The sequence below is a fragment of the Columba livia genome, chromosome 2 (assembly GCF_036013475.1).
Source record: "Columba livia isolate bColLiv1 breed racing homer chromosome 2, bColLiv1.pat.W.v2, whole genome shotgun sequence".
In the NCBI taxonomy this organism is placed as follows: Eukaryota; Metazoa; Chordata; class Aves; order Columbiformes; family Columbidae; genus Columba; species Columba livia.
Genome location: NC_088603.1, coordinates 13,258,305 through 13,402,483, shown reverse-complemented (window position 1 = coordinate 13,402,483; position 144,179 = coordinate 13,258,305). Strand labels below are relative to the sequence as shown.

Genomic DNA, 144,179 nt, shown 5'->3' with positions numbered 1-144,179 from the left:
GGGGATTTGATTCTACCCTAGCTGCACCTCTGACTTTCTGGATAACACTGGATAAACCAGTTTCCACATTCTCTGCCCCAACAGTGAAAAAAAAAAAAGCACATTCATGCTTCTGGTTTTATTTGCCATAGGTACTGTGAGCTTGAGCTAATACGTGCTATATAAAGGCTAGGGATTGGTATTCTTTTTTGTTAGCAGCAGTGAGAATTATTTTCCATATAAAGAAACAACCCAGGAGGACATGTTTGAGCTAGCCAAGAAGGCAGCGTTTTGTTCTGCTGAGCAAGAGAGGCAGTCCAGGTGCCAAGTTTTTTCTTTAAGCCAACAAAAAAGCTAATATGGGTGTGGTAAAACAAAACCCCAAGTCTCAGTAAACTTCAGGTCCATACCTTCCAGTCAAAGCAAAAGATGCTGTGATGAGATCAAAATACAATGTGAGAAAGAGGAAAAGCAGAATAGGGAATTCCATGGAAAATTTGAATTCTCTTAAATACATCAAGAAGAACATTTAAGTGCAGCTACCCCTCAGGCAGGGTGATGACAGGGATTTTAGTGCATGACTTCAGTGTTTCAGAACTCAAACACAAAACCACTAACTGTGGGGTAAACTGAGCTTTGCCGTTCTAACTTGCAGACTGAGCAATTGTAGCCTTGAGGCCAGGAGAGGAGGAGCCCTGGCAAACGGCTCAGATTTAAAGCCTGGAAGTTCCACTCAGTTTTTGCAGGTTGTCATTTCAGGACTCTAGAAAAAGCTCAGCCAGATAAAAGCAAAGTTTTGTTTTCCACAGATGCATCTGCTTTCAGAGGCAAAGAAATAGGCCTGTCTGGGTACAATCTGGGAAGCAGATTACAATAGCTTTGCTGTCAACTCTTTCTCACGCAAAGTCAAACTGGCTGCAGCACAACAACAAATCTTTGCAAATGTGATTGTAGAAGACATAATATTTTTCTGATTTCCTGCACAGCATAAAAATGCAGCCTTTCCAGGTTGAGATCAAACAGAATTACAGCGTAACACAACCTTTGCATGTCAAAGTGACAAAGTGGACAAAGTGAACATGATATGGTGATGTCCTAACAATAGTCACAGAAAACAATGGTAATAATATCTCATGCAGAAAGAGCAGTTGTCAGGGAGCTTTAAAATGCCATGCTTCCACTAATCCCTCACCTTTGATTTTGACCACAATGAAATAATATGCAAATTATGACAAGGATAATCTTGACTTTCACCTAACAACCAGTTACCAGCTCTATACTGAAAAGCAGATCTGACATTTGACTTCAACCATAGGCATGTTAAGAGAACCACCTTTTGAGATAAATGAAAAAATTAATGACTGAAGTTGTTAAGCAAATAGAATTATTAACTGGATAAACATCTGAAGCAAGTATTTCCTCACTGACTCCTGTATGTGGCCCAAATTTAATCCCCACAGCTCCCTTCTGGGCTCCTAAAATAAATTAAATAGAAAAAAGAAATCAGCAGGGTGGCTCAGAGTTGTCATACTGGTACAGCCCGGCAGATTGACCTTTAAGATTGAATGTTATGGCTTACAAGGCAGGTTCTAGAGTTCCTGGATTTGTGGTTAAATGGACACTGTAAACCATACATACTGCTCAGGCAGGGAGTGATAGAAATTCATAACCAGGGCACTAATCACATCTGTGATTAATTTATGTTATTTGAGTAAATTACTTGACATTATCATATGTATGTATGTATTTATTTCTACTGCATCCCTGCTCAAAAGCCAAGGAAATCAATACAAACTGTACATGTAAAAGATACGGTTCCAAAGAGGGCGGAAAAAGTTGTACTTGTAAAAGTTAGTTGGATCAGTCTATTTATTATTCTCAGAGCTCAGCTCTTCTGCCTTGATAGTGCCATTTGCTCATGAGAGCCGATGAATCATTGAAAAGAACCCCACATGTCTGTGATAACAAAATACAAGGAAAAAGGCTGAAAAGTTTAATCAAATTATCTCAATATTTGGTCAAAAGATTGTATGTTGATTTGAAAGATCTCAGTAAGAATCTAAGGCCACTAACAAAACAGGAAATATTGAAGGAAAAATCCATTTAAATATTAGCATCAGCAGAAAATCACTAGAACCTGCTTGTTAAACTTAATGTCATTTTAAACTTCAGATTCTTTCACTTGATACCCAGCAGGAGTAAAATTTTCATGTACTTGTGAAGATACTGGTGTTTAAACAGATGTCAGAAGCTTTTTATGTATAAATGGAAATTGAGTTACAGATTATGGTGGCTTAGGGATTTCAGTGGTGTATAATATCAAAAACTGTATCTTAGAACTAATGTAGTATTGAAAACAATGATCTTCAAATTCCTGTACATGGAAACTTTTAAGTTGGCTAAAACTAGATGATTTTATTTTTGTTATTAATGATGTAGAAAGTTATAGAAATGAACCAAAAAATATCAACATTTTATTTGACATTTTCTGTTTCAGCTGCCTGTGTATTTTTCCCCCATGGTCTTCCAGTATTTTGTATTATTTTGCGTTCCTCTTAATTTATAGCCTCCAGAGTGTCTAATGCAATTCCTATATAAACTCAGCCTGATAAAACCTGATCCACAAACATACCAGATAGATTGTTAGCACCACCAGCTACAAAATTAAAGTCCTATACCCCTCAAGTTACTTGCTGATCTCCACTCACTCTCCAAAAAACGTGAAAATAAATTACTCTGATGAGTTGTCTTGGAGGTTAATACTTTTAGGATGTTTCCTGTCAGGGGCCTAGGAATTAATTTTTATATCACAATTCCTTCCTGATAATGGAAGTCAGGAAAGATTGCGCATTAGGGCAGAAAAGAGAGCACAGGGATTATTCAGTGGACTTTCCACAAGGACAAGGAATTCATCTGCAAAAACTCCTATAAAGAATGCTGTGCCATGGTTTGTAACATGCTTTGAAACATTAACAGGGAACTATCTGTTTCTCAGAAAGAAACACCTCAAGCAAGTAAAAACTACTACTATAGCCACATTCCTTCCACTATGCTTCTCTATCCATAAAGTTCACTTCAGATAATTCTTAGTATTGTAATATTTTATGTATCATACATATGTATTATGTGTATCATATGTTGGTGGTTATAGGCAGTTCATCACATGTTGGCTCTGCCACTCTTTCATCTTCAGAGGAAGGACCCCTCATATTCTTCCGCTGCTCCAGCATGAGGTCCCTCCTACAGGAGACAGTCCTCCACAAACTTCTTCATCATGAGTCCTTCCCACAGTCTGCAATTGTTCATGAACTGCTCCAGTGTGGGTCCCTTCCATGGGGTGCAGTTCTTCAGGAACAGACTGCTCCAGTCTAGGTCCTCCAGGAGGTGACAAGTCCTGACAGCAAACGTGCTCCAGTGTGGGCTGCTCTCTTTCCATGAGTCCACAGGTCCTGCCAGGAGCCTGCTCCAGCACAAGCTTCCCATAGGCTGCAGGTGCATATCTGCTCCACTGTGGACCTCCATGGGATGCTGTGGGACAGCTGGTCCCACCACAGTCTGCACCTCGGGCTGCAAGGGAATCTTTGTCCCAGTGCCTGAGGCACCTCCACCCCCTCCTTCTTCACTGGCCTTGGTGTCTGCAGAGCTGTTGCTCTCACATATTCTCACTCCTCCCTTCTGACTTGTACTGGAGTTGCACAGCAAATTTTTCTCTTCTTAAATACATTATCCCAGAGGCGCTACCACCGTCACTGATGAGCTTGGCCTTGGTCAGAGGTGGGTTTTTCTTGAAGCCAGCTGGTAGTGGCTCTGTCAGACATGGGAGACTCCTAGCAGCTTTTCACAAAAGCCACCCCTGTAAACCCCTGCTATCAAAACTTTGACAGGAAAACCCCATAGAGTGATGAAGAACAAGAAAAAGTTTGGGGTACTCCAGGCCTAATGACTCTGCAGCCACTATAGCTTCATTCTGTGTCAATGGAAGGAGCTGTTCCTTTCCCGGTGCAAGACTGTACATTGGTTCTGGCTGAATTTCACTTAGTTACTGTCAGCCCACTTCTCTAGCCTGTCCAGATCCCTCTGGATGGCAGCTTTCTTCTCGAACATGTTGACTCCGTCTCTCTCCCCGACTCCCACTTTGATGTCATCTGCAAACTTGATCAGCGTTGCTACCTTCAGATCATTGATAGAGATGTTACACAAGAAAAGTCTTAGAATAAACCTCTGTACCCAGCTGGTTACGGGCCTCCAGGCACAGTGCCCATCCAGCCAGATTTTACCCATCTGGTTGTCCACTGATCAAGACCAAAACATCCCTACCGGAAGACAAGGATACTAGAGTGGCAGCAATGTTCTTAAAATCAAGTATATCCAGTCATTTTATCTTTGAAGGACATCAGGTTGGTCTGGCATAATTTATCCTTGGAAAAGCCATGCTGACTGTTCCCTTTCACCTTCTTCTTCATGTTCCCAGAAGTGTGCTCCAAGAGGACTTGCTTCATGATATTCAGTCTGACCGGTCTGTAGTTCCCTGTTTTGTCCTCTTGACCTTTTTTCAAGATAGATGCAATATTTTCCTCTCTTCAATCCTTGTGGAGCCCTGCCCACTCTCCATGACCTTTCCTAGATAGAAGAGAGCAGCCTTGCATAGACATTAGCCAGTTCTCTCTACACCCTTTAATGGAGGTCACTTCAGCCATCTCCACCGTTTATCTTGGCTTGAAGTGCAACGTGATGGCAGGGGGCAGCCAGAACTGCCCTTCTGTTGGACATATCTCATGCAAAAAGGCTCCCAAGTGTCTCCCTGTTTGCTTTTAAACATTTCTCTTACAAGACTAGTCAGGTCTGAGTTTGACCCTTCATTAAAAACAACTACTCTATCTGAATAGCCATGTCTTAAGAAGACTGATTCTTAGCTGCTAATGTTGTGTTAGGGACACAATCTCCATATGTCAGATATAGGCAGGTTCGACTCCTTTGAAACTCATGGATCTTTCTAACAGTGCAGAGAATCAGGTCTGCTGTCAGCTTCTCAGTGTACTGAGGCACACTTCTTTTCTTGAGTATTTTTGTCAGGTGCACTGTAAACCTCTTGTTTCCATTTATTTTAATGCAGTAGTTTATGTTTTCATGCTCCTGTGTGTTTAGTACTACAGAAAAGACCTAAGCATCATGGTTTGGATTTTGGTTTGGGTTTTTGGATTTGTTTTGTGGTGTGGTTTGTTTTGTTTTGTTTGGTTTTGTTGTTGTTTTTTGGTGGGTTTTTTTGTTTTTATTTTTAATAAAAGCAATGCCTGTAATAACGTTTTCAGAACAGCTACCATCCCCATGGCCTTGAATATAGTTCCGTGTCTTTATGCTTTGCATTCAAGTCCCACACCTACAGCTGTCTCACTTTTTCTGATCCTCTCCCAGGTGTCACTCAGACAGCATGCTCAGAGCACAGAGCTCAAGTCCCAGCAAGAGACAATTGCCTGTAGACACATGCAAGATTACTACTGTTCTTACTGAAAATAAAGCAAGCAGTGAATGTTTGTGACCTGCACTGATTATGCACTCAAATCAAGTAATTATATCATGGAATAGCTATATCTTTTACATGTAAAACAGAAAAAAGGAGAGTTGCAATGAGCAGTTGAAGGGAAAGATGTTATACTAGAGGTGGGATAATTAGAATGGAATCCTACCATCCTGTTCCCTATAGCATCTGCCCTTAGCAATTATAGGACATATTCAATAGATTTTCATCAGGAGGGAATGTGGCTGTCTACTATAAACACAGTAGCCATAGCAATGTGAGGTTCTACTTTCAGTTATTCAACAAATAAAAAAAATATTTGAAAAAGGATTGTGGCCCCAAATCTGCTCTTCGTAACACATATTCAACCCTTTTGACATTATCTGAGAAAATAACTTAGTCCAATTAATGCATTTTTTTTTCTTTCAAATGTTCTCAGTGTCTACAACAGCACTAGTGCTCTCGAAGTTGGTCATTTTCTGTAAATTAATGACAAGCCAAGCAAAGGGCTCTCAACTACTTCTCAGGCACTCAACAGGTCATTAAATGCCAGGAAATGCCTGTTCTATCAGTCATTAATACTGAAATAGCAGTTTGTGTTAATAATAGATGAATATCCTCCAACCAGAAGAGGATTGGTCTTTTTGCCACTAATGTACTAGACTGAATTGGACTTTTCCTTAATCTCATGCAATAAAGTCATAGACAGTAGAATATTTTATGTTGATAGAGACCTCTGAAGGTCACCTGGTCCAAACCTGTACTCAAAGCAGAGGTAACTTAAAAGCTAGTCTGGGCTTCTCAAGGCCATGTCCAGTTGAGTTCTTAATATCTCTGAAGATGAAGATCCTACAACCTGTTTGACCAATATGCTCCAGTGCTTAACCTCTCTCACTGTTATTTTCTTTCTCTATATCTAGTCAGAATTTCTCTTTGTGTGACCACTGCTCCTCGTCCTTCTGCTATACACCTCTGAGAAGAGTGAGGCTTTGTCTTGCACCCACCAGGATAGCTGAAGGCAGCTATTAGAGCTTTACCTTCTCCAGCCTGAACAAACTGCACTCCTTTGGGCCCTCTGCACAGCAAGTGCTCCAGCCTCAGGTCCATTGTGGTGGCCCTCTGTGCTGAACTCACTTCAACATGTCACCCTGCTCCTGAGGTGGCTTTCCAAGTGTTGTGTACCAGGAAAAAAAACCTTCTCCTTCAACCTGCTGAGTACTTTTTTGCTAATACAGCCCAGCATGCTGTTAGCCTTCCTGGCTGCAAGGACACACTGCTAATTCACTTCCAGGTGGTTATTTATGAGGATTCCCAGGCTCTTTTTGCAGAGCTGCCACCTGAACAACCAGTTCCAAGCCTGGACTGCTGCACAGAGTTGTTCCATCCCAGGTCCCAGGCTTTGCACTGTTCTTTGTTGGGCTTCATGAATTTTCTGTTTATGTACTTCTCCTGTTGGCTGAGATCCCTTTTGTGTATGACCAGCTCATGATCCTGCTTTGGTGCCAATTGAAAACTTGCTGGGCCTTATTTTGTCCCATTTTTTGAGGTCACTGATGCTGATGTTAAACAGTATTACGTGCTACATGGAAGATACCACAATTTTCTTGTCTGGATTCTGTCTCAACTCCTCTTCCAGCTGCCAGAGGAGAAAGAAAAAAAAAAAGCAGCAGAGACTACAAAAACTATCCATTTCACACATGAGCAGCACGAGGTGGAATCTGCTATGACAACAACGTACACAAGTGAGGAAGCTTGACTTATTTAGCTGAGTCAAACAATAATAAGCTCAAGTCAACACTAAATAGAAAGAAAAATAGTTTTACACTACTTGATTTTCAATTTCTAGCTGTGTTTTTGTACAGTGTTCCTAACAATAAAACATGTAGATGAAACTGCAAAGCCAGTAATAATAAGAGAAGGAGAGCAGCTCAGCCAAAAAGCAAGATATCCTTAAAAGGAGGTTAGAGCCATAAATACAGACCATGTGCTAAGTGGTGAAATAAATTTAATGGTTACTGAATAGTGTCACTGATATAAAAATAGACCATGTTGCCTCATGATTAATGGACCATATCAGATTCAGAAGACAGTTACTAGACGTTTTTGTTAGTACAAAATAGCCGTATGACATAGAACATATCACATCACCCTGTGTTGGTAAACAATCAGCAAAATTAGGCAGTTTTTAATTAATAACAGCAAAGTAAAATAAATATATTTTTAATATCAGGATGGCAATGGGCTCAGTACATTAGATCTTCTCTGGGAACATGTACAACGCACTACATGACAGAAATAAGTGGTACTTTCTTAGAAAAAGCAATCCCACCCCAGCCCTGTGTTCCTGATCATAGCACTGGACCACAGAAAAAACAAAACAAAACAAAACAGGCTGAGAATAATCCTCCACTGTTTTTTGGAAACTTTTCTGCAAGTTGTGAGAGCACTGTCAGCATCTTACCTCCCACCGACTTAATTTTAGAAGTATGTATAGGATAAGGCTAAGAAAAACTTAAAACTGCCACTCATCTTTTCACACCACATTGGAGAAATTCTTCACAGAGTGAGTCCAAACACACAGTACCTAATCTACTTGACTCTCCTCTTCCTTCTCCAAGAAGGTATTTAGGGAAAATCCCAAGTCTACCAGAAAATGTTGCCTTTACAAACCTTGGTATAGGGCTATGTAGAAAAGATTATTTAGATGACAGCATAATAACCCACTGACAGCCTTCAGAGGTTGCTATAATTTACACAAACAGTGAGGTTGCCTAAGGTGTGGCCAGGACTATTTCTACTCAGAATCTCTATAGTAAATACTGGGTGACTGATCATTCTCTGACTTCTAATGAAAAGCAAGGTCCAACATAAAACGTGAATTGCGTCAATTGTGAGAGGTATTGGAACCCCAGGCCCTGGTTCAGACATCTCTGATACTAGTATCACACTGTGATTACCAGCATCAGTGCCAACAGAAGAAAAACAAAAAAAAAAAGCTTGCCCTTTGTCCCTTCGTCCCTTTGTCCTAATTTGTCCTAGGCTTTGAAAAGAATGGTTGAGGAACGTCTACTTGAGCAGTCACAACAACTTGCAGTGTCTTTCCTGCAGGGAAGCAGAATTTGGTAAACTCAAGAGTGTCCCAGATTTGCTGTTTAAATTCTGCCCATCATCAGTGAAATCTCCTTCACTTTGCCTTTTGCAATGGATTGTAAATCTTAAATATGTCTTCCCAAGGCTCAAAGCAGCTCTGAATCTTCAGCTGAGCTAATTTCTTCTAGAAATACTAACATAAGTTGTAACCATTCATCCTGGTTCTGCGCCAGCTTACTTGGCAAATGCATGGATTTAGGCGGTTCCTTTCATCTAATTTGATGCTTTGCCAAGGTGGGTTATTTTTATTATTAGCCTTCTGTCATGCCTGCTGTACAACAGTTCAGAAACCTCTTGAGTGTTTGGCAGAGTAGCAAGGGAGACTCTCTGGCAAAGGAATAATAAGGACTCAAAACCAATGGTATTTAAATGATTATGAAGAATAATAAAACACTAAGTCATCAGAACAGCTTAAAAAATATCTTGAGGACCCTGCTGCATCCAGCAGTGAGAGTTAATGCTTGCTGACAATGAAAGTATTTTGTTACTGTCAGGGTGGCCATCCAGAGATGAATTTGGTGTTCTGGCATCAGTTTGTACAAGACAGGTGTCCGTGTGAAGTCTTTTTCGATGTTTTAGTAGATGTCAACAACTGACTGAGCATAAAATGACTGTGCTTTCACTTAGATGAGAAAGGTCCTAGTTCCCCAAGTCAGAAGTTTTCTGGACTTCAAGTATTCATAATTTTCCTTTTAAATACTTGTGCTCTGTTTTCACAATAGAATGGCTGATATTGTTTTCTACTCAATTCCTTTTTTATTTTTAGTCTATGTCTAGCTGCTTCTCATATAAATCTCAGCTGAAAGACACATATATAGCTCCCACCTTCAGCCTCAAATGCTGGTATTAATTTGTGACCCTTGGCTTTGTTTGGAATTACATAAGGAGGTGGTTTGGTTTTTTTTTTTCGACAAGAAGTTGACAAAATACTTTGGATAACATACAATTCCTTTGAGGAAATCAAAGGCAATCAACCTCTTATAGCAAGGCTTTATGAGGATGCATGTTAAGAACTTCCTAGCCAAGGACAGCTCTGCAGAAGTAGAGACCTACCAGTTCATAAGATGTATTAGTCAACCAATGCCAGGTGAGGTATCTTATTAAATTTCAAAGTCTCACTCCTGGTAACTTTTCATCAAACAAAGTACCTGCTCTGCTGGATTAGGCCTTTTCTGTATTAGGTTACATTTAAAACAGGATAATAAAATTTATGGGAAAGAGCTTATTAACAACCATATTAACTGAAAGAGATTCTCAAAGTCCACAGATTTGAAGAGTTAAGGAGAATTTATATAGGCTCCCAATGTTCTCTGTGGGATTTTCCTAATATCTCCAAAAAACAGTCTTTATGGGGGGTGGTTGCCTCACACATTTCTCACTCTTATATTCACTGCAAGATTCAGTCAACCCTTGTCACACCGCTTGGTGAATGCATTAACTGACACGACAGCAGATTAAGACCATTAATAAAATCCCCTGCACAACCAGCCTTCCAATGAGAATGTGCCCTGTGGCAATGGGGAAACTGTCAGTAGCAGCCAAAAAGGAACGGCAAATCTACAGAAGGAAACTAATAACCATCTAACCTACGTAGCCTGCAGTAATGACCTAACTAAAATGATTTAACTAAATAATACAATGTTTAACTTTCCTCAGTGAGAAGAAGAAAGCACAAAGACAGACATGCTAAGGATTTAATTTTAGAAAGTCTGCTCAAGGGAACGTGATTGTTTCTTATTGCTATTTATTCTTTATTCTTAGTATTACCTATGAGATTGGTAATTTGCCCTTTAACACTTTTACCAAATTGCACATCAAGCTATTTTATTTTGAGGAGGAAACAAATAAAGGTGGGACAGGAATACAGACCTCCTTATTTTTCTATTTGTTTACTAAGAGCATGGTCCTTTCATTATATGTATGCAGCCAGAAAAGATATTTCACTTTCTATCAGACAAATGGCAACGGAAAGACCGAATCAATGTGACAACATTCGATTCTGTCAGGGCATTTAATGGACATCAGGCTAAGAAAAGTTTTGAGGAGAAATTTGAAAGAAGAAAGAAGGTTGAACTAGAGGGGACAAAACACAAAGGTTCATTGCCCATATAGCCCTTATTACATTAGCACTGAAAAGTCTGGACTGTAAAAGCTTGAGCAACCCAAATAAAATCAGTAGGACCATTTGTATAAATTAAAGTTACATTATGTGGCACAGATACTTTATGCAGCTGTGCATTCTTCGTGGAGTTGTGTAAGTAATCTCCTTCTTTGGTATAAACCAACATTTGAGAGATCAGGGATACTCGTTTGACAGTAAAATGGAAATAGTCTTGGTGGCTATTGTTATGGAATACCAGAGGATTTGGTAGTAGGAAAGAAGGAAGGAGGACGGAAGAAAAGGAGTTGGGAAAAAACATCATTTTAGATCCTGATTTTCAGCCCTATGTCAACAGTGAATTGACATTGACTTAGCAAGCATCAGATCAGCCTGAAGGATGATTGAAGGATGATTGAAGGATGAAGAGGGATGGGGGAAGGGTAAGTAGGTTTCTTTCTCAGAATAATGTTGATTTCTGTGCGTGGGGTTTTTTGACCATCATTACAGTACCTGGGCCAGGCCCAGTGAAAAAACATAGGTAAGACAAGCATTTATTCACAGTGATACTCTATCAAATCTTCTGTTCTCACTGATCTCCAGCTTCCTGCAATGAAGGACAGCTCTGTGATATGCAGAAAGCTCCGTGTGCTGAAGGTGTTAACCTTCTGCAGTGGCCCAAAATGGGGAAATGACTAAGCAAGGCAATGAGTCTTCTTAGAAATTATAAATGTCACTCTTTAATGTGTATAAAGAATCCCTTTCTTTACCTTATTTTGCCTTTCATGATCCATTTTAGTAGTGGATGATACTGAATTTTTTTGAAAGCAAAGGACTCCAGGGAAAGAGATGTAACAGTAAGAAAAACTGCAGATAAGCCTGTGAGTCACATTTTCTGTTGATCCAAATCACTGTCGTTCCAGCTGCCTGCATCAGAGATACCATGATTTACACAGGCTGAGAATCTTGCCCTGTATTTCCAGGAATTAATAAACAGTGGATGATTCAAAAATTTGTGTTATCATTCTTATTTTGTAGCTCTATTCTATTTTGTTATGAGGAGGAGTATGGCTTTATATACAGACTGCATATTGATATATGGTTATCATTAATCGTCTTTTGGTACACGCTGCATCTCTTATTAATAGATGAACTTCCCAGCTGTAAATGTCAAGATAAATTGATTGGCCAGCTGGTACTTTGGAGATACAGTTTTTCTCTAAACTATCCAAAGCTTGAAGTGGGGGAGGGGAATAATTTTATTTTAACCAGGATTCATCACTACTTAGTAAAAAAAGAATTGATAACAGAAAAAATCTGATTAACACATCTAGGTTATGAAAAAAAAAAGAAAGTATTTTCTTTTAATTGTAGATTCTGACTTGCAAAACATTTCCTCTCCTCCTCCCCCAGCACACACAGTAGATGTACCTTTGGTTTACTTTCCCATATTTTATAAAAAACACATTAGCTGAACCAGTACCAGGCAGGCTGCCGTCTGCTGGCTGCTGCTCCGCAAAATAATCTCGTTAGCGAAGGCAATCTCATTAACCTGAGAGAATTGGGCTGTACGGTGACATTGATTCAGACATTTCAGAGGTTACTATTGCAAATCAAAGTACATTTGGAAAAGCAGAACAATAAATCAAAATTATCAAAATCTAATTTGGATACAGTCTTTAGGATACACCCGTATTCACACTGCAATTCCTTGTCAGACTTAGAGTAGTCTCAGTGATCCTGATCAAAGAACTTTGGTTTATGTGCAGGAAAACAGAGGACTGAATAAGACAGGTTCCTGCCATTAGCAGAAATCCTTCTAAAAACTGCTGCTTCTTTTCATTTTGAAGCTGGAAGTAAAAGTGAGGGGGGAAGGAGAGAGGCTGGATTTCTGAAATTCTTTCTTTGTGAATCAGCAAGATAGTGCTTCTGGAGATGGGAATGTTTCCTCTTGGACTGACTCCATCTCCTTTTTTGGTCTGCAAACCCTTGAGGTTAATGGTTGTGGTTGAAGAAGTTGGAGCACATGGCAGCGCTTTGAATATGAAAAGAGGAATTTGCACAATATGGGTGCATTAGTCATTTGCAGTTGACTAATTATCTGTTTTATGTTAATGCTAATGCTTCATGTAAGTAAAGTAAATTAACACGATAACATAAGAGAAGCAATTAATGGAATATATAACATTTGTAGCTATAATAAAACTGATTTCATTCCACACACAGAAAAAGCGTCTATTTAGGTCTCTGAAATAAATGAGGAGCTTGCTGAGACCTTGCTGCTCTAAGTAACACCAAGGACAGACTCACATGACATAATATTGTTGCCATAGTAACAGGGATGTGCACCAGCGGAATCATGCCCATATATCATTAATTTAGTGCTCTGCTAAACACAAAATAATACCTCTCCTAATTACATTGTGCCTTTGGTTCTTAAGAATGTAACATCACTATTACCTAGAGTCAACAGTATGAAATTTGAGGCATGATGGCGATCAGAACATATAACTTTACCAGAACACATAGCTGGTTGCACACTTTCTTGGATGCCAAAAAAAAAAAAAAAAAAAAAAAAGAAAGAAAAAGAAAAAAAGACTCCACATCCACACATCTCCCATATCCACAAGTCTCCCCTAATTGTCCTAAATATGCCACCAAGGAAGCTAATTGGATGTGTGCCATTTGGCAACATCCTTCTTTACAGTCTTCCTGAGGCTCTGTGATATCAGCCACTTCCCAAAGCTTGGTGGCTCAGCTTGATTTAGAACTGCATCTGGTGCTTTTGGGAAGCACACTTGATATCAGCAATCACACTGCACACACACAACTTCCCGCATATCGCATCCATACCCAGAATGCTCACATCAGCAGCCAAAAAACGGGAAGGAAAAAAAAAAGGCATAAAAAGCTATGACTTAATTTACTGATGAGAAAACACTGAGGTGAATGAAGCCACAGGATCATTTGAAATGTTAGTAATGCTATTAAGTCACCTTAAAAGAAATCAGCCTGTAGACTAATGTAAAGAAAAGGCTATTTTTTTGACACTGAGTGTTTCATTCAGGTGATGAATTGTTTCCAGAGCATCCGCAAGCTCCAGGAGGTTTCAGGATCTCAGGCTGCTCTCTATCCTGTTACCTTACTTTTGTCACTCACTCTGATTCAGTCAGATATTTCAGTGCAGGCAGTGGAAAGACACCATGTGGTCTTGCTGAAAGGAAAAGCACAACTCATCTCCATCAGCACTTCAGTGTGAAAATGCCTTCAGGATTTGGAGTCACATTGTTTTATTTTCATATACCTTGGTCCTCAAGCACATCACCCTGCTTCCTTCTAAGTGGGTTTGCATGATCAGTTTGCTTATTTTGAATCTTGGCTTCTTCCTTGATTTGCAGAAGAAGGCTGAAGAATTGTGCAGAATGACAGGCTAATTTCACAACTCGTTTCTCTGGGTAGAAGGGAAATCTCTGAGAACCTGCAGCTCCCCAAAACCCCCTCTTACTCTCCAGTCTGGCTGACCCATTTTGCAGAACAGCAGTCAAGTGCAACTCTCCCTTTAACCCACCTTCTGATATTCCCCAAGACAAATATATTTACATTTTGATTGTTTTTCTGTTTCTTTCACCAGGAGGGGTTTGATTTTCTGCTTCTTCCCCTCTCCCCTCCCCCATCTTATCCTTCAAAAAATTCTAGAAAAATACTGTTTTCTTTTAACATTCTTTTATAATCTAAATTCAGTTCCTAGCCCCAGTTAACTGCATGGATCTCCTGAGGTGAGGACATAATAACCAGTTCCTTATATGTATGCAAGTTCTATTTTTAGCACATTTTAAACTCATAGGGGATTTTTTTTTTCCTGAAAAGACAATGTAATTTGTATGCAGTTTTCCTAGTTATTATTCTGGGGGACATTTTTCTTCAAATGATGATTACAGTCCTAACAAGGTTCGATGCCTCCCATGGTTTCACAGGCGGCAGCACTATTCCGAGGACCACACTGTCACCTAGCGGGGACGCGTCTGCAGCGAGCCCGACACCAGCAAAACGTGTCCCCGGTGCAGTCCCTGTCACCGGTGCTGCCCGGGTGCCTGAGTCCCTGCTGCTATGCTGTGCAGGCTTTTGTGTATGCAGGAAAAAAAATAAAAATAAATAAATTATATATATATATATATATACATATATATATCACGGAAAGGCAGTAGGCAAAATCTGGGAATATCTTCTGCTGTTTTTATCTCTAGGCAACTGAAAGCATCACTTCTATAGTCTGTTTGGAAAATATATTCGCTTATACAGCACCTTGTGTCATTCACAGCACTGTAAATAAGAGCTATATGCATGAATGGATTTGAGACTAGATCTCTAAATGAAAATGCACTGCAGGCAAATGTTAAATAATATTATAATGTAGTGTACTCCCACTTTGAATGCCTGCTTCCTTCATATATAGGATAGAAACTGCATGTGACAGAGTGAAGTAACATGTTTGCTTTCATCCTATTCTAAATTTGATTACTCCAACTTTCATATTATTGAGGCATAGCAGGCACCTGATTTATAAGATGATATTAAACGGGAAATTACTCCTACCAGTAGTCTTAAGTAGCACTTAACTTCTAGCCTCTGCTTCTTCCAGACAGGAGCCTTCTGACAGATCTGGGATTACAAAATGGATTTGCCTGAAATAACCTCTGATTTAATAAATCAGCAACAAGAATAATCAGCAGCAATATTAGGACACATACTGTACTTTGGACCAGACTTTCCAATACTTGTCTAGTTCAAGTGCTGTCAATAAATATAGTTGGTTCCTCCTTGGTCTGCAGGTCTGGTGCATATTTCTTGAGTTGGATCTCTGCTACTTTTGGCAAGGAGAGAGGGCAGCGACTGGCTGCAGCTTTATTTTTGCTGCACAAATACAGGGACTGTATGAAAGTCTGATTAAGCTCTTGGTAGAAGGCAGATTTGCTTTCTTTGATCTCCAAAACTCACAAAAGATTTCTGATGTTCAATGTTCAGCAATGTTCTCCAAACACCCTAAAATCTCCTTAAAGTGTTCAGCCAGGCTGTAAGAGTGTTTGTACCCAGTCGCTCATGAAGTATCCCCTGGGGGCCACTTTTGCCTTATACTTCTTATACTTCAAGGATAGTGTAGAGAAGCATCATCATGAATGATTACCTGTCCTTTGTCAGTCTCTGCTAAGGTCCTTTGGACATAACCTAAAGAGCAGAGCACTGGGTCACTCTGCACCCTCTGGAGTCTGATAGGTGTGATTCCTCTACAGCAAGGAAGAAATTCAACCACTGAAGAAGGGCAATATATTGCAAATAGAACAGAGCAGAATTTTATAGACTGCTTTTCATATTTTAGAAATCATTTATAAAGTAGTGATGAATAATGTCGTTTATTGTGATTGTTTAGGCAAATGTGACAGCACTAGGCTCTTAGCAACAGCTCAGCCATAGCATGGAGAAGCTGAACATATTTTTTTCCTGCAAGAAGGAGGCTACACATAATTGAAGGATACAAAGGGACAAGTGCTACTAATTATCAAATTGTCAAATTATGCCTTCTTGCATAAGCCTTGGCATGTGTCACAGACAAATTTTTCCTCTCATTCTTTCAGTATGCCGCAAGACCCTATCAAGGGATCACTAGGTGAAGGTAACTGTTATCCTGGAGTCCAAAGTAGCTTCTGCATCTTACGTACCAAAACACCAAATTTGATAGACATGAAGAGTAAGCAGTGGCTTTCCACTATCTGCCTGTAACATCATGATTATTTGGGGGTGGGAGTTGTAGGTAAGTGGGGAGAGTATGTGTCCCTGATCATTTTGTTGCTGGACAACACCAGTGTTATCATCTGCACAGCTGCTAACTGGGTGATATCTATCACATTCTGTGATTCTGTGAAATTTCCACTCAGAGAACTCCCAGATGGAGCCTGGAAGTGCCTGGAAGTGCCTGGAAGTGGGATTCACCAAGCGAACTTCAGAGCAGACACTGGAGGACATCGTCATCCACTTGCAAATATTTCTGTCAACAGAAAGAAAAGCTCTATTTTTCAAATTGCATACCCTCTACAAATTACTCCCTCAACTGTAATTAGGAGCATGCCCCCCAGTGTAAATAAAACACACTGTAAAAAGCAGAGTTTTGCTCTGATATTTGACAGGGGCACTTTGTGGAGCCTGATTAGGTTTCTTTGTACTTAAACTAAAAATTGAATCAGATCCAGGCTGTCTAATACTGAGTCACTGGAACAAATTAGCCATTGGGACCTGAAGGTTTCCTATCATAACCAGCTGAATTATGCCATCATATGCTGCATCATTCCACATGAAAATTAAGTGTGTGCTTCTTTTCATAATATAGTGCAGTGTAACTTGATTTCACTCTACTTGTAGCACCTCTACAGAGAAAACCTTTTAATTGCTATTAAAAACTGAGTGTGACCAATCCAGTAGAGATTATCCATCTCTGTTCTGTTGTGAAACATGATGGTGCTACATGAATGCCTCTGAATGGCTGCGGTTCCCAAATATTCTTTTTTGGCCTGTTCCAGCATCCTGTAGCCAGTGGAAGTCCTCCCTTTGATTTTGGTGGGAGCTGGATGAGATTCCTAATTTCAAAATTACAAAAGCAGCTGGAATTTGAGACAAACCCTCAAACTGAAATCTACAGATGTCTGGGATAACTTACAACTACAGTATCTGAGGAAGGGTAACAAGGAATTTTATTGCATAATATTTCCCCTAGGAACTTACAGTGAATTATTGAACTAAGACATGTGGTTTTGAACAGCTTTACATTCAGCATTTCATATTCTGAACATTTCTGGGTCTCAAATAAAGCAATGTGATATTAAACAGACATGATGTCTTCCACCGAAGGGTCTTACAATGCTTTAGAAGCAGCAATTAAGCCTACAAGGTATTTGAGTGGTGCTACAGATGGTCACTAAGGCACAAAGGCATTTCCAAGGTCACTCAATCAATCAGTGACAGCAACAGAGTTAAATCCCGGGAGTCCCTTTTGCCCCACTGCTCAAAATGCTGCGGCTGAATGCAGGGCCAGCCTCTGTCTCTGCCCAGTGGTCTCTCTATCCCATGCATATTTTTTTTTCTTGGAGGTTTTTCTGAATGTTGGATGTTTGGTTGTAAGAAGCAGGCAAGCTAATCTGCTGATGCAAATTGGCTGGGTTTGATTGACTCTCGTGCACTGTATCATGTGCAAGAGCAGCATTTGCATTTAGCTTTGATACAGAGTGATGTGAAGTATGACAGTTTGATGCAGTTGGCTGCAGTCGTCCTCAGGCCCTGCAGGTCTAATTTAAAAGACATTGTCACTGACTTCATTGGAGCTATGACAGTTGAAACCAGCTGAGGATCTGACCCAGAAATCTCATAAAACCTTTGAAAAATACAGAAGAAGCTAGAATTTGATATTACAGGAACGACTGAGATATCACACATCATGTCGGGGCACTTTATACATTCAACAGGCTGTTTAACTGTTTAGCTTCAATTAAGTGTTTGGTATGCAAACAATAACAACAACAAAAAAAAAAGATATTTCTTTCATCATTCTGATGTAAATACACAAAGAAACAGAGACTCATTGACTTCAAAGAAGCCAGGAGAAAATGACTATCTATCTGGTAGTACATATTTCTTTCTACATAGTGAAAGAACATAAACCATTCTCATAATACTCTGCTATGAGACCATTTTCATTATCCATAATACATGCCTAGTTTAGGCCATTAGAAAATATTTGGAAGTGGGGAAAGTGAGGCTGAAAGATGATGACCTTGCCTCTGGCCACAGAACAGGTCAGTGGTGGAACAGGGTTTAGACTATAATGTTCCTCAAATCCTCATCCCGTATTCACTCCTCCAGAGCTCAGACTCCTAATTTAGGAGGTATGTATTTAGTGACACACTGTCAAAACAAGTCATCATTTTCAGGGAGAGATAATGTGACTGGAATTTACGAGTACCAGAACCTTTGCCATGTTTGATCATCAGCATAAAGCTCTGTCTGCCTCCTAATGCCAGATTTCCTCAAAGCTGGAACTTTTCCACTAAGTATAATTGCACAGACCAGCAAGTCTCCATTTCCCAGGTCAGCTCATCTGAGGCGCTGACTAAACCCTCATCCTCATTACTCAAACATACATGTTTGGCTTAAAAATCAACCCAAAACCATTTAAAGGTTGCTATTAAAAAGAGAGAGACGATGGAAAGATGACGCCCTTTCACATGCATTTAAAAGCTATAAAAATACCTTTTGTTTCTGACTCATGACCAGTATACAATATTTGGCTATATTCTGAAGGGCAAGAGAGATTGTCTGGATGGTAATCAAATGTAGTCTCATTCTCTGACTATTTTAAAATATTCATTAGTGTGAACCTATGCTTGTAAAATGGAATAATTATTTTAGCACTTTTAAAATAATTTATAACATGGCTATTGCATGCTGTTGACCAAGAAATAGCCTCATTGACATAAAATATCTGAGGAAAACTACAGTAACTTGGAACTGACTCATTTCAATGAAAACTTACAAGACAGAATGGAATAAAGTAGAAGGCATGTGACAGTTATATAAAAAACATTCCCTTGTTGAAGATTTATATTCTATTAAAGACATAGTTATGTTGTTAGCTCCTCATTCAGAGAAGAAAAAGGGTGAGTTCTCCCACTCCAATGCCCCTTGACCTTGTTGTGATAGGAAATTGTTTCATGTTAGAATAACTACAAACATCTTCTAATTTGCTGCTAATTAAATCTGAACTTCTAGCATCTATGGCTCTAAGGTAATAGGCTGCAGTTAAATCCAGGAGTATACATAGAGTTAAAAATTAAAAGGTTATTCACTAGAAGAGGATTATCCTTATGCTTATTACCATTTTACCTCATATGTATAGCCACACTTGTACATGCTGTTTTCCCAGGACAGACATGATTTCTGAAACCAAACACCCCTTTTAATTCTCCCTTTTCATTCATGTTGATTCTAGATGCTGTGGGAAAGGAATTCTTGCAGTGATTTAAGGAAGCACCCAGCACCCATGTAAACATTTATCCTTCTACAAAGGCTGATGCTATTTTTTTTACAGACATTTCCATCTCTTTTATGCTCCTTGATGCTGGGTTATTCAGTACCGTTTGATTTTTCCACTTTCTCTCAGGCTGCAGTCACTTTTTTTTGTAGTCAGCAGTTTCATTTGATTCGTAGGACAAATGTTCTTAGTATTCGGGGTATCGTTCTTGGATTTAGACGTCACAAAATAAATGCTGAACTGAGCTTATTTTATTGTCTGTGGGACAGAAATTTACTGTCTTAAAGGGCAGTCTCCTGAAGCACCAGAGCTCCACACATGAACTCCATCTGGAGACTTGATCTCCAAGAAATTTGGTTTAAAAAGGAGTTAATTTATTTGTACAGTTAAGGGAAGCTGTTTAAATCTCAGGAACTGAACTGAGAGGCTCAGCAAGGATTCTCCATAGGTTTAGGAATACATTAGTGTGGAAGGAATGAAAGGTTTGAAGACCAATTTTGTTATTTGTAAGAAATATGTCCTTCTGTAGGATCACCATCCCTTTAAAAGTCTAAAAGGGTTTTGCTAAGTTCTCAAGCTAAATTGTTGAATTAGGTCTATTTGGTAGATTTCAATGGCTTTTCAAAATCAAGAAAAGCTGAGGAAAATCAACACAGAGAACTGATGAAAGGTTTTAAAAAATAATTAGTCTGTATATAATGTCAGACCTGCACTTATTTGCTTGCAGGTTAGTCAAACAAGGGAGTAATAAATGACAGCTAATCCATACCTATAATGTGAATTATGACCAACTGTGTGTTTGAAGAACCTGACTATGTACAACTTGATAATGGGGATTTTTCACTATGTCATGATAAATGTGATGCGTGTTTACCATCCCTGCTGCCTTTCACTCTGTATTGACTTCACTCCACTGGAAGTAAATTTGCATCTGGCACATGGATAATAATGAATGGTCATTAAACCTTAATTATCATCTGAATCTTAATTATCATCTGTTTAGAATAAACACTTTGGGACAAAGCAGTGCCTACAGACCAAGACATGCCAATATTTCAAGGCTGCAGAACTGGCTTAGAGTAACACGCGGTGATATCTACAGCTTAGCAAGTCACTGTGAGGAACCAAGTGGTAATCCATTGTAAAGCACAACTGGGCAGCAAGAGGAAGAGAAAAAGGAGAAGAGGAGGAGGAGAGGAGGAGGAGAGGAGGAGGAGTGGAGGAGGAGAGGAGGAGGAGAGGAGGAGGAGAGGAGGAGGGAGAAGAGAAGAAGAGGGAGAGGGAGAAGAGGAGGGAGAGGGAGAGGGAGAGGAGAAGAGAGGAAGAGGGAGAGGAGAGGAGAGGAGAGGAGAGGAGAGGAGAGGAGAGGAGAGGAGAGGAGAGGAGAGGAGAGGAGAGGAGAGGAGAGGAGAGGAGAGGAGAGGAGAGGAGAGGAGAGGAGAGGAGAGGAGAGGAGAGGAGAGGAGAGGAGAGGAGAGGAGAGGAGAGGAGATTGTGGAAGGAAAGTTGGTAGTTCAGTATTTAGTAAAGAGGGAGGGACAAAGAGGAAGAGACCACAGTGTGGAGAAGAGGCATATTTAGAAGTGACTCATGAGCTCCTGAAGGCCTCTCCATCTATTGTTCAAAAGTCTAAAGAAAATTCTGGGCAATAAGGCAAGAAAATGCATAGAAGTGTTTTATTACAGTAGGCATAAGTTATGAATGACTGGTTTGGGAATGGTGCTTGTTTCTAGTGAAGAAAACACAGACAATGAGCACTTCCCGAAGATGTGTGTCCAAAAGGTCAATGAGTGCAATAGTAGACTCAGACTGAGAAGCCAGACTTTATGTCCTTTGCTTGTCAATAACCGTACGCTTTATGTCCAAGGTAGATGCTTACATCTAGTCAGATGAATCCCAGCCAAGGTGTTTAATTCATGTGAACCAAGTGCATGAAGCACAAGCACAGCAGTCAGTCAGCTGCCTGGAGGCAAGGGGAATGTTGCCAGGGCTCGAATAGTATAGACTGTCCATTTAAAATGTCATGTAAGTCTTAGTACTGATAAGAGAGGGAAATAATTCATCTGTTAATTAAAATGAATAAGATCTGACTAACCTCTCTGCGCTTTTTTGCAAATCCAAATCTCCATTTCCTCCCACAGTCAAATGTTTGTAATTTTATAAATCTATGAGCCATCTTCCTTGATTTCTTTTTTAATCCACAGAGGTTAGATTTTTTTAATTTGGTCATATCCTTGAAAATGTGTGATTCATGATCTGTGTATTTCAGATTATTTCTGTTAGGTATTCCAGGTTATGCTCTATATGTCCCTTTTCCACCTTCTCAGGTGCCTAAGTAAATCCATCCTGTTACACCACAAGTCTCCATGATCTCAGCTGCACCACAAGACTAATGATCATGAGTCAGGTTTTATCGGCTATAATCACCCCCCTGGGAACAGGGACAAGTGAAGGTTCATCCCTTTCTAGTTCACTGCCCACCCAGGTCCTTGGCAGTGAGGAACGATAGTTAGGTGGAGAGGTGAGGGCTTCTCTTGTACACTGTACCCGCTGTAGTTCTATGAAACTTCACATTTCTATACTAAGCTCCTCAAGGAATACAGGGAAACACTTTGGATATCAATATTGTAAGGAAAGAGCATTTATTCTCATAGGAACATCAGCTTAATTTGTAGCCCTTTCCTATGGAGTCACCAAAAGCAGGTGAACATATGAGAAACATCATAACCCCTGGCAGACAGCGTCCAGGGTCATGACAGATCAAGATTGTTATAAACCCTTAGCATTAAGTTTATCAAATCTTTCAAAATTTATATTATCATTCACTATTGTAAATAAAGATATTATTGGGAACCATATAAAGATACAGTTACCTTTTAATCTGATTATTTCTTCAGCCTTAACAGTATTCTTTGCAAGAAGTTTTAATATTTACCTGCTCTGTACAACTATATATTTTTTTTTATCTATTTCGAATTTACCACCTTTTAATTTCATGAAAGTCCCCATATTCTTGTCTTATGAGACAGGGAGAACAGATGCTCCTGATCTACCTCTTCTATACTGTTTATTATTTTGCATATTTTTATCACATTTCCTTATTCATCTTTTTTATCCCAGGGTTTTCAATTTTTGTTATGAGTTTCTCCACTGCTCTATTCATTGTATATCTGACGATGAAAAATGAAATAAATGAAATATTTTAATCAGATAAAATGGCTGAAGCTTACAGAAACATAAAATTACATACTTTTGTGGGGATTTTTTTATTGTTGTTGTTTTCGGCGCGTTTTGTTTTGTTTTTAAATAAAACAACTCTTCAGTGCCACCAAGGGCAGAAAATATTAGTAACAAAATATATTATTTGAGATAAAGGCCCCAGTAAAGAAAATGAATAGGTTAAAAAATAAATATTATTGCTATTATATATATACATACAGATAAATATACAAAACCACTTACACAGATCTAAACACATAAATGTACACATGTACATACAATATGTTTGACTTAGCTGGAGGCATTATGAGTCCTATGGCCTTAGGTCAATGAAACAGTTGAGTTGGAACTGTGGCCACAAAGATTTGCCAGTTCATGCTGCACCTCAGCATGCTCCAGACACTGAAATTGATTTGCCAGATTGTTTCAATATAATAGACAATAATATGACAGAATTATAGTTAAAATAAAATGTTCACAGTATTATAGAGCAAGCAACACAGTGCCTGTAACTCTGTTCTGTTACCAGGGAAATTAAGGATGGGTCTGACACCAGCTGCTGAACCTAGCCTTGCAAATATCACAAATAAGTAAGCTTACTCAAATGCATTTATCTTGGCTATGTTAGCTTTCTCATCTTTAATCTAGGTCCCTGCTTCCTTTGATTTATTGCCATCATTTCCCTCTTAAATCACAGCCCGAGACACCTTTTTGAGCTGAAACAAATAAATATTCTAGTTTCCTACAAGTAATGCCATATATTTATTTATTTTCTCAGTCTGCAGTTGTCCTTTTACATTATAAATGACAGTGAATGCACTATATTTGAACAGAGAAACTGTAATTCAGTCTAGAATCTCAGCTTCCATATGAAACATGGATTATAATATGGTTTACAGTGATAGCACAGTCCTCGGTTGTATTAATGTCTTAAATCACCAGTAGTTTCCATCTGTCTATATTTGATCAACACACACAAAAAACGGGAGCCAAGATATAACGATCATTTGCTGAAACTTTCCATGAACATGTCCAGCTTATTTTACACTTCAAATAGATAGAAGTAAAACGAGAAGTGAGAAAGACAATCTCACACAAGTTAATCTTAGTTTCGATTACCATTCAGCGACACACTTCATGTCAGACCATCCTCCATGTTGCACCAAGTTCTTATTTGCTGAAGCAGAAATGAGTTCAGGAATGGCCGTGAGTACACAGCCTGGCATTGATTGCAGTGTTTCCACACAGCCCTAGGAGAGTTCAGGAAGAACAGAGTTCCCTTAAAGAAGATAAGTTAAGACTGTATCTGCATTTATTCACCATCTTGTCTAAACCAAAGGACAGATCAATAGCTTCTGCGTGATCCTGCTCATTTCTGAGTCATTTGGCCATACTCCCCTGGACCAGGGCATGAATAGTCTTGTAATCTGCGGAAGTCAGGGTGTCATTTCCCAGAGAAGGAAAAGGCTTTGCTGTCCTGCTCTGTTCACCTGCACTGGAGCCAGCACAGTTGGATCAGTTGCAGTATCTACCCTGTGTCTGTCCAGGCAGTAATGCCCTACAATGGTTTTGACTGGGAAAAGACAAACATGATCTTTTCATGCCCAATAACACTGGAGGTATGGCCAATTTCTTAAAACTGGCAGCAAAAAACAGAGGAAAACTGGTACCTTTCTGCATTGCAATGGCATTTCCTTGACATGTATAGGTCAGTTTCCAAAGTCTGATGCAATGCATGCTAAGTTCTGCTTCATGATTATAAAAGCTTTGAGAAATGGGACTGTGAAAGAAAAAAAAAACAGTACTATATGAATTCTGAAGATTTCCCATTGAGACCTGAAGATTTTTTTTTTCCATTACAGAAGAGAAAGTCAAAATTTTGGCAATTATTAGGACAAAAAACAGCTGTACAAATTTCATTTTCCATTTAAACAACAGAACACAGTTTGTTTCATTTTATTTTAAAAAGGTTACAGCAAGACACTTTTATTTTTGAAAGTTCTTCAAAATAGGAAGTACCCTAAAACTGATTTCTTCTGCAGCTTCAGTTTTAATTTTTTAAAAAATGCTGAAAAATTCAAGTCCAGTTCTGGAGATGAGACTGATTTATCTCCTGACAGGAAGGGTCACATTCCTGAAATCAAGTGCAATGTTTCAAATGTATCTTTGTATGACATCAACTCAGATGGATGTGATTTCTAGGCCTAGCCTGTATTTATATTTACCATATCCATTGTTCCTATAAGGCCAAATACTACTTCTTGTGCAGGGTGGGTGTTCGAGTGCAAAGAAACAGCGTATGCACATTCCGTAACGGTTCTCTCAAAGCCAGGTTCTGTCAATATACTTCAGTATGGGAGAAGTTGAAGATGGCCTGATGTATCCTTGCCTGCAGATTTGGGGACTGCAAATTCAAGCTATGTTTGGATCCACTGGTGAGGGGCTTGTGAGCAGCAGCAGTGTAGCAGAAAGCTTGTTTTTTGCATATATGATGTAACAAAGACAGCTCAATTCTAAAAAGCCTATACTAGTGTAGCCATTTCTGATGATTTTTTCTCATATGGACAATCTGCAGCAAAATTCTAATTCAACTCACCCACTCCCCTCCACAGATGCTCAGCAGAAGGGCTATCTGAAGGTCTTCTGGAAGCTCAGGGTCTGATCCAAAGCCCGTTGAAGCCAGGGCTCCTTCAGGCCCCAAACCACAATGAATCATCCATCCTTCAGCATTTTCACACTTATTAAGTTTGCTCATTTGGTGTCAACTGACCAAGACAAGTAGCGAAATATATATCACACTCCATCCAGCCTGATCGCCTGGTTCCATAATATGTCTGTGCTGCATAAAGAAAATGCCAAAGCCTGAGAAGTTATTCAAATTCAGTCTTCTGCTAACTCTGAGCTAAAACTGTTGGCAATTGTTATAATAAAAACTGACCAGATGTCACTCTGTCTACAAGGAGGGAGAAAATCCGTGATTCTATGCAAGGACCTGTCCAAAAGAAAGAAAACAAATGCTGAAACCACACATTTAAGAGGCTGCAACAAAGACTGACTTGGTAATTAAAATAGATTTCTCAGTTCAGCAAATGATATCACCTTGAGCTGTGTTGTCAGCTGTTAAAATTCCTCAGAGGGACATTTTTAACTGTGAATTTTAGTGTTTTCTGTACGTGGCAGGTCTGGGTACACAGGACCAAAGTCCAAGGCCAGCAGAAGCAGTATCAGAGCTGGCTCTCTCCAATGTTCTGCTCCCTTTTGGCCAGGGCAGACAGATGACCACGAGAGATGGGGGCCTCCACGTCCATCCCGCTCTTGGTCTCTCTGTCTGCTGACATTGCCAGAGGGTCGTTTTCAGACAGAGACAAGAGTGCACCACAAATGCATAAACATGTCAAAACGAGACCATTTAAAACTCTGTTTTATTACACTGGAGCTTGCAGCAGTGATCTGGAATGAGTGATGAGTCTGGGTTTCGGGTTTGAGAATGGCCAAGTTTTCATTAATTTACATCATTTTTGGCCTTGACCATTCACTGCTATGTTTTTTAACTTTTTTGCTGGCACGGTCCTGATTGATCCCCATCCAACTACCCATCTCAGAATAGGTTTACCTCATGCTTTTCAAGAGAGGTTTTATTAGCATTGTCTAGTGGTGAGAAGAAAGCTCAAAGAGCCCAGTTTAGCATTTAGTCAGAGAATGCCATGCCGGTGATGTATTAAAACCACTGCAGAAAGTCAATGGAATATAAAGGGAAGAAAATAAGAAATAGTAGTGATAAAAATAAGAAATGAAAGATGAGATTATTCCATAATTAATAGGTTATGGACTTCTTCACTATTAATGTAGGTTCAGTTCAGATACCTTTGTGTTCTGGACCATTTTTTTCTGCATATGTAACTGTTTTCCATTATTACCTGTTCCATTATGTCTTTTATACGCATTTTCTGTCACAAATCCGTCTTACTCCATGCCATATGTGAAACACTTGCTCATTCTAGGTGCTGAATGGGTAACGAAGTCACCCATTAAAGCCTTCCGGTCCACTCTGTCATAGACTTACTCAGTTTATTTAGCAGGAAAGTGGCTCACAAACATATATGTGACATTCTTGTAGCACTTTCAGTAGGAGATAGTGCTGGCTGACCACATTTCTGACAATTAACTGCAGAATCCACGTTCCCATCGGTGGCTCCACACGCTGCCTGCAGGTCGCCCTCCCTGCCTGCCAGCTCAGGCAAAGAATTACAGACACCCCGAAACCAGTTCCCAGCACAGAGACCTGCTGAGCTCTGTGGGCTGGGGTCAGTGCTCCCCAGGTAGTCTGGATTTAGGAGTCCTATTCTGCCAATCTTTTTAGCAGGTATTTTTCCAGAGTGCTATGTCCCTAAAGCTTTCCCCGACTCCTTTTTCTGGACCCTATTTAAGCTATTAGCTGGATTTTTTTTTTTTTTTTTTTTTTTTTTCTGCAGAGAAGAGCCTGTTACTCTCCAAAGTCCTTAAAATTCACATATTCTGTGTTACAAAATCCAGACAGGAAGCCCAGCTACAGAGGAAAATGGGAAAAATTATTCCAGAAGCCCGATAAAATACTCTCCCTTCATTGGCAGATGCAGTTTAATGCGTAAAGTCAAAACAAAAGTAAAGGGACTTATTTTCACTTCAGAATGATACGGATTTCTATTTAGAAACTTTTTATTCTGTGGAAAAATTTAACTGTAATAATGGCCAAAAATCCAGATTTTTTTTTTTTTTTTTTTTTAAAAAAGGCTGAAATACAGGATCTTCCCAGAAGAAGGAATATCTAATTTACATTTTGTTCTAATTTCAGAGTTCACAATTAAAACTCAAGAGATTTCTATCTGGCATAAAAGTCTCCAAAGTCTTACTACAGAATCATATATCATTGCTTTTTAACTAGTTACAAGAATTAAAAATAGCTGACAAATTCAAGAGCTTCATAACAGAAACACTTTCTATCACTGTAGGTGGACAACATGATTGAAGAAAGCAAGTAAATGCATCTAGAATTCCAATTCATGTTCAGAAAACATGCTTAGCTTTCAGCGGGGCCAAGCACGTGTTTTAAGTTAGATTTGGATAATATGCTCTTGTGAACAGAGATAATTTTCTGCATAGGTTGTTAATGAACAATTGCTAAGTGAGATATTTTTTTTCCCTACACATACAAATGTATCATGATAATTTCAGACCAGCAAGTAATAAACTGTACTGTGTGGAATACCTTACTCAGAAAATCTACTATGAAATGTTATATAAAAATAACAGATTGTTCTGCATTTGATTTCTCCAAATGATCTCATTTAAATGCAAATTTTAACTAAGTTATGCTTCCCTTGGTGGTATTACTGTTTAAACTAATTGCTGGCTGTTAGAACTCAAAATCGTGTGTGTATGCAGCTGTGAATAATGAATTTCTTTCATCTCACTAAAGAACACAGGTTTTTCTCTCTTGATATCTCTTTGTCTTCACGGTATCTATCAGAACTAGTTTTTACACCAAATGAAGTTAAAGAGAAGTAACCTAAGAAATCTTAAAAATAGATTTCGTAAAACCTTGAGTGGATCTCTTCTAAGGGAAACGTAGATAAACATTCACAATTTGACCTAAAAGTCACTTCTCTCAGCAGAAAATGACCTCTTACAAATCTTTGCTGTCTTGCTTTTAGTTTCTGTATACTTTTTTTTCCCTCTCATCAGAGAAATTTATTTTTGGTAAAATTTACAATATGAGGAGTAGAATAAACTCCACAGATTATAAATAAATGGTATTACTATGGTATATCTCATGACTGTGATGTGTTTTTCCCACAGATTCCCTCCAATTTGTATTTGGGAATTCTGCATGCTCATGGTCATGTTCAGATCCTCAGGTTTGTGCTTTACAGGCGTGATCACATACAAAGACCAAGATTTGCCCTAGAAAAATACACATGTAATTACACTCCCTTTTGAGGCTCTTCAGAAAGAACTGTGCGTGTTCCACCTGTTCCCGGGACTTAGCTTTCTCTCCCAAAGAGCTACACAATGGTTCAGTAAGGTGGCTACAGTCCACGCCTCTTCTCTTCCCTCCCTCCCCATGGTCAGATGAGCACAGCCTCAACCCAACGTCAGACCCAGATGCTTCTGTTCATATCAGTGTATGAGATAACTGGGGACCTTGTGTGGTACAAAAGGGGAAAGCACGAATACATGTGATGCAAAATGTTTCCCCAAGGCAGTTTGAATGGATTAGGCAGAGATGGAGCTACCTGTTTCCAAAAGAAAACATCATCTACTACCAGTATGTAGATTTGAATGGACAGGGTGTATGTTCATAATAGCAGTTTGGATGCACTCTCGGGATCCAAAGTGAAGGCCTTCAGCCCACACTTCTCTTTCTGTATCCTAACAGCACATTGCCATCTAGGCAATATGGGCATGAGACTGATTGATTCCTCATTGTCTGCTTTCCAGTCCTTTGCTTTTTACCGAGCACCTGAAACCCACCTTGATCTTCCACTCCTCTGCACTTAGAATGCTTGCCAGCAGTCTTCTTGGTTCTGGTATTTGGCTCTTCTGTCCTACTCTTCTCTCTTCTACTTATAAGTAAATAGAGCAGGAAAGAGAAGCTGTTTGTCCATCACTAATTTCTAAAAGGTTTATAATGTTGCACAGGAGAAAGAAAAAAAAAGAAGAATCACAATCAATGAGTGATTTTATGTAGGAACGAGATAGGGAGGAAGTGACAGTTGATATTATCTATTTGAAATTTATAGTTTCACAACATGGGTGATCTTAGACAATTTTTATTCCATGTTGCAGCAATATATTTGCAACATTATAAAAAAAAAAAATCCTGATAGGAGTGTTCTCCTAAAATGTAAAATTACATCTTTTGAGTTGCTTGAATATTATAGTCACAAAAAAACCCATAAATGCTGGTATAGAAATGTAGGCAGATAAAGCTTCAATGAGAGTACAGAAGACAAAATGTGAACTACAGCTACTTCTGAGAAGCAGGAGAATTTGCAAAAACCCTTGTCGCTTGAAAAAACAGATGAACTGACTGGGACTCAACATACGGTTTACATGCATTATTTAAAATTCAGACTACTTAAAAACACAGTCTTCCTTTATGAATCTCTTGCCAGCAAAGCTGAAATGTTTTTCTTTGTCCAGTTTCCTTTTTTTCTGCCAAGACTACAAAATAAATTAACTCGTTCATCCTGCTGCCACTTTGCTTTAAATTAAGTTTCCAAATACTCGTTGAACTCAAAATACAAGCTGCTGACAATAAGCTTAGCTCAGAGCTGGGTGCTTTAACGATTCAGGAAACTAGCAACTGGGCAGAATCTTTCAACTTGGATTACTGGTTAAAGCCTAATCAAAGTGTAACCTTTCAGGGGCTGGTTATGAAATTCATTGACACCTCATTTCTTGAACAGGCACCCACTTTGTAACTGGCGCTTACTGGCAGACTTGTAGGCAATCCAAGCAGAACAAATTAAGATTTAAGAGATTTGGTAACCGAATCTTTTCCAAGTGTCAAAGAGAGCAGCAGGTCCTTCTGCTGCTGTAGATGATGGGCTCGGATCCCAAGCTGGAATCACTGGGAGTCCTTCCACATCCCACGTGGGCTTCAGTTCACAAGTTAAAGCTTAACTTTTCTCGGCAGCTGCTCTGGAACTGTTAGCAACAATTGTGTCATTACTTTATGGCTGTAGTTCATTAGTTGGTGGTAGGTGTGTTTTAAGGCTCCTGCACACAGTTCTAGGAAAACACTTAACTTGTAGTAAAGAAATGGGTCCTCTTTCAAATGGTGTAAACTTTATGGTTGCCAAACGTAACACACCTATGTTTAACACACCTCTAGATAGTCAAATTACACTGCAATAGTAAGTAGTTACCAGGTCACCATATCACATCAACAAAACTAAAGTACTGCACCCTTTTTTTTTTCTGCAGTAACACTTAGAAAATGCTGATTTCTCATAGTTACCGCAGGAATATAAACTGTGATCATTGCAATCAATAAAGTTGCATTTGATTTAAAGAATTATTTTATGCTCAAAAGAAATGAGAACACTTGAATAACCATATATTTTGTCCTGTTTTCTAGTCTCCTAAAACAAATGGAAATGACATGAAAGTATATCATGAAGATATAATAAGAGTTTGGAAATGAACCAGGAAACATAAAACTGTGGTTCTGACCACAGCCATTATATTTTCCACGTTGTGTAATGTAGTTGCAGCATAATTTATTTTACTTGCTTTAAATCAGGGTTAGGGCAGCTCACATTGAAATTCCATTAATGTTAGCTTAGAAGATACCTATTGAATCTTGAGTAGCTTGGGACAAACTTAAAATACATTTTACTTTCATTTGTTCTTGTTCTTTGGAAGTTAAATTACATAATTCTGACAAAAAAATATGGGCTTTCTCTTTGTCAAAGGAGAAAGATAGCATTTGTCACTTTGCAATATTGTCTTCATCAAATCACATTTATCAGGAGAGTCAGTAATTGTTATATCATAAAATTATAAAACAAATGTGGAAAATCTCTTGAACAGCTTAAAGCAGGATCTGTAGTGGGGAAACTGTAATCCTCAGCCCTCCTTTTGCTTGAACTCTTTCCATAAATTCTAGCTGAATATCTTTTTATTTGTTTTCATGGATTGCCTATGCAGCTATGGAACATTAGTTAAATTGTGCCAATATAGATATATCATTTTGTATTATTGAAGGCAATTTTCCTTAATTAGCATAATAAGAGAGAAATTACGTATCTTAGTAAGGGCCACTTGTGTAATTTCCCTGTGTACACAGGTCTTTCCAGCTGATTGTTTTCAATCAACCTAGAAAGCTCTACGAACAAAGCTGCTGGAGTGTAGCAGTCTCACTTCCAAGACTATTCATTTCATACATGACATATTTTCAAACATGGCTTCTGAGATCCAGACCACATGAAAGGATTTCTTTTGACTGTTTCAAAAAGTTTGCGGTCTATCTGTTCACTTAAAGTCATCATGGAAAGACTTATTCAATGACTGCACGTTTTCAGTGGTTTAGATTTTTTTTTTCCCTTTACCGTCTTGTGAGTGAAGATGAAAGAAGAACTTAATTACTCTAGGATTAAACTTCTTTATATGAAGGACATTTCGCTGTGACTTTGAACATTAATATGACTAGAAAACACAGAGACAATAATTCTCAGTTACCATGCAGGTTCAGATGATGCAATCCACTGAATGAAAGGATGTAAAACTGTAATTATATACACACAACTTGTCAGAAAGTAAAAGGAATGTTATAATAGTTGTTAATTAACTTTTACAGTGTCAATAAAGTTGCTTAGGTATTTTGAATTATGAGAAGTTGAAAAACCATACTTCTTCTGAACTTTGAAGAATAGTCAGATGAGCACTTTTCCTCCAGAAATATCACTCAAAAAACCGATAAACTTGTATTTGAACTTGTCATGCCAGTAATCACTAGTGATCATGTTCTTTGATGCACTGTAAAAGATTTGTTTGCCAAATAATACAGGGCAAGTAGCAGCTACAGAGGCATAGTTCTGAACTTTTAAAAATGTGTTGTCATATATGCACATTAAAAGCAAATCTAAGAAACTGTCACCCAAAATGTCTTTTGGCAGTATTGTTTTTCACTTATCATGGACGTTTTTTCACTTTCAGGAGACAAGATGTGAGAAAGGGAGCAATTTAAAGAAAATAATGTTTGTTTGCAAAAGATTACAAAAATTGTAAAAGTGTAAGTTTTTATAGATATTTTAAGTTTATCATAAGATTACATAAAAAACAAAGTGACTTTTCATTTTGTAGTTCCTTTCTTTTTGTGCAGATGAAAATAAGTTACATTTCTCAAACAATTACAGCAGAAAATAAAGGAACTTCTGACTTACACATTTTTATATACAACCACTGTTGAGCAGCCGTGATACACAAGCTTACCATAGTAGAAAACCAGGACATGCACACTAGGACAAGTAGCTAAACTCTAACTTTGGCTGAATGTTCTCATGTAGATAAGTCTTAATTACTCACCTAGAGCCAGCCTGATAACTTTATCTGTAGTGAGCAACACCCAGTTTCACCAGAAATCCAATGAAGACACTGGAGGAATGCTGACTGAAATTAAAAACATGAAAATCTGCCTTGCAATATGAATTCAGTCTATATCTGTATGTACCACAGTCTGCATTCACACACAGAATCACAGAATGTCAGGGATTGGAAGGGACCTCAAAAGCTCATCCAGTCCAATCCCCCTGCTGGAGCAGGAACACCCAGATGAGGTTACACAGGAAGGTGTCCAGGCGGGTTTGAATGTCTCCAGAGAAGGAGACTCCACAACCCCCCTGGGCAGCCTGTTCCAGTGTCTGTTACCCTCACTGAGAAGAAGTTTCTTCTCAAATTTAAGTGGAACCTTTTGTGTTCCAGTTTGTACCCATTAGCCCTTGTCCTATCATTGGTTGTCACCAAGAAGAGCCTGGCTCCATCTTCGTGACACTCACCCTTTATATATCTGTAAACATTAATGAGGTCAATTTGAGGAATCTAAGCTAGAAGAAAGCTGAAAGTCCTATCCATGCCACAAAGTATTGCCCAATGCTTCTGGGCAAAATACCGATTTTTATTTTAAAACGACCTTCCTATAAAAAAGCCAGACTGTCATTTAAAAAAAAATAATCATTCAATGACAATTCCATTTGCAGAGTAGCTGCAGATTTCTTCTACTCAAGTCAAATTTTCAAATCTCAAAAATCCTTTTTTGATTTTTTGATCCTTCCTGCCTTCACATGAGGGACATCACTCATTGCCAGCTGGATCATCTAATTTTCCACACTTCAAGCAAATCAGTTTTCTTCTTGGCATAAAAACATGCAGGATTATCACAGCTTTGGCCTGTACCAAAGCAGTCATGACATAAAGCCTGGCATACTATGTGTCAACCATATTGCTCATGTGCCTGCAGTTCTGAGGTATGATGTTTACATTGCAATTTACAGGCCTTTGAGCCAAACCTTTCTGTTATTCATTACCTGGCTTTTCATTCTTTCCAGTACATGTGCAAAATTGTAGCATTTGAAGAGACGTGTTATTTGCTTTTTATAATAACCAGTATCAACATTCCCTCCAGGTTGCAGCCTCTCAAGTAGGAGACTTACAAGGAACAAATAAACATCACTTTATGCTCCATTAATTAGCATTTATTTTGCAATGACCAAAGGCAAGGTCACAGGGAGTTGGGAAGAAGCCATTTTTGTAAACTTGTACAAATTCATCTCCTGTACTTCTCTGAGCAAATAAAACCCAAACTGCTTTTTGCCTAGAATTTTTAAATGCGAATTACCCACAAGAAGCTTCTCCGGCTTTGATTCTCCATTTAGATTACCTGCAATTTCTTGCAAGTACTTAGATGCAAATAAGCACCATTTCCTTTCAAGATCAAAGATTTATTGGATGTCAGGTTTTATCTTTGACGATCACGACACTATATGCATAAGCCTAATGCTGTATGTTCATACATTCAACTCCTGCGTTCACGGTGTTAAACAGAAAGTAGGTCATTGCCACATAGCAAGTGAATGAGCACAACAGTATAAGAAATCTATAATTCTCTCTTGAGGGTTCAACAGGGGAAGTAGGGAAAGAGATTGGATTAATTCTGCTGAAACAGTGTGGTTGGTCATTATTCTTTATGTGGATCAATACGAACTGAGTCTGGGCTATTCTAAAACGTACTGTTACTTTTCCAGAAGGCAGGGAGCTATTTTGGTGGTGTGCTCAAACCATAATAGTTACATTTGTCAGATTATCCATTACACTTCACATCTCCATATAAATTCTGAGTGCTCAGATGTGCTGTTGGAATCATCTTGGGTACTTTTACTTGGAGGTGAGATAATATAGCTGGACATATTTTGGGCATTTTTTAATGATTGACCATTCTTTAAAAAAACAAACATCCTGAGGACAATTTAGTTGTAATTATCCCTAGCTATCTTGGCTATTTTAAAAAGTCATTTACTGTCTAATCTGAGAACATCAGAATATGACAGGATTAGACCTTAAAATATTATTGCCAGCTTATTATTACTAGCAAAGTAGCTACTGCTCAGGTTTTTTTCCATCTTTGAATTACACAGCTTGCTTTCTTAACAGCAGAATTCTTATAGATACCCAAGGTGTATGAAATCCCAGCTGTCCCTTGGGAATATGTTTTATGGTGCTGTTGCAGTCTACTGATCTGATCCTGTAAAGGGCTGAACAACTTCTGGAATTGTTAAATCCTTTCTTCTAAGGACTAGGATTTTTGCTGGTGTAAACTGTTACCGAAATAAGGAGAAATACTTAAATGGATTTACCGTAATTTAAATCAGCTAATATTTTGCCCTCGCTTTTGTGATTTCAGGAGTTGTAGTCTTTCAACACCACATTGCAGGATGGAGCCCTGAGGAATAAAAGTTAAAAAACCCCTTACAACCTCTATCATAAGGACTATGTGCTCAGAATGTATATTCGAGGAAGTGTTTGGAGCTGCATAATGCATGCTGTGAAAATGTCCTTCCTCCTTTTGACATTGACACAGAATGTCTCAACACATCGCAGAATTCTTCCTGCTTACAGCCAACTTCTTTTTCATTTATCTTCACTGTATCTAATGATAGCGGGTGCAATGTGCAGTCATTTGGACCAAAGCAGTGTACTTATATGCATTCCCAGTAAATGGGAATGAAACAAAGATGTCCAGAAGCAAAGAAGGACTTCAAGAAAGATATGGAGGGCACTGAAAAGTCAGCTTTTTAAAGAGAATGTGTGAGGAGATTGTTGTAATAATCCTTACATGAAGATAAACATTTGACCTTTATTTTCACTGCAGCATTTAAAGGACGGATGAAGTGTTTTGTTTTTTAATTCAAAAGGCAAGAAATAAAATGCGTAAAAAGGCACCTGTTTTCAGTGTTAGCTACATCAAGAAAGTAAAACCTATTTTCTCATATAAGGTTTAGTAGACACTGCTGCTTAGTAGATGTCAGTCAAAATAAGTGAAAAGAGATGTGACCAGTGGCTAAAAATCCTTTCTTCTCTCATTTTTTCAGATTACAGCCACTTTTCTCTTGAGATGTCATAATTTCATCGTACCTCGAGTCACTGTAGGGTCTTTCAGGATGGACAAGAGCTGAATGCACATAAAAGAACAAAGGACTAAGTGAACTAAAGAAAACACCATTTTTTTCTTTTTCAAGACTACTATTAAATGAGATTTTTGTTCCTGAGAAAATAAATACAGTGTATTAAATAAAAGCAATGCTGACATCATTGTGACAAGAAAATGCAAGGTCATTTTTCATTTTTACAGGCCACTGAGTCACACGATTTTGAGAACATGCACTATCTCAGAGTGTGTTACCCAAGGTCCTTGATCCTGCTAATATGCACTTTAAACATGGAAGTAATTTCATGTGACTGTAATGGAAAAACTGGCATGCTTAAAGTGAAGAAGCTGCACAAACATTTGTGGGATGGAAACCCAGACGCATAAGTCAGCTGATATTAATACAGAAATTAACCTGAATTTCTTCATACTAGCTATGGAGGAATAAATATTAAGTTCACTTCTGCTGGAAATGATAGCTCAATTTTATCTTGTGTATATCATTACACAACAAGAATACAGGGAGTTTAAAGCAATATGTTAAATTTGCAAACCAAAACCCTTTAAAGTACAGAAATTCCAGTAACAATGTTGCCTAAAGCTAACGTTACACAATTTCTCAAGGTATTTGCATTAAATCAGCAGGGAGTTCAAACATGCAAAACCCCCATGAGCTAGGTCAGTTAGGGAAGCGACTGACTGTGGATTTGCAATTAGGATTTTCAAACAAATTACATCATTCCTCCACAATACTGCCTTCAAATCCAAGTGACTAAATGATTTAAATGTCTGAATCCTACTGTCCTTTTCTTTAAGCTACTGAAAATCCTATCCTAGCATTGAAATCCTGGTCCCACTAAAGTCAATAACAAACCACTCATTTGATTTCAACAATATCGGGATTCCTCCAGGGGCATCTAACTTTGCCCACTCCAGAGAAAGCATTCCCTAGGAGCTTGTATCTTCACCCACTAATGATTTCATTTAGAGCTGGACCAAGCCATAGGACCAAGCCTTGGCCTTGACTGCAATCCAATTTAAGGTGAACGACCTTTAAGGAGAACGATCACATGGTGACAATAAGACATGAACAAAATAGCGCAAATAAAAACCACAGATTTCCGCAAGGAGGACACGTAGGGTTTATTATCCTGGCAGAAGCCAGTATTGCTGATCTGTGCTGCCACCCTGTGTCATCCAGCACTCTGCCTTGCAATTTCAGTTGTTAACACATGGGAGTATTTTTTGTGCAGCTCAAAATCCGTTTCAGTATTGGCCACATATTCCTTTGTATTGAACTTTGCCCACAGAGAACACCCCACACTAGATTTCCATTTAGTGGGTGGGATATATACTCCAGTAAGAAGTATTTGGTGACAGCCCAGTTCCAAACATGCATGTGCCTCAACAGTTAAAATATAAAAAGCTTTCATCATATCAAAGTCAAACTGGTATTTATTTACCACTAGGGACAGACATCATCACATGCTAATTGTCAAATAGGTTATGCCCTGATTTAATAGCAAAACCACTATTGAAAATGATGGATAATATTTTCATGATGTTTGTTTTAAGGTATTGCTTAATAATACTTATAGTTCATGATGGGGAAATATTTTAAATGGATTTCACTCGGCCAGTCAGAGGACAAAGACTGTCCTTTCATTTCTATGTGAAGTGCTTCAGCCAAGAAGATTACGACCTTTAATCATGGTCTTTAAACACAACTACAATTAATAAATTCACAGTTTACATACATATATATATTTAGCTGTAAATTACAAGTTTTAATTCTGTGCAGATGTGCAAGAGCTTGAACAGACGTGGGAAAACACAGCTGGCTGTTGCCTCAAAGGACAATTGGTGTTTCCGTCTGTTGAACAGTGTAAAGGGTAGAAACATTCATTCCTTTCAACCACAATGATCCGATTCCTCAAGAAAATATTGCATATAGAGAATTCAACAATCTATTTTTTAAAGTTAGCTGCCAGCTCAACCACATAGTGCCCTCTACATTGGCAGACACAAATGGTTTTAATTAAAGAATGATTGTCTGCACTGGGCAGTATTCATCGACCAGTGAGAGCCCAAACTTTGTTTTCTTCTGTCTGAAGTTGAGACCCCTCCACTCTCTTGTCATTCACTTCAGATCTGTGACACCCAGGCAGCTTCACAGAGCATCCACAGTCTTGGCTTTGACTCTTCAGGTTGTTTCTTGGTAATTCAGTCCTTTTCCTTCTGAACTACCTCTTTCCCAGACTGTTGAGTTTTCCATTTCTCATAGGTCTTTTCTCTTTTAGGGGAATACTTGCTAGAGATCTATCTTTGCATCATATTTTACAAAAATTAGTTAAGAGATTTTTAACTGGTATACAAAACCAAGCACACAGCAAATATGAGACTGAAGATCATTAGCTAATTCTTAATGAATGGATACTGTCTTTGATCACATATTGTTTTTCCACAGTTTTTTTTAGTGCTGAGAATGGATAGTACCCAGTATATTGATATTCCTAGTAATCCTCAGACTATTCAGCATTGTGACTTTATTTACTATGTGCCATTTAAAGCTGTGGGGGTACATAGGATGCTTCATTTCTTCATGGGCTTTTGCATGCTGTCCTTCACAACCATAGCTCAGTTCTCCACAAATATCCATTAATTCTAGATATGGCTGCACCAAGTAGTGGAGTGTTGGACAAGCTAGTCACAAAACCAGAAGTGTTATAAACGCACCAGCGTCACATTGCATCTTGTCCTAGGAGTGGTTTTTGCCATGGTATTTCAATCACGCTGTTTCAACTCAGACAAGTACCTCCATATGGGAATGCACTTTTCTATTTAGCCTTCCCAAACTACTTGAAGCTAGCAAAGGAATCTGGAACACAGTGTTTTCTTGTAGCATCAGCACGACCTTATCTTCACTATGCTGAGAAAAAGTAAATACTGTTCTTCCTGATTCGGGTAAAAGACAATCCATTTTTGCTCCTATCTTGAAATACCTGCAGTCTGATTTTTGAGAGCAGTTAATGTTTTTATGGCACTGTAATACATAGTTCCTTTTGGCTCCATTTGCAAACCCACCAGATTTTGCTTTCAGTTTCAAGTTAAAATAATCTCATAATTTCATTTCAAAGATCTGTCATGGCATGGCCAGTTTTGTGGAAAGATAAATAATAAAAACCCATCATAGACTACACATAACAAATTTTACATTATTCCAGTGGAAATCCACATCTCAAGCCAGATCTTTTAAAAAGCAAATTATAAATTGTGCATGCAATAGCTCCCCTCAATTTTCAGAGAAGACGGTGAATAACATTGGAGGAGGTTTATAATTTTCCAGTAGCATCAGATTGTAGCTTTAGAATATAATGCCACCTATCTAATGAGCTCTAAGCGTACAGCTTGTCTCACTGCCAACTGCGTCAACAGAAAGCTCCTTTTGGCCAGCAGCACAATCAATAAGGCGATCTGAGTGGTAAAAGGAAGGAAGCTAAAACCAGCAGCGTGACCAGCAAGAAAGTAAGGGTTAAGCTGAGGCCTTACCATAAGAAAGGATGATAACATCAGTTTTAAATGAGACAAGGGTAGAAGCAATGCTGTAACAGGACAAGATCCACCTTCAAGGAGGTTTTAAGATACAACAGGGAGCCCTCGCCCTCCAGAGGATTCATGACCAACAGCCAACTCTTGCTCTTTCAAATTCACAGATACTTTATTGCAGCTCATGAATGATGTGAAATGGTTTGAGTTACCGAAAATGCCTTTGCAGCCTTTTGTCCTCCCTGGCATCAGCCCTGCTAGTCTCTCTGGGCTGCGGAGAAGCTGGAGAGGAGGAGGCAAAACATGATGGAAAAACTACTATTGGTCTAAACACTAAAGCTACCTGGAAGATGATTCAGAAGTTTCTGGGACTATAAACTTGTGACTTTCCTGGAACAAAGCAGAGCAGGTGTCACTTTCCAATACTGTTTATTGAGCAACAACTCTGTCATGCTCCACAATTGTGCTTAAACATGATGTTCTCACCCATTCCCACATCATAGAATCAGCTTACCTCTTCTTCTTCTGTCCCTTTCCCAACCAGCTTTAACTTCTCCTTGGCTTAAGCCTCCACCAGCTTTCTGTTGCACTCTAGTTTTTCTTCTACCTTCTCCACAATCTCAAAAGGCATGGGAGATGAGTGAGTTTTTAAATTTTTCAGTAATCTAACACCTACCACCAGGCAGACCTAAAACTTTCCACTGTCAATATCAGTCCCTTAAAAAAGGAGCCATTTTTACATGTGAAGGAAGTAAAATTTGCTATCCAAGGAATGTATTTGCTATAGTAAAATCTAGCTTGAGTCATGGAGGGCAAAGCATTTCTGATAGTTCCAAGGTCAGTAATCTAAAACAGTATTCCCAAGATCCTTTAAGCAAGGCTCGATAGATCATTTAAGAGAAAACTCTTAAATATGCATGGCATGTAATGGTGCTTCGGAAGCAGTTTGTACTTTTATTTTTGAAATATGTGTAAATTTGACCAGGGTTCCCTAAGGTGTAAATTTTAAGGCTCAGTTGAATTTTAATTGCCTACTAACAACATTATGTGATTCTCCAATTAATCTTCTCTCAAAACAAGCTTACCCATGAGATATTATTCCAAAGCCTATTTGTGCAAAATTGTTATTTTTGAAAATGAAAATGTATTTGATTTCCTAGCTGAAGTTAATATCTTCTATGGTGAACAATGTGTCAAGCCGGGTCAGAAAGTGTAACTGTCCACATTTTTAAATAAGTGCAGCCCTCCTTGTGTTTTAATTACAGCAAGCCTCCCACTGAAAACTGTCAATGTACCAGAAGAAGGTTTGGGGCCAACATTAGGACAGCAGAATCTATAATCTCAAACTGGAGGTATTCTTTGCATGTTTGGTATTTTATTTAAATTGTTGAGCATGTATGATATATACTCGTGTGCTTGATACATTACATAGCACACGGCTAAATATTTTACGTTAGTCAAACACTCAACTGAAGTCAAAATGTGTGTTTAGTGAGCTCTATTATCAATAGATGAACGATTGAAAGAAACGTATCTGTAAGCAGCCCTGGGGCATATACATTCAATGATTTTTGCATGTACAGTGATTTTTCTAATGTCTGATGTATCTGACATTCAGGGTATACATTATTCCAGTTATTGAAAGCTTTGTTGGTTCTGTTCTGAATGGCAAACTGCATATGCTTGAGTTACCACAATAGAAAAGCTTATCATAATAATGGCACACAAACTGCAAGAGGGCAAAAGCTATGGCCCACAGCAGCACTTCTGTATGCCAAGGTCATACATTGTCTCATACGAATGCAGCTGCACCTTAAGTTATGTTTAAGAGTTGAATAAGTCAAAGTTATTATAAAATTCACTTTTATGCTTAGCTGTTTCTCAAGGGATCTAGTCTTCTACCACTCACATGCTGCCTGGCCTTAGTTTTTTTTACTAGGTATTCATTTTATAAGGCAAATTGGAAAATGGTGTTTCATGCTCCAGAAACAGAGTGCCTCTTTCAGATTCGTTACTTACAGAAATGTGAAGTATATAGTATGGGTAAAATGAAAAATATTATACATATTTTATTGACACTAAGTGTTGGAGGCTTCAAGGATTCAGTATTCATAGCTACACATTTTTAATTAGACTCTTCCAATTTCTTTTTAATTGCGTTTTGAAATAGCCCCACAACTACATGCTAGAATTTTTCTATTAGTGATTATAGACCCTCTAGACATGGTGATGTCCAGTTCTGGGTATCATTTGCCCTGAAAAAATGAAAGGACAAACCCGCATAGGAAACCTTGCTGTGCTGATCCTATTTGCAGAGTGGTCCTTGATTTGATCAGCAGTTTTCACAGCCTCATCATTCCTGATTTGTTTGTGAAAGACGTGAAATGACTTTCCAACAGATAAAAAGCTGAGTGACATATACATTCCACAGTACGTATGGATGCAAGCCATACTGAAATAGTGCTTGTTTGTTTGCTTTTTAACAGTGCAGGAGACTGAAATGACAATGACAATTTCATAAGTTTTTTTACACTGATTTTGCTATGATTTTGGTCAGAATGAGCAAAAGCGAGCCTTAGAGAATTTGCTGGTCTTGTGGAAGATTCACCTTTGAATTAGCTTTCATGCTGCCAAGAAAACTACATTAAAAAAAAGGTAATTGTCAAAATGCATAAAAACACCACATAGGTGACTGAGAAGCCTTTGTTCAAACCAGATCCACTTGTACAGAAAATCCATTTATGCAAAATAAATATTTCTGAAAACTACCTTGTTTTGAAATTCATAATGAAGGATCAAGGTAAACACATATTTGAATTTCAAATATACACAAATAAATGTGCATGCCTGTAAAAAGTGTGTCAATCTTACTGGAACTTCAAAAGTTTCACCCATATATGTCAACACATGGGTGCTATATGATTCTGACAAATGAATATTGTTCCACAGTTCTATTGATTAATTAATGTAATGCTATTTACTCATCTGTAAAATAGATAATAATAGCAATTTTAACTCATGATTTCTTTGAGAAACTGAAACTCTGAGACTTGATGACTGAAGTAGAGATCATAGTGATGCAGAAGTCACCATTAACCTTAGCAAGGTCAGGGTTTCTTTCTGTAAGTCAGTGGCAGAGTTAAAAGATTCCTGGAGTCATGACATACAGTCTTCAGTTTTAATAACTACTAAAGCCATCAAAAATAATAACTTGATTCTTTTTCATATTATTGGTGCAGGCAGCCATCCAACACTAAGCTTCTGTAGTAGGTTGCCTTCAATTATTAAACAGCAAAAGGTGGCAGGTCTTTATCAGGAACAGAGATAAAAGAGAATACTTTGCTTTAATACAAGAAGGGAGAGACATGTTGCTGAACATAATGAACTGTATACTATGTGGAATACATCATAATGGGTTCTTTATTTGGGTTACATGTGGAAGATGAAACAAATATGTTCATACATTCCAGAGACATCTTTTCAAAACTTCAAACCATCTCATTTCATTCACTTTGGATAATACTTTACATCTGACAAAGCATGAGATCATTCGGCAGATTAGGTCACATTGCCTTTTTGAAGACGTTATGGATTATTCAAAGGAGAGAGACTTACATGTCCTGAAAACTGTAAGTAAAAGTAAAACGTGCATGATAAAAACCCTGGCTCAGTTCTGCAACATTACTGAGTTAAATCTCCCGGTGACACAGAGCAGAAAGCCACTGCTACAGGACTGAGAGCTGCAGTGCCCTGGCCGAAATGCAAGAGCTGCACAAGCACAGCTATCTGTCAGCAGGCACGCTCTTCTGTATTTCTGTGAGGGCAGAGGGGTGGTAATGGTCCTTATGCACCCGATAGCTGGAATGGCTGCCCAGGGAGGTGGTGGACTCACCATCCCTGGAGGTTTTTAAACTGAGATTGGACATGACACTTAGTGCCATAACCTAGTAAATGGACTGGAGTTAGACCAAGGGTTGGACTTCATGATCTCTGAGGTCTTTTCCAACCCAGTCGATTCTGTGATTCTGTGATTACAGTCACAGATAAGTACAAAGCACCCTAAAAAACAAAACCCATGGGACAACACTTCGCTGGTGTTTACTTCATGAAACATTATTTAGTTTAGTACCACTGACTACACCTTATGTAAGATAGCAGGCACTGTTTGACCTGTGAGACTTAAAAACTAACTGAAAACAAGGTTGTTGAGCAAATATATATATATATATATGTATATATATATATATATATATATATACTGTCTTCAACATTTCTGAAGTGTTTTGACTCTGAATCTTCAGAACAACTACTCACATTTTAAAGTTTAACTTCAATGGTACAAAATGATGTCACGACATACAGACATTCAACAAGACTTACAATTGTGTCTCATGTCTAGAATGTGATTATAAGAGTTGGCCAACTGCAGCACCATGTAGACATGAACAGTAGAAGATACAGATGGTTTCTGCCTAGCATTTGTTTGTAATAATAAAGTGTAAGTCAAGTTGCATTTTGTGCTGCATTTTAAACAGCTGCATAAGAGCCAGTATAAAATCTAAAACCAAGTATGACTTGAAATATAACATTGCTTTGCTTTTCTCAGAAACAGTCAGTGAACTGGAGAATGTTTTGATTACTTTAACTCGATATCGTTTGTACATCTTGGCTTTCTAAGAAAATTAGACTTGCAGCTCATGCTTTTCCTGTCTGTCATTGAGCTCCCCTCTCCTCCACCAACCGACTAATTGCAAAGGAACCTGACAAGCACAGAAGTCTCAGGGATATTAAATTCCGTGTTTTGTTAAAAGAGACAGATGAGCAGCAGAAAAACTTAAGTGCTCAGAAGAGGGAAAAGCGGGAAGAGTCCATTCATTATATGCTCAGTTTGCTGAGCAATCTGTCCATGCATCACTCCAAATCAGCTACAGCATATGATTTTACACTTCTGGCACGGGCAATGAAAAATCATAGTAGGCATGAATAGCTCCTGAGGGCATTGCAATTTGGGCACAGATAATGGGGAATTGCTTTACTTCGGTGTAATGGATGTCACCAACAAGAAACAATATTTGGTAATAACTGCTGGTGATGGAAGAACTTGTCTAAACACCTACTTCTTCACATAACAAACTTCCAATACTTAAAGTAGTCACAGATGCAAATAAGGCATGTTTACTGTCACTGTTACTTCAGCATGTCAGAATACATCCAGCTAAGTACACTAAGTGTTCAAACAAGCATTCATATAAGGAAAGTTGAAGATTAGTAAAGAATAGCTTCTCTGGCTATTGGACCACAGACCCTGGCTACACCATTCCCTGATGATTCAGATCACACAAACATTAATCCACATTCAGGCCCTCTTTTGGAGTGAATAACCTAGTCTTGAAACAAAATATGGCAAGATTATAGAGACAGTTTGCTCAAAGACCTCTCCTAAAAGACAGCTGGAGCAGGACTTTACTGGGTTAGGCTGCCATCACCTCACACAACCCTCAACTTAATCCTGGGGATCTGCACCCTCCAATTTCTTCAAGGCTCTTTTTCTACACATGGGGTATGCTGCACAGTTTCATATCATAAAATCAATGCCCCAGTAGCTGTATTACAGCTGTCTCACTACTTCAGGTAATTAAAAGTGAAATTCCCCTCTCCTCAGTTAAATACTAGAGCCACAGAGGGACCAGAGGAAACCAAAGGCCAAGTATGGACCTCAATTTTTATGAACCTTCTCTGGCTTGGCAGTTAGAAGATGCTTTTTATCATGGGCAAGCTCAGTTACCCTGACACTTAAGTACGTAAAAACATCCAAGAAATGAGGGTTCGATGTTTCTTCTCTTCCTTCCCTCCTCCACCCCAAAATGAAAGGTAAGAGATAACAAGAAACAATTCTTTCCAGCATGTGGCAGCTGAGACATAAACAGATGCAGAGCAATTTTCTAACCATTCCAGACAGTGTCAGACACGGACTAAATCTCGCCTCTTCTCAAAATACATTTCACTTGTACTAAACTGAGACATACATTTCATGATTTTTTCCATTACTGCAGCTCCATGGGATCTAGCATGAGGCTTTGCAGATATGGGCAGTGAGGTCACTTAAATGAAATCTTTACATAAACTCCACAACTCCTTTGCACAGACGTTGTTCTTCCCACACACAAAGAGTACGTTTCGCCCTGTATCTGTGCTATGTGTGTATCTGTATGGTTAAGGACTTAATAAAGGCTCTCTGTCAACAAGGTGACAGGAGCAAGACTGAGGCACCTTGTTAGAGCTATGAGAGAGACCACATCTGCACAGCATTAATCTCTATTCTGGCTTGTGTCACTCTGGTGCAACAAAGAAGTTAAGGAATGAAATATAACTCAACTAAGGCTAACAGAAAATTCATAAAGTGTGGATCACTCTGCAGTATCAAGAATGGAGCAGATGGCAGAGTTTTCTATTTGTTTATCCTCTTCTTGGTGTTGTGGATTGTAGTTTATGTCTGAGACAACAGTGGAATTTGATAGTAGTGAGGCTTTTGTTTTTCTTCTATGGCAAAAATGGACTCTGATGTATTTCATGATTACGTATGTCACAGCTATCTTCCTACAGCAAGTAACATTACTAATGGTTAAAGTGGAGATATTCTCGAAGTATTTGTAAAACAATGAATTAAAAGACTGATAAGAATATGTTTGCCATACAGCTACATATTTCTGGGTATTACAAGCAACCAGCAAAGGACATTCCTTCCAAGGAAAATCTCCTAAGAAAATTAGTTATAAATTTTTAAGCCATACTCTACAGAATAAAATACTGCGACTTCGCTAATTCACTGGTTTTTATCCCTGAGATTCATACTCTTTCAGCTGTCATTGTTAACATGTGACTCCCACAGAGTTTGAATATAGCATTAAATTGCAATTTGGAGGCACCACACAAGTTGTGCATGAAGTTCTGCTTAACCGCTGAGAACTGAGGTGTTGAGCAACTTTCCACTCCTATATTTGTCATATTCTGTAGCAACAGTTTTCAGTTAATGATAACCCTTTGTAATATCCTGTTTCCTAAAAATAATACTGATGTCTTTTTAGGTTTCCTCACTGACGTGTTTGCATAATATTCCAGAACCATGTAATTTTTGCCAACCTTGATCCAAGCACTGTCTCCCTTCCACCTTCCTCTCTCCTTCTTCTCCCTGAATTCCTCACAATGTTAGTAGGGGAAGCAATTAAAATATTTAAATCTTTTGATAAAGATGCAGGAAAATATGTGAAGAAGGGGAGTAAAATAATTTGAAATGTAAACTATTAAGCAAGGTTTTCATCTTGACTGTAACCAGGCATTCTAGTTTAAGATAATCCTAAAACATGGAAGCACTTCTGATACACTACATCATCCCAGGCTTTTAGCAAGACACGCAATTTGCCTTTTTTTCCTTCTCTTAAAACACTGGTTCAGAACGAACCTACTCCTGGCACTGTGGCACTGGGAGGTGTCCTGCTCTCTGACAGCACAATACAAAGCAGGGTTTGCACATCCCAGACTCCATCCTGCATGGGGTCGCACAGCCCAATGGAGAGCCTATTTGTACCTTGCGGGTTCTCTTTGAGATAAATTGTCCAAAGATCACCACACTGAACATTGTCTTCAGTTTCCATTCCATTTCCTACTGTAAAATCTTTCTGAGGAATATTTCCCTCTCTTTTTCACTACCATATATGCATTTAATAATCTTCCATCTGCCACCGACAGGAGTCCTGCTAATGGGCAGACAATCTCTGGGATACCCCAAGTCTTGGTTTCAAGCCATTTGTGAATGTGGGAAGGAAGCAGAAAAACAGCAGCAGCAGAAACCTCTGTCTCTACCTTTTCCATGCAATCTTGTCTGGAAAAAAGCATGGACAGATAAATTAGGAGGTGTGCTGAGACCTGGTGAACTTTTCTCTCCACACGGCTTTGTAAAATACTGATTTCAGTGACTCACTCAACATTGGTTGACACCTGTGGTGCAAAACCACTTGCTTACTAATCTTTTCTTATTGAAGAGAATACACTCAAAAGCAGGAGTGCAAATAAATAATTTTGGGAACAAAACTGACACACAAGCAAAGGGTACTGGCAGGGCTCAGTGATGTTCAAGATAACAGCTGAAGCAGGGGTCATTCTCATGTCCTCTCAAAACCCTATTCCTACCAGATTCTCTCCCATGAAGACGATGGGTGGTGATGGCAGGGAACCAGGGAAGGGAAGGGACAGCATCTGGGATGTGAAAGTTCATTCTTCTCAACTCAGTGACTGCCACACCGTTATTGTGTACTGCCTTCACAGGCCTTCAGAAAAGGGTTGACAAGCAGATAATCCCCTCATTATTTTGTCCACTGACAAAGCACAATTTCTGAATACCAACTGTATGCCCTTGGAATTTCTGTCTTTCAGTAGACCTTGAGCGTAGCCTTTTTTCCTTTAACTTCTGCTGAATTTCATAAGGAGTTTTATGTTGTTTTTGACAAGTAGTACAGAGCTGTGCAGAAAATCACTGGTCTCTCCCCTGGGAGGGTGAAGCAGACACAGAGGAAATAATTTTTATTAACTTTAGCCCTGAGGAAATCCTAGAAGAAAGGTGCAGGCACAGTCTATGCTCTGTGCAGGGAGAAATGATGAAATTCAAGAATGCTTGGTAGGCAACAACATAGAAAATATAGTTATCCAACTGTAACAAGCATCTGCTACGTATTTTTCAGAGATTTTAACTTGGCAAAATTTGGGCCTTATTGTCCATAAGAAAAGACACACTTGAAAAGCGGGAAGTGAAACATCTTAGTTAAACACACAGCAGCATTTTCATTCCTAAACAGATTTAGTTGATTATTTTCTAAAAGAAACAGCTTGCATATGCATGGGAATCTTTAGCCCACATATTTAGTTTAGATAAACTTGTGATTGAAAACAAAAATCTTTTGAAGGAAAATAACACTAAGTAAAGGTATCTCTCCAGTCAAACACTGAGGATTAAATTGTCCTCTCATTTTCATCGGTGGAAAAGCTCTTTGAAGTAACTACAGTTACACAGCATTTGTTGCTAAATAACTGATAGCAAAATCTTGTCACAGTAATCCAAATGCTTCTATGTGATTTATCAAAATGAGTCGACCAAGATCATAATTTAACTTTTGTATTTTTACATGGCAGTAAGGTTTTTCTGAATTATCCTTAAGATGCAAAACTTATGTTTACAAAATTATATATATTTATGCATGTGTGTGCCTGTACATTCACAAAGAATATAATATACTACTCTTACATTACCAGCACAGCATTAATCTTACACAGTGAGAAAATGAAGAAAAAAAGTATAACAGATCAGTTTCTGTTTCATTTCCCATAAGAAAAGCTCTGATGTACAAAATATATCAAAGACAGTAGGTGAAAGAAAAATGTTTTTAAAGTTGTCTAAGGGATAGTATAAAGACTTCCATTTTGTGATTAAATTTAAGTCTAGGAATGATGTTCGATATATTTTGAAACTCTGCCCACTTAGATTGGTTAAGTTTGTGAAAGGTTGCCTGTCAAACGCTATGTCAGTGATAAAAAACAGACAGCCAGTAAATCATCTTTCCAATATAAACACCAACTAAAAATAAATAAATGTCTGCAGCAGAATGCCAGCCTGATGTTCCATAAAGATGAATGTTATAAACCACGAAGCAAACTAAATATTGATGACAAGATATCTGTAAAAAGAGACAGTAGCTTATGGTCAAATTAGTAAACTGTTAGTAAACCCAGGGAACTGAACAGTCAACAGAAAACACAGCAGAGTCTTTTAAATTAAAAATTGCAGCAAGTTAACCCTGTTGTGACCAACTATAAACCACTGAAAAATATCTAGAAATATTTGAAAATTGCACTGTGCAGTGCAAACTCACTCAATGTGAGTCTCAGAAGTACTGCTTTTCATATGTTTATTCTTTTGAGAACATTGTTCAGTATATGTTTGCCATTGCTTGTTTTTAGCTTGAAAAAACCACAGAGTTCCCATGAGGACTGTTTTTTTTCATGGTGTTAGAAACATGTAGTTTCTGGAAACATATACTGAAAAGAAACACATATTGGAAGCAGCTTCTATCAAAGTGGTGTGACTTGGTTCTCATCTGAAGCAAATATAGAAAAAAAAGGACAAAAAGGAAGTGAAGTGGTAGAATGCAGGGAGGAAATAAGGTAAAATGAAAATAGGGAGCAAACAAATTGCATTTGCTAGTACACAGCATCTAAGCTTTGCATGAAAGTTACTGGACCTTTTCACTAGCCTTAAAAAAGAATGAGAAAGATATGTAATTAAGATAGATGACAGGTGATATAGGTTAACACACAACATCCCGGTTTTAACTACAGCAAGTTATTGGCTATTTTATTCAATTTAAAAGCTAATGAAATGGGAAAATCACATGGAAAACACAAATGAGAAAAACAGAGGAAATGAAAGGCGCTGGAGCAACGAGAAGCCACGCAGCGAGCGGGGAGGTGGAAGCTGCACGGCAGGGCCGGGAGGGCAGGCGGGCTGAGAGAGGGCTGAGTCACGCAAGGATGATAAATCCCTGACGTGACGGATGGCAGGCGGCAGCGGGACGCAGACAGCTGCACGGCAGACAGCGACGAGCAGGAAAAAGGCAGAGATGGTAGAGACAAAAATTCCCGGGATACTTTAAATTCCGTTGTTTTTTTTTTTTCATTTAGCATCATAGCCAAAGATCTGAAGACAGGCAGCATGAGATGTGTCAAGCACCTGTTGTTCACTCTGCGTTTGTCTAAAATTCCACATAGTCTTCACTTTTGGCATCAGGCCTCTTAGGTCTAAACAGGCTCTCAGGTTCAGGAGTGAGGGATCTGCAGTTTGGTGGCCGCACCTCCCAGGTTCTGGCCCTCTGGGAAAACTCATGAATACGCACTATGAGATCAGTTATCAAACCACTATCTAAAAATCATTTTAGTTTGTAAAATGGAAGCAGTAAAAGCCTAGGCATGGAACGTACAAGCACTTTTCTGGTGGATACCATGACATCCTGCAAATCTTCATTGGGGTCCCCGCTATGACATTTACTGGGAGAAGATCTGTGCCTGCCAGCTTATCTAAACTGTGCTGCCCTGCGCGAAACGTCTTGTGCGGGCGATAAAGGCTCTGCAGAGACACCATTGCAGCATTAAAGCCCATTTTAGTTTCCCTCTTACTCCTGGTTACTTTGCTCATTTTCCTCACAAAGTTTTTGCATAGAAACGTTAAGATGCATTGACCATGCATGGACAAGGGGAGATGCCAGCCATTGAAACACGTTTATCTCAGATTGTTTGTTGTTTGTTTTTGTTTGTTTGGGTTTTTTTTATTATTTTGTTGTTGTTCGGGTTAGGTTGGTTTTGTGATTTGTTTTTTGTTTTCTTTTTATTATTATTTTTATTTGAAGAGGCAAACAACGGGCTCCACCAAAAGGTCATCCCTTTACAACCAACAGAGCTTTTGATTTCCCTGGGAACTTCCTGAACAAGCAAAGGCATTTCCCAAAGGTCCCACTCCACCCCCAAGGTCAACCCTCCCCAAAACTAGAATGCTTTGGGGTCGTGTTCCCGGCCTCAGTCCCCTCCGTCCCTCTTTGGGTCCCGCCGCCCCCAGGGTCTCTCCGATCACCCGTCGCCCCTACAGCTCGGAGGCTGCTGCCACCGCACCCCCCGGGCTGTAGCGACCCGGGCCGACCCCACCGCCGTCCCGCTGCCCCGATCGGCCGCCGCAGCGGGGGGCGGGCCCGGCCAGGGCGGGCGGAGCCTCCACCGCCGCCAATGCGGGCGGGGCCGCGGCGTCTGCGCCGGCCCGGTCGTGCGGCCCATCCGGCTGCCGAGGCGCCCAGACATGTGGAGCCGCTACCGGGCGGCTGGGGGGCTGCTGAGCCGTGGCCGGTGAGGATGGGGAGGGAGCTGGAGGGAGCAGGCCGGGGTCCTCGCCAGTCTTTTCCCCGCCGGTCCTTTCCCCGCTTTGCCCAGCCCCTCCGCCGGGGAGCCGGCCCGTCCTCCGCTGCCCCGGAACCCGCCACGGGCCTGGGCGGGCTCCGCGCTGCAGCCGGCTCCTTGGCGCTCAGCCGAAGGACGGTAGCGTTGTGCCGTGTCGCTGACGGGGACCAGGAGGCCCCGAGCGGGCAGCTGGGAGCCCCCGCTCCCCAAGGGCCGCCCCTGGCTGGAGGCCGGCGGGACGCGGGGCTGGGCGGTTGTCCGCCCGTCGTGCCCTCGCTGCCTCCGTCCCAGCGCGGGGATGGGGGACCAGACGGGACGGGGACTCGTTCGCTGCTGTAGCACCGCTGGTGGGGGTGTGTTTGGTTTCAAGAGAAATGTTATTTCAGGTCTTTAGTTCAGAAGTCATGGAGGTGGAGGAGCGTTCCAGCTGACGAACGAGCGCTGCGGTACCGGGTGGGCGAGCAAATCCACGGGTTCACTGTGGAGCAGGTGAGCGTCGCCCTTCGCTTATGTTTCCTCTGTGTTTGTATAGATAATTTTCTCTTGGTTGGAAAGCGCCTGAGTGAGGCCAGGAGTCTCCACGCTAAATATTTGCATAGCAGCTCTGGTTGGTCAGTTAAAAAGTGATACAGTAGTTACTTGTAGTTATTCCGGTTGAGAGAGTTGGGGTTGTTCAGCCTGGAGAAGTCTCTGGAGAGACCTTATTGTGGCCTTTCAGTACTTAAAAGGAGCCTATAAGAAAAATGGAGACATGCTGTTTTGAAGGGCCTGTTACGACAGGACAAGGGGTGATGGTTTTAAACTAAAGAGGGGAGATTCAGGTTAGACATGAGGAGGAAATTTTTTACACTGAGGGTAATGAAACAGGTTACCCAGAAAAGTGGCAGATGCCCTGTCCCTGAAAACATTCAGTGCCAGGCTGGACGAGGCTCTGAGCAACCTGATCTGGTTGAAGATGTCCCTGCTCATTGCAGGGTGGCTGGACTGGGTGAGCTTTAAAGGTCCCTTCCAACCCACACTATTCTACGATTCCTCTGCAAGCGAATTCTTAAGGTAACAGTAACACATTTCTATGGGGAGCTAACTCTCCTAGCGTAGATAATGCACCCCAGGAATTTATGTCTGCTACAGATGTTGAGCATTCACTGTGGTCTTCTAGAAATCCTGACAAGTAACTGAACTTCACTGTGTGCTGTTTTGTGAAAAACATTCAAGTAATAGTTTGTTTCCTAATCTGCTTTTGATACCTTTGTTAAGAAGCTGCAATGGAAATATTATGTGAAACTTCTTTTTACTTTTTTAAAGAAAAAAGCAGAAGCAGAGAGTCAAGGTAATTTGCAAAACATAATTGCTAGTGGCAGAGCTAGAGGTAGAACCGGGTTCCTTGATTTTTCTTTTGCTACCCAGAGCACTGACATTTGAATATATGCCTTTTCTTTGTATTTCTGATCAAATTATTCTGGTCTTAATGTCTGTACCAGAAGAGTATAGTTCTTTGGTTGTAGTGCATTTGCATTGTGTTTTTTTTTCAAACTTTATTTTCCATTTACATCTTTTATTTCCCCCACAAATTATAGGAAGAAAGAATTTAATACTGTATATGATGGTATTATGTACAGGATCAACAAACCGATCATTGATCATCCATGTTTTATTTGACCTAGTTGCAGGCACACTGTAACACAGATGTTTTCCTCAATGCAGGTGACAGCTGTTCCTGAGCTGTTCCTGACTGCAGTGAAGCTTAGTCATGATGGAACAGGAGCCAGATATTTACATGTGGCACGGGAGGACTCCAATAACCTGTTCAGGTAAAACATTGATGTATGTGTATACATATATATATATATATGTGTATATAGCACATTCCATCTCAGCATCACCTTGTGGTTTCTAAATCGTAATCCAGATTCATAACTGGATTTTTCTGTGATAACAAAGACAATTGCACTTCCTTTGTGGGACTTCCTTGGAGTTTTACATGTTGGAAAAGATGTCATGAGGTCTGTCGTTCAGTCTGCTGCTCAAAACAGGGTCAGCACTTAATTCAGATGAGGTCTTCAGACATTTGTCCAGGTGAAAATTTCCAAAGACTGAGATTCTACCACCTCTATGGGCAACCTCTACCCAATGTCTGACTGTCTGTATGGTGTTATCTTTAATATCAAGTTGGAACCTCCCTTGTGTCAATTTATAAACATTGTCTCTTGTCCTTCCCTTGTGCATATTTATGCAAAGAACCTGTTGTCACTGTAAACTCCTTGTAGGTATTGAAAGGCAGCTATTGAGTCCCTTCACCTTTCCTTCTCCAGGCTGAATAAGCCCAGTTTACCCAGCCTCTTTTCACAGGGCATGTGCTGCAGCCCCTGACCATTTTTGTGGCTCTCCACTAACCTCCTACAAATTTATTATAATCTCTTCTGTATTGGTGAGCCTAAAATTGGACGTTCCAATAAATTGCCTTGTATTTGCAAAATGTGAACCATTTCTTTTAACCATAACCTTCCATGAAGTTGTTTTCTGAGCCTTTTGGCTAAAAAAATAAATGTGTTTAGTTATGTGCTGAAAACTGCTGTCCCTTCTCTAGAAATAGAGGTGCAGAGGTTGTGTATCCTCTAGAAGACTGGCTGCACATTCAAGAGTCTAAAGAACTTGATAACTCTATATCCTGCTGCGAGCCATGTTAGTTAGACAGTGAGGATGTTCCCATAAGTCTCAGCTGCAGGCAGGAGGTGAGTAGACTTCTCAGTACTAATAGTCATGTTCCTCTCCGTGCTCTCTATCTTGCAGTATCCAATTCCGAACCACTCCACTGGACAGCACAGGGGTCCCGCACATCCTTGAGCACACTGCGTTGTGTGGTTCTCAAAAGTATCCTTGCAGAGATCCATTCTTTAAAATGTTAAACAGGTCACTGTCCACTTTCATGAACGCATTCACAGGTGAGCGCAAAGTAAATAATACAACTTAAAATGTATGAGTTTTTATTGCAGCAGAGCTGTCTGTTGTCTCCTTAATTTCCCTCTGGAGAACCATTATTATTAAGTGTGAATGTTGTGAGTGAGAGATTAAAAAACTAACAAGGCAAAGCAACAAAATAGATCTTGTTCATTTGGCAGCTACAAAGTCCCAGTAGAGCTGGTTCTTTGTAGTGTACAGCAATGCATTTAGTTATTTATATGTATTGCAAAAGCAAAATTTTCATGGTAAAATAATTGCAGTGTTTGAGAAATGAGAGATTAGATATAAATGAGGGCAAAATGCATCTCAGACTTTCTAAAATTCTGATCTTTTTGTGTTTATTTATATGCAGCTAGTGATTACACGCTCTATCCATTTTCAACACAAAATCCCAAGGATTTTCAGAATCTCCTCTCAGTGTACTTGGATGCAGCTTTTTTTCCATGTTTGCGTCAACTAGATTTCTGGTAAGATGTGGACAGGTTGAGCTGTATGCAAACCTTAAATTAAAAACCAAAACCAACCCAAAACCTTCAAACTCCCAACACTTCTTGTTAATTTTTGCAGGCAAGAAGGTTGGAGGTTAGAACATGAGAACCCAGCTGACCCCCAGACACCTCTCGTCTTCAAAGGAGTTGTTTTTAATGAAATGAAAGGGGCATTTGTAAGTGTTGTGAATTTTGTTTTAAGATCTTGTATGTGGTGAAGTGGCTTAAGCTGCAGGATATCAAGAGTATTATTGCACCAGAGATTTTCATTTATCCTTTGTGAAATTTAAGTCCTCAGTAAAGTCAGCAATCTGTTACATGGTTATTCTTAAAGTTAGCCTGTTGAAAGTTTGTTTACATTTATAAAATCACCTTTCTAATGGATTTTATTGTATAATTTTCTTTTAAATTGACATACTGTAGGTATTTTTACCCAAGTGCATGGGACTACACAACAAAATGCTTATATGAAGAGGGGCTCTGAGATCTTATTATTGAAGACCTTTTATTTTTAAAATGTGTTTTGATGACTTTTGCTGAAATGTGTTCTTTTTCCTCTTAAGACAGATAATGAGAGGATATTTGCACAGCACCTGCAGAATAAAATCCTTCCTGATCACACTTATGGTGTAGTATCTGGCGGAGATCCATTATGTATTCCTGATCTCACATGGGAGCAGCTTAAACAGTTCCATGCTACGCATTATCATCCGAGCAATTCCAGGTATCTGGTTACATACCCTGTTTCCTCAAAAATAAGACAAGGTCTTAACATTTTTTGCTCCAAAAGATGCTTACTTTTTTACAAGTATAGCTGCCTGGACCCTATTTAAATTGACTTTTTTTTATGAACTGTAGCTAGGGCTCTTTTTTTGGAGTAGGGCTTACATTTTGAGCATCCTCAAAAATCATGCTAGGGCTTACTCTTGGGATAGGTCTTATTTTTGGTGAAACAGGGTAGTGAGTTAAGAGTCCATTGGTATTTTTGTGAAGGAAAACCAGCGATGCAGTGTTTTCACGTGTATTACCAGCAACTTCGATAGCCTGTGTGCTCCAGCAGGTAAGACAGCATTGAAGCAAGGAATTTGCTCTAGGGAGAGAAGTGAAGGGTGAGCTGAAAACCAGGGGCTACAGAACGAGAGATGGCTGATTTTCTAGAGTACATGTGCCTGCTTGATTATGGGGATTTGTTTTGGGGATTTTTGTTTACAGATGATTTGCCTTTAACTCATGGGTTCAGGGGAAGTGGAATATATTAATAAGTATTTGGCAGTAATGTTAGGGTGTTAAGATACAAGTAACGCAGATGAGTCTGAAGGCTCCTGTTCTCCTTGAAGTCAACACAGATAAGAGTTATAAAAAGAAGTTACACATGGATGGCTGCTTGCTCCTGAGTCACAGATTACTGTATCAGGTACTAAATAATGGATATCCATTAGACTTGGATACTAATTCTGTTGATACTGATAAGGTCTCTAAGCTAAAATTCAGCTTGCTTGAAAATTTGAAGGTGATATGGAGGGAAGTCTATAATATCATTGTTTCTGTTAGTCTGGTTAATTCACTTATGGAACATCAGCTTGTGTCGTGATAGTGAATTTACCATTCTTTGTTTTTCTTGTCATCCCAAATATTCTGTTGTACCTATGTTTATATTTTAATTGGGGAATAATATTTACATGAGACATACCTCATCCTCATCTTTAATCCAGCGAAGCCAGTGATGTTTCTTGTAGATATGGGAGTGCACTTTGGTAGTCTGACCCACAGAACCAGCTATGTTTTATAGATCAATTGAGATCATCGCATTCTATACATTATGTGTGAGGATCATAAGAATTTCATCTTCTGAAACTTTAGAGCACTGAGATTCTAGCTTCAATTACCAATATTTTTTCTTGGAACATTGTGTTTAGTTGCAGCAATATACATTCTTTTTGTGGACTCCAAAGCATGAAACAGAAGCTGAAAAATGTGGGATTTTACCAGCAGATCTAGGGGTTTTATGTGTATGGCACACTGGTAGGCCTTTAACCTAGGTACCTTACAAAGCATGTTCCCTTCTTGATCTAACTGAATCATTGGAAATCACATTAAATTTGGAATATAATAAAAGCTTTTACTGTAAATTAAATGTAAAACCTGGCACTTAGTCCCAGTCTTTCATTTGAAATGCAGATTTTTCACTTATGGTAATTTTCCACTGGAGCAACATTTGAAACAAATACATGAGGAAGCACTGGTAAAATTTGAAAGAATTGAATCAAATACTGACATCCCAAGACAGAAACTCTGGGAAAAGCCTGTAAGTAAAAGCTGAGCTATGACTCATATTTCACGATAACCTTTGTGTATTTACTTACGAATATTGACCTTACGAGTATCTGTAAAATGATTTGAAATCTTTGGAAGAAAGATGATATGAAGATGCAAGCAGTCATTTTTTTATTTGTAACTTGTGCTCTGAATTTAGTCTGCATCAAGTATATTTATTATACTTCACAGAGAGAACACAGTGTAACATGTGGCTTAGACTCATTTGCTGCCGACCCTTCCAAGCAGACAACTGTCAGTGTCAGCTACTTGTTGACAGAGTAAGTGTATCAAAATGAAAATTCAGAATCGGAGTCTCGTTTTAGAACTTTTGAGCAAGATACAAGTGTATTTTGTGTCCCCCAATCCCTCTTCGTAAATGTTGTCTTGGAGTTAAATAATGCCATGGGAAAGCTAGACAAAGCCTCCTTTAGTGGGTGTAAGTTTAAGTACTAAGCAGAATTTTTCTTATCTTTAGCAGATAGTTACAAGGAAAATCAGCCGTTATCTTACAGAACTGTTCAGTGAATTAGAGTTCTGTGAATGCCAGCTTTCTGTATTTCAGTATCCTGCCATGTGCAAGCTTTTCTGTATGACCCTTCTACTAACTAGCTATCTATTCTTGCAGCCCAATTTGACTTGCTTTACTGCTAATTGTAATAAGTTGAAGACTCAGAACCAGTTCAGTAAGGTTTGGTGCAGTGTTCATAATTGGTATTTATTTCTCCCATGCTGCCTCTATATTGTTTTGTAGCAGTAATTCATCTGAAGTGAACTTGGTGATGTTGGGTGTCATATATTCGTAGCTTGATGTTTTTTAAGGACTATTAATTTTTTTCCAGTATTACAGACACTTTTGAAACATTCACACTAAGCTTGTTGTCTTCACTGTTGGTTGATGGGCCAAATTCTCCTTTCTACAAAGCCTTGATTGAGTCTGGTGTTGGTACAGATTTTTCTCCTGATGTTGGGTAAGTGTTGAAATTTATATTTCATCCCTATAAGCAATATTAGAAAAGTTACAAACTGCTATTAATTTGGGAGAAGTCATCTCTCATACAGGCAATTTATACCAGAATAGTCTTATTTTAACATTAAAATATCTTAAGAGTTTCTACTGATGAATTGTAAAGCACTCTGAAATGTAATTTTGGCTTGTCAGAATAATTTGATAGAAGCTATGTTAGTTTAAACAAACTTGTAGTGTTTAAAGCTTATCACCATGAAAAATGGATAGATGGAAAAAACATTGTGCCCTGACTTACCTGGGGTTTCCATCATGGCCGTTTAATATTAGTCGGAAGAGTGTGCTAGCTTTTCTCTGTACTGTGTTACCTTTGCTTTTTTGATTTAATTCCATGATGTAGTAGTGGGTAAGAGTTGTGGTTTAACCCGGCAGGCAGCCAAGTGCCACACAGCTGCTCGCTCATCCCCCATCCTGTCGGATGGTTGAGAGAATTGAGGAAAAAAAAAAAGTGAAACTTGTGGTTTAAGGTAAAGACAGTTTGATAGGACAGAAAGCAAAAATAACAATAAGAATATACAAAACAAGTGATGCATGGTGCAATTGCTCACCACTTACTGACTGATGCCCAGCTTGTCCCTAAGCAACAATTGCCACCCCCCAGCCAACAGTTTATATAGTGAGCATTATGTCATATGGTATGGAATATCCCTTTGGTCAGTTTGGGTCACTTGTCCTGGCTGTGTCTCCTCCCAGTTTCTTGTGCACTTCCTTGCTGGCAGAACGTGGGAAGCTGCAAAGTTCTTGACTTAGCAACAACTAAAACATCCGTGTATTATGAAGGTTATTCTCATGCTAAATCCAAAACACAGCACTATACCAGCTACAAGGAGGAAAGTTAACTCTGTCCCAGCCAAAACCAGGACAGTATGTTTGGCACAGATGTGCTTTTGTTTAATTGGGTGCCATTAACTTGCCATGGCCTCGGGACAAAAGGGTATGTATGTCTGCTAAGGCTTATTCGAGCTGCAGCTTTTGCAGCCAGTCCTCTGAGCTGGCCCCGCTCTGCAGGCTGAGGACAGAGGTGGATTCTCTTCACCCAAATACAGTCTCAGATGCTCATTGTAGTTTGCCTTGATTGTGTGCAGAAAGAGGCACTTTCTGGGCATGATTCATCTGACTGATTTTAGACTTCAGGGTGACAAAAATCATGCCTTTGTCTCTACTCAACCGTCTCTTTGTGGAGACACAAGCCTCCTGGAAGTCCTGTGTCATGCGTGTCAGTGCCATGCAGACATCTTGGTATCACAGGTCATGGCAGTAGAAATCCATGTTTAGACACTGAAGGAGTGATTCAGTTGTTGGATGTTTTGTCTGCTGAGCCTTTTCCGGGCTGACTATATTAATACGCTGTTGAGACATACAGTGAGTTTGCTTTAATTTGCCTTAGTGGCTGTGCTGATGCATCATTCCAGAAGAATAAGTTTCAGTCCAGAGATCAGTATTCCAGAATTCAACACCTGAGTCTGCCGTTAAATTCTTTCTGTCATTTTTAAACGTGGAATAGTGGATGTTTAGAATAGATGAGCACCTCTATTTGTTGGCTTTGGTTAGAATTGCTACATGTGTGCCATATTTCTGCAAGTGTCAATTTGTCTCCCTAAGGATGAGCTATTGTGGTTAACCCGGTTTGACAGTTTGAACAAAATTATCTTTCCTTTTGTTTTTTTTAAGTTCTGTTGAAAATAACTGCAGCAAACATGGAACACCTCACATTCACCACTTAGTTTACAAATACTTTTACAAATGTACAAATTTAAAAGTACCATTCCACTCATCTGCTTAAGTAGAATGTATGTGTTTGGTGTTACAGACAAAATTTTCACCTTAAAGAAAGAGTCTTCATTACCTGAAAATACTTGCAGATGAATAAGAAGATGAACAGAAAAGACTGGCTTTTCTTCTGTAACTGCTTTTCTTTACCTAATACCATATGCCATATTTTCTCTTAACAGTGGCTACTACTACTGGAATTGAAAAAAAAATGCTTTTAAGTTCCATTTCTTGCCACTTTGGTAATTATTTTTCTTTCTATCTAGCTTTTAAAATCCTGTGTGTGTGTATGTGGAAATGACAGGTGGTTTTCCCCTGCTTCTGCCTTTGCTGGCAGGTTTAATGCTGAAATTCTAGTACTTGTCACTGAGTTGAATATGTTTTATTCTAGGTTTAATGGCTCAACAAGAGAAGCTTATTTCAGCGTGGGTCTACAGGGTATTGCTGAAAGAGACATTGATACTGTGAAACAGATAATTGCTAGAACCATTGATGAAGTTATAGTGTGAGTAACATTAAATTTTTGAGAATACTTTTAGTTCTTTCATAAAGTCTTGCAATTAGATATTAATAATATAATAACATACAAGCATTTATATGCCTTAAAAATTTAGTGATATTGAAATAAATGCACCAAATAAGCAGTAATATAAGCAGTAATATTGTTCAATACTCTTAAAACTTGCATCTGCTGCTTCCTCTGTTGCAATGTGTTCAGCAGCATAACCTTTGGGAGTTTAATGATAGTAGTGCAGTTTCACTAAATGATACTTCATGATAAGATTATTTCATATCAGTTTTAATTCAGTGTGGAATACATTATGTTGTAATTCTTCCTTTGTCAACGTTGTAATTAATTTTCATAACTTCACTTTAAGTGATCAATGTTAATGGATATGGTTTCCTTCTCTCCTGCCCCCTTCTCAAAGGAAAGGATTTGAGGAAGACAGGATTGAAGCTCTACTTCACAAAATTGAAATCCAGCTGAAGCATCAATCTACGAGTTTTGGACTTGCCCTGACATCTGTAAGTCTGTATGTGTGCCTATGTGTGGTGTTTTTTTAGGAATGCATAAGAAATCTACTGTCTACGTCTTTACGAAATATGATATTGATATGTAACACTTTTCACTTAAGGGCTTTTCCTTTGTCATCTCATGTACATCTTTCTTCCTTCTTTTCAGTAGCCTTCGAACTATTGCTGGACTCCCCACTGTAGGACTTAATCAGACAGTGATCCTGTTGTCTTTGCCTGAATATTAGCTTTGATTGCATGAGCAGCGATTACTTCTGTAAGAGAGGCATGCCATACTGGCTCTTGGAACTGTATGTTTTGGCAAGGTGCCTATGTATTTTTAAAAGTCAAATAGGACTGGTTTTTTTTTTGTATGGAATTTAGGGTTGTACTGCTGTAATGAAATTTTAAGATTCACAAGTGAAAATATACAGTAACTCAATTCTTGGACTCAAATTTTGGTATCAAAGCTGTATCAAAATTTTTATACGTAGCGGTTACAGAAAGGACGTTTCACAGCAGAATGTGGTGTCTGAGAATTCTGCAAATTGTAGCTTTGGGAATGAGTTAGCCACAGTATTTGCAGTCAGGCCTCACTGAGAGATCTTGATAGAATGGACCGCAGAGCAATCACAAACTGTATGAAGTTTAACAAAAACAAATGTGGATTCTGCACCTGGGGTGGTATAATCCTGGATATACATATAGACTGGGGCATGAGGCTGGAGTGCAGCCTTGCAGAAAGTGATCTGGGAGTTTTGGTTGATGGTAAGCTCAATATGAGTCATATAAAGCCAAAAAGGGCCAACCATATCCTGGGATGCATTAAGGACAGTATAGCTAACTGGTCAAAAGCAGCGATTGCCCCAAAACACTCCATGCTAGTGCGGCCTCACCTCAAGTGCTGTGTGCAGTTTTGGGCTCCACAATGTAAGGACATAAAAATATTAGACCATGTCCAAAAGAGTGCAACAAAGATGTTGAAGGAAATAGAGGACATGACTTATGAGGAGCTGCTGAGGATACTGGGTTTGTTCAGCTTAGAAAAGAGGAGGTTGAAGCCTCGTTCAACTCTCATGATGGGGAGTGAAGCAGGCAGTGCTGGTCTCTTCTGTCCTGTGTCCAGTAATAGGACATGAGGCAAAGGCTTCAGGCTGTGTCAGGGAAGTACAGAATGGATATTAGGAAGAAGCTCTTCACAAGACGAGTGGTCAAGCATTGGAACAAGTTCCCCAGAGTACTGACGAGAGTTAAATCTCTTTATAGTAGTTTGTATGGGGCTGTGGTTTTGATTTTTGCTGATTATGGTGCAGATAACACAGGGATTTTCTAGTTACTGCTGAGCAGTGCTCACACAGCCTCAAGGCTGTTTCTATTTCTTATCCCACCCCACTAGCGAGCAGGCCCGGGGTGCACAAGAGGTTGGGAAGGGGACACAGCTGGGACAGCTGACCCAAACTGGCCAAATGGATATTCCATACCATATGATGTCATGCTCAGTATATAAAGCTGGAGGAAGAAGAAAAAGGAAGGGGGGGCATTCTGAGTGATGGTGTTTGTCTTCCCAAGTCACTGTTAGGCACGATGAAGCCCAGCTTTCCTGGGGATGGCTGAAGGCCGGCCTGCCGATGGGAAGTAGTGAATGAATCTCTTGTTTTGCTCTGCTTGCCCACTGCTTTTTCTTTACCTGTTTAACTGTCTTTGTCTCAACCCACGATTTTTCTTACTATCCTTCTGATTTCCCCTCACGTCTCACTGTGAGAGGGATGAGTGAGCTGCTGCGTGGGGCTGAGCTGCTGGCCAGGGTTAAATCAAGACACCAAGGACATGGTCATGGCCTCGAGCCTGTCTGTATTCAAAAAGCATTTGGACAACACTCTTAGATATATGGTTAAACTTCTAGGATGTTTGCTGAGAACCAGCACTAAGTTGCTGTACTGACAGAATGGAAGCCTCAAATAAGTGGTGACTACTTTTATTTCAAGAAAATTAACTCGAGCATATTCTAAAAGAATTCCATTCTTTAAAACACATTAGGGAGTTTCCACAGAACAGATAATAATAGATATTACTGAAAAAGTATGGAAGACTTGTGATACCTGCTTGTAACTAAAGAAGTAAGAAAAGATAAGGTGGTTTTGGTAGTTCCAATACATTTGTTTTTATGCACTTTTAAAGGCTTTTTCTTCTAAATGTCCTGAGGTTTTTTAAATTTCCTTTGGTTTATTTTTGCCCATTCAGACAGAGTAGAAATGGAGAAAGTTTTGACATCTTGCCCTGTGGTGTATTTGAAGAACTTTCAGTAGCGACTTAAGCAAACAATTGTCTCAGACTAGAGAATAAATCTAGAATAATAGTCCTTCCCAGAGAAGTATTTTGGGAATATTTATGGTTATTTAGTACTTTCTTTCTCCGAAGTCTCATCAATGTTACATGTTTGACATACAATAAACGGATAGACTATAAGGTTTATATACTACTCTGTCTCTACCACCTGTTCCTTTTTTCCTTCTTTTTTTGGCTGAAAAATGATTTTATTTTAAATAGGAGGGAGGAAAGAATATTAGAATAGATTTCCAGAATACAGATATACACACCTATGAAAAAAAAAGAAGTTTGGTACAATAAAGTTAGAGGAGAGAATGGGGAGAACAAGGAACAGAAGATGATGGTATAGTCCTTCAATCTGAATGAAGATTTCAGCTTTTTTTCCCTTCCAGGTATATTAGAACTACTCATTATATGTCTACTATTCAAATATAAATGGTAAGGTGGTTTTGAAACACAGATGCTGGCAGTTATAGAAATGCAGATGGATTGTCCTGCTTACCTAATTATTTTTTCCCATTCAGTATATAGCTTCCTGCTGGAATCAAGATGGGGATCCGGTGGAGCTTCTGAAGATTGCAGATAAAGTGTCTCGGTTCAGGCAGTGCCTTAAAGAAAATCCCACATTTCTTCAGGAAAAAGTTAAAACATATTTTAAGGTAGGAAAACCGATGGAAAAATATCTGTAGTATTAATTTTTAAATCACAATTTTGTATTTAAGCTGAAGTCTAACTTTTGTAGTCATACTACCTATTGTAAGTTGTAGATGAACAGCAGCACTTTGGAATGAAGCATGTTGACTATAAATGGTTGAGGTGAAAACTTATCAAAATGGGCAAAATTCTGTGGCTGAACATTTCAAAACACACATTTCAGAACATGGATAAAATTCTAATGTTTTACCAAACTGATGCCTCATGCTATAGAGGGACACATGGGTGTCTCCTAATGAGAAACCCAGATATGAACAGGGAATTCTAGACTTAGTTGTGTGTTCCTTTATATTGGCATAGCATGATGTATCTCTTTTTCCTTGAGAAGACTTTGGTTATAAGTAAGGTTGGTCTGGTGCTCCTCATGTTCACTGAACTGCTGTCTGAATTTCGCTGTCAGTGTTGGCTGATAGCTTTCTGCTCTTTTTCTTCTTTTCCTCTCCATAACTTCCACTGGAGTTCTTCAAGAACCAAAACCAGTAAAGGCAGTATAACACTGAATAGTTCTGAAGCCCCAATTACCCAGCGCCAGAAAGAAAAAAAACAGTGATAACAGTGCAAATGTGGTTTTGTTTTGGATTTTTTTTGGTGTTTGTTTTCTTGGTGTTTTGTTTTTTTGTTTATTTGTGGTGGTTTTGTTGTTGTGTTGTTTGTTTTTTTTTCTTCTTCCATCAAATAGTTCAAGTTGTTTTGAAGGGCAGATCTGTTACAGGTAACTACCAACCTGATATAATAGTGAGTAAATGCATATGCTCAGAAGCAAAAAAAGACAGTGGTGTCAGTTGAAATCTGTATTTCCTAAAAGCATTATTAGTGTCTGGATGTAGTAGGGAGCTCTTAAGCTTTTGGTTTTTGTAGGGGAGAAAAACAGGTGCAGTGTTTTTGAGAATGTCCTTTACCATGCATTTCTGCTGAGAGTGCCAAGGCAACACCTTGACTCAATAGGAAGTAACGAGAATAGCTGGATGTTCTTGTATCAGAAGGTTATGCACTGCTGTATGTCATGCCTAGAGGTTAATAAAGCAGGAAGGCTGGGAGCATGGGAAGGAATGGTGTTCATCCTCTCCACTTTACTATGCCTGGTTAATTTTGCATTTCCATCTTCCCTCGGTAGGCAATCAGGTTTCCAGAGTCTTTTCACATAAGCAGGGGGGAGATAAAGTTATAAAACAGAATCCAATTACATTGTCGCAAACTATTGGCAGTGTCTGTCAGTGACAGATGTTGCTTCTTGACTCCTACTTTGAAATGGGCAATTTTTGAGGTCACTATCTTTTGAGTAGCCTCCCAGAATTACATAAAAAGGAAGCTGCTTGAGTAATTTTGTTATTGAAATTCCAGAGTCTGGTGTCAACAAAGAGAAATTCAACAGCAGTTGTGACGCTTGTATAATGCATGGAGTTCTCTGGCAGCCAGACTGATGTAAAGCGTGTCTGAGCAGGATAAGGCACGCACGTTTGGTATCGTGTGGGATCTCTCTGCACTCAGGCTTGGGCAGGTTGAAAGAGATGTTTAATGAAACCCTCCTGCATTTAACTAGATTCCTCATCTTGGAACAGTCTCCAGATAAAACCTGCGGCATGCTGCTCTATAGCATTTGTATAGTTGTTTAACCTTGATTTAATTAAGCTAACGAGTACTGTGTGCTGTTGAGGGATTCTTGCTCTATACTAAAATTTCACATAAGGTTGTTCATGCTTGTTCTTGTGGTAAGTTGCTCTTTCCCCCACCCTCGCAGCAGACTGTTCTGTGTGAAATGGAGAGTTTAAATTGCCTGTTTGTGATACTTTCGATAATATGCAAGCCAAATGATGCATAGACTGTTTGTATCTACTCCTGCTGAAGCAATAATCTGAGGCAAAACAGAAGGAAGTTGCCCTCAAAATTAAAATTGCTTTGTTTTGGGATATATTTCTGCAGGATAATCCACATAGACTGACCCTGTCAATGAGTCCAGAGAAAGACTACCATGATAAGCAAGCAAAATTGGAAGCAGAAAAGCTGGAAAAAAAGATCAATGCTCTTTCTGAAGAAGAAAAAACCCAAATCTTTGAAAAAGGTTAATGTGCTTTTTCTTGTTTTTGAGTAAGTGCTTAAGAACACAGCCAGTTTTTTAGCTGGTGTTCTGTAGAATGTCTTAAATTCTCAGGCATTCTCCAGAATTTGCTCTGAAAGGGATGAGTTTTTGTTGAATGTTTGTGTTATGGGGCTATGCAGTGCAGTGTTTACACAGCAGTGTATGACTGGTATATTCCATTAGTTTTAAGACTCAAAAATAGAACGATCATTGTCTCCAGTAGGGCAGAAGAAGGGAAATTGTTTTAAAATGTTGATCTGCTTATTCTTGCCTATGTTAAGTTGCACTAAATACAAGATTAATTCCACCATTTACCTTGAGGCTGTTTATTTTTGAGTGTTTGAAGCCTCCTTTGTGCTCCTATAAAACTTACATTTTGGTAAATTAATTTCTTTTCTACTTAAAAAGCCAAGTATGATGTTGTGTTCAAATTGTTCTGGACAAAATCTTGGAGACCCTGGGCAGTCATCTAATTTTGTGAAAAGAGTGATCTAGTCAGAGAAATCCTTTAAAAGAGTGACATTAATCTTCTGAAGCTTTGGTACTGGGCAGGAGATAGGGGCGCAGAAAATAAGATGAGGATTTCTACTCAGGAAGATAAATTTGAGAGTGCTTAGAAGTGATCAGCTAGAATCTGAAAGGCTGAAATGTAAAATTAAACACAACAATTTAGCTGCATTGGGGTGGTGAGCGAGCCCTTGAGTAAGAACTGGGGGGAATGAGTTGGGAAGAAACTTGTTACCTGGGTTGGCCTTCACAGGGCTGGGTGACAGGACTGACAGATGTCACTTTGTCAGGGTTTAAATTGCGTGTTACTGTAAACAGGATGTGAAGGGGGAATGGAAGGAGAATTTACAAAGACAGTGTTCTGTTTGCTGTTGTGATGTGATAATCTCCAGAATCTGTTTCAGTAAAATATATGGAAGAACTGTCAGAAAATTCTAAACTTGAAACTCCTGCGTTTTTTCCGATCTGCATCACCTCAGTAGGTTCTGACAGCACTTTCACTAAAAGCAGAAAATAACAAACTGTTATTCTGTCCTCCTTACTAGGTTTGGAATTAATTGCTCTTCAGAGCAAACCTCAGGATACCTCTTGTCTCCCAGCTCTAAAAGTGTCTGACATTGAGCCCAAAATCCCATTCACTGTGCTGGAAACAACACTCACAGGTTGGTTTAACTACTAATTCATCCTCAGAAGAGCAACACTGTTGGCTTCCGTGAGACTTTATTGCGACCTATGCGACCACCTTATTGTGGCTTATGAGAAAGATGTGGACAGGCTTTGTAGTAGGACATGTAGCAACAGGACAAGGGGTGATGGTTTTAAACTAAAGGAGAGGGGATTCAGGCCACACGTAGAATCATAGAATGTTGTGAGTTGGAAGAGACCCACAAGGATCATTGAGTCCAACTCCTGTCCCTGCACAGGACAACCCCACAGTTCACACCATGTGTCTGAGGGTGTTGTCCAGTCTCTTCTTGAACACTGTCAGGCTTGGGGCCGTGACACCTTCCTGGGGAGCCTGTTCCAGTGTCCAGCACCCTCTGGGTGAAAGAAACATTAAAAAGTAATTTTTTTATAATGAGGGTGGTAAAACACTGGCCCAGGTTGCCCAGAGGTGTGGTAGATGCCCCGTCCCTGGAAACATTCAAGACCAGGCTGGATGGGGCTCTGAGCAACCTGACCTAGTTGAAGATATCCCTTCTTGTTGCAGGGGTTTGGTCTAGATGAGCTTTGAAGGTCCCTTCCAACCCAAACTGTTCCATTATTGTGATCTAGCTGCTTGCCCAGCTGTTGCTCTTTTCGTTCCTCTTTACAAAGTATATGTACTCTCTGTTGGGCATAGTTACAATGCTTTTCCTCTTGTGCACCGCTTCTGCAGTGGACAGTTTGAAGTGGATCTGCAGGTGCTCTTTGCCATGGCCTCTGTGGGGCAACATGGAGCTGTTCTAGATGAACCCAGAGCTCTACCCTGCGGTCAGAGCGCTGCATGGTGACGTGCTCTTGAGCAATCTCCCCACTTGGCAAACACTTATCCGGGGTGCAGCAATACTGGCAGCTTAGGCAGCAAATCTTCTTTACTGCTCTCCCTCCCTACATGTTTTTTACAGAACATGTACAGGAGCCACGGCGAAAAAAAGAAATTGTCATTCTTCATAACTTCAGTGCAAGTTTCTGCCTCCTTTGCCAGTGACTACCCCACAGATTGATGGGAAACAAGAAATTGTAGATCTCAGTTTTGTTACAGTTCCGTCAAAATCTTGCAATACTGCTCTGTAGTATATTTCTAACAGACACTTTCCTGAAAAAATCAGCAGCAAGTGTCAAGTACTGTATAATTTTGGTATTTAAATGACATTGTTTTGTGAAAATTCTAATGCGTGTACTCTAATGGCCTAGCTTAGAAGAGAATGTACAGTGTGAGAACCTGTTTTTCTCAACTTTTGAGGTGATGGAAGCAAAAAGTAGGGGAGAAAATCTTATTGACTTGCTCAGAAACCAATACCATTCCTTCATTTGAATGTTACCTCTAAACCATGGCGTCTTTCAAAATAATTCTCTCTTCAAATTGTCCTGGTATCCATTACCTTACTATGGACAGAAACAGTAAAACCTCTTCAGTCCAGCATTCAGTGCGATGTGGAGGGTTTAAAGGAGAAATGAGTCTGAAGTGCCAACAGAAAATGAATAATATGAATAATGAATAATATGAATAATGAATAATATGAAGTTCTTGTAAGAAATTTTTTGCTGTTATGTGTTTATAGTAGGAAGCTGCTGACTGTTCTTCGCTGCTGTTTTTTATCCCTAGCTGATGAAATTCCTGTCCAGTACTGTGCTCAGCCAACCAACGGGGTGGTTTATTTCAGAGCTGTTTCCAGCTTGAACACGCTTCCCGAAGAGCTCAAGCCATATGTGCCGCTCTTCTGCAATGTCATCACAAAGTGAGAAGTTTACTTTATTAAAAAGCTAAAGCAATAAGATGTAATACAGCTGACTGAAATAATATTGCTTTTAGTAACTTCAGCAACTGTTCTTGTTATAGAAGGGAGATACTGGTAAGTTGGTGTCCTGCTGAAACAGTGGTCTTCCCTCTTCCCCACAGAGCTGCCAGCTCCTGTCCCCTTCTCCATCAGTTGCTGCATTGCCTTGTTCCCCAGCATCCACACAAGCATTCCCTGAACAGATTGGAAAATTGATATAAATGGAAAATAGCCTAGCAGAAACTAAAGGAATAAAGCATTAAAGAGGAATCTATTGGTTTTATTGGTGATAACAGTTTATGTGATGTTATTACTGTAGTTCCATATGGATGTTGGTAGCAAGCCTGTACACAAAATACACTTTTTAATACACCATTTTGAATTAACAGGATGCTTTAATTGCAAAACTTGGTGTATCTTTTTTTTTTTTCTTCTATAAGGTGTAAAGTATTATGTTTGCTTGATAATGCCCCAAATTGTTTAGTTGCTAAATTAGTATTTACTTAAACAGTCGTCTTTGCAGATGGCATATGGATCCTGGTTTTGGCATACACTGAAAATGGAAATAAATCTCTATTGTTTTTCACAGGATGGGATGCGGAGCCCTTGATTACAGGGAACAAGCCCAGAAAATCGAACTGAAAACAGGTGGGATGTCTGTCAGCCCACATATCATTCCAGATGATTCACACCTGGATGTGTATGAACAGGTAAATTAATCATAAGCTTGAAGACATTACACTTGCAGTAATAGCTCTGTCGTTAAGGGTCAGTCAGGGCTTCCAGGTGGGGAGTCAGGTAATACGCATTGAAAACTTAGTGTATAAAAGGACTCTTGCCTTTTAGTGTAAGATGTAAATTTGAGAATTACAGTGTAGTATTTTGTTTTAAGGGGAGTGTTTGATGTGGTTATTCATTTTATGGTAGTGCTTCCCTAGCATCTGTCACTGTATTTTTGACTGCTGCAAAAAATTTTGGAAGCAGAGGGTAGGGGACAGAATAGTTCATTGTTCTCCATGCAGATTGCTGTTAATATGCGTATGTCACTGTTAGTGTAGTTCAGAAACATGGGATGTACCTTAGTATTGGGCATAACTATCCCGGCAACATCCTCTTAAGATTTTTTCCAGACTTGCTGGTATCTGCTGCTGTGGTTTACTCCCCATGGATCCTGGAGTTGAATTAGGGAGACTCCTTTTCAGGAAGGTGCATCTCCAGTACGGTTTTATTTGTACTTCATGTGAAAAGTGAGAAACTCTGTTTCTGAGCTGCTACTTACTGTTGAGAAGGAGGAATTGACAGGCTTGTTTTGTGTGAAGAACAATCATGTTTCATGTCTGCTCCGATTTTAGTAGCACAGCCTGCATCAAAGTGATGTTGTGATGTGTAGCATTAGGTTGACATCATCACATCACTTTCATAAGAAGTTGTGCATTTCTCAGGCCATTGCTTTGGTTATCTTGTGTGAAGGGTTTTTTGTGTTTTGTTTTTGTTTTTTTTTCCTTCAGGGTGTGCTCTTTTCATCTCTCTGCTTGGATAGAAATCTGCCAGACATGATGCGTTTGTGGAGTGAAATATTTAACAAGTACAGTACATTGGGTTTTGTTTGCTTGTTTGTGTTTCTGCATGTGTTTTGGGGCTCTCTTTTTCCCTCTTCCCCCAACCATTCTCTTCTTCTTAGACATCCTACTTTGGGATATCTTTTTATAACTGTATCTTTGGCTTCCAGTTTCTAAACCTAAGTGTTCCGTCATTTGCATGGCTATATTAAATGGAGAACCAGCAGTCTAAAAGCTTTTTGAACTTGGAATGATGAATGATTCAATATTATTGGTGTGCTTTTACATGACCTAGAGACCTGCTTCTACTCTTTTTCAGCCCCCGGTTTGAGGAGGAAGAGCATTTCCGAGTGCTGGTTAAAAAGACTGCCCAGGAGCTGTCAAATGGGGTTCCGGATTGTGGGCATTTATACGCCTCTGTTAGAGCCAGCAAAAACCTCACGCCTTCTGGAGAACTGCAGGAAATGTTCAGTGGGATGGATCAGGTGGGAAATTGATGACATCCCTCAGCGAGGCCCAAATCCTTGACTCTGCAATTACAGTGCTCGTTTTTGTTAATTCATTTTATTGCCTAAGTCTGTGGTCTGTCTGCCTTCCCTTCCCGCGCAGGTGAAGTTAATGAAGAGAATAGCAGAAATGTCCGATATTAAACCAATACTGCGCAAACTGCCACGCATTAAGAAGTATTTATTAAACAGTGACAACATCAGGTGAGTTCCAGCTAAAAAGAAAAGGGGCGTTTTGGTTAAAAAGAGGCTGTGGATTCTGAATGTGCATTTCTCAGTGTGCTTCATGGAGTACTGGGGTTTAGTGAAACGGGATGTCTGTGGGAACACTACACAAATCTTACTAGTTTAAGTTCTCTTTGCCTACAAAGAGATAGCTATGGCTTATTTTATTAGTTATTTAACAAGTATGGGAAATTTATGGCAAATTTCTTATGTAACAGTTGCACCAGAAGTGTGTAAATGGCCTGTGGGATTGTACAAAAATAATCAATATTCTGCTTGTTGGGGTTTTTGTTGTTTTGTTTGGTTTTTTTTGTTGGTTGGTTTGGTTTGTTTATTTTTTTCCTTAAATATGGCTAAGAGACAAATACTGTTACATTGTATTGTAACAGTAGAATGCAGTTTGGTTTGGATTATTTTTCTCCTAAAATGAAAGTAGTGACATTCAGGAACCTGCTTTACACATCTGTTGGAAACAGTAAGAGAACGCTTTAAGGTGTTTAATTTCAAGTGCATTGTTTCACAAAATAACCTGTTTTGAAGTGACATAATTTGCAAAGTTTAGTTTTGCAAAGCGTGAAATGATGAATGAAATTGTGGAAATACCTATACGGTTCAAAACCATGGTAGGTCTGCCTGTGAACAGAGAATACAGAGGACATTAGTTTCTTTGTGAGACGTTTATATTTTGCAAAACTGATTAAAGTCCTGTCCTGTGCACAAAAGTGATTTGACAGCTACTGCTGAAGTTTAGGTCTGAGGGTATTTTTGGGCAAGCAAAAGAAAAGGAGTTGGACTGTGACTTCTGGTTTTGGTGTATCAAATGCTGGATTACGAGTATTTTGCTTTTTTCTGTGGTAATGATTATCAGTGACTGCAGATCTGGCATTTTGATGAATTAATAGAAAATGTTTAGGAAGACAGATTGGTGCAAATATGAGAGACTGTCAGAAAATACAAAAACATGTTTAAAAACTTGATATGTATGTTTAACAGGTGTTCAGTGAATGCAGCACCTCAACAGATATCAGAAGCATCTAAAGAAGTAGAGAAATTTATAAAAAGCATTGGTAGAAGTAAAAAAGAGAGAAAACCTGTTCGTCCCCATGTCATTGAGGTAAGAAATGATGTCATTTGTGACTAGGGCATGAAATGCAGTTCGGTTTGATGTTGTGTAAAGACCACTGTGGAATCAGGAGAAGATCATTTGAACTCGGATACCACGTCCATGTGAAGCTGTCTGAAGAAATGTGCCAGAGCCAGCTCTGTGGTAAACTGCGCTGTGTTTTGCCACAGAGGCTGTCTGCGCCTTGGTAAAACAGACGAGTAATCCTGTACATCAGCTGTCAAGCCTTACCCTCAGGTTATGGCTTTTGTGTGGGATGTGGAAAAAGAAATTCTTCCTTTCTCTGTCACGTGAAACTGTAATTTCTTGATTTAGCTGAGCTTTACTTGAAATGCTGGCCAAAAGGAAATAGGGCGTGACATGCAGTTTCTCAGTTGCGTAGGAATTTGTTTTGTTATCTGGATGTTCAGGACATTTGGCACAAAATGTGTTTGGCTCAATAGAGTTGACAAAGGATTTGCTCTTTCAGCATGCAGATCTGTCTTAATCTCTGACCAGACTGAAACAGGCTGCCAGTTCCCTACCCATGGGGGAAATAGTAGTCTGAAACTGTCTGGCTGTCATTTAATCTCTGTCTTGGTGTCTTTCAGTGCCAAATCACTGTTGAAGGGAAATTTATTTGGCATTTACTTAGAAATGCAAGTTTAAAGAAATACTAGTGTCGCTTGCTTATGTTTATGATGACATGGTCTGGTGGTGGTTTCAGAAAGGTTTGAAGGGCAGAAGTTGCATTTGTAGTATTCTTGGTCTAAATTGTTAAATCATCTTTTAATAAGAGTGTTGGGTCTCTTGTAGAAATCTTCTGAAGTCAGACCCATGGGAAGCGAAATGCTCACTGGCTTGCAGATCACAAGGAAACTGGTTAATGTAAGTACGTTATTGTTTGGGGATATTGGTATTAGAGGGCTGTTACTCTGAAACATCAGTTCTGCCTTCTGACTGTTGTTTTTTGAAGTAGCCATCAAACTCCTTCATCCTTCAGTGTCATCCTTTTTGGTCCTGGCTTGAAGGTCATTTAGCCAGCTTCACAGCCCTGTGCAGGCAGATACCTGCTTGTGCTGTGTCTTGTAAGCAATGCTTATTTTATTTCTGGCCTGGTTGCAGAACCAGACTTGTGTGGTGTCGCTCCCAGTTCAGCCCCTTCCTTTCCTTCCTCTCCTCCCTCAATCATTCCGAATGTGATGACACCTAACAGAAGAGCATCAGTGACAATTCAGTAAAACTGAAAATCTGTATTTGGTGTCAGGAGAGAGAAACAGCTCAGCACACCCTTCTTTGCGAAGAAGACAGGGAGAGCTCAGCCCATGTTTTGCTTGCTGACCAGTCATGTGTGTGCTGCTGTCCTTGGCCCAGGCAGCCAGAGGCATGCGAGGAGCTGCAAAGCCTGTCTCTAAAATTAAGAAAGGCTTGGAAACATTGAATTGGGGTCATAAAAGCCACTGGAGGCGTGTAAGGCTCTGCTCATGCTTAAGTAAGCGCACAAGCAGGTGTATGTGTGAAAGGGGCAAAGAGGCGAGTGCTGCAGGGGCCTGGAGCTGTGAAGAGGACTGGAAGTTTTGAAGTGGGGTTGTAAGGAAGAAGTGAGTTTATTGCAGGGGATGTTTGAGCAGAAATTCATATAGCTGCTGCTGTTCTTTAATACTTTGCTTTTTTTGTGTGTTTTTCAGTTTCTGAATCTGTTTTCAATATCTAAAATGGAGTAGGTGGATTGAAATATGATGTGGTGACCACGTACTTATGTGGACAGAAGTGGAGAGTTACCAACACTTGTTTCAATCCAAGTAAAGACTTGGCCAGTCAAAACTCATCATAATAACACAAGGCCTGCACGATGAGAAGCTGGTGTGCAAGGACGGGCAGCTGATGTACAGTGCCCATGTACTTTAGTTTCCCAGGGCAATTCTATGTACTGGATTGTTAATATGGGCACAAGTGAAATGTCAGTGATCGCAGTGTAGGTCAAGCATTTAGCATTTGTGTGTCTGTATGTTTGGCAGAATTTTACAGTTCTCAAAAAAAACCCAGTTCTCAAATGGATAACTTGTCTCATCTCTGCTGTGACAATAATGTGTTTTTCTCCTAGGATCCTACTTTCAAACCGTGCCAGATGAAGACCCATTTCGTACTGCCCTTCCCAGTGAACTATGTCGGGGAATGCATTCGAACCGTTCCCTACACAGCTGCAGACTATGCCAGGTGGGAAGCAGAATCAGCAGGATCCTTCTACGTATGTTGCAAAGCACAGAACAAAATTGAATGTGTTAGTCTGATCACAGAAAACGGAGTGTCAATAGAAAATGCTTTGCAGGGCATTTGTCACAAATTCTTTAGGGAGCAATCTTTGCATAGCTGGGTCCAGAAATGCCCTGTTTCAGTAAATACTGAGATTAAGTAACAAGGGGCTACTACCCCCCAACTTCCAGATAAACAGCCCTGCCTACTTGGATGTGTCTGAGTTGAAAATCCCATTGCACGTAGCAAAGTGTAGGAGGCTGCTTTTATGTTTCATTACAATGAAATAAATGGAAATCAGGAATGTTCCAAAGCAGTGCCAGTCTTACAATGATGTCACATTATTCAGTTACTAGTAAATATTTAGTATTGTTACTGTTGTAAATTACAAGAAACAATGCATTGCAGGTGCAGGGATCTTTGTGAGCTTTAGTGGAAGTTGAGAATACTGTTATCCAGTTAATGTCTTTGTTGATATTTCTTTCATTACAGCCTTCGAATTCTTGCACAGTTGATGACAGCTAAATTCCTACATAGAGAAATCAGAGAGAAAGGAGGGGCTTATGGTGGAGGTGCCAAACTTAGTCACAGTGGCATATTCACTTTCTACTCCTACAGGTAACAGCAGGTTCATTCTTTTCTGTTCATACTGACTGCACTTGCATGTATCTTATTTTTGACTTAGCTGCAGCTCTCTTTCAGTACTAAGTGAAATAAAAAGCATGTTGAATCACAAGAAAGTGATTCAGTGCTGATGATGTTAAGATTAGTTGCTTAAGGTATATCAGTTTCGTTAATAAACTCCTCCTTGCTTTCTTTGGTTTCTGTCCTTGGGAAAGATGGATTTATCTCTACTGGAAGCCACCATTGTTGCATCTCTGTACTTAGGTGTTTGTTGTCTCGGTACCAGATTTATGTAAAACTGGCTTTTCACTTGTTTCTTCATGGGTTGAGGAAGCCCTAAAAAAGGGATTGAAGACTATTCTAAATCTGAGACCAGGAAGCAGAATAATGTTGATCCCTAAGGTCCTGGTTTTGAAAATACGCAGCCTCCTTTTGGTGCCTGGCTGCAGTCATCAGGGACTGAGCGGAAAGCATTGCTGCTGATGAGCTACAATTGCTTGCTCCTTTTCTTCTTTTTTTGCCAGTCTAGAACAATTATCTCACTGTGGTCTTACCAAAACACTTTTAGGTGACATTTGCACTGACGGTATTAAAGACTAGTTATATTCCCCCCTAAAAATATAATGTGGCTGGAGCACTGGCTTAAATCGTTTTCGTAGACCGAAGGCAGTTCAGCACAGTACTTGGTTGGGATTCGTAGCTAGAATTTGAGCAGCTTTTCCTCTCTGTGAAGCTTCAACATGGTAGGACTTGTCCTGGTGAGTATTTCAGTAGCTGTTAACCTGTTGCACCTGTTTTGCAGGGAGCAGGAACAGGTGTAGCAGGAAACACAAGAAGATACGGGATATCATAAATATTACCTTTGTCGATATTAATGGCAGTTACATTTACTAAGCTGTTGTAGCAAATTGGTAATACGTTGTAAAAATAGGGCTGGTTCACCATCTTTTTAAATGCCAGTTCTCTATGCGCTGCCTGGGAACTGCTTTTAGGCAACTGAACTTGCAGCATTTATCTAAAATTCAAAATATGCCTGGTTTGCAACACTTCTTTCTTCTGAAAAAAGAAACCCAAACCAAACCTCAAAACCTCTTTTTGTAAACAAAGTTTATCATTCTGTTTAATCCCCGTGTATGTATGTTTGTGTGGCATAGCAAACTATGAGTGAAATTAGAACAAAGCAATGACAGTATTTAATTTTGTAAAACTAAAGTAATTGATTTTGCTTTTTTTTTTCCTTCTAAGAGACCCGAATTCCTTAACGACCTTGAAAACATTTGAGAAAGCAGTCGAATGGGCCAAATCTGGAGAGTTCACGCAGCAGGATATTGATGAAGCTAAGCTAGCAGTATTTGCTGCTGTAGATGCACCAATAGCTCCTTCAGATAAAGGTATCTTCTCACCAGTCTCGCAGTGTGGCCAGTGTGGTTTTTTATTCAAGTTTAAAGTGAATAAGATAGTTTGCACATGACAAAATTTGTTGGCCGATGTAAGACAATTGCAGTTTCAACAAAGCAGCCAATTCCTCTTGTTCCCTTTCAGAGACGCCTCATGCATTCAGTCTCTACTGAAGTTTTTGTTTTCATGCTGTTCCTTATCGTCAGGTGAATATAGATGGAGATAGGAGATGGAGGTAGATTGAAGAAACAACTTTAGGCTTGGAAAGGGCATTAAATGCAAGCAAATAAAAGGAAATATTGGTCTTCTGATTAAAGAAAAAGTTGGAAAGATTATTTTCCTGACATAGGTCTATGTATGAATGTCTCTAACCTTTCATGTGTACTTTTTTTGAAGAATTATAGAAGTCTGTCTGCTATGGGGGTGGGTGTTATATATCTGCATTGTTATGATGGCTTGGTAGCATCTTCACACCTTTCTAGTTTGCTCACATGTTGCTTTGTTTTCTTTGCTTATTCCTCTGCTATTCTCAGCCTAATTTCAATCCAAAACTTTCTAAGCTATTATTGAATACATTCCCTTCCTATACATAAAGGAATTATAAGGTTAAAATTAGCATGATTTTAATATGTACTTACATTAACACTAACTTATTAAACAAGAAAACCTAACATGAATCTTAAGGAACTTGGTTTTGTTCTGGGCAATTAAGAAAAGAGTAATCCATTTTAGATGCATACGAGTGAAATGCGTGCATATTGAACGCTGCTGTTTGGACGGAGCTATGGCAAATTCAGTGACCCACTGAACAGAGGAACGTTGTTCAATAGGCCTGGACGCTGCTGCAGAAATACCTGCCCCTTCCTACCACTTATTGTCATCCCTGGGCCCTGCCTAAGGGCTTGAGCTGCCGTATCCAGCTGTGAAGTGAGCCCCAGTTGGCAGATGTCCTCCCAAACTGCTTTGTTCCCCCTCTGATTATTTGCAGGCCAGAAAGTTTTTCCATTATTATTTTGGAGTTCTCTGGTTGTTCATGTACCTATAAGAATATTGGAATACTGTAGGCAACTGTTCTAACAAAAGCATTAATGCATTTCTACGTGGATTTCTGTGTGTAGTACAAAAAGGCGATCAGACCTTGCAGGTATGTTACAGCTGATAGCAAACTTAAGAGTTTGTTATAAACCATAATAAGACTAGAAGCTTCATGAAATGCAGTTTGGCTGAAATGCTGTTAAAAACTACTGAGACTCTCTAGAATGAATCACTTTAGGGTGTTTAGGTTTTCCAGACCACCATTACGTTTAGATTTTTGACAAACTTAATCACTTGACAGAATAGAATATTAATATTTTTTTTTTCCTAAATCGGAAACTCTTACTACCTCAGAAAATTATATACCTGGTTCTGACCTTCGATTGACAGGCAGATATTGTCTCAGAATAGTGGTCCAGTGGTAGTCTCTGTTTTTTCCCCTCCAGCACACATCTCTGTTGGAGTTTGCACTCCTTCGTGCTTTAAATAGTTGTAATTGAGGTTCCAGTCACCAATGCAGCATCTGGTTTTGTTTTTTCTAGGAATGGGTCATTTCTTGTATGGGATTTCTGATGAAATGAAGCAGTCACACAGAGAACAACTTTTTGCTGTCAACAGTGATAACCTGGTTGATGTATCAAACAAGTAAGTCAGTGCTCAATTTAGGAAAATGTTTACCTGAAAAATAGAACAAAACCCTAATTTGAAGAAGAAAACAGCTTGTTAAAGTTGTCGTAATACAAAGTTCTTGAATTTCCTCCCTCGGCCTTTTGTACTATTTTGATTACTTGCTTTTGTAACCTAGAACGAGAGGTGTTAATTATATCCTGCTTATTGCATTTCATCAGATGTAACTTCCTACATTCTGAGTTTGTGGGATTTTTTACTTTTGAAGGGTCCAGAAACTGTCTGGACAAACAGTAACCTCAGCCATCCAGCTCCTGGCTATGTGAGCTGGTTCTTCTAGACTTGTAATATTTTTTAGACTTAAGGATTCCACTCCTGAAGAATACAAGGTTAAGGAAAGGTGAGTTAGGGCTATGGCTTAGGAGACTTGTATTGTGACTGGGGAGAAACCACTGCAAATCCAGAAGATGCTGTAAAAGCAAACAGTGGGTGCATATCAAACAGCATTTCTTCCTGAGATGGGATTATTTTTAACTTGAATAGCAGAGTTATGGATACCTGAATGCAGCAGCTTCTCATTTGTTACTGTTTTTTTCTTGCAGGTATCTTGCAGCTGGGAAGAGCACTCGTGGTCAAGCCGTACTTGGCCCAGAAAATGCAGATATCACCAAAGATCCCTCATGGGTCAAAAGATGAATTGCTGCTGAACATGCACGCTAATACAGAACCAGCGAGTCTGTGTGACTACATCATTAGTTTTTTTGTAGTAACTTTTAACGTGCTATGGTCCAACTTCTGTGTTCATTGCCGCCTTGAACAGCGACCAACAAAACAGTTAAAAGCTGTCCGTTAAACAACTATGTGAAAAATTTTCTAACCATCCAGTAGTTGAGAGCAAGAATGATTTGCTGTTATGGCAAAGACAGACGTGATATTTTACTGAAGACTCACTCCCCCAATTGCATATGAATACTATATAAATTAATATTTTTGTATATGTAATACTCTAGAGTTTTAAATGGTGTTTGTTTGAAATTATGTCTGCTGTTGGATCTATAAAGAACTGTCTCTCATACAGATTTCATTCTTCAGTGTGATGATTCCAGCCTCCTTAGCATGAGCCACCAGGTAGAGGAGCTTTAGGACAGCATAATTTACTCCCCATGAAGCCAAGTTTGTAGTGAACTGCAGCACAGGCTGCAAATCACTAATGAATCAGTGTACAGTATATTTTATCTTGCCAATCTGGGCAACATTCAGTCATGTTTTGATATGACACAGTCTAGTATTTAATTTTTTGTCAAGGTCCAATTAACAGGAACAGCATCTTTGGCTGTGTTTGTCAGACTAATTTGAAAAATCAATTTTACCCTTTTTCATCATTGAGTTTATTTTAATAGCTTTGAAGAATCTGAAAGGAAACATGAAGCAAAGACCAGATTATGCCCTTCTCAATGTCAAGAAGTTTTATTTTGTTTTTCTTGAAAAATATTTTTATGAGCCCTGTATAAGGGGAAGGGATTCAGAGCAACAACAAAGAGCTTGCCCAGCTGTGGACACTCCCTGCATGGTTACTGAAAGAAAAGGGGAGGTGCTTTTTTCCCTCCCTGGACTGTACGTACTTCATGAAGCACTAATCCCCCAAATTGTTCAACAGCAAGTGAATACAATTTCTGACAAGTCACACATGGTGTTTGCAACAGTACTTTATTTCACTTCAGATACATTAAGCACATCCTGTAACTCAACACAAAGCTAGCCATCTACATGTATTTTTGGGGTGTAAGTACTCTGAAACAAAGTGCAGTAGATGAGTAACTTACAGAGTGCATAGAACCGTGTTGCACTTACTGTTAAAGGGCAGTATCAGTACATGGTGCTTCTCCATTAGATGCTAAGGGTTTGTTTCAAACATAACACAAATACAGGACAAAATCTGTGTGACTGTCTTGTTTCACGTAAAGTGCTGGTACAATAATTTAAATGTTACAAAACAAAGCTGTAACGATTCTAAAGCATTGTTACTCACAATGTGCATCTATGACAATAATCTAAAAGTGATCTCTTTAGATGGCTCCGGTTTCTGCTTCCTTTGGGCTGTGCATAGCAACGTGCTCCAGCTGGCCGGAATCTGAGACATCGTAACTAGTCTTGTATTTGGCCAGGATTTTCATCAGTGGTCGCAGCTTCAGCCACCATTGCTCCTTGGGAATCCTGTGTCTGTGTAAGGCCGGTGTGTGGTGGGAAAAAAATAAAAAAGGTGATTTACTTGGTAGCTGCAACAAACATATTTTGTAGGTCATTTGACAACGCGAACAGTAACTGCATTCCTTATAAACAGGATCAGATATGACATTTATGGTGGGATGTAAACACCCAAAAGGAATACTGAGAATACTAAAGGAATTAATAGATTTTACTGTAAAATATGTTCTTTAAAGGTAAGTATAATACCAAATTGCTGCCCCACTAAACAGTACCCCAAGTAAAGTAATTCTAGGCATTAGAACAAAGATAATTATGAGAAAGTTATTTAAAAACTCCATGGAGTCCTAGAATTCATAACAAGAGACTTCCATGTATAAGGAAGACAAAGCAAGAAGGGCATTGTTAGAAAAGTGAACAACCAAAGGGCTGAATGCAGGCCAAAGACAAAAGTGGGGTAAAACAGTTGGCACACGCTGTGTTGTTCGTTTGATGTGGTGAAAGGAAGCCTGTGTTGAGATGTTTAAAATGTAAGCAGCGTATACGTACACAAAGTCTGTTTCAGTCTTAAGCTCAGCCACGGGTTGGAAAACAAGGTTGCGTCTACGCATTCCCAGCAAACAAACTGAGTCTTCAGTATTGGCAAATACTTTTCCTAAAAGAATGAAATAATTCAGGATCTTTCTTACACTTGTAAGGGCAAACACTCTTTTTCTGTAATTAAACTGAATAGGAAGCTTATGGTAGCTTAATTCCAATTACTGAATATTTCATGTAATGATAAGACATCAATTAGTACTTTAATAGGGTTAGAAGATCCTTGTTTGTTTGATTTGGCTTTGGTGATTAGCAATGAAAATGCAGTGCAATTAAGCAACAATAAAACAGAATTTTAACATCCAATTTTAAATTAGATTTTAGTAAATAACACTTTACAAAAGTTCCCAAAGAAGATATATTACCTTCTTCTGTCTCCCATGAAGCCACCATGAAACAAAAAGGAAGAACAGATGTAACTATATAACCATCAATTCCTTCATGCATGAAAAACTGCAAACACACTGGCATTTTTTAAAAGGAAGATAAGAAAACAGCTATCTGAATTATTGACTTCCCTTGAGGGGAAATCATCTTACAGCAGGAAGCACAGTAAGGCACTACTGAGTAATAAAAACATAGTTGCCATACTTCTTTCCCTCTTGATTAACAAACAAATATACTTTCATTTACATAGTACAGTAGTCTTACATACTGATAGACAATGAAAGACAGTACTATCAAGAGAGCACCAAATATTTCTGCACCTTTTCGGTAGGTTTCTTTCAGTTTTTTGGAGATCCACTGCATAGCTTTTGCAGATATTTTTGTCCCAAAGTTTCTATCAAACGGTGAAGGTGCACCACCCTGTGTGAAAATTTAACTGTGGGTTAGTTTAGTTATCGAACCAGTATTTGTGTCTTTTTATCAGTCACCTCTGTTAATGGCCTGCTCTACCTCTTATTTCCATTTCCCCTACTGAGGAAAACAAAGAAACCAAAAACCACACTGCACGAATCAAGCTAAAACAAACATTTAAAATTCATGTTAAACACCTCTAGAATTCTCATGGAATCAATGACTCTTTTAACTTAGATAAACGGGGGGCTGCCCAGCTGCCACAGGGCAACCTGGGTTCAGCAGAACATCAACCGGGAAACTGCAGCAACACAGGTGCTGACTCTGTCAGCCGGGACAGCTGGAAGCGCTGCGCTCCTGCAGCTGGAAGGGGGATGCCCATAGTGCCGTGTACATAACAGCTGCACTGGGACTTTTAGACTAGTAATTGCATTATTTCTTTTTGTTGTTCTTCTTCTTCTTTCATTCCAAGTATTACAGCACCCTTTATATAGTTCTGGAAACAAAAGTGTTGTTATGAGGGTTTTTTTTAAACTCTCTGTCTATGTTATATACCGTATGACTTTTCTATCCATTTTCAATGCAGCAGATGGGACTGAAATCATACGTGAAGTGGTTCCAAATAGATTCTTTGACTAATGCTGGTCCTGACCTTCAAAATCAACTTTGTTACATTTTATGCAGAAAGTACCCACCTCAGTGTTGAATAATCTAAAAATATATAAGAGGAATATACATACAACTTAAAATGACTTAAAAGGACAGTCGTTTCACTACTAGTACTTAAGAAATTTGGCTCCTCATAGATTTTTTACTCTACCTCAGTCCTGGTGGTTATTGTAGCCAAATTAGAAACTCATTATTTGCCCACTAACAAGCAGTATAGTGAGATAAAGAGATGCAAGGTACAATGACCACAAGGAGTAGCTCACTACTGTTTCTTCTACAAGAACAATCTACCTGCATGTATTTTCTTAGTGAAATCTCATCTCTTCCAGGGTTCAAAAACCAGATACATTACAGATAGGCAGGTGTGTTCTAATAATATATCACAATAATAATAAGATAGCTGTATTATCTATTAAAAAATGTAGTTGTTTATTAATATAGACAGGGAGGAATAAAAATGAAAATCATTAAGAATCTAAGGCAGCTTTTTTTCCTAGATTTTTAAGAAGGAATTACAATAAAATACAATCCCAACAAAAACTTCTGAGTAACCAAGGAACAGAAATCCATACACTTTTTTTTTTAGTTTAACTCCAAATCAGACTGGCTTGAAATGCTTGAATAGTGTGTGATATTTGTTTATAGAAAGTTACTTTTGTCTGCAATTTCAAGTTCATTCTCACCTGCTGCATGTGGCCCAAGACATTTTTTCTACAATCAAACACTCCTTTTCCTTCTTCAGAATACAGCTGATAAATGAAGTCAGTTGTGTAGTTCTCATTGCAGTTCTCATTTCTGTAACAATTAAGGCCAGATACAGTTAGGAAATTTACTGTTAATTAGTGGATGCCATTACAGCTACTGAATGACAAATGTTTTCACATTTTCTTGATACCAGTACTGATGGCTTGGATATTTCCATCTAATTACACACATTCACTTTCATGTAACATGCTCATGATTTTTAAGTCTGCATTACTTGTACTACGCTGACATCACTGGCAGGTCACTTGGAATCCTTTGTTGAATAAGGTACTGAAAAACATTATTTTAGGTCTGACATTACGCAGAGGAAAAACTGCATTAAAACAAAAAGTCATTGACATCGACATCCATTTTGCCCTTTATAAAAGCATGCATAATGAATAACACCTTAGGCTGTTCCTTACCAATATCATACATGCAGCATATTTTTCACTGTAGTCATATAACTAGTAGAACAAAGATATCCTCATACAATCTATTTTGGTCTCCATTCTTCAGCCCTTCGCTACTCGGCATTCAAATAGATGTTCAAGAGAGAAGCTACAGTCTGATTGCTGCTGCCTAAGAAGGTTTAATTTCAGACCATGCTAATCAACATATTTTAAATGTTTTGATTTTTGAAAGATATTTTATTCTGCGTTATTTCCTAAACTCTAAGTAGGATTTTCATACTAAAGGGCACACAATATCTTTACACATGTATGCTAGCTTTTACACTATCTTTAGTAAGAAAGAATCTATAAGACAAAGCCAATGAGAAAATAGAACAAAATATTAGATTGTAGGGCATCCAGACAGCTCCCAGACTTGCCTTCTGGAGATACAGCTTTAGCAAAAATCTCATGTTAGAGACACAATCAAGGAATATAGACTTAAGAGTGTTTCCAAAAATGGCAAAACAGCCTATTTGGCTGGAAGTGCTCAGCATCACTGACACGACACCATCTATTCAAACTACTTTTGCTTACCTCAGCACTAGACCACGCTGGATACTGGTTTTCATTTTTTCAGTCAGGTGCTCCACATTAGCCTCGAAATAAAAGAAGTATTTTTAACAAGCCATACAGAACTCTAAAACAACTTTAAGGTACCTGCACATCCTGAGAACTTCTTTAACATATTCCTCATCAAATATTATGTGCAAATTCAAATAATCAGCAGGTTTTTTGAGATCCGAGACAATATACTGTGTATGGCGATTAATCTAGGGATAAAACTAACTTCTTCCACATCACAAATAACTGATTTTAATAGTAACACAAAGTTGATTTTGTGTGTGCTATACTGGTATAGCACCAATTTGGATAATGTCAATCTAGATAAAAATACAGAAATTGCCACAAAAGGTCATATCTTGCCCGTAGTCTCAGTCCTTGACTAAGTCATGTTAGGGACACAGTGATGTACTGCATGTACTGCTGTGCTGGTGCTCCCATATACGACATGAGGAGTACACACCCCTGAGAAAAGACCGGGGAGGGATTAATTTCACACTTCTTTTCCTTTCAGGAAATTTCTATCTGTTTAGCTTGTATTTGTCCATGACTGCAGCCAGCACCAACTGCCTCAGAAGTGTAAAAGCCTCATAGTAGATAAGTTCCATTATCATCTTACATCCTAATCTATAATCCTTAAAGTCCAAGATCTTTATTTTAGTAACATCTCCAAACATACTCTGGTTGTGATATCAAGGTCAGTATATAATACACCTTAAATATTGTTAACTCCTGACATGAATAGCCATCTAGCACAATGGAAAAGGTATTTCTTATTTTTCTCTATTTTTGCGCCCCCCCCCCCCCGCCCCCCCTTTTTTAACTGCCTGGGTCTGTTCATTTACATGTAATTTGAATAAGAATAAAAATGAAACAATTCACCTAGTAGTGTTTAATAACTAATACAATAATTTTGCCAGTTAACTGAATCTGATGCCAAGAATAAGTGGTATATGTTCCTTTATATAATAGGGCATAAGAATCAGCATTATATGAAAGTGCTACTGAAAAATGTAGCTTTTAGATACAATCTAACCATTTATGGGTTTTTGTAACATGAGCCATCTACTTCAAATATACACATTATGCTATATCTGTACAACTATTTTAGGATCTACTTAAAAAGAAGGAAAACATTTCTAATGCTTTATACCTGGAGCTCTCGAATATCAAACTGTTCTTCGAAGATATAAGCAGCATCAGCTCCTGCTGCAAGGGCCCCCATATTAGCCAGATAACCACAATAACCACCCATGGTCTCAATGATGAACACACGACGCTTGGTACCACTGGCCGACTGCTTGATGCGATCACACGTCTAGTCAAAGATGAGATATTGCAGGTTTAAACAAAAAAAGTCTAAATTTCTGGTTTTATAGGTCATGCAACTTTATGTCACTTATTGGTAAAAGAGTTTAAGGAATTTATAAAAAATACATCCTTAAAAACTCCAACATATCATAACCCATTTAACTATAACAATAACCAAATAAAGTAATTCTTCTAAATCATACATTGAACACCATAGTCAAAAGGAAAATGTTTGGCTATCATCAACTCTTTTTACTTGCTTCCTGCAAATAGTAAAGCAGGAATTAATTTTGGTTTGTGCACAGAATTAAAAGTTGTCATTTTTTTAACAGAGCTACAAATGTATATAAAGGAGCTTTTTAACCAGCTCTGGCATGAGTAAGTTTCTCTTCTTTGCTTTAACTCTATTAATTACTGAAGGGTTTATTTCTTCTTAGCAATGATTTCAAAATCCACCACATTCCCAACCACACTTAACAGTTATAGTTTCTTAAGTCCTGAGCATGTATTACCCTATTGCTTACTTTCCAATAATGATATCCACATAAATATAATTCTTTCTGGAATTTCTGCAGCTTTTTTTTAAATGTTTTTGAATTTCTATTAATAGGTACATACTTACTATAAGAAGACTGCGATCTCCACTTGCATCTTACTCTGAGCAGCATAAGACATGCTCTCTACAAACAGACCTGTTGCTTACATGCCATCAATTAACACCAGTATCTATCAGAGCTGCCTAAGAGACTTAGAAAATAACAGGTAAAATCTCCAGTGTGGTAGGACTGAGGAAACTTGGGAAAGCATAGAAACTTAAGAAAATGCAGAAACCTAGGAACTAGGTTACTATGCATCTCCAGGTTTTAAAAATACTCAAAAAGCTATTTGACAAGCTCTCACTTCTTAGAATGAGTTTTTCTACCCTTCAAAGTTATTTTGAAGTCATCAGAAAGCAAATAATAGAAAGACACTATTTCCTTCTTTGTCTTAAAAATAAATAAATACATTTTACCAGACTTAGTGACAAGAAGAAATGTGCAAAACTGATGTCCTTACACCAGTTCTGTTTAGTAAAAATGGGAAATAAAAATACCTGAGAAGTTCATAATTTTGAAACCCCAATTATGGTAACGTTAAAAAACCCCTATGCCTTAATGATTTGCTGAATGAGTAACTGCAGATGCTGTAATATTTGAAGTATTTCTGTTTCACAGATATTTAAAACCAAACCTTCATTCAGCTAACTAAAAATAATACTGGAGGCTGAAACTAATACTGTGAGCAAAGTGGTCTTTAAACATATACCTAACAGACCACAGAATAATTAACTGATACATGAGAAAACTTAAAATAATAAAAGACCAGAAATTCTAACATCAGAAGGTTTAATGTACTGAAGGACTAAAAACAGTATGCATTTTTTAAGTCCAGCTACCAAAATACAGACGTAATTTAAATTATACATACTTTATTTATGTATTTGAATATGGGCATGTTATGTGTATACACACACACCCATATATACACACATAAGAGCAGAAGTGACATGAATTTATTCAGAATATGGATTGACATTCTGTTTTCCTTAAGCAGGAAGTATCCCCGTAAGAAAACTACATCACAAAAGCTGACATTAAACTTCATCAGTTTTTCAAGATGACACTTCTTTTTACCTGTCTTGGATTTCACAATGTCCACAAGCGTTTTACCTTCCCCTTCCAGATGTGGTTTCATAAGATTATTTGCACAATACTAGCATCTGGCATATGGTAAAAGGTAAGAAATTTATAAAAATCCCCATTACTATTAATAGTTGCAAATGCAGCACTGAACCTATTGCAACTCATTTTAAAAAAGCTGCCTGGAACTGGATGGATACCATGTGTTTAGCTTAGGATATAAAAAATCTTGGCTTTAGACACAGAAGAGATAAATACCCATTAGAAGGATTTCCTTTATTTTGAGAAACTTAAAAGATCTGTACATGCCAAGCTTTCTAAAAAAGTTTTCCAGCTGCTAGTAGTAGAATGAAATGTTCTGCCTTTTGAAAGACTCTAAGCAAGGATGGAAATCATTAGATGCTTTCGAGATTACTCACTTGGGATTTATTCAGAAGGATTTCTATTCTTGACCATACAAGAGACACGGTATAAGCTTTCTACTGTTCTTACTCTCTCCGAATGACTATGACAGAAATACCCAAATACAAAAATGGCAGAGATGGATTTTGAAAAATCATTAATTCATAGACTACTCCACATGTTAGCAAAGCCAAAGTTCAAACGCCTGATGCACGTTTCAGAAGTTTTAAACATGAAGACATGGTGGCTCTTTTTGGAGTACACTTTGGAATTCCATTGCCAGTTAAGCTTTCATACAAACTTAGCCAGTGTTGTGAGAAATCTGATATTCAAAACTTAACCATAACAACAGTGTTATATTTTTAGTACAAAATAATAATAATAATAATAATAATAATAATAATAATAATAATAATAATAATAATAATAACAACGATAATATCAATAGATACAACCATACTTTTTTTTTTACTGAGAGCATGATTGAAGCCTGTACAAATTGCAATTAAAATTAATAATAAAAACCGTGAAATAAGAGGAAGCAGCAATATATACGTTCATTTTTTCCAACTGTGCTTTCATGTGTTCACTTTTACAGGTGCATCCCTGTTAGAAGTGCTATCAGTCATTATTAGCAGATTTAGTCTGACATATGTTGAAGTAGGAAACAGGGAAGCAGCTAACACAGGGGTAAAAGGATCTGAGTCCTGCCTGTGAACGTATTCCTACAGTTTACCCACACTACATCTTAGGTCGTCTTCTCCTCAAGGATGCTGTATTGCATCACCCAAAGACCAAGCCATAATATATCCTGACACAACTCTTGCAATTACTGGAGTTTTTTCACTCTATATAAACAAGCAACACTGTATCAGAGCAGGAAAACAAACTGGCATTTCTCAACCCCCTGGATCTCTATTTTGACTTTTTTGGCTAGTTACTTCATAATTAGTTATGTGGATTAATAAAGAGGGGTTTGATAAAACCCAAAGCTGTTCAGAGGTTTGCTCATTTGTTTGCGTTAGACCCCAACTTGGTTCCCTTTGCTGCAGCTGCGGCAAACTCAATAGGATCGTAAAGAACTTGGAGAGTTCATGTTGCAATTGTACCCAAGGGAAAAAGCTATGGCAGACTAAAACTAGAAAACTGTTCTGGTTGAAATGGAAAACTCATTCATAGCAAGTGTTGGCCTCAGACTAGTCAGCATCAGTGACAGATTTAATTGCTTATACTATGCATGTATTTATACACAATATATGTTAAGCCTAATGCAGTCTGTGGGATTATTAATGTGTTTTATGTTAACCATGTACTTAAAATGCTTTGCTGCACTGAACTCAGTCATTAGCCCATGCAATAAAGTGGCATTTATTTATATAATATGTGCTTTCTTCTTTCACCTAAGCAATGTTGAAGAGCTATGGATGATAAAAAAAAAAAAATCCAAGCAAGCAAAATATTTTAAGCTCAAGAGCAAACGTCCTAAGCACTCATGCAAGAATTAAACTCCCAACATAATTAATTTTTATTAGGTTAATCTTTAATCAGTCTTGGAAAATTTCTTAGCTATAAAACATTAAAAAAAAACCAAAAAACACAGTAAATTAATTATTTTAGAAAACCAGACATTTCAAGGTCTTTAGAAATCCTCATCTTAGGCATTCTATCATTTTAACTTCTAAAAGATACACAGTCTTACCTCCACAATAGCATTCAGGGCAGTGTCAGTACCAATGCTAAAGTCTGTCCCTGGCACATTGTTGCTAATAGTTGCAGGCAACACACAGATAGGAACGCAAAACTCCTCAAAGCGGGAACGTGCCTCGTGTAGCTGCAGACAACTTTCATAGGCCTGGAGCAGTGGTACAAGTGTGAGTGATACAATCCTTCTCTTTGGATTGCTCTGCTAACGACTCCTTGCATGTGATGGTAAATTTGGCTGTCCATTGGCCCAGGTAAATACAATTGGTGAGATTATTTGGGGGGATCTCCTGTACATACCACAACAGTGCACTGGGGTTGCATTGGCACAATGCTCTTTGAAGAAATGCAGAACATTAGTGCAGGTTAATACAGAGTGAAGGTGGAGTGTGAACAGCACAGAGGTCTGCGGCAGTCAGACAGAAAAAGACAGCAGAAAGGTAGACTGGAAATCATTCCACAAGAAACCACTTAAAGAACGAAGTTTGATACATATTAACGAGTTTAGAAAGTTAACTGGTAAAACACCTATAATTTGAAGGAAATGCTTAAAGAAAGTTGCTATTTTAAGACTATGTTAGCCTATAAAGTCAAGACACACACCTATTTCCACCAAGAAAAGAGAAAAGAAGTTTTTGCCTTTGCCTTCCAAGATTCTATCAACATCACACATCTGCCTCTACACACACAGACTGGACACAGGCCCAGAAAAAAAAAGAAACTTGGATGAGTTAATAAAGTTTGCAAGTATAGTTCAACACTACAAAATAAATAATTATGTGAAAAGGACTAGGTGTTTCTAATAATACTTAAAGTTTACAAAATAATACTTTAAGGTTAAGATTGTGCAGCTGGTTTAAGTCATTAAACATATTTTTTAGTTACGTTATTCCAGTTCTTCCTAATCTGAACTAATTATCATCTCTCATGATGTGTGGCAATTTTTCTAACTGCCTATGTAATGACTCTCCACAAGAAAGCCTGATTACATAGTATGTTATGTTTTTCTTAATCTTTTTCTACCAGAAAGGATTGATGCTCACAGAAGTCTCATCTTTTCAATTTCTCAGATCAGTTCAGAGAAGCAAAACTACTGGAGATCAAATTATTAGATGGCTATTACACTATCTCCACAAGTATCTATACAGTGACTGACATAAGTAATAATTTGGGATAAAGTGATGGGAAAAAAAATTCATCTGCAAGAGTTCTGCCCTCTAGACTTTTTTCCTAAATAAAACAAATTCTGTTCAGTGAGAGGACAGGCCATATGACAGCAGTTGCACAAAGTGCAACCTGACTTCTAAAGTCAGTCTCTACTTATCTGTTTAATAAGTGCAACTTCCAATTAAGCTCAGTGCTAGGATGCATTTCCAGTTTAAGTCTGAAATTCATTCTAAAAGACTGCAACTTTCAGACCTGTAGCTCTCACAAGCTGTATAGCCAGACGGGCAACAAATGGATGGTTGGTTTGTTTAGGGCTTTTGTTTCTCACTTGTTTTTTGAGTGGATGAGACTTCACTGAGAAAACCTCACTAATTGCCTAGTCCAATTCAGCTTTGAACTTAAATTTCTACTAAAAAATGAAGGCATACACCGGCTTGCAGTGGTTTGGTAAAACCACATGGCTTCCTGGAGATCTGCAAAACATGACTTTCTCTAAGAAGCTTTATATTGAGACTTCTGGGAAATGAAGTTGAAAGGAGATTTAGAGCAATAACTAACACAATTGGTTAGTCTGCATTCATGATATATTAAGATGCAGTTAAGATATGTTTTACTTGCATTAAATATTGCCATTATATTTGATGCAAGTGATTTCAGCAAACATATCCAAAGACTGTACCTTCACCAAGCACGAGCATTAGATCATTGTATGCAACATCTTTGCATCACTGCAGCAAAATATGGAAATGCTTTCAATAAAGGGCCACTTAATAATTTTAAAGGTTAAACAAATGACTGGTGGTATTAATAATTGCTTTACATTTTTTAAAAGTAAGTACTACTGTAGGATAAGGGATACTGTACTGTGTCATTTCACACCCTTTTATTACATTTGTGTTATTAAAAAAGGTATTGCTATAACCAAAGGTGCTTTATAAAAATACATGCAGTTAAGCAAAGACTGTGGTTCATTGACTTTATGCTGATCTAAATGCAAATGGCCATTGAAAGGGATGGATTTACTGTCCCAGCTCCACATCCAGCTGTTGCTAGGACTGAACTAGATTATCATTTAAATCAGGCAGCTACTTGGCCAGGTTAATTTTCAGCTTCCTAGTTCAGACTGATGCGGAGCCACATTTGCAAGCACCAGTACTTGGAGGATACAGGGGTCTGTAGCTTCTTCATTCATTCCTCAGTGAAAAAGGGTTTTCTTGTGGCTGTTCACTCTGCTTTTTCTCACAAAACCAATTAATCAACCTGTATCTCCTTCCCTTTGATGAAAGGAAAAGGCAGATTCTCAAGGAAACAAATTAGAGAGTTCCAGCATCTTCCTTTTTCAGGTTCTATATTTCTCCACCTCTAGTTGATACCTTTTCATTTCCCCATTTACTTCCACGTCTCCTAAACCAAATGAATATTCTTCCATACCTTGTTCTGGTTTATTCCTTTTAAAGTCTTCTTTATTCCTCTTTAAAACTTCCTTTAGCCCATCAGTAGGCTGAGTTTTCAAATCAAGTTTTCATCCCTTCCATTCTCTTTCCATGTTCTGTAGCTAAAACAGTCTAACTTTTTATTCATCCCGCTTAATTAGAGTAGGTTTCTGCTTTTTACTTCCACCTGCAATATGTATTGCTAATGCCGCTTTTTGATCAATATTAAGTAATCCAACTTTATTTTAAAAATAAATTTCTGTCCTTCATGGTTATGTAGGAAGAAAACTAACATTCCTTTGCTGCCACATTCCAGGGGTCTGCTATCTAGAATAATATTCTATTCATTTCACTGGATTCGAAACATGAAGTTGAGAATATAGGTATTTTTATTATGGTAGTTATTTTACTGATGCTTCTTTTCACAGAAAACTCAATGTTCATGTTCTTATCCTGCAATCCTTAACAATTTATTTCATATATCTAGATATACAAGCCTTAAGCATACCCTTTTCACGTACAGAAGCCTCCAGCTTTCCCCAGGTATTTTATATTGTGGAGTTTTCATTGACAATTTTTCTCACTAACATTCTGAAAACTGAAGTGAAAAACACAGCATAAGGTAAATTTAAAACACTCCTCAAAAGTCAAACCAAATTCTACTATTTAACTGATTACAAGCCTGTATTTTAAAACAAAAATGGAAAAATTGATTATTTCAAGAGGGTCACAGAATTTATTTTAGAATCTAAATTCTGATTATTGAGAAATGTACCATCCACTATCTATGACTTAGGGAAATCTCTCATTCAGAACTTATGTATCTGTTTGGCTGCTTTTTATTATTTTCCTCTCTAAATACAGCATCTTAACACATTTTATCTGCAAATGTCTCAAGGTGCCATTTACACCCCCCTAGACTAGCTTCAAACAATCTAACATTGAGAAGTGTCTTGTAATGCCAAACACTAACAAGGCCTCATCACCCAGCAGAAATGTACTTACCTTACTAGAAGTTGTGAAGAACACAGAAGTAAGAACAGTACCACAGAAAAACTAAGTATGATGACATTTTGGGTTTTGTAAGAAGTACTAATCCAAGAGCACTGAAAACTATGATGCATTTATTCACCTAATAATGGCAACAGGAATAAAAATGCTACAAACTACATAAAATGGACATTGATGTCCATTTGCTACTTCTATTTACCACAGTCAATTATATGATTTGTACTGAGTCTCTCAGTCACATTTAATAGGGGGCATCTTCCCTATTGCACCTGATCTGAACATGCAACACAGGAATTAAAGGATAAATTTTTCCTTATCAGTTTTAGTGAATCAAGTTCAAACAATCAGAGCAAAAAAACCCAAATGATTCTAAGCAGAAATGTTCCCACAACACATAGTCTGCTCCTTCCCCCAAAAAAACTGAACAAAATTTAATTTTCCATTGGATTGAATCTAAATCTTGCAAGGCTATTACATTTCATATTTATTCCAGAGAAAAATCTAGGCAAAATAAAACACAAAAAGAAGATTAAAGTTATTAGTAAAAAAAATACTAGTTCAAAGACTTTCCACTGCTGCACTGAAAATATGGAGATACTGACATCTTAGTTATTATCTAATAGAGACGGATGATATCTGGAAATCTAAGGATAAAGCAAAACACAACAAGGAGAGACTGACTATGATACATCCCACTCTGCATGAAATAACCTATAAAAAGAAGCCAGTTAGGTAAACAAAGATTAAGAAGAAAAGAAAAGAAGAAAAGTAGGTGTTATGCACAGTCATTTTACTCACCTTAATTTGTGACCAATCATTTTGGAGAGATATTTTTATATACCAGAACTGGAAACATCAAAATGCATAACCTACGTTGTCTATAAAGAATGTATTCAACATAACTTTTAGTTAGCTTACAATCTTTTTCAAGACAATAGTTAAGAAAACTGAAATTTCCTAATTGAAGGGTTTATTTTGCTGAAGACAAAAATATTGATGCTGGCTTTGTGCTCTTGAAGTTGGTAGTATTTGAGGAATCCTTCAAATTTCTGAAAAGAATATCAAGATCTTCAAATATATCTAAGTGATAGAACTGACATTTTGTTCTCAAAAGCAACTTGACATTTTTTTCCCACTTTACATGAGCATCATGCTTGTTATTTTTCAGTTCTTTAAATGTAGCCCAATATGCACAATCAATGAAAAAATTCTATATTCTGGCTCCAAGATGGCTGAAAACAAAAATCAGGAAATGGAACTTGTAATATAATATGGTAATTCACTGTAATTCAGTAAAGAAGTTATGAAATAATTCTGTTTCTTAAAATATAAATTCAGTTTTGAAGACGAATGCTTTATTAGGTCTTTGCTGCATTTTCACAGAATCACAGACTGCTAGGGATTGGAAGGGACCTGGAAAGATTATCCAGTCCAATCCCCCTGCTGGAGCAGGAACACCCAGATGAGGTTACACAGGAAGGTGTCCAGGTGGGTTTGAATGTCTCCAGAGAAGGAGACTCCACAACCTCCCTGGGCAGCCTGTTCCAGTGTTGTCACCCTCACTGAGAAGAGGTTTCTTCTCATATTTAAGTGGAACCTCCTGTGTTCCAGTTTGTATTCACTGCCCCTTGTCCTATAATTGGTTTTCACTGAGAAGAGCCTGGCTCCATCCTCATGATGCTCACCCTTTACATACAAACTATGGACACTCTGCAACTGTACTTGCAGTACATGCGTGTCCACAGATTGTGTTGAAAAGAAAAAAAGTGAAGGAATTGTGATGTTATTGTTTCACAGACAAAATTATGTCAAAATATATATAAACAGAATTGCCTACGTGAATCAGATGAACTGTAAATGTGCATGCCTAATAATTTCATTTGTGTGGTGTTTGATAATGCTCTATCCAACTGAGTTTAGTATTAATCAATCCATTTTTAATTTACATCGTATTAATGGATTTGATTTTTTAAAAAATACTTCACAATATGTCTCAACTCTTTTTTTTTGTTAAATCTGTTTATTAGTAGAAGGCATGTAATTGCTGTTATTGAGAAATATGGATCTTACTGAGTGCACCCTCAGCAAGTTTGCTGATGATACCAAACTGGGAGGAAGGGCTGACACACCAGAAGGCTGTGCTGCCATTCAGCGAGACCTGGACAGGCTGGAGGACTGGGCAGAGAAGAATCTGATGAAGTTCCATACAGGCAAGTGCAGGGTCCTGCACCTGGGGAGGAATAACCTTAGGCACCAGGTGCGGACCTGCTGGAAAGCAGCATTGCAGAGAATGATTTGGGAGTTCTGGTTGACAAAATGTTCATCATGAGTCAACAATGTACCCTTATGGTCAAGAAGGCCAACGATATCCTGGGGTGTATTAAGAAGAGTGTGACCAGCAGGTCGAGGAACGTTCTCCTCCCCTTCCACTCTGCCCTGATGTGGCTGCATCCGGAGTACTGTGTTCAGTTCAGGGCTCCCCAGTTTAAGCAGGACAAGGAATTACTGGAGGGAGTCCAGCAGTGGGCTATGAAAATGATTAGGGGCCTAAAGCACCCTTCTTATGAAGAGAGACAGAGAGCTGGGTCTGTTCAGCCTGGAGAAGAGAAGGCTGAGAGGGGATCTTATCAATGCTTATAAATATCTCAAGGGTGGGTGTCATGACAATGGGACCAGTCCCTTTTCAGTGGTGCCCAACGATGGGTTCAGGGGCAACGGGCACAGACTGAAACACAGGAGGTTCCATCTGAATATGAGGAGAAACTTCTTTACTTTGAGTGTGTCAGAGCCCTGGAACAGGCTGCCCAGAGAGGTTGTGGAGCCTCCTTCTCTGGAGACATTCAAACCTGCCTGGACACACTCCTGTGCGATCTGCTCTGGTGAACTTGCTTTAGCAGGTGGGTTGGACTGGATGATCTCCTAACCAGTCTGTGATTCTGTTACAGTCTCTGTTAAAGAAATAAAGATGTTGCATATATAAACAAGGATCTCTTTCTGAAAACAACAGCAATCATTTTTCACATCTGGGTATACTGATGCATATAATAGGGATTTTTTTCTCTGCAGTGCATCAAATGACCATCAAGTCTTAGCTTTAGGTTTATTTCTTAGATATATAATCAATATATGCCATCTGATTTTATAGTTTGCAAATTCACAAGTCATTGTAGTTTCAGAGAAAATCTAATAGGAGCATTTGAGATTTTAAACCTTCTCTTATTTAAAAAGGTATCATGAATGTGGCTATATTAACTAGCTGTATAATTTACCAGATTATATTTCCAAAGTTCTGGTCTATAAAAATATCCAATTCTAGCCAATTTTGTCAGTTTTAACCACAACTGCTTTGTTAGTAAGTGCACACACCAGAATAGACTTACATCAGTGATAGTGTTCAGAGCAGTATCTGCACCAATGCTGAAATCTGAACCTGGTACATTGTTGGATACAGTGGCAGGAACCATAACCATGGGAACACAGAATTCGTCATATTTCTCTCGGGCAGCTGACAATTCCAGGAGTCCGAGGTAAGCCTGTTGGGCACAGGCATTGGGTGAAAAATTAGGATGAATAAAATAAGAGCAAAGCAGGAGTGATAAAACGAAAAGGGCCACAGGGGGAGCCAAATTCTACCACAGCACACTTAAGCAAGTCAAAACAATAAGGAACCACTAAAATCTAACACAAATACATTAAAAAAGAAAACATTAAAAACAGCTAGACATTTGAAAACAAATAATAAATAGAACATTCATTTTCAAGGGAATATATAGTTTAGACAGAACAAAGTGCTTTGTACAACATAAACATACTGCAAACTTCAGGTGCAGTTACTGCTCATTTAAAATTTTACTATTCCTGAACTAGGGCAACACCTTACATGTTGGAAAAAAATGATGATTCTTTCTTTTTTATCAAGAAGTATTAAGTATCTTTTTCTCTGAGAAGAGCCGGTGAAATACTTTCCTGAATTAAGATCTCAAAAATTAATTATTTCGGTAAAATTAAATTTACATGAAACATGGAAGAAAAAAATATTTCTCCAGATCAATTAAAGCTTTTGAAATTCACTGTGTGAGAAAGAGTGGTTTAAATGGGAAACCACAGTGTAGCTACTATTAAAGGTCAAAGACTTCCAGAAGTATGTTCTAAGTATTGATACAGTACAGATTGGAGCTTGCACTACTGAGGTCAATGTATTTTTTTTTAATATAAAAATACCAACACGTTATCTCACCTTATTAATCCATTTAGCATATCCTGTTTTGCAGTTAGTAGTCACTGTCTTGAATGTCAGCTTTCCATAGAATCACTGATAGACAATATTTCCGATCCTAAACACTATTTCTGTTGTGTATCAAATATAGTTATAACCAAATGCACTGTACCTGAAGATTGGGTAAAAATTAAACCATCTAATCCTTTTGTTAAGATTTCTACTCAGACACAACTAAACATTTCAGTGTACCTCAAATCCACCAATAACCATCAGGGCGTTAATGTTGTTAGTGCGCATCTGGTCAGCAATCTTCTCCAAATATTTTGCAGGAAGAGTACTAAAAATTATTAAATCAGAAGAAAAATGAAAACAATTTACAGATTCTGCAGCAATAAGAACTGATCACAAGCTGAAACAGAAAACTGAGCGGGCAATGCAATATTTTTCATTTTACATATTTATCCATACAAATATTCCTGACAACCAGTAAGGAATCATGTCAACTGTAAAGAAACTACAGGTTTGCAATCCTGTTAAGTGAAAGGACCCCAGGAAATGTTCAAGTTGAGGTTCCAACTCCCATTTTCATTCTCTCTTCAGAGCTGGTACAGTACTATAAAGATAATCCAGTTAGACTGTAACATTTTTTTAAAAAAAAGAGCACTTAAACATTCTGTAGAAGAAAAAGCACATGAAATCATATATTGCTTATGTAAAACACTAGAATTCATCCCATCAATTGGCAAAATACTGACGTTACCGTTTTGTACCAAGAATTGATCCTCCTTGACCAGTCCAGCCTCCAACATCTCCCCAGCTGATTTCCTTTATCTTTGAATAAAAGTATAAAAGGAGATGGTGTTAAGTAATTATCCAATTGCATCTTTTGACATGCAGCAAACATCAGGTACTACTTTATGTAAAGGCATTGGAACAAATTGTTGGATACAGACACTACCAAAAATGAACTTGTCAAAGAAAGAACACAGCACCAAAAGGTTAACTGAATTTCTCTTGAGTTCTTACAATCCCTTTCCATTCTATTTGTTCGTTCCTCCTCCAGATCATGATGAACCCTGCCTGACTCCTTGTTTCATATCATTATCCTATTTTCACATCCTCTCCTACTGAATGTGAAACACAAATATCTAGAACTAGGTCTCTGAAGTTAATTTTGGGACCTGCGGCTCCAGCTAGGCATAGAAATCATAAATCTTCTATCCAGTTTCTCCTCAGCATACCAACAGATGCTTAGCATTTAAAATTGGGAAAAAGAAGAATCTAACCCACTTGGGGGAAAAAAAAAAAGCTTCCTTCCTCAACAAGCAGCACTGCAAATTGTCTTACAGCAAAGAAACACAGATGTAACAACACGGAATCAGCGATAGTCCTGTTATTCTGTGGAAAAACCTACCATATGCTAAACAACGACTAAAGTTTGAAGGTAGGATTCAGCTAAACTGATTTTGTAGCTCTGCAGCATGTGATCAACAATACTTCAGATAAATTAATCTATAGACCTGAATGGCTGAGAAATAGTTACAATTTCAGTTTTATAGATCTTTCTGAAATAAAAGAACTTAAGAGAATCAGTTTCCACAACTGTAATGACAGAATATACCTTCTAAGAACATAAACAAAGGTGGTGATGTGGGACGAGGTACCTACTACTATGTAATCCACACAGGTAATACTGACCTTCCCTCTAGCAAAACCTTCAAATCCATCAATGACTGCAAACATTTTATGGCCTTCAGTTATGCCAACTCTCACTGCAGCTCTCACCGCAGCGTTCATTCCAGCTGCAGGAGCACCAACATTTAAAACTGCCACGTTAAAATTAGTCTGCAAGAGAAAAGAATGTTTAATAAGCACTTTTATTTCAATACCATGGCTAGTTTGTCCATCATACACAATGCTAAATGTTTGAATTTAAGAAATAAAATTTCAAAGCCACTAAAACCATCCAAACTTCAAAGTTAACTAGAAGATACTTGAGTATATTTCCCAATTTGCAGAATTTAACGTAGAAACAAACAGTTTAAAATAAGAATGTTTGTTTGAAAGTAAGACTTTATCACATTTTCATTTGGCTTGCAGGTTAACTTATTCAGGTTTTTATATTCTAGCTCAGCTAGGTTCAAGAAGTATAAAATACCCTGCATTATTCAGGCAGTTTCATGTTATGAAAGCAGTATTTTTTTGTAAAAACATCCACAATAGCCAAGAACAGAGTAGGAACTGATTCTAGCACACTTGCAGTTAGGTGTGTATCATCGGTACCATGCAAAGCAGAACAGATGACAACTTTTTAAGTATTGGCCAGGTTTTAAAAGCAGCTGACAATATAGCAGTAAACAGGAACACTTGGCATCTTTCATAGTACCGCACATTTTCAGATTATGGCAGTTTTTTAAGTATTTCCCAACAACTCAAAGTAATTGAGCTTATATTCAGTGTCTCCCCAAGTTAATAGAATAGAATAGAATAGAATAGAATAGAATAGAATAGAATAGAATAGAATAGAATAGAATAGAATAGAATAGAATAGAATAGAATAGAATAGAATAATTTCGGTTGGAAGAGATCCTCAGGATCGAGTCCAACCATAACCCAGCTCTAGTACTAAACCATGTCCTCGAGAACCTCGTCTAAACACCTTTCAAACACCTCCAGGAATGGTGATTCCACCACTTCCCTGGGCAGCCTGTTCCAATGCCTGACAACCCTCCCGTGAAGAATTTTTTTCCTAATAGCCAATCTAAATCTCCCCTGGTGCAACCTGAAGCCATTTCTTTCCTCTTGTCCTATCACTTGATACTCGGAAGAAAAGACCAACTCCCTCCATGCTACAACATTCTTTCAGGTAGCTGTAGACAGAGATAAGGTCTTCCCTCAGCCTGCTTTTCTCCAGGCTGAACAGCCTCAGTTCCCTCAGCTGCTCCTCATTACACTTGTGCTCCAGGCCCCTCAACAGCTTCATCACCTCCTCTGCACTCTCTCTAGTACTTCAATGCCATTCTTATGATAAGTAGCCCAAAACTGTACACAGGATTCAAGGTGTGGCCTCACCAGTGCTGAGTACAATGACACAATCACTTCTCTAGTCCTGCTGGCCATACTATTCCTGATACAAGCCAAGATGCTGTTAGCCTTTTGGCCACCTGAGCACACACTGGCTCATGTTCAGCTATTGTCAATCAACACCCCCAGATCCTTTCCTCCCAAGCAGCTTTTCAGCCACTCTTCCCTGAGCCTGTAGCACTGCCTGGGGTTGTTGTGATCCAAGTGCAGGACCCGGCACTTGGCCTTGTTGAACCTCATACGATTAGCCTCAGCCCAATAATCCAGCCGGTCCAGATCCCTCTGTATGGCCACCCTAACCTCCAGCAGATCAACATTACCACCCAATTTGGTGTCATCTGCAAACTTACTAAGGGTGCACTCAATCCCCTCATCTAGATCACTGATAAAGAGATTAAACAGAACTGGCTCCAATACTAAGCCCTGGAGAACACCGCTCATGACTGACCACCAACTGGATTTGGCTCCATTCACCACAACTCTTTGGGCCTGACTCTCCAGACAGGTCTTTATCCCTTGAAGAGTACACCCATCCAGGCCATGAGCTGCCAACTTCTCCAGGAGAAAGCTGTGGGATACGGTGTCAAAGGCCTTATTGAAGTCTACATACACAACATCCACAGCCTTTCCCTCATCTACTAGGTGGGTCGCCTTGTCATAGAAGGAGATCAGGTTGGTCAAACAGGACCTGCCTTTCATAAACCCATGTTGACTGGGCCTGATCATATGGTTTTCTTGTTATGTGCCATGTGATGTTACTCAAGATGATCTGCTCTATGACCTTCCCCAGCACAAAGGTTAGGCTGACAATTCTGTAGTTCCCTGGATCCTCCTTCCAGCCCTTCTTTTAGATAGGCATCATGTTAGCCAGCTTCCAGTCAACTGGGACCTTCCCAGTTAGCCAAGATTGCTGGTAGACAATGGTAAGTGGCTCAGTGATCACCTCCGCCAGCTCCCTTATCACCCTTGGGTGTATGCCCTCTGGCCCCATAGACTTGTGTGTGTTTCCAAGTGTTGTAGCAAGTTCACCAACCATTTATCCTTGGATTATCTGGGCTTCATTCTGCTCCCCAAGTTATCCCAATTAAGCAGCTAATCTACTCATATGGAAAAGTCTGAGATATCAAATATATATTTGTAATTTAAACCAAAGACAATGTAAGAAAGAAAGTTCTATTTAAAACAGAACATGAAATAGTAAATATTTTTATATATAACACATATTCCATACCTATGCCTTTAGTACCTATTTATATGGCTTAGTTATCAATTGTACTCTAGATAAAACAACTACATCTAAATGGATGTGTTACAGACTGAACAACTCAGGTGGAAAAAATCATACGCGTCAAAAAACACAATTTAGCTTCAAAATACTATTAAAACCTCCTGCCTTGTTACAACAGACCCAATTCTAAAACCACAACATTTCTCAAATTAAAAACACTTTCTTCAACAGAATTACTACTTTATACTGATAAATCCAATATCATCCAGATGATGGATTCTTTCCCAGAGAAAAAAACTTCAATACTTGCATTAAGAAGAAAAATATAACAGAAAAATCACTCATAAACGCACACTGTAAGGGTAAACAAAGCAAGAGTGCTACTGTGTGTAAAAAAGCATCTTTGGATTAAATTTTAAGAGCAAAGCATGAAATGAAGATCTTCTGTACATGAAGTGTTCCTTGAAATAGAAGGGGTTTTTTTCCAGATAAATCACAGGCCACTGTCTTTGATTAAGAAAGCCTCAGCTTGTATAAATCAATACAGTTTCTCTGACATCAATCAGTGTTGATATACACAGATAAAAATATAATCCTTTACCAAAAAATAAAGCAGGCACTGCAATTTATTAATTTTGTTTTATTTTTATAGCTTTGAGATTAATACTTTGAGCAAAATATATATGTTAAAAAATTAAACTTTACATGCCTGACCTTTGGGAAATTGAACCACTCTGTATGAATTTAGCAAACAGAATTTACATGATAGCGAACTATGTAAGCAAAAAGCAGACAACAGCCTGAGCTTATACACCAAAATTCATCATGGTTTAGGTCAGCTGGATGACCTTAAATAGTTTTCAACTGTTAACATGACAAATTTGTAACAATGTGGTACTGCAGAAGAACTATAAGTTGTTATTATAGCTTTATCCTAGAAGATGGGAATACAAACAAACAAAAAATACCCAAAACAGTTGTTTGGATCACTTGCAACCAAAATAAAAAGACACCTAAAACAGAACTTATGTAGTTTTGGTGGGGTTGGTTTGTTTGTTTGTTTGTTTTTCTATCTCTGGCACAATCAAAGGATTGTAGAAAAATGCAAAGCACACAGAAGGAGCAAAATATCTGCATGCTGCTACACTGCTATGCAGAGCATTTAGTAGCTGCAGTGATCTGATCAGCTTAGCCTTTCCTCAATTCCTGTGACATGGACATTTTATCTGCTTTTTAATTCCCATTTGACCCCTTTTATAGAATACACAGATTTGGTTACTGTGGTCAGATCCAAGTTGTTAATAATTACAAGTGCCCCACATTTCCTTTTAACATCATCCATCACAAAAAGATACGGCAAAACTATTTTAAAATGCAATATAAAAGCCCAATGCTAACAGTACTAAATTTGCATCGGTATATTAAAAACTAACACACACCTGATCTGGCAAAGTAAATGTTGAATAACTAACCTCTTGAAGTTCAAACTTAGGTCCTTATTTAAAAAAAAAAATATATTATTTTGACAGGTTTATTTGAAATAACTTCAGTCTATATACTTACTTTTAATTATGCTCAGGCAAAAGTAAAAGTCCAATTTAAACTAGAGTTATTTTGTCATAGCGTCCTTGAAAGCTTCTACTATGACTTTTTTGTCAACTAAAATGTCTAGTTGTGATTATATTACTTGCTATCTGCAGAACTTCTGAACACATGTCAGGTATTCAAACAAACTTTTCCTATTTTCACTGCAATTTTTATACTTAATAATATTGTGAAGAATATCTAATTGGAATAAAATAAAATCCAAAAAACCTAAAGGTAATATAATAATACAAATAAGGTAACAAATCGTCACAAACCACAACTGAAAAAAGGAATTAACCAGCAAGGTGACATAGTCACCAACCATGGTCAAAACCAGAATTATTCAGTAAACCATTGATGAAAATAAACAAAAAAATCTTGTCTGAAATTTGTTTGCACACATTTAGTGCCTGTTTCCTAATAAATCTGCATTCCCTTTTATACACAACTTACAAACTACAAAGAAAAGAAGAACTAAATGTCCACTGCTGTATTATGAACAGTGACTCATTAGATCAGGTAAATGTGAAGCATTTGTCTCCACTGTTCCATTCCATGAATTCCTGAGCTCATTCCTGTTCTTGAGCAGTTTTGCCTTTCAAAAGGAAGGACTAGAAATCTTTTATCTTGAATCTTCCTTCTTTATCCCAAGATTTTCAGACAATCATGATTACATTGCTTTTCCTTCTCTCCATGTTACGGAACAGAGGACATAACAGTAACTATTAGGAGCAGACACTACTGCCATCGGGACCAGACATAAATCCTAGACAGAAAGAAACTGTCTAGCAGGAAATTTTTAAAGTGAAATACCATTCCAACTTGAAAAATTGGTATTATTAGAATAAAGTTGTGTGGTGCAAGCATCCTTCTGCCATTATAACATTTAACTAATTTTATAAAATATCCTATGGCACAGGTTTGAAGAGGGTATTAAGGCAAGATGAGAGGGAGAGAAGAAAACCAGAAACAGTATTTGTTGAGACTACCCAAAAGTAGACATGCATTGCACACTCCAAAAAAAAACCCTTACCTTTGGAAGCTCAGCATCTGGTTTTTTGTGTGACAGTAATTTGTAGGTGTTAAGGTTGTTTTCAAAGCTCCTAAATAAGTCAATAAGATAAATAAAATAATAAGTTTTTCAACTTACTTAAAAGAAATACTTGAGTTTGTCAGAAATTTTTAAAAACAGTATGTAATATCTGGACCAAAATTATTACAAATGCAAAATGCAATAAAATGTGAAAATGAGAGAACACTGGAAAATACTCCATCCTGTAAGATAATAGTGAGAAAATATAAAATAACTATATAGCTGGCAAATTAGTTTTACAGATTGGTGATAAAGCATTTTATTATCAAGTGACTTGAAAAAGAAAATGCTCTGTTGACACATAACAGTGCAGAATGTCTCCCTCCAACATTACTCATGGAAAACTACCAGCTACTCACAAACAAGCTCATGGGATCGGCCTCAAAATCTTGAATAAACAAACATAGTTGCTCCCAGTCAGCTCACAAAACACAGCAGCTCTTTCTTTTATGACTACTTATCCTGGGGTTGGTCATTAGCCTGACACAGTACTGAACGACAGTTTTCTGTGTTTTGCATGTTTTTATGCAGATAAGAATTTCAGTTATTCTATTTAAGCAACCCTTCTTCCGTCACCTCTATTATTCTCAAATACATAAAATCATATGGATATTAAAATTATTTAAAATAAAATTTTGAGTGCCAGTGGAATAGCAAACCAATTCAGCTCATCTAATACAAATAAATTGATACAAGTTATTGGCCATACCTTCCACGCAGCCTCACAGCCTCAAGAAATCTTCCCTCATCCATGGCTTTCTGGACTTCTTGAGTCTTGAAAAAACAAGTTGATTAACCAATGTGTTTAAAAAACACAGGAAGCTGATTATTTAAATAGATCATTCTGAAAGAGCTTTCAAAAGTGAAAACAGAAATATCGACATTTCATTAATTTATGAGCTACCTCTTATTATAGCACAAATCACAGTGGACAAGAGAAGAACAAAGTACGAGGGGACACATAAAGCCTCCCTAGGGAAAAAAAATATATATATCAATGTATCTATTTTTTTCAGTTTAAGTTGAACAGTTTTAGTGCAGAAAGCAGACTGTTGTGTGTGATGTTTAAATGGATGCAAGCATCTAAATAATTTGTAGCAGCAATAAAAAGAAAAGATCTGAAGATAAATTTAAAAACAAATTTAATATATATTTCTTGTTTGTTGTAGTTCACAAATAAGTAATAACATGTAGAGAACACACATGAAGTTCATTATTCCCAAATGTGAGAAACTGCTGCACACATTCCCATGGGTGTTTTAATGACAACAGACAATTATTGTACACAGCGGTCTGTTGTAGTTAATGAATAACTATAAATTGGCTTTTTGCCAGAAACTCACCATCTGCACACACTCCATCAAAGGCAGACGGACAGCCTGGTTTCCAGACAGGGACACGACACAGGCTGGGGTAGCTGGAGTAGCTTCTAAAAGGGCAAGCACAGCTTCCACACCCATACGACTTGCCTGAAAATAGATAATATCTGAGTGATCAAGCAAGCACTTAAAAATATAAGGCTTTCAGTCACAGGAATTGCCATAATCCATAAATCAAGCTGAAACCAATTATTCCTTGGTAGGTGAAAATATCGCAGGCTGTTTAACAGCCTTAAGTACGGAAGATTGACCCTGGACCTTTGCTTTTTAATCCTACTATAGATGACTTTACACAAAGTGCTTCACTATTCTGAATTTTAGCTATTCAGACAGTTAATTTGAGACAGTAATTGGATTTGTCAAGGTAATCAGGTGATGAACTTCCCCACCCCCAAATAGATAATCAAAATGTAGTTACACTATGTGGTGTCGTGCGTAAATAATTTTAGGTTCACTCACCAAAATTCTGTCAAAAGCTGAAGGGGTTCCACCTCTTTGCACATGACCCAGGATAGTTACTCGGGTGTCAAAACCAAGTCGCTGAACCACAAGCTGCACAGAATTTCAAAATATAGTGGGTTTATTATAATCATTATTTTGTAAACATAGGTATTAGAATTACTCTGGTTTACATACTATTGGAATAACAAAATTCTACATATACTATACATGAGCACATCAACAGAATGAAACTACTACAAAAGTTAAGCCAGCCTTTAGCTTATTCTTAACGTAGAACTAAACTCCAAGTTCCTAATCAAAAGGAACATTTCATTTTTTAACAGCAAAACAGTGGCTTATATTGCAATGCTTTAACTGCAGTTATAATAGCTTCATCATACACAGTCCTCAGCCTTATAAAAACAGGTCTACAGATTATAATTAGAATACTTGAAAGAAGCTCAGTTACAGTGTTTTATTCACACCATGTTTCATCTGTGTGAAATGTTACACACTTCAAGAGACTCTGAGTAAAACTTCAGTGAAGATGACTTTTAACCTTAATTCACAAAGCTTCTAAAACTTGCAGTAAAAATCATAATAATAAAACTATTTCTTTCGGTCAGGCTTTCTTTTAATTTCCTCTGTTACATATCAAATCTAAAGTCACAGAACGATATGTTTTATTAATACATCTTCAGTGAGCATGTAAGGTTAGGAATAAAGAATGGATACCATAAAGCAGAAAAAAATTGTAGAAATTATTTACAAACTTTTATATCCCTTGTATTTATAGTTTTTGAATGTTTTAATTGGCTGAAATTTGTAGCATGCTAGTAATGTTTCTTCCATAAAGATATAACATCTATCTGTTGTACGTACCCTTAACACCACTTGGTGCTAAATTTTACTTTGTAAACTGCAATTCCGAATTAAGAGTCAAAGATTACTCTCAAACTGACAGCTAGGGCAAAGAAAACTCCATAGTCACAGGACAGATAAACCCCAGGTAAAGTCAAAGTGTCACAGCTCCTTCCTGCCAATGATAATCTTTCAACTTATTTTCTTAAGAGACCCTTTCCAAGAAAAGTCGAATAATTTCAGCTCAGAAGTTTGTCTTAATCTTAGACACCAATGAAATTCTTGGCAAAGCAATCATTTAGAGAAAATTAACAAGACTTTGTCCAAATTATACAATATTATTTCACAGTAACTGAGACAGACCATTATTAAAATTTTACAAGAAATATGAAGTAAATATGATTATAATTACTGATTAGAGCTGGCTTAAGACCCTCTATCAATTAAGGCACCCATGAAGTAGGTGTTTTGGACCGTTGTCTTATTTTATACGGAGAAAAGGTTCTAATTAACAGCCACTGAAATAATACCCCCTTAAGTGGACTATGGATTCAGATAATAAAGCATAAATACAAAATACAACCAGCAAACTGTGTGATAAGCTATTTTACAGGAACAGATTTACTTTACAGAAATGTTACTGTTAGTAACAAGCCCCATCTCAAGAAGAAAACCGAAAATGCATCAAAAGGATGTTGACACTTACATCCTTAACCTTCTCTGATGTTATAGGTTTGTTGTGGCAATCAATAGCTCCTTCAGCTACAATAATAATGTTCAGTCTTTTCTTTCGTGCACGATTCTATAACAAAAATAAAAATATATCCATGTACTAAAAAAACTGAAAGAAATTTACAGAGCCATTTTATAATCAATCGCTACACATTAAGTTGCTAGGATTTGAGGAAATATCTCTTACACTTGAGCTCTTCAGTGTTCTCACACATTTTATCTTTATATGGGTCTTTTCATTTATGAACTGTCTGATATGAAATTAATGAGGAAAGGTACATGCACTGTTTGTATAGGAATAGTTTTATGTAATCCCTAGAGTAGGTCTTACAATTCTTCAAAACAATTGCAGAATGAAGGAAAAGAACTGTTTAAGATCAAATAGCACTATCTGTGACACCAAAAGCAAAGATTTGCTGAAAGGCATGATCACATTTTAAATCACTGTTTTCAAACCAAGATCTGCAAAGATGTAAGGAAATCCCAAACATGGTAATAGATTACCTCTGAAAGCTTAACACACATTGAATCTTCCCATCCTTCTTCTGGTGGGTATTCAGGAATAAAGACCCAATCTGCGCCGCAGGCTAAGGCACTAACAAGAGCTAGATACCTAATAAACATAACAAATGATTAGACATCTATGGTTCAGATTTCTTGATCTTTCATATCTGTATGAAACACAAACTGCTGAAGACAATACATACCCACAGTGTCTCCCCATAACCTCCAGAACAAATGTCCTCTGATGGCTGTAAAAGTAAGAAAACAAATTAACTGTAGTACTGCAACTCAAAAATGCAGTCCAAATTCTTACATTTCCTCATATCAGGAAATAGTCTGTGCCTACCATGCTTACTAAACACAGAATTCATTAGCAAAACATAGGTAATTTTAAATACATGGTTTAATACAGCCTATCTTCCAACACATAATTTATTTTTACTACTACTTCTATAACATGTAAGGAAAATTAGGAGAGGTGAACATTTACTACAAACTGAAGCGATACAGATTCATAGCTAAAGAACTGTAATTATATAGTTGTATTAACAAAAAAGACAAATCATTTAATTTCTTAAACTTTACCTAGAGAAAGCTTATATACAAACAGATGCTACTGTGTACTAATAAAGATATATCCAGATCTTCTGTAGAAGAGTATGTCTGGGAAAAAGTAAAAGCATACTCAAAAACCAAAGCCTGGCCCCAAAGCTGATGCAGCCTCTACAATCAGATGCTTGAAGTGCTGCCATGACAGGAATGATGGAAAAACCATTACCAAGAAAAAAAGAAACCAAGACACTTGCAGCCAAAAAGTTTTTATTCCCACTCTACAAATATAAAAAAATACCAGTTAGAAGTTAGAAGTTAGGTAACTTCTGTTTAAAATTAACTTATATCCTCCACTATTGTACGGTAATAGGAGACTTAAAATTTGAAGTATGAACAACTGTATATTTGTTATAGTTTTTTATCATATGCACAATTTACCTTTGAGCAGTGGTCATGATGGCATCTACAACTTCAATGATTCTGTGCAAGGCTGAGTCAGTACCTATGGTCATATCAGTGCCACAGAAGTCATTGTCTATGGATCCAACCATTCCCACAATGTTAAGATAAGCATATTTCTTAACAGCCTCTTCATCAATCTTTTCTGTAAAGAAGTATCCAGAGAACAAGTTATAGGTTATTATTTAAAAATAGAACGAACAAAATACATATGTAATGTATTTTTTAGACATAATGCTTGGGTGCTTTATTTTGTAAATTAAACATGTCCAAACATTAGATTATGTTTAGATATTTTAGGTAACAAGGTTAGTCAAAACTACAAACAAAAGCCAATCAAACAACCAAACAAAAGAATCCTGCATAGAACTCCTTAAAATAAGGAAGGAAAAAAGAGCTTTTCAGTTCATTTCAAAGTGTCAACAGATTATCAAGTTTTGTAACCAACCTTAAAGTTCACAGTTTGGACTTAAACAATAGCAGTCAAATTGTAGTCTCGGTGTTATGATGTGCAACAAAGCAGCAAAAGGATGCAAACTGGATGTGATTAAGAGCATACATAAACAATCAAAAACCAGCATTCAACTTTTGAAGACTTCTCTTCTGCAACACTGAAAGGCTCTGATTTCATTATTAATAAGCAAATAGAACAGAAAAGCCCCTATTCTAAATCTTAGCCTGTGTCTCCCAAGACATCAGTGAAAATGCTGAATCATCCAAGAGTTCTGAAGGATCTCAAGGATGAAACACCTTAGTTGCTTAAGTGCCTAAAACTACCTGAGTATCTCTGCATGGTATGGTACTAAATATAACGGCAATTTTTTAATACGGGATTTAAGAACTTATATCTCAGTGTGTTTAATGTCTGTACTAGACAAAATAGTAGAAACCATAATTAAAAATATAACTCATGTCCATAAAGATAAATACAGAATTCTGAAGAAGAGTCAAAATGTTTTCTATGAATGTATACCATGCATTACAAACCTTTTCTAGAGTTCCAAAGGTGACTTAATCATCACATGAATAAGGAATATCTGGTAGCTGTATTCTACTTAGATTTCTAAAAAGCCACTGACACAGTCTGTCCTCAAAGGGTTTTGAGGAAACTAAGTAGCCACAGCATAAGAAAGAAGGCTTTTGCATAGAATACATAATGTGAAACAGAGGGTAAAAAATATGAAAAAAGAGGGCAGTAGTAAATGCAAGTTCTTGTATCTGAGAAAGGTAACCAATGGAGTTCTAGAGGGATCTGCGCTGTTCAACACACTCAGCAATAACCTAGAAAAGGGACCGAGCAGTAAGGTGCAAAAGTTTACTGATCAAACTGTATTATTTGGGTTCTAAAGGTGTGGGGTGTCTGAGAAGAAATGAAGAAGGCTAGCAAGACACAATGAACAGTAAAGCATCAGATGGGATCACTGTAGATAAACTAATACACATGAAAAATGTACCCTAACATCACAAACAAAACAATGCCGTTTTCAGCATAACAATATAATAATGCTGTTTTAATTAATAAATCAGCTCCAATGCTCAATAGCAGTCAAAAAACCCAAAATATTAGAAAATATTAGAAAAAGAATAGAGAACAAAACAAAGATCATTATACTACTGTGTAGATCCATGGTTTGCCCTCATCTTGAATACTGGGTGCAGTTGTGGTCCTCCCCACCTCAAAAAGGACATGGTAGAACTGGAAAAGGTTCAGAGAAGGGCAACAAAGATGATCAAAGATATAAAACTTACATATAGGGAACAACTAGGCAAACTAGGACTCTTCCATCTAGAAGAGATGATGAGGGGAAAATAAGCCAGCTGTAAAATCTCAAGTGGCATGCAGAGAGGAAGCAGGATTGATCATTCACTGTTTGTTCTAACACAAAAAATTATAGGACATTAAATGAAACTAAAAGCCAGCAGGATCAAAATAAACAGAAGATCCTCCACAAACTTAATCATCCAGTGATGCTCTATAACTCCTTGCTACACAATGCTTTCAGCAAAAATCTGTATGCTTTCGAGGACACCATATACATTCATGAAACATAAAGAAATTGATTAAGGACTGCTAACAACATCTGGTCCAGGAAGTCCTGAAGACAGAAATGGATGGAATCTACAAGAGTATTTCTATATTATGAACAATATATAGCATCAACACAGCATTTTTTAGTCTTGTTCTACTATTTTACTTTTTCCCTTACATCCTCTTGGATGCTAATCAAAGACAGCTACTGGGCTGGATGCAATTACAGCAACAGTCACTTCATGTTCTGATCTTAAACAAATAGTGACATATAGGCAGAAAAGCATCAGAATTTAATAGCAACTGAGTACGTAGCTTGTTGTAGGAAAAGAATTACCATGTCACTTTGGATTTGAGGGCAAAAGGTTTTTCAAGCAGAAGTTCAAAGTTCAGGCCCTGAAAACGATTCATAATGGGGGAAAAAAGTCACACAGAGGGTTGCCTAGTAACTTATTTGGCATTTTGATCCTTTAAGGTATAGAAGAGAGGAGGTACAGAAACTAAAAACTTCTTATTTATGAAAAACCATGTAATTTCCTAGAATGAATGCATTTAATTTTTGACCTAAGAAATATCCTATGGATATAGTTTGTATATGTATAGTTAGGGTACATAAATTGCCTGGAGATCGGACTAGAAGTCTAGACGATCTAAATACAAACTTACCTTTTTGTGCCAGTTCTTCTAGAAGTCCACTCCATTCTTCACGGAAAAGATTGGCCCCAGTTAAACTTCCATCTCCGCCAATCACACAAAGATTAGTGATTCCTCTCTGAACCAAGTTGTAGGCTGCCTGCAGGCGGCCCTCCCGGGTACGAAAGGATTTGCAGCGTGCACTTCCAATAACTGTACCACCCTAGAAAAAGGAAGTATATCAGTTCTAATTTATAATATAGTATTTTAATGGATTTTTTTAAGAGCGATTAATGATGAATGGTTATTTTGTAGCATAACCTCAATCTCTAATTTTACAATGAGTAAAAAATAATGAAAAACAAAGAATCATCAAACCTGCAGGAAATTGTGGTCTCTAGAGCAGATAGACACATCAGAGAAAAGGGAAAAAACACTCAAAAATGACTGATAAAGAACTACTCTTGAAGCAAAATGTTAAATCATTTGGGATTAATTTCAGTAGTGTTCTAATTAACTATCTAATTGTTACCTACATGCGATAGCAATAGTAAAAGTGACACAGCACTAAGTGGTTAAGAATTTAGATGAATTTGCTTCAAAGCACAGCACTTTTCCCTCCAATAAAATTATATAGATAAACAATAACAAAAAAGATATATCCCTGAAGCTCAACATTAGCCTTCACTGCCATGCCACAGAATTATGGCCAGAACTGCATTCACATTTAATGCCTTATAGATAAGTTAAATTTTCTGTTTTATTAACTTATCTGATGTTTTTACTAGTATAATTCAAAGAGCTTCCTCCAAAAATGGAAGTAATTAATTTCAAAAAAAGCTGAAGTATCTCATCACTGAAATCTGCTGGGCATCTCGCTGAAAACAAGTTACATGCTTATGTTGTTCTATCAATCAAGAAAAGTCTAAATTTTGCCTTATTCATTGTCATAGTAAAAACTAAAATTAATTGAGACTGCAAAAACTTTTTTTTCTCCTGCAAACAAATCTGGAGACTATTACCTCACTTTTGCACAAACATTTCCTTCACTTTAACTTATGATAAATCAGTCATGCCAATCCATATTTGATATTCAAACCTACAGAGGCTGTATTGATATGATTTGCCCCTTCAGCTCTCAAGTCAGTCCCAGGCACTATTTTACTATCTACATTGTAATAAACAACAGCTGTCAGTGGAAGAAAAAAAATTGAATAGAGGCAGTTCAGCTTTCTCCATAATTAAAAAGTAGAAGTATACACATAGAGATGTTCTAAAAATAATAATCAGGACTAGAAAACATATCTAAAATAGGTATTTTCATACTTATAAAACACAGTGGTAAATGGAAAACAGACTTTATTTGAAATTATGTACTACAACTTCTACTGATTTAACAAGAATATAGGTTCAGCTGAAAAATCTTTAATCAAAACAACACATTCTTTAAGATGCATCTTCAGCTTCACTATCAGTGTGTTGAATTCCTAGCAATCAAGTTCAGAAAGGTGTTTTTCTTATAGTACGTATGCTATAGACACATATAGGATGCCTACATCTTGCTCCTGCCTATGCTCTTATGTGGCTTGGCCAGGACATTTCAATTTTCTCTAAATTGATGAGCCTTGATGATGCTCTTAGTCATATGGCTTAGTTTTAGGTAGCCCTGCGAGAAGCAGAGAGTTGGACTTGAGGATCTTTATGGGTCCCTTCCAACTTGAGCTATTCTATGAGTACAGATTCTACAAGATAGGCAGGGGATTAAAAAAAAACAAAACATCAACAAACAAACAAAAAAAAAAAACACACCAAAACCAAAACACCAACATAGACAAAACATCTCAAAGTATTCCAGGATATTTGTTTGTTAAAAAAAAAAAAAAATCACCTATTTTTCACTGTGCTAACTGCTTTATATTATATCAGCTTTACAGAAAGCTCCAAAGAAATCCACCTGGAGGTAGTTTTCAGAAAGTCTGGCAAGCAGTAAGGCCTCTTTGCCAAACATAGCATCTGCTCTGTAAGAGGTGACAACATTACCATGCTGAGGAAAAGTGTAAGGAGATCCAAATGGCCACCCTGCAGAACATCATTGTAATGTAAACATACAGACAAAGTTCACTGGTATTAGCTGAGCTCTAGAGAACTGTACTGTAATTATACCCATTATCATAATTCTAAATCCACTTACACAAGAAGCCAACAGGATTTTGTAAGAAAATACTTGCCTTACAAAACACAGTTGTCTGATATTTTGGCCCTATGATGTCTTTTTTATTAAATATAGGCTTGTCAGTATGGCTGTCAGAGGGTAACGACATGCATATTGAAAATCTAGAACAAAGATTTGCAAGATGATTTCTGTTCACCAAATACAAGACCACACAGAGATCTTTAGGAAGTGTCAAACATCCACACTATAGCAGTCAGGATCTGACAAAAGTGGTATGTGCTGGTCACTCAGTCATCACAGAATTCCAATTCATAATTACAGTTGTTTTCTGAAATGTAGAATTTTGGTTCACTGTTTAAAAAGAGAGAGTTTGGGTCCCACCCCCGCCCTAACACTTACCACTTGCAGGATACTTGAAACACTTTCCCATGAAACTTCTACAATATTATCACCTCCATCAACCATTCCCTGGTAACCCTGAAAGAGAAAAAATATTTCAGAAGTCTGATTTGAAAAATTCTGTTACATTCCCCCTGCAGTAATACTCACCTTGCTTATTTTAATGCAACTTTAAGTAATTAAAAACATTTAATATAAAAATACTCAATTTAAATGAAATGACATTCAAGCAGGTATCACATTAGGGAAAAAAAAAAACAAACCAAACCAAAAAAAACAAAAACAAAAACAACACTCTCTTCCTAAAAGATCAGTTCCAAAGACAACTTCAAGATAAAGTAATACTTCACACAGATTACACATCTTATAAACTGGAATGGCAACGTGTTTCTCCTTTATTGGGAATAAATATTGTTATCTTTTAAAAACTACAAAGATGGAAGAACTTCAAAAAGATTATAAAACATGCTTTCTAAAAACACAATCTCAGTTGAGGTCAGGATCTCGGAAAGAAAAAAAATCTACCTTTGCAACACTTTGTACACTTCTTCCCCCATGGCAGGTGGTAAGCAAAACACAATACAGAGCAACAACCAAAAATTTTTCATAAACAAAGAAGAAATCAGGTTGCATAATATTTATTCTTTTTTTTTTTTGGAGGCAGTTACACAATAAATAGGTTAAAGAAATTTAGTAGAAAAATACAATTTTCAGTGATGCATTTAAGAAATCCTTAATACCTTAACTCAAATGGTTTTCAGAAACCAATGCCTGCTGTAATATGGAGAGACCTACACTTAGTTGAAGGAAGGAAAACTATCCAGTGAGCAGCTGAAGGATTTTATGCCTGGCTTTAACAGGTCTCAGCATAAATATCAGCAGAAAGATAGTGGCATGTACAGATTCTTTTCCATTACACAATATTGTGAACACTGATTTAAAAATCAAACAAACAAAAAAATACAGCGAAGTTCAAACCTGGAAAAACCTAACCAATGTAGACACCAGAATAAAACTGGTGTTACCATCCAACGTTTTGACATTTATTTAAATCCCAAAGGAAAAAAAAATGCTGGGTTAAACAAAACAAAACAAAAAACTCCTACTAAACAAAAATAAACATGACAATGTTTATTTCTCCATTTTTAGATTATGTGTACATATGTATAATCATGCTGAGGAACAATTAGTTAACCTTCCGTATGCAGTTTTTGCAAGACTGCGCATAATTTTAGGGTTGTCAATAACAAATCAGGTGGAACTAGAAACAGAAGGGAGTTTAGAAGACAGAAAAACTGACATTATAAACTCGAGACATTTAGTTTGGCACGATCCAGAGTATATGTAGGTTTTTTCCAATATGCAGTAACTTGGAAATGTACTAAGCCTACACTGGTTTAAAAAGCCTTATATATTCTATGAATACTATATCATCCTTGAAGCCTCCCACTAACGTGATAAGATAAAGATAACCTGGACTCAGAAAAAGTACAAGTTACTCGAATTAAGCTTTCTAGGATTCTAGTACAGATTCTAGGGAGAAAACATAAAAGTTTTTGCTTAGTGAGACTTGACTAATGAATTTACATCTGAGATGATCAAGCAAAAGTAAAGAAACACATAGAAAACTACCTATGTCTGTAACTTCTAGCATTCAACAGATCTCGTCAGTATTTTGTATACTCTCCAACTTACTTTAATATGTGACTAACATATATACATATTGTCTTGTATACTAATGTATACTCCTAAAGACTTGACACTAAGACATTATTTGCATAGTTCCTTCAAAATTAGAGCAAGTTGAAAAAGACATAATGCTTAATCTACATATCAACTCTAAATAAAAAAATTCTTTCTTAGATAAAGTGCAAAGACATTCAGACAGAAAAATTCCAGTGGATCTAAATGAGTTTGATGAAGGCTAATCAGTTACTGAGTTCATTTACCAGACTTGCTCGTTTGTTTGTGTTTTGTTGTTGCTGTTGATTGTTTGTTTTGTTTTGTTTTTTCGGGGTGGTGTTTTCTGTTTGTATGTTTTGTTTTTAAAGTCAAGAATCCAATGTTCCTTATAGCACTCAGTAATGGACTGAAAACTTTGCCTATCGGTGCTCCTACTGGCAACTACAAAAGAATAGTATGATGTTACATCCTAACTCAGTTTGTAACACTGACTACAGCAAGCTGTGCTACAAGCTGACAAAAATACATACAGTTCACATATTTGTTCCAATCATTCACCTTTCACTTTTACTTGAGAGGAAAAATAAAGTGCATCCAAGAAATTATTATACACAGTAAATTTATACATAATTATATACATATAATAAGCGTCATGGATGAAAATTCCCAATTACTGTTTTATTAACAAATCTAAAACACAGAGAAAAGCAAAGCTAGGCTAAGGATGAGCTATGAGCAAGTCCTGCACCACCCATCTTTAAAGCAGAAAGAGCTCATGCATTCTGGTCAGGAGTCCACATCAATTCTATTTTCTCTGTGTATAGAAGTGAGAAGACGAGCTGTATTATAATAACAATTCTTCCTGCTACAAGGGCAGGGAGCTTTTGGAACAGGTCTAACCCATTTTAACTGTTCCATTAGATTTTCCTAACTGGGTTCTGCTTGCTATGTAATGTAGATAAGCTACCTCTGAACAGTGTAGTTAGAATTGCCACACTACTTTTCCATAGCATTAGGAGATACAAAAGCCATATAATTAAAACAGCTTTGTAGAAAAGCCACAGGAAAAAAGATGACTGATTATAACTGATAATGATAATGATTTCCATTTATCATTTCAGTTACTTAAATACTGTTGCTAACTTGTGGACTGGGCAATCCATTTTAAAGGTGGAATTTAACTCGAATTATTTTATCAAATAATGCAACACTGTTAAAGTAGTCTGGTAGATGTGAACACAGACCTTAAGAAGAAGATGGGAACCTAACAATTTACATTAAAAAAAAAAAACAAACAACAACCAACCTCTGATTTAGTTTTTAAAAATAGCAGCTTGGATACAAGAACGCTAAAGCTATGGCACAAGAATGGAAAAAAGCAAACTGTCAAAAATACAACAGGTACTATACTTGAAGATCAACCCCATTTTATACTTATTCCTTCCTCTACCCAAACTCTGAATATTCAAAGATGAACAAGAGGAAATTTCTGTGGGCCTTACATTCACAGGGTACATATACACAGTAACTCCTGGAGAGAGGAGCAGACAGAGCAAACCTTGCTTCCTGTCTTAACTCTAAAACCAAAAGCTTTCGCAAAAGAACAAGCCATCTTCTCATATGTTACATGTGAGATATTTTGGGCTTTAACAGTTGATTTAATTTACTTACTGAACTTTTTTAGCTTTTACTCGACAACGTAAAATACTAGCATCACTGAGTGCACAAACCACCACAGAAAAGACATGAAGTTTTCCTCACAGAAATCCGTGACTGCCGTACCATTGCATTTCCAATGCTGGCCTCTTGAGAAAAAGACTCTTAATCAAGATGAAGAATCTAAAAGTTCCATAGCTTAGTAGTAAGAGCACGCATCCACTGGGAACTATGTGCTTCAATCCTGGAAAAAGGGCAGGTTATTTGTATAAATATTTAAGACCTCTGTTTCTGAAATGAATTGCGATAAATGAGAGGCATCACTTTTTCTTCTGACTCTCGATTAGGAAAAAACAAAAACAAAAGCAACACAACTTAAATCACTTCTGAGTAGTGAAAAAATGTAAACTAGCCTCCTAGAACAGCCTGGTACTTTAACATGTACTTCCATCTGCAAGTTTTCCACAGCAGGAGTGAAATAAATCCACAAGTACTAAAATTTTAATTCAGATTGGAGTAGATTTGAGGATTAATGTGATGATAGTCGGTGAGGGTGACTATAGACTGTTTATATATTAAAACCAATTACTAAAAGATGTTAACATGAAAAAAATATGAAACCACGGCAACTGTATAGAGTAAGCACTGTTTCCACAAATTAAAAGCAAAATTTTCAAATGTGCTAATTTCAATGAATTAAGATACAAGGGGATTTTTATAGCTATAAACTAAGATTTTTATAGCTATAAACTAAGATTTTTTTATATAAACTATATAAATTATATATAAATATAATAAATTATAGTTTTAAAATAAACTATTTTATAGTTTAATTTTCATGTTATTTTTTTTTCCTTGCAGAACCAAAGATTGCCAAAATAGCCCATGAATTCCAGTTTTTGGCCTCCGGCAAACCCGACTTAAAAAAGGCTAGAAAATTACTTATATCTCGTTCATCATGAATCGTTGTTTATTTATCTTGGTAATATCTACCTCATCACAAGATGAAGCAAAATGCGGTTAGGAACCAAAAGAAAAATAGTTATTGTTTTACTTAAAATATGGAGCTAGTTTTGGCCACAGCTGTAGAAGACAGATTATTTTACAGCACAAATAAATTTCTTAGAGCAAGTTATGGAAGAAAAACAGTGTACGACAACTAGAGCAAAGCAGGTGTGAAAAGGCTGAGACATTTAACTCCATTTTTGGCTCCAAATAAGAAAACATTTTTCATCTTTTGGATGTCTCCACTTCAGGTATTTTAATCGCTTTTTCCAAGCAGCTTCAATACAAGAATCACTTTACACATGTGTCTAGTTAAAGTGCCTACTCAAAATGTAGGTTAAAAATATACCATTCTCGTCTTTTAACAAACTGAAGACTGCATGTGATAAACTGTAATATAGAAGGATCTTATTAAAAATATAAAATAACTCCAAGTATATACAAAAACACATCTCCTCAGTATAGACAATGAAAAGGCTTACAGTAGGGACCATTATTGACAAGCCTTGCCCTAAGATTTTTGTTTGCTTTTTCAAAGTGCTGAACTTAAATAATTGTTTAATTTCAAAGCTTGCAATAGTATTTCTCTGAAATACTTATATGCATTGCGAAAGAAAACTGACTTCATATTTTCTCCTCTCTGACTTCATGTCAGAAAGGAGAAAAGGTCAACACTCTGTACTTCTGAAACATGGAACTGAACGGACTCATCTAGAAGCAAAAATCCCTTTCAGAGCTATTTCCCATACTTAGAGTGAAATGTGCATTTTTCTCTCAGACTACACTGAAGACAGAGTGACTATATAATGGAAACACAAAACTCCAACATTGACTTTTTACAGTCAATTTTCATTCAGAAATATCTGTGACTTCACAAAGGCAAACTCTAGCAATTGTCTGAATAGAGGAACACGATAACTTAGTGCAATTTTGCCAAGCTCAGAAGAAAAAAAATTTTCAACTTTGGAAATTAATCACTAAATACACTCTGTGATACAAAACAGTTTTTAGAAGGTGACAAAAGCAAATATACTGTAAGATGAACTAGAAAGATGGCTGTTCTTAAGTTAAACAAAATTTAAAAAAAAAAAAAAAACAACAAAAAAAAACAACTTCTGGCCTTTAAAGACAGCCAAAAAACTCTTCTTTTCCACAAAAGTATCTGACCCATTTCAGCAAGCCTGCAAAAACAGCTGAACACTGAAGCAATTCTAGAGATTGGCCCTGTAATTAGCACACACTAGCATTCAGAGCTACTTGCTGTAGCACTGTAGTACAAAAGAAATTTGGAGCACAGTGCTCTGCTTATTTGCATATTTGCATTTCAATCCACTTCCCATCTCTTTAGTAAATGAACTCTAAGAATAAGGAGACACAGAAAGAAAATTGATAAATAGCTACCTTTTACAGCTAAATCATAAATTTTGCATGTACAGAACTAAAACTACTTTCCTATCACTTCTATTCATTCTAGTGCTTCATATTTTTATATTAAACATTAAAATTACATTTTCCTAGGAATATTGCCTACAAAGGTTTGCCCCATATCAATTCTTTATTATGATTTGTAATCACCTCAAGCTTTTAAGAAGTTGTACAAGAGTTCCAGCATGAACAGAATGACTTCTTGCTAAATATATTTACTGTATGGTTTAATCCACAAATTTTATAAAAACTGAAAGTGTCCTCCAGGCGGAAGTCTAACTATAACTTAGTCTTCCAGCAAGACATACACAGATAGTATTATCTAACATGGAACTTGTGTCATCATTTTTTCCTATCAAATAATTGTTACCGAAATAAACAGCCTTCATGCACATGCAGTCATACACTTCAACCACAAAATTCCAATGTCTGGACACACTACTGAAGGTGCAGGTTTTTTGGTGGGGTCTTTTTTTGCTTGTTGTTTGTGGTGTCTTTCACTTACAACTCTATCTATAAGCCAGGAAAATGTCACCAGCCTGACAGCATTCTCAATCAAAAACAAGTTGTGCAATCTGTGAAATTAGGGTGATGGCTCATCCTTATCATACCCTAGGAAAATGGACTGGGGGAAAGTCAAAGCATTAAAAATTTGTAGGTTAACTAGGTTTAGGAAGCTATTTGTGGAGTACAATATTTGGGGTCAAACATCTAACAAGCACACAAAGTACACAGCTCACTGCTGGGTGACAACCACCTCTTTTTTTCAGTATTTTCAGGCTTCTGGTGGCACATGGGGAATTCTTTATATTTAAAAAATTACTTTTAAATAAAATAGTTTTAGCATATACCTCATGAAAAGTACTTTCCAGAAAAAGAAAAAAATATTAAATAAAATACTGATATGATGAAAGGGAATGACATCTACATCATTTAATTTGTGCTATTCACTCTCCATGAGGTTTCCACAAAAACTCACATATAGTCATAAGACAAACACAGAATTAATAAAACAAAAACTAACCTCATAAACAAAATACACTTTGGCTTTTACATAGATTCCCATGCGTACTACTGCGCGCACAGCAGCATTCATACCTGGGAAGAAAAAGAAAAATCACATTGTTATAGGTTACCCAATATTTTTTGAATACTATAAATTTTCAGTGTCTTTAAAAAAAAAAGGGGGGAGGGGAGAACATTAATTCATTCCTGAAGAAAGACAATGGTCAGCATCTATTAAAACAGAAATATGCTTAACGACAATGCAATCAGCTGATGATTATGAACGGTGCAGAACTATTGGCTTTGTTACAATAATTACGTGGCTGCCAGTATGTATGTTAATCAGATATTAAATTGCTGCTGATTGTAAAACAGAATTGTAAAAGTAACAGCTACTAAACCAGAAACAGAAAGTAAATTCATTTCACAATCCTTCTTAGATTTCTGTCTGAAATGTAAAAGGTTAGCCAGTTAAAATTTAGGTTCTTCAAAGCAGAAATTACATTGTAACTGTTCTTTTTCCTAAGCTTTCAAAAGTAACACAGAAGTATATACAGTATTTCCAGGAGAGTAAAGTCAAAGCTGACGAAGATAGGTGCCCTCTTAAAAAGATAAAAGTAGCAGTAAATTAACACTATAAATGCTGCATGGACTCATTTGACAAAAAAGTTCCTAAATGCCACTTTGCTTCCCAGAATTGCAAGTGCATGTTGGAATTCCCTCAGACATCTGACAAATTATACTACTGGAAAATCATCCATTTAAGTTCAACGGTCAATTAACTTCCTGAGCAACAGCAAAAGTTCCACTGGTCCCCGTAAATGCATCAAATTAGTTTCTGTTATAACTCAACCCTTCAGATATTGTGTTACCTTACTCATTATTTAGGAAATTCCCCAAAGGAATAAATTAATTGGTTCCATACCACTTAAACAGAAACAAGAGATTATGCAAAGCACAAGGACAGACATAGTTAGGCTACACTGAAAGAAACAGCCTCAGCAGATAATTTGAAAAGGTATGCCAGAGACATGACAATCCAAAATATTAGGCACCAATTCTCCACATCTGTTGCACTTAATATCAAAATAGCACAGTGTCAGGTTAGCTCTGCTGTTCAACATAGGTGCTAAGAGTTCACTCATCTGGAGATATAAAAAGTTGGTAACTAGAATATACAACCGCACAACACAGCCATAAAGACCTATTCCTACAATATCTACCATTACTGGAAAAAATACTGAGCTATAAAAGCTTACCTACATGAATAACCAACAAGACTGAGGTTTTCTCAAAAATTTATTGCTTAGAAACATACCAGAAAGTCCCTGAAGTTGCCCTAACACAAGACAAAAAATTAAGTTTTCCAAAATCCAAAGTTGCTTAGTTGTTTGTACAGATGTCCTTTAGCCTTAAGATTAAAAATAGGAGTAACAGTGTTTTCTCATTCATTATGTATTAAGAAATAACAGCAAGAATTATCTCAGCCAGAGTCAGCCTTGGGGTAGAGCTGGAAAAAGCTCTCAAAAGCCAAGAGAGCTAAAAGCACAGCTTTGGACGATGAACGGGATGATGCCAAAGAAAAGCAAAGAATCTCATGTGACAGGCTGAAAAGCAAGTTAGCACTCTAAAGTCTTAGATCAAAACAGATCTACTACACAGAGCACAGTTACTTCCTTAATAAAACAGTTTTCATAACAAAACACTCCCACCCACCTCACACACAACCTCCTCTAGAAAGAAGAAACAAAGACCTTTAACTTTATAAAAATGACAGTTCTTCCCAGCACTGCCATTTTCCTCAAACAGGGAAGACATAAGCACAAGCTACTCAAGCTCCACCACTTGCCTCCGTTAATGCACAACATGTTGTGTCAGAGTGGGTTTTTTGTTGTTCTTGGTTGGTAGGGAGGTTTTCTGGTAGTTTGGGGTTTTGGGGGTACAGAGAGCTGTTGTTCAGGTTGTTTGTGGAAGGTTTTTTTTAGACATAAGAACAACTTTTTGTATTATCTATTTGGCTGCAGAATTCTAGAGGAGCAGCTAAAAGGTTCACTAGCTGAAGGAAAAAAGTTCATCTTCACCATATGAGAACTACTCGGAACTGCCCTTTCGAACTTCAAGAACAGAAGGTTCTTAACTTCATCACCTCTCCCATTTGGCACCTGAGAAGAAACACTAAGACAGTTTCAGGTATCTAATACATGTTCAGTTACAAAGATCATGGTGTCCCATCCACCAGTAGTCTCTGTATTCCTAGCATCTAATTAGAAGAAAGTGTCTGTGATCAAACAGGCAGAATAGTCTTGCCAGCAAAAATAAACATTTAATAAAATAGACATTAAATATAAACATTCACATATTTACCAACTATACACACTTGTCTATTATCTGTTTCTTGCTCACATTTCTGTTTTATTGGTCGTGTATCCTATCTTTTTACCTTTAGCATGCACCTCTCTTAATCAGTGTATTTTAAAGAAGGGTAATCTGTTCTCATTTGAGGTCCCTTCCAATCCCAAACATACTGTGACACTGTGATTACAAATTCTCCACATCTGCCACACCTGTGTTATGTACAAATTAGACTACAACTGTTGATTTGTCATAACATGCACACTTCTTCTAAAACAGAGCAAAATATAAGCATTTATTTCTCAAAACAATAAATCCATTAATTTCATGTGAACATATTCATAATACAGCCACATACTTTCTCCATGAATATTTTCCAGTTTCCATATGTCTTATAGGAAAAATTGATAAAATTCATAATTTACCTGCTGCAAGAAAGGGGAAAAGCCCAGGAAAAAAAAAAATTACAGACAGAAAGCATCTTCTCAGTACCACCGCGTGTGTTTACGCAGTACACATTTTATTATTATTTGGTGATGCATATGTTATCTATTTATACAGAAAAAGGGCTTGGGAGTTTATTGGCAAGCTCCTAAAGAAGTGCCTTACATTCCAGAAGAGCTGAGGACTGAATAATGTTATAATTTGAAATCTACAAAACACAGTTAAAACATTGAAGCTTTAGACTTCTATGTGTTGGCTATCTAAAAGTGAATACACTGCTTGCAGTAATTCATGTACGTAAATACAAAGAATTTCATGCAGTCTCTGTAGAACTTGTCTAACAAAATGTTGCTGTATTTGATTATTTGTGGAGCTGTATTTGTAAATTACCACAATAACTATGAAATGTAATTATATGTTATTACTGAAAAAGAGATTAACCATGGCTTTAGTCCTGAATAATAAATGAAAGAAATGTAGCCTGATAAACACAGAGAATTAGAACAGCAGCTTCGAAAGAAAGACATGAGTAAAACCAGTATTTTTTTTTTTTGTAACATAAGAATTATTTAAAATCTTTCTGAACTACCACTTGCTTTTGCATTAAAGCCTTTGGCAGAGGAAAAGATTAATTTTGCTCTTTTGGACTCTGTAAAGATTAAGTTATCTGCAACTATCTACATAGCTTTACATAATGTCTGAAATTAATTTAAGAGTTGATAATTTACTGCACTTCTATTGTCTATTCAACTATCATTGAAAGTAGTAATTTTCATAGCAGGGTTACAAACAATACTGCAAAAATCTTTATTTTAAAGGCACTCCCTTCACCCGGAAGAGTATTGCTCTCTCCCACCTACATCCTGTTCCACATGCATATGCACCAGTACAAGAGAGGAGTGCCAAGAAAATTAAATCAGTATTTTGTGTCTAAGCCAAGTTTTCCTCACTTTAGTCAGCTAGACAGACCTTTATATAAATAACTGTAATACTAACCATCTAAAAGAAAAATTGAAACTACGCATCTTGGACAAGCAACAAGAAATACTTAAGTATCACCGATTTTAAAGATAAACATTGGCTTTAATGCATTCTTAATGACAGCACATGTTTAAGTCCTACCCTGAATAAAGATCCAGACTTAAAAGACTGTATAGCAAAACACACAAACTAAGGAAAATGTCCAAACATTACCAACCAGAAAGACTTTATTCAAGTGGACATATCTTTAATGATATAAGAGCCTATAACCATCAAATGGAAAGATGAGAAGAAGCAGTCAAATATAAGAACTCAACAAATCATTAGGAAAACAATTTAGGTTTGTTCCACTTTTAATTACATAACAGATTTTATTACATATAATCACAATTATACTAGATACCTGAAGAAAATACTGTACAATTTTTCTAAACAGTAACAATGCATTCAGTCAGAACATTCTACCACACAAACATATACAAGACTATAACATCTCAACTACATACATATCTCCTTCTTCAAAATTAAAAAAAAAAATCTTAGAGACTATTTTCAACCATAGAATCCAGTAATTATAGCAGCAGCTACTCCAAAAAGATTAAATGCATTTAAATAGTTACACTCATCCATCTATAACTACATTCTTTCATTTTACATACAAATTATATTTATAACAGCACATAAATATGGACACATATATAAGTATTTTATACATATGTCTATACACACACATTATTACTTGCTGGAAAAGGTACCTTTTCGGGGAGCTAGAATCCAAAAAGTCCTTGTGACTATCTTCAAATTACCTAACTGTTAAGAAATAAACTCTGTAATCTGGATGACACAAAAGGAGAGGTATTTGGTTTTTTCTTTCTTTGTTTGTTTTGTTGTTGTTGTTTTTAAAAAAATATTCTAATTCGATCATATTCTACCAGGACAAGATCAGTACCTCTGTGCTACCTTATTAAACGTGTTGTGATGTTCCTGAAAAGCCTGTAACGCTTCAAGAGTAGAGATGTGTAGATCTTTGCTTTCACAGTCATGGTCTGTGGTATTCCAAAACTCTGGAATCCAAGGCGATATAGGGTTCTTTTTAGCTGTTTTAAGCTCAATATCTGCTGAAGGTGTGAAAGTTTGTTTTTTTTTTTTTTTTTTTATTTGTTTAGTGACAAAATGTCTTCTTCCAATGTAAGTTATCAAGACAAGAGCAATAAATCTACACTGCTATATTAAATACGCCTTGACATGTTGGGAAACCTGTAATGCTTCAAATGTACTTCAGTAGATCTTTACTTCAGCATTCATGGTCTACAATATTCAAGACGGTTACCATGTAATCTGTAAGTGCCTTACTTATGCTGTCTTCCACAACACTGAATCTTTGAGTTTATCTCAAAAATAATGTGGTCACATTCAAAGCCAATAATCTTGAGTCAGTAAATTGGGCAACAGCTCAAAGCAGCCACAAACACATCATTCCTCAACAGTACGCAATCACCTTCTGTCAGAAGCTTTCAGATGACATTGTTCCTGCTGCTGAGCCACACCTACCACAGTCCGAAGACAAACAGTTTGATGGGAAGTTGTACAAAAATAAGTGACCTAAGGCGGTCAAAATTGTCCATGGCAGCCACTGGCAACAGTCTACTTCATGACCTAAAGCAGACCACAGCCAGAGAGTCCCACAAAGTGAAGACAGAATTGTGACTGAAAACCTGTTTACTACTCCAGCTTTCTGAGCTGCAAGTCAGAAACAGTCCAGAAACTGAACAGATTAAGAATCAGTTGTCAAAATTTCTTTTGCCTCTGAAGGTTCTCGTGAGGATGTCAGAAAGTACTTTCTTTAGTTCACGATTTAACAGCTGGCTAGTTACAAGTGATGGACTGCCAAGCTTAGTACTTACATACGTTAAGTATACAAAATATAAGTATTTTTCCTGTGAAATAAGTCACTGATTAATCCTTCAACTCAACAAAAGAATATACCCGTGTTTAAAATACGTTCACTCAACCACAATAGTTCCAGTATGACATATACACATTTTGTAGTCTTTAATATTTCACAGCTAGTAAAAAGGACAAACAAAAAGACCTTCCAAAGAAATACCATAAATATAGTGAAGTAATTTACCCAATGCTACTCCTAAATTATTAAAAAGTACAATAACAGCAAAGGCAGTAACTTCTATTTTAAAGAAACTTCAAGCATATTTTATTCTAGGCTAAGATATACAGACCAGCCTAAATCAAGGCACCTACTGATACAAAAATTACATGTTTACTGCAGCCCTAATAGGTTTTCTTACCACTCACTTTCCTGTGAGCTTAGTTTGCATTTCAGATATTCTGAAGATTTCTGGTGTCTAACAAGTCTAAAAAAAATCCAACAAAACAGGAGTCTGGAATTCTTTTTTTATGTTAGTACTTTTTTTTTTTGCCTACTTCAAAGTTAGTAGTTTTGCCTCACCTACAGTTTGCCTGAACATGTATTTGCAAACAGCTCTGCAGTAATAGCAGCATATTCCCTTCTGCTTATACTCCACAACTTCACTTCTCTTGCACGTTTGCCCTACAGAGCACAAATGACCTTGACAGGGCATGACTCATTCTGTCCTTTAACTCCTAACCTAGCATGCAACAGAACTAAGGTTGCATATTGTACACACCTACACTGCTACCAAGATAGTAAGGGTTACGAACCTCAACTGTGCTGTATGATTCAGTTGAAACTATCTAAAATGTTGTGCTGAGTTTTTTTTCCCTTGTTCTTCTAAATTAGGACAATGCCTACAGAATTATTTGGAGGGCATACAGTTTACTTTGGTCTTCGTGACAATATGACTCCACAGACATCAACTGTCACATGCAGTCACTTCTTATTTCTCCATGTAAATATGCTGCAATTGCAATCTCCCAGATAATAATCTAGACGTTACCCATGGATTCTGCAAGTCCTTTGAACGCTTTAATTCACATAGTGGCAAGTGCAGATTAATACTTTATAAAAAGAGATGCATCTGCTGCTGTATTATATAATCTCCAGCCACGCGGAAGCAAGTAGCAGGGCTCAGCCTCTTGCGGAGCACGCTACTGCTGCTTGAGGCAGTGCCCCGCCACACTTTAAAATTAAAATGGCGATTTGGCAAACAGACCATTAAAACACAGATGCCCTGATTCACAGTCCCTCCTAGAATCATTTAGTGGTGGAATTTATGATGCTGAGAGCTAAGTGTGGATAAAACTTGAACACTTTGCCCCCACCGACGGGCAAAAGAGAAGCCATTTACAGGCATCAACTTGCATTTTCTCCAGAACTGGAACATTTTCCTCTCGGATTGGTACCAAATCCCCTCCACCCCTGATTAGAAAGAGTTTCGGATAATCTCAGGTAAACTCGGGGGCTCCCCGTTATTCCTGCGGGCAGAGGGAGAGAGGATGTTTCTCCCGCCCCAGATGACGCAAAGAGGCGGAATCTGCAGCGACTCGCCGCGGATCACGTACACACCGGCGGCGGGAGGGAGCGCGGAGACACCGCTCCGTGCGAACCCCCCTCCTTCGCGGAGCCGCCGGGAACGCGAGGGGAGGCCAGGGCTGCCCCCCCCGCACCCGTGGCAACCGGGCAGAGCGGCCCCGCCGTGCGGGCTACTCCCCGCGCCTTCCCACCTACAGCGCCGGGGAAACTGCTCATTAAGCTACCGAGCCCACGCAAAACGGAAAAGGCTTTTTCTCCCCCTCTCTGTTGTCTTCACAAACGCGAACATGAGTGCCGTTTCTTCTTTGAGTAAAAGCACATTCGAGCCGCACCCGAAGAAGAAAAAAAAAAATCATTTAAGAAAAGGAGCTAAAAGCCATCCTCACTAAACAACTCTCCTAGCAAAAGCAGAGCAACAGTCCTCTGAAAACAGCATGGAGCATTGTACATATAAAGTCTTAATTAACTGAAACTTCCTACTATTAATATATACGAGATCTGGCAGAAAAGAGGAAATGAAAGTGCAAGATTCCATGCCTTCATGACTAAGAATATTGCAATCAAGTCTGTTTCCTTTCCCTTCCCTCCTAAAATCTATAGGTCTTTTGTTTGCCCTGTCCTGTAGCTAGGTCTCCCCCTACACTTAAGAGATTTAAAGAGGTGAAACACGTTTCCAACATAGTCCTACGGGGCTAGAAACCGAACTACCGTATGAGCTTTCTAAATCACTGGCAGGAACACAGAAGTGCTCCTGGTGCCAAAATGAAGTGGAAAGCAGATGAGGCGAGGGCTGGCAGAACCCCAGCAGCCAGCCAGCCTCCCACCCCCGTGCAAGGCAGCACGACCTCTTCCCCGGCTCGCCGCAGCCATCCGCTCTCCCGCCCCACTACCCCCTTCCCACCATCTCCCGAGGGGTGAAGACATTTTGGTGCTACAAGTTGTTGGAGCGTTTCTACCTTCCTCCCTGCCACGGCAGGCTCAGAGGGAATGTGATGAGAAAGGGAGGGAGGAAGAAGGATGATGGTATGTCTGCAGCTCAGGCGCCCGGGCGATGCAAAAATAATTTATCATTTAACTGATCTTAGCAAGATAGACAGCTCGAAGGCCAGCACAGAGAAAGGAACCCGAGAACCACGGCAATCTCGTGTGCCCCACTCACAGAGCCCCATCTCCACTACCTCCATGTGCCACAACCGGCGCGGCTTCCCGCAGCCACCCCAGGGGCTGCCCACGCTTCCTACTCCCTTCTCGCAGGCGCTGTTACACCCGCCGGCGCCTTCCCCAGCCTTCCACATGGGCGCCCTGCCTGCTTGTGAGGCCCTCCGCGCTCCTGCCTCCCTCACACCACCCCCAAGGAACCTCTCACCCTCCCTCTCCGCTGCCCCCATTCCCCACCGGTTCCGCAGTTCCCCTCCACACTCCCTCCTCCTCCCCCCGCTCCGGAGCGAACGGCGTGAGCAACTACCTTGGGCATCGCCGCCACTGGTCAGCACCCCAATGGCCTTCCCGGTGCCCGAGAGGTTCTCGAAGAACTTCGGCTGGTGATCCATGGCGCTGCGGGGCCGGCACCGGCGGGCGAGACGGAGCGAGGTCGCTGAGGGAGCCCCTGGCCGCGGGGCTCTGCCCTGCTACACGAGGTGCACACTCCGCTGGGTCGAGTATTTGGCCTCTGCGGGAAAAGAAGCCGAAAAAAACCCTCAGTGTAGGTGTGAATTCACAGACATGTATATCTCTATAGAAAAAGTGAGAGAAGGGGGCGGCTGTGTGAAAAAGCCAGGGGAAGAGAAAAAAGAAAAAAAAAAAAAGTGAAGAGATGCAGCGCTCACATCGCAGTGAACCACCCGCCTCTCCCCGCTGTGCCCGCCGCCGCTTCCTCTCCCCGCTCCTGCTGACAGCGCTACGCGGCACCGCCCTCCAACGCCCCTGCTGGAGCGACGGCTGACGGGCGGGCCAGAGAGCCAATGAGAAGGCGAGCTGCCGCCTCGAGCGGCGGCCGTTGCGGCGGGCGGGGTGGTGCAGTTGCGTTCGGAAGGAGCTGGCAGGTGGGGGGAGGAATTGGCGCGCGGCTGAGGGAGCGGGCGGTGGTGTGGGCGGGGCTCCAGGTGGGGGCGGGAGGCCCCTCGGCGCCCTTCCCCCAGCGGCGCCTGAGGTGGGGGCGATGCGGAGGACACGCCTGAGGTCTCGGCAGGGAGGCGGCGGCCAGAGTTAACTTATCCTCTCTGCGATAGCGACTGTGTGCCCTCGTCACGCCTGTGGAGCCGCGGGAACGAGTTCCCCGGGCAGCCCATCTCGCAGAAGCTCTCTGTCGGTCACAGCCTTGCTGGAGCCGCCGCCGGAGCCCCGCGGCGTGGGGTGTGTCTTACGCTGGTCGAGAGCGCCCGGTCCGGCCGTGCCGTGTGGTTCGTGCTGCAGGCCCGGCGGGGGAGCCAGGGGCTCGAGTGGGGAATGTGCCCCCAGCCTGATGATTACTTGCTGCCAGGTTGATGTAACGCGGCTTGGCCTGACTTCTCACACTCAGCTGTTGCTCGGGAGACTCGCCCAAGTGAGGAAGGAACACAGCGCCTGCTGTGTGAATGGAATAAGCGAAGAGAGTTTCTTCTGCCGCCCGGCCCAGTTTGTGTCACAGGGTCTGGCCCGCGTCTGCAGGGAAACCTGGAGGCCTAGAGCTCCCCTCGTTCTCTTTTTGTCTCTCTCATCCCTTCTCAGGGTGTTTTGCTGCTGTGGCATCCTGAAACTGTAGAACGTAGGAAAAGGAAGCTACTTACTTTAAGTATTTACAGCTTAGAGACAAAGGTCTAAGGGAGCAGCAGAGGTAAAGCAACTCGTGGAAATTACTCCAAGTAGTAATCCCAGTCTTTCTGTCTGCCTTTTTCTCCTGTTGTGCACTGATGCTTTTTCTTGAGTGTGTTGTACTGGTAAAGAAGCACTCTCTTAAACTCGCTGCATTGGAGTACAACAGAATAATTCTGTTGATCTTAGCAATGTATGTAGTCACAGAAAGAGCTTAAGACCCCGATTAAGCAAATAAAGCTGTATTATCCAATTTACAGTTCTTTGTGGTACTTAGCATAAGTAAAAGTATTTGCAGAATCAAGGGCTAGGTTACTTTCCCAAAATTATAAACCGAGTCAGGAACAGCAGCAAAATGCTGACTCAAGTTTTATATTTTAATTGCTGTAATAATTATTGTTTTTATTTAACATCTCAATCGCATCTTAGACTTAACTCACATTGTAAAAATACATGTGCTCATCCTGTCAACTTTCACACAGACATGCTGAAGTACAGTCATTTGAGGAGTTCAGTCAAGATTACTCATAGTTGCATGTTCTAAGAAACCATACCTGCAAACAGATATCTATACGTAGTATTTGTGCAGCTCATATTTGCAAATCTGCTCAGAGGCTAAAATGAGTGCGTGATTTGACAATGGAAAAGACACATTGCTAAATAGTTTGCATACCATGAACAACAGCAATTCTACAGGGAATTTACTGTATTTTTTCCTGAATCTGAAGAGAGCTCTGAGTCATAGATTGTAAGGGTTTGATCCAAAGCCTGTGAAATCAGTTGAAAGTTCTTTGGCTGATATAAGCTATTATGTCTACTTTAAGATCATGAACCAATGGTAGTTTGTAATGTGAACAAAGCTTTGAGGAAGCTTTGCTTTGGTTCTCTTTGGTTTGATGCAGTTACTCAGCCATTCTTTAGAATTGGCTTACTTTGTTTTATTCACTGTAGCTAAATCATTCACACTTTGTCTGGAAGTGGACTTGTCCCTATTGCTTCCAAATACAGCATTGATGCTAAGGAGCTATTATTTTCTGGCAGAATTTTTTTTTTTTTTTTTTTTTTTTTTAGAATTGCCTTTTTGTTACATAATGAACTTATAACTTACATGTTTTTTTCACCCTTGTATATCTGGGAAGCTGCCTATAATTTCGCTGTTCGTATCATTTATTGTAGCTACTCATTGTTCTTCATCAGAGCTTGCAGGAAATATTTGTATTTTGTCCGTGTCAAGTCATTAAAGTAGAGGTGGGAGGAGAGGAAAGCATGTGGAACTGTTTGTTCCTGGGGCTGTTTTGATGTACTTTAATATCTTCCAGCAATACAATTGCCTATAACCTTACAAGGAGTGACTTCTTGGCTTAAGTATTGAAGATTGTTGGGGGAAACAGTCTTATTTAACCTTGTGGGGTATAGTTGCAATGCAGCTAGGTACGTGTGTATAAATCATGCTGACACTAAGAGAATAGGCTCTTTCAAGATGTGCAAACTGATACTAAAGAAATGGCATATCTGAATAAAACCTCAGCAGGTAATTTGCACGCTACATTAGGCACTCTAATTGTCCGCTTACTGTAATAATAAATACAATCAGTTTACAGGCGATAGGGAGGGGGCAGGTGAGTTTTGACTATTCCCTGACACTGACCATTGCAGAAGCTCTGCTGCATCCTTTTCTCATTGCCTGTTTGTTCCTTGTGCCAGCTAGATCAAGCCTATCTGCCCATTTTTAAATCTTATGACTGCCTAAGAAATCCTGATTGACCCTTTAGAAATACTTGGAATTGCTGTGCACCTCAACTTACTGTGCCAGTATTGTTACACATGCTGCCATTGAACTGTAAAATGGTTCGTATCATGGATGTAATACAACAGATACATCTAGTACTTCATTTGGCACAACATCTTATATTGAAATTAAGTTTAACTGGGAAGAACAAGTCATGTCCAAAAAGGATGAGATTATTGCATGAGTAGCAGAGCTGAATGAATGGATTTTTCAGCCAACTGAAACTGTTTTCTACAGTTAGATCTTTCATATGTGAATTCTCTGGCATCCAGTGGTATGTGAGCCCACACTTCAAGTTTGTCTGAGGCACTTATAGGACCTGTCTCTTCTGCCCAGCCGTCATTTTTACATGAGACTTATGAATCATAAAGACAATTCACTTTGCATATTCAACTATATAATGTTATTAAAAACCAGACAGAACAGAGAATAAGATGGAAGCATTTACAGAAATTCCATCATTTTAAAATGAAACAGGCTCGTCATGTAACACACAGATTAGCATGAAAACAAGGAAAGAAGTCATCACAGTATCATTTCTGGGCAGAAGGTGCCAGTGATTTCTTTAAAAGAACTGACTGCTTTCTTCCATTAATACTACAATATTCCCTGGCCCTACTTTTTGCATGTAAGCTCTTGTACTACAGTCTATTTCCTATTTGTTTTCACCCTTCAACTGTGTCATTTTAACAGTATAAAATCTGTACTACACGGGCTGAATTCTATGAGTTTCTTTTCCATTTCTCTCCTGCATAATGACAGTCTTAGTGACACTAATATACACAGGGTTTGCTTTATGCTGGAAATGTAAGGTGTAAATGAGAGGAAATACAGAACTAGTGTGGGACAGGAGGTATAGGAAATTCTCCAAGAGATTCAAAGGACTTCCTATTAAGAGATGGATGAGGAAGGAAGGGAGATGAGAGCAATGGAAAGATAACACTGATTTGAGAAGGGCATGTGATTGTATCCAGTCTTTTAATAAATATTCAAACAATATTTTCTATTGTATTTTTCTTGTTTTCGTCTCTCATTGATACTGATTTTGTTAGGGAGAGAACAGCAATTAACATAGCCTTGGGGAGAAATTTACTTAAAACTCTGACCAATATAGGCATTATGGAAAAGGTGATAAAAATATTAATGTTGTTTCCCAGTTGTCATATAAAATGTATCAAATAATTTTCCCTGCAAATATGGATAATGTCCTGAGTCACTGTAATATCAACTACTAAAAGATAGTGAGTCACATCAGTTGTCTATGAACGTGCCCATTTTACACAGGGACAAAACCAGTAGCATACTGTAGGAAGTATAAGCCATTTACACTGCCCAAGTCGGCACAAGAAACAGAAGAGGGAAAAAATGTCAACTATAGAGGATATTTTATTATTTTCAGTGAGGGATGATAATGTAAAACATTACCATATTCATCATGAAATAATATCATGTAGTGAATATCAGCTACAACTTTTTCTTGATTTTCAAATGGCTGTTGCTTTGAATTTGCTGTGCCTGACTCTTCAAGTGAGTGTTCGGGTACCAGTCTAAGGCATTGATGAAATTACCACTAAAATCAAATGGCAAGACTTTTTAATGATGCTTGAATAAGCCCTTGTATAAAAGAAAAACACATGTCTAATCCGTATGTTTACTTAATTATAACTCTATTTAAAAAAAAAAAGACAACAATTGAGCTTTGTGTTTTTTTTTTCCTAGCAGTTATTTGTAAAACAGGATAAAGCACTAGCTAATTAATTCATAGCCAAAATATTTGGAGTGGGAATGTTGTTATATAACTTCAAAACCAAGAAGTATGGTTCAGCTTGTACTAGCTTTGAAGCTTCCAAGTTTTTATGGAAAATGTTCTGAAAATAGTTATATGGAAAATGTGTCAGTATGGTCTTTAGGCTTGATAGTTATTTCTTCCACCAGAAATTAATGTATCTTTTCTTAAATGGCACATACTAAAATTTCTAATTTGTGCTCAGCATCTTCATTATGTGGCATTTTTTTTCTTCCTCCTGCTGCCAACTACTAAATTCACTGTTCAGTGCCACCATCAAATACTATTAACATGCTATGTTTTTCTAGGTTATCTAACTTTCACACTATCGTTCTTGAAAAAACAAGATCTAAGGTCCTAAAAATGCTTATTTCTGTGGTTTGACTTACCTGGAGTTCACTTCTCAATTTAAAAGTATGTTCTTCATGTTTTCTTCGGTGGGAAAATGCATGACTGAGCTAAATAACACCCAAAATTATTGCGAATCGAAGAGTATTTGTGTTATTGTGAAAAGTATGTTGTGTCAGATATGCTAGGCTTGGAGTAATTGAGCCATGCTAGTCATACATGTATCATAATTACTCAGATGTTTAAAAAAGTTAGAAAAAACTGCTTAAGACGCTTCATTAAAAGGAAATGTTGTGCTAATTAAAATATTAATGAATCATGCAATTGACTGAATTATTTCTCCTGGGTTGAGAGAGAAAAATATGTAAGCCTTTCTTTCTCACCTAGAAAACTTCTGTAGTGAGCCTTCATTTGATGCCACAGGATAATTTTTAAACTTGCTGTGCTGTGACCCACAAAATATATGTGTGTGTGTATATATATATATATATATATATATATGTATATATATAATGTCTGCTTGGGGAATGGGTAGGAGCATGTACACATGTTGATAGACTGCATTAAAAGGATCTAGACTAATCCTAGTATTCTCAGAATTTAGTACTCCTGCAGCTTTCTATTAAGTAGTGCAAATGATCTTAAGATATCAAGAATTCCTACTATTTCTGTGATTATATTTGTTTTCTTTAATGCTCAATATACAAATATGAACAATAGAATATTGTCTAGAACGCAGAACTTCTTTCTTGTAGATGAGTGCCCTAACTACTTGATTATTAGATGATATCATTGTAACAGCTTCAGCAGGAGTGTTAGAGAGTCCTTATCCAGAAAAATGTTCTCCTGAGTGACAGAGCAGGTTGTGGAGGAAGAGTTCAATGTACTTGGGCAAAACTGATCTCAGGAGCATTACTTTCTGGTCTTATGCGGTAATTGTCAGGCTGAATTATATAAAAGGTGAGCACTGTTGAATTTTCTGTGGAGGTCACTTCTGTTGAAGCATGAATAAAATGAAGGAGTTCTCTGAAGATTTATTGTATCATATTCCTCAGCAGAGTTTGGTTGAAATAATTCTTGGTCTTTTGTTTCCAAAAAGGCATGACTACAGGACACATCAACTAAGTGCTTATGTGGATTGGGGCCAAATGGAAAATTTGGCCTGAAGCTGTCTCTGACTTCTTCCCTCAGCAGAACTGATGGAAAGAACTGCAAAGGAAAAAAAAATTCTGAAGGAGATAAAGAAGGGTTTATGTGATTTGTGTAACTTAGGGTTTCTTAAGGAACGAGTAACCTCTTCCCCTCTTTTATGACCTTAGGGACCATTTTTATGTGGAAAAGAAAATCAACCAAAAAACACAGAAATGTTTTTCTACTTAAAATTGTGTACCTTTAATTATACTTGAAGAAATGGTGCCATTAGTATATAATATAATATGAACCTGGTTATACAGTTACTGATATGACGAATTAAAAATGTAGTGTCCCCAGATATTTGTCTGTGAAACAATTCCCCCAAATATGCAGCATGATACTGGAGAATTTTCATTTATCTAAAACTAAAGTAATTTGAACTATGGTTTATGATTTGCAATCTTTACATGTTTTGTAAAACATGAGAGTTAAACAAGGCAGTTTGTTCTCCATTGCATTGTAAATCCTCAACTTCCTACTTTATGTTTTTGCATAAGTTATAGTATTTCTGTTAACTTTATAAGTACTGATAAGACACTGGATTAGATATATATTTCTCACAGGATTTTTTTCCCTTTAATAGTAGGTTTCACCCTTTGCAATAGAAGTTATGTATATTTTCTTTGCAGTTTTGTGACTTGCCCAAAAATGGAAGCTCCAGCAGTGCCTAAAGTAACCTGGTTGATGAGACTTCAGGCAGCCGTTAGTGATAGATTGCTCAGACAGATCAAATGATATACGACTGCATTTTTTTGTTGTAGCTGCTATGACCCTAGCCCTTCAAAGGCTCTTGTTGTTCAGTGTGGTGTCTTACTATTGGACTGAAAGAGGATTCAGTATTCAAAATGCCTGAACCTAATGGAAACATTAATTTGGGGGATTGTGAGGGTGGTGGTGGGGGAGCATAACTGATCAAAATGGAATGTATTCCAGAGTGAACAGGCCGTCTTTGTCTCTTCCACAAATTCTCTGGGGAGCACAGTGCCACAAAGTTGTGTTTCTGAAGGAGTGAGGAGACTGGAAAAGCAGTTTGGGTAGTAAAGCAGATAGTGGGGCCCTCGTTAGAGCTTGTGTGTTAGCAGCCAGTAGTTTCTGAGAAAGATTACAAGCACTTAGAGAAAGCAATAAAGTTTGGTATTTGGTTCAAACAATTTGCACTTCAAGCAGCAGTCTTTACATTTGTGGTTGTTGTTGTTGTTATATTCTGTTATGGCATCGTGAATAGTATATAATGGCAAAGATTGTTTCTTCAAGAGGATGTATTTATTTTTACTTTCTCTGTTTCTTGGTCAATCAATACCTCTCATTTCCTAGCAGTCACTTGCTCTCTCACTCTTCTCCCCACTCCAGCCTTCCTTTTCTTCCTTTCATTTATTTTGCTACCATCTATTTTCCTTTGCTCCTCCTTGTTTTCCCTACTTGCAACTTCCTTTCTGTCTCTTTCTTTCTATTTTAATGCTGGAGAGAAGAATAATGTCAGGAGTTTTTTCACTCCCGTTGATAGTTTTAGTATAGTAGTTAACTGGTACAAATTTAATATTCTGACCACAGATTTGAGATCATAACTGATGATGAAAAACATGGAATGTTTCCATTTGTGAAATAAAAGAAATAGCCTTTAATGACTAAGCAGAGTAATTTTCATTTGCGACATGGTGTGTTTTCTTCCTGTGAAGGGAATTAATAACATCTTCTCATTTCTCCTTGTCTGTGAAATTTAAATAGTTAGCAGAGACGTATTTCATATTGATTTCTTGTAAAAAGGCCTTTGTATGCATCCTTTTCTCAGAGTGACACCAGAAGTCGTCTTATTGTACATTATGTAGAATAAAAAATAAACAAACAAACAAACAAACAAAACCTCAGACAAAAACCATATTGCATATACCAGAACCTACAGTTTAGAAATACTTTGACAGGCATAGCTGAGAAGTTAAGTAGCATATTTAAAACCAGTGGAACAGAGCAGGGGAAAACAAACAAACAAACTAAACAAACACAAACAAACAAACAAAGGCAAAACATAACCCCAAAACCACCACTAAACAACACCAATACCAGATTGGTTTAGCTTTTATTTACAGAGTTAATAACGTAAACTTATATGAAGTGTAGTATTTAAGAGTATATGCTAGTACTAACAACATATCAAATATCTGGCTTCTTACATGTTGATATTTTTCCTGTACTTGCATTATAATTCCTTGGCATTCCGTAGAATTCTGATAAAGAAAAAATTGTTCATGCACGTGACCGAAGTCCCTTTATGGTATGTTTGATAATACCATTAAGATCATGATGTGAAAATAGTCAGTATATTGTGAATGAATGGTGGTGGCTGGGCTCAGACATAGATGGAACACATTTAATGTTTAATGTTTACAGTCAATTAGATTAGGCTGCTTATTGCCCTTCCAGGAAGCCAGTCTTTCTTCGGTGGTGAATGCCTCTATTTGCATCTGAGACTGAATGCCTCATATGTCTCTTATCTTTGAAATATGAAGGTTGTGTATTAAATAGTTGCTTTAAAAAAAAAAAAAAAAGCTGCTGAAAGAACGGGTACAATAACAACAGCTTACTGGACACATTCAAAAGAAAATACTTCTTACCACAAAAGGAATATTCTACATAGATTAAAAATTCACTCATTAATTAACATGATATAAAAGGTTATCTGTTATGGTATTTACTTTTCATTATTGCTTTTGTGAGTTCATAACTTGATCAAATTAAATTTTGCTATCAAGACCAAGATGTAAAGTTAGCTCACAGCAGCAGCTCTCTCAGTTTCGTGACATGCTGGAATGGATTCTGAAGGAGTAGGCAGGAATAGGAGAGGTCATTGAGAGTTTGAGAGATAATGTGATGGGCTAGAAGGGGAACTAAATTCCAGAGCAGGACGGGCCCCATGAAGAGCTAGCATTTTGGCTACTTCTGGGAAGTCATGGTCCAGATCTTCCAGTCTTCCTCCCCGGTACACTTGTCCATAGTGAGTATGATTTCTCCATGAGGTCAAGATCTGCTTCCATGAAGCTTCATTCCATTTGAGTGGCACAAGGTGATGCTCACCAAGCCAGACACCTGTGGCAAAGTCCTTCCATTTTAATAGGTGACTGAGAAGGATAAGAATTCCCATCCTATCCCTGAAACAATTGTCCTTAGATTGGGACCTCGCTAGTCCTCGAGGGTCACAATGTACCATTGTGAGCAAGCAAATCAAGCAAGTGGCTATCTTAGGAAACTCTGATACTTTCCAGTTTGTAGAACCAGACTAGGGTGGATTACTGGAAGTTAAATAAGCAGAACAGGGGATAAAATTAATCACATAAGGATAAGTAAGACAGGAACCGACACAGCAGAGATAATGTCTGCTAGGCAATACATTTTAATGCCTTCTTAACCTTTGTATTGCTACCAATAAAATTAATTTATTAAGAATCACGAGCTAATGTGAACAGCTATGAGGAATATTCACTTTTCTTACAGCTTCTACCTTGGAAGTTTTCAAGACCTGACTGGACAAAGCCCAGAATTCAGTGTTGATACTGCTTTGAACAGGAGGTTGAATTTAGGTCTCGTGAGGTCCCTTTCAACCTAAATTATTCTATGATTCTAAATTATACTCAATTTTGTAAATTGCTAAGACATTGAATGTGTGTACTAGCTTCTTAGTTATATGGAATAGGAAGGCAAATATTCTTGTATCTTTAAGTTCATTTACAAGTAAGCAGATGATAGAAGTCATACATTTCTGAACAGTTTTTCTTTGAGGTTGAAAAGATAAAAGCTTTGGTTAGTAAAAGTATTCAGAAGCTATTGTCTTATTCTTGTTTACAAAGTTCATTATGTCCAAGTGCTAGCATGAAAAAGTAGCTGTAAAAAACAGTTGTGCAGAAAATTATTTCCAAGACAACCAGAAAACTACTGCTTATAGTCATGTTTTTTATGCTTCTTGCTATTTGTACTTTCCTTCTGAAAGTAGTTTTATTTCTGTTTCACTGGACTTTAGTCTGTAGATGTCCCTGGACTCAATGCTTTCACAGAAAAATTTAAATAGAAATTTGTTGTCAGAAGCAAATAAATGAAGTTCTCAGTCCTATACACAAGATAATTAAGTGCTGTTTTGTGCCTGTAAAAGTTGGAAGCATGGTTCTAGTAGCTTTCTTTAACAGTAGTGTCCAGTGCCATGGGTCAGGTCCTGTACAGCAACCTTGTAGCATGGGGAAACCCTCTTGTCGAGGGTTAAGATTGCGGGGTGACAATAAAACCCCGGCAGATGTATTGTTAGCCCCCTCTCCCCCCCCAACTTCCCCCTTTTTGCCCCTCCCTCTCCCCCCCTTCCCACTCAGGACAGGTGATCAGGAGGGAAAGAAGGACAGAGAGAAGAGAATTGGAAAAATTAAAAATGTTTTACTAATGCTGCTAATAAGAATAGAGAAAATAATACAAAATATACAAAACCAATCTTGAAAGTCTCAGCAACTGCAGAGCCGGCCCCCAAAGTCCTGGATTAGACTCTGCAGCCAATCTGAGCTGGATTCAGTCTCTCACTAGACCTCAGTTTACTGGGACGACTAGCAAGGTCCTCTCTTAATGTCGGCCATAAGCAGAAGGGACGAGATCCTCGTGATCTCGCACTTTTATATGAAGTATTCACGTGAATGGAATGTTATACACAGTTGGTCAGTTTCTTGGTCACTTGTTTCTCGTCGCCCCTCTCGCGAGATGTCCATCCATGCTTATCAATAAGTTTGCATTCCATTGCTAGGTTTACCAAAACATGTGTCTGGTTCTCCAGGAAAACGCAGTTAATATGAAGGCTTTAGCTGACGGGCAAAATTCACTGAAAGAGAAACTTGTTTTTAACAAAACCAGGACACCTCTTTAGGACAACACAGAAAGAGGTTGCTCCCCCAGCAGTGTCACAGTTTTGTGGTAGTTAAGCTTTGACTTATTTATCTATCTATCTATTTATTTATTTTTATTATTATTATTATTTATGATGAGGGAAGTTTGGCACAGACTTTAACACTCTATCTCAACATTGTCATATATCTGAAAGAGGTTATGCACACGTTTAGACTGCCAGCCAAGTTGCAGTTGCTCTGAAAATATTTTTGTTTTAAGAAAAAAACAGTGTAGTTTTAGAAACTTGGGATCGTGAGAGGAAACTCTTACCGCGCAGCCGATATGAGTCAGTGCAAGATTGTGATTAATGAGCAAACAGGGAGCACTTCATAGTTTGAAGAGAGCCAAACCCAGGGAGGTCCCTTGATGTCCAGGATAAAGAATCGTTAGAAGCGTGGAGATGCCAAAATAACTGAAATTGCAGTTATTTTCTTTGTGATTTCTAGGGCCAGAATCTCCCCGAAAGCTGCGCACACTGGCAGGAGGCTACAGTCTGTGCTGCTGTGGATGATGTGATCAAGCGATGGGATGTTGCTGTAGAGTCAGGGCAGTAATGAAAATGAAACTGGAGGTCTGTCAGTAGCATCCAAGTCTGGAGCAGCAGTGCCTTACAGGAAACCCTCAAGCAGCCCTCGGTTGGCAAACACTCAGACAAAGTGTCATAATTGTCCTTAAGAGGAAAGAAGTAATGTGGGTGCTGGAGGGAGACTCAGCTCAGGACGTGTCCAGCACAAGGATGACAGTCTCCTGGCACATGGCAGAAGGTTGCACTCTGTTCCTTCATAATGGAGCTAATTCAGTTTTATAACCCTTTCAGCCTTGTAGTGAGTTGACATAGTCATGTTTGCAGCACGACCTCAGTTCTGGCGTGTGTTAGGGCTTCAAGTTAAACTTAGTTTGTGTGAGATAACAAACAGGTGCTTGGCAGTTGTAAAGTATTTATTTCCTTTTTCCCATGCCATCCACAATGGAAGTGTGGTTTAATAAGGTGGTAGAAGTTTGAGGTAGAAATGGTTGGCTAGGCCACCAATCTGATACCAAAATACAAAGTTATTTCCTAAACTTTGTTTTCTGGTAACTTAGAATTTCATTAACAAACACAACTGTTAAAAGTGATTTATAATAATCTTTCATCTGCACTGTTACTGTTGCTTTGAGATGGCTGTGAATAGTAACAGTGTTGTTATCAGTGCTAAGTTAGGGATTCTGTTTTTTTGTGTGTTTTGGTTTGTTTGTTTGTTTGTTTGTTTGCTTGTTTGTTTGCTTGTTTTTGTTGGTTTGGTTTTTAAGAAAGGCTGTTTTTATCAGTGACTTAAATACATAAATTTAGGTTCTGTGTTACCAATACTTACTTCTTCTTGTATCTAAAGCTATAAAATAATTTATATTAATCTAAAATATTCAGCTCTCTTCGGTCTTCATTGCTCTTTTGTTGAAGAGTACTTATGCACTATTTCTAGGGCACTTGGCCACCACTGTTCTACAATTTTTGTCAGTGACCTTTACAGGCATCCGCATTCTTGACTTGTGGAATCAATCCAAGACAGGTTTGTTTTCAAGTCACGTTGTTCATTTGTAGTGCTGATTGTATATTAAATGTGGCAAGAAGTACACCACTTCCTTTATAACATATGAATGTGAACATGGAAATTGGATAATAGTATCACATTTTCAAGTTTTATTTGCTTTGGCTTCTGTGTTATGATTGTGACTGCTATTTCCAGTAATAATTCATGGCATGCACATGCATGTTCTAAAATTCTTGTATGCCACAGCTTTATGGTTTAATAGACAGTCTTGAAATAGTTTCCAAATAATTAACCGAAAGTAAGTAATTTTGCCATGTAGATATTGTACTTTAAAATGAAAGTTGCATTTGGTTTTCTCTTTCGAGGTCTTGGGAGCCAAGAAGAAACCTCTCTTTGATCAGAAATGAGGAATTTAGATGTGAGAAGGTGCCATATGGCAATTCAGTAAAAATTAAAGTGGTGCAACGTTGTGTTTTTATGCATAATGCACATTTTGGAGCTAAGTTTGCTTATTTAAAAAGCAAACACAAACTTTTCCTTCTGTTCACATTCACAGGAGTATATTTGAATTTTAACCTACTAGAAAGTTAGAGCAGGCTGTTGCTTATATTAAGAGTGTAAATAATATTTACGTATAATAGGTATAACATTCACTGACAATTTTACATGGATTATCTATAATATCTCTGAAGAGGCAGCTGGGATCCACAGAATGAAAACACAGACATCAGGAAGAATATCTGAAGTCATACTTTCCTTCCAGCAAGCAACATTTAACAGCTCCATGACAAAAGAAAGGAAACTCTTATCTGTAATTTTATTGATACAGACATTAAGAGCCATGTGTCCAGTTTCAAGTCTAGAAAGAATTTGAGAATCTGTTGTGCTCGACAAAGGCCAGACATGGTTTTCTCTACTCTAGATGGAAAAGCTGAGGTTCCAGG

At 38.1% G+C, this 144,179-nt stretch overlaps 2 protein-coding genes and 1 long non-coding RNA gene across 5 annotated transcripts; 2 read left to right on the top strand and 1 right to left on the bottom strand.

The window, feature by feature from the left end:
• The first annotated feature begins 51,551 nt into the window (after positions 1–51,551).
• PITRM1 (pitrilysin metallopeptidase 1) lies at positions 51,552–79,841 on the top strand. Its single transcript, XM_065050506.1, has 27 exons — positions 51,552–51,703; positions 52,141–52,243; positions 53,459–53,565; positions 54,545–54,696; positions 55,068–55,182; positions 55,283–55,379; positions 55,767–55,927; positions 57,382–57,508; positions 57,709–57,797; positions 58,359–58,487; positions 60,705–60,818; positions 61,243–61,339; positions 64,180–64,314; positions 66,290–66,428; positions 67,499–67,615; positions 69,262–69,394; positions 70,023–70,143; positions 70,942–71,018; positions 71,312–71,477; positions 71,602–71,702; positions 72,717–72,837; positions 73,642–73,713; positions 74,930–75,042; positions 75,571–75,696; positions 76,948–77,093; positions 78,678–78,780; positions 79,365–79,841. Exons 1-27 carry the CDS (start codon positions 51,657–51,659, stop codon positions 79,456–79,458), a joined length of 3,102 nt encoding a protein of 1,033 aa, XP_064906578.1. The 5' UTR covers positions 51,552–51,656; the 3' UTR covers positions 79,459–79,841.
• Positions 79,842–80,450: 609 nt separating this feature from the next.
• PFKP (phosphofructokinase, platelet) lies at positions 80,451–130,879 on the bottom strand. Of its 3 annotated transcripts, XM_065050510.1 has the most exons (24): positions 130,718–130,879; positions 130,357–130,560; positions 121,662–121,735; positions 114,869–114,946; positions 112,330–112,519; positions 109,614–109,779; positions 108,827–108,871; positions 108,624–108,732; positions 108,094–108,189; positions 106,545–106,637; positions 106,050–106,175; positions 105,416–105,480; positions 104,647–104,716; positions 99,413–99,559; positions 98,475–98,545; positions 97,964–98,051; positions 96,876–97,028; positions 89,883–90,035; positions 85,945–86,109; positions 84,765–84,826; positions 83,715–83,826; positions 82,272–82,371; positions 81,517–81,622; positions 80,451–80,982 (listed from the first exon to the last, which is right to left on the bottom strand). In XM_065050510.1, the coding sequence occupies exons 2-24, from the start codon at positions 130,439–130,441 to the stop codon at positions 80,829–80,831; spliced, it is 2,508 nt and encodes an 835-aa protein (XP_064906582.1). In that variant the 5' UTR covers positions 130,442–130,560; positions 130,718–130,879; the 3' UTR covers positions 80,451–80,828. The 3 variants fall into 3 exon arrangements, with proteins under 3 accessions (XP_064906582.1, XP_064906580.1, XP_064906581.1); XM_065050508.1 differs by lacking the exon at positions 89,883–90,035; XM_065050509.1 differs by lacking the exon at positions 96,876–97,028.
• Positions 130,880–131,041: 162 nt separating this feature from the next.
• Positions 131,042–138,440, top strand: LOC110359982 (uncharacterized). The gene is made up of 2 exons (XR_002415595.2): positions 131,042–131,703; positions 136,704–138,440. It is a non-coding gene; the product is annotated as an uncharacterized LOC110359982 (long non-coding RNA).
• The last annotated feature ends 5,739 nt before the right edge of the window (positions 138,441–144,179 follow it).

Bases quoted from the DNA above. Each gene is read 5' to 3' on its own strand.
- PFKP (XM_065050510.1), bottom strand. From the start codon at position 130,441: ATGGATCACCAGCCGAAGTTCTTCGAGAACCTCTCGGGCACCGGGAAG. The intron at 105,481-106,049 runs GTGAGTTTCTGG...TGTTTTTTCAAG, and splicing joins TGATGGAGTGTGTGCAGATG to ACTCAAGAAGTCCAGAAAGC. The intron at 98,546-99,412 runs GTCAGTATTACC...TTTTATTCAAAG, and splicing joins AAGGTTTTGCTAGAGGGAAG to ATAAAGGAAATCAGCTGGGG.
- PITRM1 (XM_065050506.1), top strand. From the start codon at position 51,657: ATGTGGAGCCGCTACCGGGCGGCTGGGGGGCTGCTGAGCCGTGGCCG. The intron at 64,315-66,289 runs GTAGGAAAACCG...ATATTTCTGCAG, and splicing joins AAGTTAAAACATATTTTAAG to GATAATCCACATAGACTGAC. The intron at 71,019-71,311 runs GTACAGTACATT...ACTCTTTTTCAG, and splicing joins TGGAGTGAAATATTTAACAA to CCCCCGGTTTGAGGAGGAAG.